Source organism: Hypomesus nipponensis, chromosome 11, assembly GCF_054491055.1.
Source record: "Hypomesus nipponensis isolate SF chromosome 11, ASM5449105v1, whole genome shotgun sequence".
NCBI classification, from domain to species: domain Eukaryota; kingdom Metazoa; phylum Chordata; class Actinopteri; order Osmeriformes; family Osmeridae; genus Hypomesus; species Hypomesus nipponensis.
The window spans coordinates 9342183-9461320 of record NC_140371.1 but is presented as its reverse complement, the minus strand read 5'-3'; the positions used below and the strand labels follow the sequence as shown (position 1 = coordinate 9461320).

General features: G+C 42.3%; 6 protein-coding genes and 1 long non-coding RNA gene across 15 annotated transcripts; 2 read left to right on the top strand and 5 right to left on the bottom strand.

Annotated features, from left to right (window-relative positions):
• The first annotated feature begins 3440 nt into the window (after window positions 1-3440).
• On the top strand, window positions 3441-10408 carry alox5a (arachidonate 5-lipoxygenase a). Its single transcript, XM_084709617.1, has 14 exons — window positions 3441-3674; window positions 4324-4522; window positions 4747-4828; window positions 4945-5067; window positions 6531-6637; window positions 7363-7535; window positions 7609-7755; window positions 7949-8152; window positions 8281-8367; window positions 8504-8682; window positions 8793-8914; window positions 9220-9320; window positions 9450-9620; window positions 9742-10408. The coding sequence occupies exons 1-14, from the start codon at window positions 3525-3527 to the stop codon at window positions 9919-9921; spliced, it is 2025 nt and encodes a 674-aa protein (XP_084565743.1). The 5' UTR covers window positions 3441-3524; the 3' UTR covers window positions 9922-10408.
• Window positions 10409-10426: 18 nt separating this feature from the next.
• marchf8 (membrane-associated ring finger (C3HC4) 8) lies at window positions 10427-69395 on the bottom strand. Its single transcript, XM_084709616.1, has 9 exons — window positions 69304-69395; window positions 57903-58099; window positions 31933-31983; window positions 26323-26402; window positions 24813-25763; window positions 18898-19078; window positions 16771-16906; window positions 15678-15692; window positions 10427-14254 (listed from the first exon to the last, which is right to left on the bottom strand). Exons 2-9 carry the CDS (start codon window positions 57996-57998, stop codon window positions 13950-13952), a joined length of 1815 nt encoding a protein of 604 aa, XP_084565742.1. The 5' UTR covers window positions 57999-58099; window positions 69304-69395; the 3' UTR covers window positions 10427-13949.
• On the top strand, window positions 62268-62892 carry LOC146267993 (uncharacterized). The gene is made up of 2 exons (XR_014768769.1): window positions 62268-62409; window positions 62583-62892. It is a non-coding gene; the product is annotated as an uncharacterized LOC146267993 (long non-coding RNA).
• Window positions 69396-71861: 2466 nt separating the features above from the next.
• Window positions 71862-82810, bottom strand: zfand4 (zinc finger, AN1-type domain 4). Of its 3 annotated transcripts, none has more exons than XM_084666978.1 (11): window positions 82706-82804; window positions 81562-81691; window positions 81021-81346; window positions 79475-79550; window positions 78865-78932; window positions 78586-78772; window positions 78280-78427; window positions 76930-78192; window positions 76788-76842; window positions 74245-74362; window positions 71862-73174 (listed from the first exon to the last, which is right to left on the bottom strand). In XM_084666978.1, exons 3-11 carry the CDS (start codon window positions 81202-81204, stop codon window positions 73039-73041), a joined length of 2235 nt encoding a protein of 744 aa, XP_084523104.1. In that variant the 5' UTR covers window positions 81205-81346; window positions 81562-81691; window positions 82706-82804; the 3' UTR covers window positions 71862-73038. The 3 variants fall into 3 exon arrangements, with proteins under 3 accessions (XP_084523104.1, XP_084523105.1, XP_084523103.1); XM_084666979.1 differs by lacking the exon at window positions 82706-82804 and adding an exon at window positions 82107-82625; XM_084666977.1 differs by lacking the exon at window positions 81562-81691 and having other exon boundaries at window positions 82706-82810.
• A 701-nt stretch (window positions 82811-83511) lies between these two features.
• On the bottom strand, window positions 83512-96758 carry washc2c (WASH complex subunit 2C). 5 transcript variants are annotated; one of them, XM_084709702.1, is made up of 30 exons: window positions 96618-96758; window positions 96138-96281; window positions 95800-95964; window positions 95656-95724; window positions 95401-95574; window positions 95013-95106; window positions 94856-94917; window positions 94711-94764; window positions 94500-94607; window positions 94283-94385; window positions 94063-94128; window positions 92198-92325; window positions 92018-92090; window positions 89881-90066; window positions 89631-89791; window positions 89424-89534; window positions 89227-89319; window positions 88979-89086; window positions 88799-88900; window positions 88498-88667; window positions 88264-88387; window positions 87722-88147; window positions 87466-87594; window positions 87261-87353; window positions 87041-87124; window positions 86057-86116; window positions 85347-85601; window positions 84583-85272; window positions 84304-84478; window positions 83512-84084 (listed from the first exon to the last, which is right to left on the bottom strand). In XM_084709702.1, the coding sequence occupies exons 2-30, from the start codon at window positions 96279-96281 to the stop codon at window positions 83936-83938; spliced, it is 4356 nt and encodes a 1451-aa protein (XP_084565828.1). In that variant the 5' UTR covers window positions 96618-96758; the 3' UTR covers window positions 83512-83935. The 5 variants fall into 5 exon arrangements, with proteins under 5 accessions (XP_084565828.1, XP_084565829.1, XP_084565831.1 ...); XM_084709703.1 differs by having other exon boundaries at window positions 92198-92322; XM_084709705.1 differs by having other exon boundaries at window positions 94283-94367.
• A 1521-nt stretch (window positions 96759-98279) lies between these two features.
• LOC146267989 (uncharacterized) lies at window positions 98280-110138 on the bottom strand. Of its 3 annotated transcripts, XM_084710225.1 has the most exons (22): window positions 109957-110123; window positions 108972-109006; window positions 108423-108466; window positions 107667-108085; window positions 107305-107559; window positions 106464-106518; window positions 104332-105680; window positions 104065-104147; window positions 102914-103030; window positions 102649-102816; window positions 102470-102572; window positions 102020-102107; window positions 101785-101926; window positions 101586-101673; window positions 101251-101427; window positions 101008-101102; window positions 100783-100870; window positions 100544-100675; window positions 100345-100422; window positions 100155-100241; window positions 99964-100032; window positions 98280-99868 (listed from the first exon to the last, which is right to left on the bottom strand). In XM_084710225.1, exons 3-22 carry the CDS (start codon window positions 108463-108465, stop codon window positions 99323-99325), a joined length of 4182 nt encoding a protein of 1393 aa, XP_084566351.1. In that variant the 5' UTR covers window position 108466; window positions 108972-109006; window positions 109957-110123; the 3' UTR covers window positions 98280-99322. The 3 variants fall into 3 exon arrangements, with proteins under 3 accessions (XP_084566351.1, XP_084566349.1, XP_084566350.1); XM_084710223.1 differs by lacking the exon at window positions 108423-108466 and having other exon boundaries at window positions 109957-110138; XM_084710224.1 differs by lacking the exon at window positions 109957-110123 and having other exon boundaries at window positions 108972-109193.
• A 3568-nt stretch (window positions 110139-113706) lies between these two features.
• Window positions 113707-116657, bottom strand: LOC146267988 (phosphoglycerate mutase 1-like). Its single transcript, XM_084710272.1, has 4 exons — window positions 116220-116657; window positions 115247-115521; window positions 114643-114823; window positions 113707-114482 (listed from the first exon to the last, which is right to left on the bottom strand). The coding sequence occupies exons 1-4, from the start codon at window positions 116356-116358 to the stop codon at window positions 114313-114315; spliced, it is 765 nt and encodes a 254-aa protein (XP_084566398.1). The 5' UTR covers window positions 116359-116657; the 3' UTR covers window positions 113707-114312.
• Window positions 116658-119138: the final 2481 nt, after the last annotated feature.

Sequence of the window (119138 nt, the reverse complement as noted above, 5' to 3'; positions counted from 1 at the left end):
AGTAAAATATAAATAAGATTAACTAAAATAGAATACAACAGTTTAAATCAGCTACCACTAACCAACAAGAGCAACAGTCACTAAGCAAGAGTCCTTGTGATCCTTGAGGAAACTAGAATTGGGTTCAGCAGACCATTCCTAAGTACCGTTGTACTCCCGGAACGAGTGCGTCTTGAGCCTTCTCTTGAAGGTGGAGAGACAGTCTGTGTCTCTGATGGAGGTGGGGAGTTGATTCCACCAATGGGGGGCCAGGCAGGAGAAGAGCTTGTGTTGGGACCGGGCCATCTTGAGCGGTGGGACCACCAGGCGGTTGTCTGAAGAAGACCGTGGGTGGCGGGTGGGGGTGTAAGGCTGCAGGAGAGACTTGATGTGTTATTAAATGTTTGAAATAAAAGGTAGGGTTAGTGTACATTTTCCTGACTTTTATTAATTCTTGCACTGTGTTCTTGGAAGGAATAAGTGCTCCCTTGAAATAGAGACCCTAGTTTTGGAAAACACTCCCCAGACAGCCCAGACATGATTTTTTAATTTGCATGCACACATTTGTACAGCATTTGTACAGCACCAAGTGCAAACTAAATCACACAATTTTACCAGGCATCATCCTTAGTCTGTATTTCCATGAGCACACTGTTCGCATTACTTTGTCCCTTGATTTCCTATCTCTTGCACAACATCAGGAGGACCCAGCTGTTCGTCCAGGCCACAGTCCTCTCCCTGTCTAGACTAATGCAACTGCCTTCTCCGACCAGAGTTGCCAGACTGCCCTTGCGAAAATGTACAATATATTTGGCAGCAAAATTCATGCAAGTATTTTTTCTCTGTTGACGTCCCCAACTGAGGTCCCTAGTCAAGGGCTGATGTTAGGTTTGGGCCAAACCCCGGAAGTTAACATCTGTCTATGACCCTGGTGCTGACTGGTTTGGGATTATTCTTAACGATTTCGCTCAAAGAAAGATATTCAACAAAATGTATGTACAACTGTAGGCCTATATTCACCGTATTATGAAGTAATTGTGGTTTATTTGGTGGCATTCCGTAGTGTGTCTGATTTTGCTAATTGCATTACTGTTCGAAGTTAGAGGTGCGCTGTTTGATAGATTACCCCGTTTCTCCTACCTCTGTCTTCCAGTGGAGAGACCTGAGGCCAACAACAACCGTTCTTAACATTTAGCCATTTTAAATCTATTTTTGTTCTTTAACTGCTAATATGCCTTGATGAGATGCCTTATCAATCTATGAACATTACTCAAAAGATTAACATTGCAGTTAGATAGCTTCCCTGTTTGCTATTATAAAGACTGTTAGTAGCCTGTAAAGACTATGAAATACGTATTTCAGAGCAGGGCTAGCCATGATCTAGTAACTTAAAGGGTGGTAGTTGATTGAAGATAGTAATGGGGATATGTTCTAAGATTGAGATTGGACTCAAATGTCGGTAATTGGATATATAGGTACACGTGTTATTTAATTATTCTTTACATAGGGTTCACTTCAAACACGAAAATAAACGGTGATATAGCAGACTTCTCTGAAAGCTGAGCAAAGGATCATGCGCAAATTGACTCCAGCCTTTGCACCAACCCAGGACCACAGAGTAGCCTGCTCTGTGGTCTCGCTCCGAGGCTAGTCAGAGTCAATGTGGTCAAACTTCACCAGCACCAGGTCAGAGCATACTAGGCATTTATAGTCACATGTTAAGCTTCTGCTTGTCACTTTAGGGGATTCTTTTCATATTAAGCGTCATTTTAAAATGTTGGTTGTTGATTCATTAGTGTTCTTGTTTTGATGGCTGTGTCATTTTTTGTGTGAGTATACACTAACAGTAAAACTTTTATGTGATAGATTTATCAAAGGATGACACAGAGACCTCTGGTTAGACCCAGATTATATATACATGAAAACTGAGTGACCAGTGAAAGTCTCTCCAGTTTGTCAGTGCAGTACAGTGTGTGTAAGAAATAAATGAGTTGCAATTCAGATGTACTTCAGATGTACACAGTCTATTCATAATAAATGTAGAATTTGAGTAAAGTAACCCTGGTGGACCACAATAGGCCACACTGAAGAAATCAGGCTTAAGTGAATTATAATTTCTACTTCTAATAATCAAATATGAATTATTTACACTCCTTAGATGCCAGGCTCTTGGTCTCTGGACCCCCTGAAGTAGCCTTGGCCACCTCTTAGCCACCCCATACATAAAAGTCTGGTTCCGCCACTGGCGCTGCCCGAGAGCCATGCCTGAACTAGGCTTTGTTCATATCTTGATACAGATACTTATTGGTGCTGTAACCTCAGGCAGATTGGAATTGTTACACTTTGTTATTATTTCATGCCAGAACTCAAGGGTCAGCATCAGTGTTTTTGGTAACTCTGGGGCCTGTTCAATAAAGCAGTTTACTGAATGAGCCAGGCTTATGTCATTTACTTTCCCTGACATAAATATGGCTTATTCGGTAAATTTGCTTTATGAAACAGGCCTCCGGTCTTCTTTCCAAACCCAGTGTTGAAACCCAATACCAAATCTAATATTGTAAAGACTAGCAGACCTACAAATTGCATGTTGGTTCCCTAAACAGCAAAAGTGGTCAAAGAAGAAGCTACACTCCCTTTTGTGTGTGTATGTGTGTGTGTGCATGCGTGTGTGTGTGCTGTTGCACCACAGTCAACATATGCTGTTGTGTTTCCTCCTTTGTTCAGGTCTATTTCCCTTTGTCTCGGCTAGTGCGTGATCATTTAAAAAAGCAGAAAAACTAAAAGCAGACACCTCATCTTGGATCTTAGTCAATGCTAAAGTGTGAACATACACTTGTGATGTCTTGTTTGTCTACTCAGTAGGCCTACTCACTAGTTGGAAATCATTTGCATTTGTTATGCTAATGCAAGGAAACAGTCCCTGCTGTTGTGTGATATCACTGGCTTATTTGAATTGGAGCGAACCATAATGTCTGCCCACCCTCTGCACTAGGCAGCATTTCCACAAGTCTATATTTAAGCAATATCACAAGAGGCTTGTGCGTTATTGCTGAATATCACCACAGCTGTCATAAGGCCAAATAAATTATTAAATAAACAAAATGTTGTTATTTATCACTGCCAACTAATAAATGGCGCATGTAGAACTGTTGAACAAAATAAATATCACGAGAGGGAGTGCTGATATATGTATGACCAAGTCACACTGTTGTTAGATATTGCTTGTTATGCATTTAGAGTGTGTATTTATGAGAAGGCATAAAACCATAAGGGAGTGAGTCATTAAGAGTAGGAGCCAGTGTATGTGTCTGTCAAAGAAACAGAGGGGGTGAGACCAAAAAGATAGATAAAGAGATTAGAGCAAGAGAGAGAGAGAGAGAGAGAGAGAGAAAGAGAGAGAGAGGGGAACAAACAAAGCGGAAATCAATTTTGATGCGCGCATTTTGAGAAAGACAGAGTAGTGGAGGGTCACATACTTCTATGGTTCACCAACCCTTAAACTTTTGGATCATCTTTACTCGCACACACACACACACACACCAAAGATGCCGTCCTACACTGTCACCGTTGCCACAGGGAGCCAATGGTTTGCAGGAACCGACGATTACATATACATTACCTTGGTCGGAACAGAGGGCTGCAGTGAGAGGTCTTTACTGGACAAACCCCTCTACAATGACTTCGAAAGAGGGGCTGTAAGTACTCTATTGATTGTAATTAGGAAGAATGTATAATATGACCAATGGATAAAGAAGCGATTCAAGCAGCAGAATATAGTTCATTTTCAGTAGTGTTCATCAGAGAAAGAGGAACCTCTAAGGTTACTGATTTAGCCAGGGGTTGGATAATGCTAAATGTAAACCAAGGTCCTACACAGTCAGAAAAGTATACGGGGAATCAAAAAAGGTTGACAATGGCAACATGAAAACGTTGATTTGGAGGTCTGTAATCTGGAGCAGTCACCAGCCACAGCTACAATGAAACATTTTATGCCTTGCTTTAGAGATGGGAATTTTAAATGTGAACTGTAGATCATAAGTTTAGTTCCTCTGAGTTTTAATATTATCATGCGATGATACTTCCACCCTTTCGTCTACAAAACACTTTTAATATACAAAACTTTATCTAGACATGTGGACCAGTGTTCAAAGGAACTTGGGAGTCCTGCATGTTAAGTGCCCCCCCCTTCCCTTGACCAGAATTCAAATACTGGGTTGGAGAAAGAAAAAGACAATTTAGAGTAGTTGATTTTCAACCACGTCTCCATACCTGGAATTCTGAAGTATATAGGTGATAAAACTGTGTGTGTAGCCCATAATGCAAGTGATGCTGGTTCCTTTGCAGGTTGACTCCTATGATGTGAACGTCGGTGAGGATCTGGGAGAGCTGGAGGTGGTGAAGCTCGAGAAGAACAAGTACTGGGTGCAGGACGACTGGTACTGTAAGTACGTGACGGTGAAAACCCCCTCTGGAGACTATGTGGAGTTCCCCTGCTTCCGCTGGCTGGTGGACGACAAGGAGGTGGTGCTCAGAGATGGACGAGGTACATGTCTGTCAGTGCTGGTCCTAGCACATTTGGTGCCCTAGGCAAGGTCTACTTATTCTTCCCCCCCCCCCCCCCCCGCGTTTACATGGATGCACTTGGGAAATTGCCGCCCCCCTCTTCAGGTTGCCTATAGCAAGGACCGGCACTGCTGTCTCTTTAACTTCCGGTCTGTCTATTTCCCCAACATGACACAGTTAGTTAGACAGTCACATCTTTTTCAGCACGCCTCCCCCAAGATGACAAAACCAGGCTGGCAAAGCAACACCGACGCAAAGAGCTTGAGACCAGACAGAAAATTTACAGGCAAGTATTTGCTGTATTGAACTTGTGTATTCTCTACCAGTTTCACATTGCCTGCTGTTGAACTGTAACTGTGGTGTGACTATGGTGCTGGTACTGAGTGTTATGTTTGTTTCCAGATGGAAGGAGTGGCAGCCAGGTATTCCTATGAGCATAGATGCCAACAAGCACAGTGAGCTACCCAGGGATGTCCAGTTTGACAGCGAGAAGGGAGTGGACTTTGTTCTCAACTACACTAAGGCGTAAGTTCAAACTCCCTTTTTAAAATGAAGACTAAAAGTACACTTAGTAGATGGGCTGTCTGGTGTTAGCCAGTGCCTGGATTTAAGTCAAGCTAATACACGGTTTCCAACAATCTATCTTGGTCTGGGGAATACACAAGTCATTGTATTATTTACGAGGATCATTTGCATGTGTTCTGTGCAAACTCAAGCCTAAATACAAACACGTGGTCCAGATACTTTGAATATGACACAACCCACACCCTACAGTAGGATATGCTTTGACAGGGAAAATTATGGGAAAATATAACTGCAAGCAGCGATGAAGTCCAAGCCAAGTCCAAGCCAAGAAGTCCAGCAGAGCAGAGTCGTCATGGCATCATGATCTGGTCATGTTTAAAGCTTGGCTGAAAGCTCTGATTGGAAGTTTTGTGTCATTAACTAAGCTCACGTCCTGTGTAGGGATTTGCTCATTGCAGTACTTCCCAGAGGTCAAATGACTTTTGGACATCCTCAGAATTGGTTTATAAGTTCACATACCAAGTTTTGTGTCAATGCATCAAATTGTTGCTGAGATATGACCTCACCTCCTTTTTGGCGGCTTCAGCACTGATTTTGGTTGGCTGTTGACGGACAAATGATTACTAATCTGATAACTTTGTGGGGCTTTGTCTGAAGATCATCTGTGCCAAATCTGGTGAGCATTGGACAACATTTGAAATTGTAAAATTGTGAACATAATGAAAACACAAAATGATGGGTGCCTCAACTGTCTCAACCTGACTGTCTCAACCTTAGGATCTCACAAGATATCATAAGACAACACAATAATTACTTTTTTAAGGAGAACACATGAACAGCTAACAGCCAAAACGCTAATTGCAAATGACCAATTGGTGGTGCTAGAGTGGTCGAAGTGCAGACATGAAACTTGGTGAAAAGCCTCAGGACACTGTCCTATGTGTGTGCCAGTGAGCTTCGCTGCTTGGCCCCAAATTACACCTTTGCAGAGTACTTTTAGTAAATAGTGTCTTATATTAAATTGAATTTCCTTCAGGATCTGTAATGGGATTTGATCTGAATATATGGTAATGTTGCTAAAAACAGAACACAAAATCATGAAACCTCATAACAAAGACAGCCATCTCTATCATCTTGCAAAGAGAGTATTGCAATTGCAGAGGAGGTCAGTCATACCTTACAGCATCAGTGAAGCAGACTGGTAGTGAACTGGAGGAAATGTTTGAGGTTTGATTGCACTAGCTACGGTTGAGAAATGAGTAACTGTTTGAGGTTGCTTGATTTGTTGCAGATGAATTTGTGACTCAGCATGCTGTCAACACGTCATGCAAAGCTTTAAAACTCAGCCTCCGAGTAAATCTACAGGATTATCTTCAGTGTGTTCATTGTAATGTAAAAGGATCTTGTACTGAAAGGACTGAAAAAGGATAGTACTTACCATGACTTCTCTTCTCTTCTGGCAGGATAGAGAACCTGTGTGTCAACCAGTTCATGCACATGTTCCAGTCTTCCTGGAGGGACCTTTGTGATTTTGAGGCCATCTTCGTGAGGATAAAAAACACTATCTCAGGTCTGCCTCCGCTCCCTTACAACGGCATCTTCTTTAACCCCCTGATAACATGGCCCTCTACAAAACTCACAACCTAAGAAGTGCAAAATGTATCGAGGAGACTTCTCTGGTTGACCAGCATTTAATCTGGTGGACCCCAAACACACATTTAGGACGGTCCTATAAGATCCTATATGGTGACTGTTCCCAAAGGAAGCTGGTGGTTTGCTGGAACCAGTGAACATCATTGTCTTTGACCCCTGATAACATCAGCTCTGCTGATCTTTGACCCTAGTCCACACACTCATAACAACCTAAGACTTTCATCAAGAATGACAGATCATTCCAAGTGTATGTTACGCTTGCAATCTTGACATTCACTGCTTACTAGAAAGGTCTCTTGGCCCCTGATGACAAAGACCACTGCAAGTGTATATAGTAGATTTACAGAGTCAAAGTATTCATGACTGAAAGATAAATACATAAATAAATACATGGATGACACAACACATTGATGAAAGGTGAATCTAGGCATGGGACTTTGAATGTATAGCCTGAGTCCTCAGGCTTGCTGCCGGGCTACTGGAAATGAGCTGATCCCTGGGGTTTGCCAGATAGAACTTGGGAAAGAAAAAGGGGAGGAGGGCGTGGTTTGTTACTGATACAGAAGTAAATTAAGAAATGTGAGGAGTTGAGGCGTGGTGTTTTTCCTTCTGAACCTCAAACCAAGTACCTTTAATTTCCAGAGTATGTGATGCAGCACTGGAAAGAGGACTTTATGTTTGGCTATCAGTATTTGAATGGCTGCAACCCTGTGATAATCCGAAAATGTTCCAAGCTGCCAGAGAAGTTCCCTGTCACCCACGAGATGGTCGAAGACTGTCTAGAGAGAGACCTTACCTTAGAACAGGAGATACAGGTAGATACTAATACATGCCACACACACACACACATGCAGAGGGATGTTTCTTGAATAGGTGTCTTTATTTCAGGCAGGCAACATCTACATAGCGGATTATGAAATCCTGGAGGGCATCACTGCCAACAGCACAGATCCTTGTACTCCGCAGCACATAGCAGCTTCAATTGTTCTGCTCTATAAGAACATACAGAACAAGGTCATGCCACTGGCCATACAGGTACAGTACTATAGTATGCACAATAAAATAACTGCACATACAGAAATGTATCTATTAAGACAGTACATTAAATGCGGTTTTTTTTTCTTCACTCCTCATTCATATTAATTTACCATGTCTCTTCCTGCTCATCATCCTCTTCCCCTTCCTTCTCTTCATTCTTTTAATCCGTGTCTTCCTCTTCCTCTCCAAGCTGGGTCAAACCCCAGGAGAGGACAACCCCATCTTCTTGCCCAGTGATGGCCAGTATGACTGGATGCTGGCTAAGATATGGGCACGCTCCTCAGACTTTCACACCCACCAGACAGTCACACACCTGTTGAGGACACACCTAATTTCCGAGGTATTTGGCATCGCCATGTTCCGACAGCTCCCCTGTGTCCACCCGGTGTACAAGGTAGCTACACTCCTCACTTACAGTTTAAAAATATTTATTTTAGCTGAAGTGAAAATTGTTGATGTATTGTTTCATTGTCGTTGTTGGTTAATTGATTAACTGAAGATGTAATGTGGTCATTCCTTCAGCTTATTCTTCCTCATGTGAGATTTACTATTGCCATCAACACCAAGGCTAGAGAGCAGCTCATTTGTGAAAGTGGCATCTTTGACAAGGTAAGCGAATAGTGAGTTTGGAGTTCTTGTGCACTGTGCTAAACCAAGAGGGATGAAATTGGCAATATATGTGTCTGTGACGGATGTGAAACTTTGATTGTCTCGTAATTATGATGTGTTTATCTCTCTGCTCCAGGCCAATGGAACAGGTGGTGGCGGCCATGTTGAAATGATCCAGAGGGCCATGAAGTCATTCACCTATAAGTCTCTGTGTTTCCCTGATGAAATCAAATCCAGGGGCGTGGAGAGCCAGGAAGAACTACCCTTCTACTTCTATCGAGATGATGGTAACGCTGTGTGGGAGGCCATCAAGAGGTATGTTTGTGCGTGTGTATGTATGTAGTTCTGCTTGTATTTCCTCATGGAGGACTTTGCATGTGTGGGGTCACCAACACTAAGATGTCAACAAAAGACCTGTTTCCCAGTTTTGTATCAGATGTAGTTGGTATCTACTACGATAGTGACGAGAAGGTGCAGAAGGATGAGGAGATCCAGGCCTTTGTCAAAGACGTGTGTAGCTTCGGCATGCAGGATTTTGACAGCTGTGGTAAGTATTAGCTTTGAGGTTGACAAGGAGTTATACTGTCTGATGATGTTTGTCTTTGCAATTTCCGATGCACTCCTCATATATCAGTTTTATATGCTGTGGGAGCAAATGAGTATTGGAGCAGATCACTCCAAAAGTTTCACACACCTCAAAGAACATTTTGCAAGAGTAGTTCACATGCAGTTGTACACTATGGATTGTGTAATATCATGTTGCCAGATGTTAATTGCCACAGTCGAACGTCTATCTTTTGGCAACTTTCATTGTTTATGTCCTACCTGACTCCTTCCATCCCTTGTGTGCAGAGTTTCCAAAGTCCCTGAAGAGTCGCAAAGAGCTAATAGAGTACCTGACTGCCATCATCTTTACTTCCTCGGCCCAGCATGCTGCTGTCAACTTTGGACAGGTATTATGGACTTGAAACCAACCAGCCTTGTTCAAATTGAATCTTTTGACTGTGACTGTTCACACTGGATGTTTACCAACCACAATGACTGTGTAGTGTGTGTTCATGTCCGTCTCCTGTGTGTTTCAGTATGACTGGTGTTCCTGGATCCCCAACTCCCCCTCTACCATGCGGAAACCCCCACCATCCAAGAAGGGCGTGGCAGACGTGCAGCTGATCATCGACAGTCTTCCCGACCGTGGGCGTTCCTGCTGGCACCTGGGGGCTGTCTGGGCCCTCAGTCAGTTCCAGGAGAATGAGGTACAGACACATAAACACTCTCTCACTGTTGGTGGATTGGCAGCCCAGGCATGTATAGTGTGCCATTATTCTAGTACTATCTCCCAACTCCATGTGACTTTGGGTATGCTGTCCCCTGCAGGTATACCTGGGCATGTATACTGACGAGCACTTCATAGAGAAGCCTGTAAAAGATGCAATGAAGACCTTCAGAAAGAGGCTGGCAGACATCACCAGCACCATCAAGAGGCGGAATGAGGGGAAGAAGCTGCCTTACTACTACCTGTCACCTGACAAAATCCCTTGCAGTGTCGCTGTCTGAGAGAGAGGAGACCGAAGAGAGCCTGGAGAGATTTCCTTTTTTTCACTCCTTTCATTCTCATCTATCACATCTCTCTCCTTTTTATATATCTGCAAACTGTTTGGAGAGAATTATATTAATGGTTTTGCTTTCATGCTTAGTGAAGTGTGAAGCCTCTGCATATATATATATGCGTATTTACAGCCTTTGTAAACAAAAATACAAAAAAAACGTGCTAAAATGTTAATCTCAATACAAAAAAAAGTCAAATACCAACTATGTAAGATGTCTGATTTCATAGAGGACAACATGGAAAAACCCTTTGTATGTATAACTGGGTCATGTATTCTATTGTTATTTCGTTTTTTAAAGAATAATTGTGTCAACACAACTAGCGATCATAACTGCCGACTAGTAGAGTATAGGTTAGTAGTGATACATTGGTGTTGGATTACTATTGCTTTGAATGCAGCTCTAAGATTCATTATTACGCTGTGATAATGATAAAGGTCATAATCACAAGCCCTTTAAAAGTTTACTTCATTTTTATTTGGTTGGTTTTTCATTCTACATACTTTGTTCAAACATGGGAAATGAAACAAATCAAAACACATCAATATTTTAAAAACATAAGTACTGCTTACCAAATGTTTTACAGTTACTATTTAAAAGTAAATTCACAGACAAATGTGTGGAATGATATTATAAAGAAGGGCCAACAGTCATATGTTCAAGTCCATTCAGTAGTAAAGCACTGTAGTTTTATGCAAATAACACATGAAAAACTTTGTTAGGAGAGGGGACAGTTTGTGACTTGAGACAGCAAGAATAATGTAAAGGGACAATTAAGAGGATCCGTCAAGATGTAAAAGGTTATTAATTTAAACCTAAAAGACCATAGAAGATGCCACCTCCTATTGATAAAAAACAAAATCAAATCAACAGTACATGAATTAATCCTCTCATGTGCTGAACTTATCAACTTATTGAGCGTCAACTAAAAGCAGTGCTGAATCATGGCTGGCTGGCTAATTTTCAGTGAAAAAATAAGGGATGTGCAGTAATCTTGCCAACTAAAAGGAAATGCAGGAAACACAGGATAGGTCCACATACAGTACAGCAGCAACTGCCATCAATATAATGCCAAGGTAAGGTACAATCTACTTTTCAATGTATTACAGTCTCCTTTTGTAATACACATTGCCCCACATCTAGATCTGCTGAAAAAGGTGAGAAAAAAAGTGCAAAAGTGAATTCTTGTGTGGAAATAAGTTTGTAGCGTTAGTTGCATAAAATTACGATTTGGGGGTTTGAAGTGAACTAATCAGGTGTCTACTTTTCTCTGTAAAATAAATATGACACATCAATTTGGAATTAATCATCATGTAACCAGAGAGTGCTCTGGAGCATAAACACCAACAGTAAATGACTATGGAATTGAACAGGTCAACAAAAGAGTAATTGCACTTTATCTGTCTAGTATGTGTTTTGAAGATCAGAGATCAGAGGTCTTGATCACCCATGATTCTCGAAACTACAACTCTCAAGACAAGATCATCATGGGGCTTTACGTTACACAAACACAGAAAGCAATATTGAGAAATGATTAAGTTATCGCTGTAATACAAGTGTCAGGTATGTTGCCATTGGATCACTGTAGTTCACATTGTACACTGATATCAAATACACTTTTAAAAACGTGTTTTGCTGGAATGGTTGTGAGGCTCAACAAGTGCCTGGCATTGCTGTGCTCCCACATTTACAAAAGCACTTACAACAGACTGTAAGCCCAGAACACTTAACCTGGAGAAATCCACAACTTCCTTCAGAAAGAACTTTCACCTACTGAACAGCAGAGGGCTCTCCAGACAGCTTTTAATCACCCAAACTGCTCTGACAACTGAAACTTAACCAAAGAGACAGCATGTTCCCGTTCTGTATCCTTGTCCTAAAGTGGTTAGAAAAATAAACATGTTCTGTCTCTGTGCAGCATGAATGCGAGACGACATTTGGCTTGTCAAATTATGCTGATCCGATACCAACAAATATTTGGCATTGAAAGGAACAATATGATACATAAACAAAATTCAAAAATGTCTGCTGCCTAGGTTTACACTTCGGACTTAGAAACTGTTTGATTTTGTTTCAACTAGGACATGAAACATGAATTACAAAAAAGTGTCAAATAAAAAGTATATTAAGCCAGATGTGAAAAATAAACAGCCAATCAAACGACTATCAGGGAAACAAAAGAGGAGCCTTTCAGTGCAACAGAGACTTTTGCTCAACTGAAATATGCATGCTGTATCAGGGTTGAGGTATCAGTTCTATGTATCAGGTGTCAGCCTCACATCTGAACCCCTCTATTTCTCTCTCAATTGGAGGAGGCAAAAGAAACATGTACCCCATAAAGTACCTTGACAAACTCTAATATTATAACACACACTATGTGTGTACTGAATATTGGCAATGGTATAGTTCGGTGGTAGAGCATTTGACTGCAGATCAAGAGGCTTCTGGTTCAAGTCTGGTCAAAGTAGCTTTGGACAAAAGTGTCAGCTAAATTAATAACTTAATAAACTGTATAAAGAAAACAATGTCCTGTACATGTATGTAATTGTTTTAAATCTATATCTCAGCATATAAATAAGCAGATAGCGTACATAATGACCACCTTCTGCTAGTTGGAATGAGAATTAACCTGCAGGGGAAGTCATTAAGGCCATTCTACAACAGCTGGAGTGGGATGAAAAGCTTGTCTAAGAATAGAGAGCTGTGGGTTTCTCCAGGCATATCCCGTGATTAAGCAAACAAATGAACAGATATTAAAACTGCACACGTAATACCATACCAAAAGTAATGTATCATTCGCACAATAGAAAAAACACAGTTGTTTCATGTTCCAAATGGTCTTATTATGACACTGACACAGAGATTATCTAGCAATTTTTCTGTGTCGGGTACAAAGTGGTTGAAAAAGTTTACATTCTCAAAGCGTCCATAGGTTCATATGGTTCAGACTTGGGGAATTAATCATGATGGTGTTGGGTGAGAGGCCATGTTAGAAATGTTTTTCTTCAATTAAGGTTAGGGTTACAGATCACAAGGTTACCTGGATACCCAGCAATATATCTATTGAACAGTACTTTCCCTTCTACATAGGGACAATCATTTAATCAAGACAGAAGACATTGCTTTTCTCAAAGTCCTTTTTTTGATCATCTAAATGATCTCTGTCTGTGTCTATGTATGTACTGTCTGTTTTTTAATTGGGGGCAGAGATGTCAAAAACATAACTTTGTTTGTTTGTTTGTTTATACAGTACATGTTGCTTCCTATGTAAACTATAAAGGACTTGGTTCCTAATAAAAAATAAACAAAGAGAGAGTTACTGGAAATTAAAAAGTGCTTTGATGTGTGGACCAGGGTCTGACCAGTTTCATATCCAGGCCAGTGCAGACGGACCCAGGGCAATGGCTGGATGGGTTCTGGGTCCACAGCAGTACAATGGCAGTAGTTGGAATGTTCTACAGATCCACCAATTCGCCCCATGGATCCATGGTAGTTAAGCTCACGACTCACAGGAAGTCATACAAACTAACAAACAAGCAAACCAACAAACAACGCAATAGAAACATTGAAACCTCCACAGAAAAGTATGAGTCCATTGGTCTCAGAGTGAGAGTCCTGTTCTCCCAGAGGTGTGGAGGGAGGGGGGGAGGAGAGTGGAGGAGTACATAAGTCTCAATCAGTTTAAAAAGTCCCATTAACATTGTCTTGGTAAAGTGGTTTGGACTTATGGTGACACTGGGTCATCCTCAGGGAGCCTGGGTTTGTTGTTCTTACACACTGTATCACACTGACATCCTGCCTCAGTGTGTGTGTGTATGTGTTGGGGGGGGGATCATTCTACAGTAGATAGACAAATACTTCCTTTCTACAATGTTGTTGGCTGTCTCTGTATGTGGGGAGGAGTAAGGGGTCAGGGTGGTTGGGGGAGCAAAGGTCCAGGCAAGTTGTGGGGTGGAGCAGAGAAGAGCAGGGTGTGGTCAGACGTGGAGCACCTCCATGCTATAGTCCTCTGTCTCTGTGTACTGGGAGGAGTTTGTGTCTGACTGAGTGGGGACCAGTGCCTCCTTGTTCTCCAGACTAGGCTCCATAAGGGGGGGCTTCTCGAACACCAGCTTTTTACACGTCTCTGGACGGTTCTGGACGTATATGACCCGGTTGTAGGCTTTGAGTCTCCTCCATAGCTGAATGTAGACTTTACACTGCACATACATGAAGACCAGTCCACCTGTGAAGCCAATGGCCACCACCACCAGCTTGGTCCAGAAAGGCCATTCTAGAATCCCTGCAGAGAGGAAAGAAGAGACAGCAACACACCTTTAAAACTCTAAAACACACCACGGAAAAACTATACATAGATTACGTACTGTACTTAAGACGTACAATCTTCTGAAGGGTAAAACACAAAGTTGCGCAATGACTGACATTAGGGAAACACCATAGAAATAAAATATTGCATTTTTAAGTGTACTGTTTTATCAATCCGTAAGTTCACAAACTTTATAGCAGCCTCTTGAGCACTGAGTTCAAAATTAAATATGGATGAATCAAACACAGTGTGTCATATGAATTGCATATAAAATTTACTACATTCATTGTATCAGTGTAAGACAATTATATTCTTCTGGACTTGGTGTGAGGCTTTCATTTCTCAGGGTATCACTTTTCAGCTTCATGGCTTAGTCCTCCCTGTGACATAGTGACACTTTACACAAATTCTACCAAAAATACAACATGCTAGTTATATGCGTCATTCTGGGAGCTACCGTAGGGCTCCACAATATTCAGCATATTACACTTATCATTTACATTTTTACATTTGATTAACAACAAGGGGGGTTCAAATAAAAAAGGGAAGCTTTTTCCAACCCACTGCAACAGCATTATTGCAACAGGAAAATGTATCATTTAATAGGAATAAGAAGTGGGAAGGCAGCCTGCAGATGATAAACAATAGATCTCTGCTTGATAGCGGTCATCACTCTAGTTGTTCTGCCATGAGAAACCTCTAGGTTTAATGCTATGTCATTGCATTCTCATTGCGTTTGATCGCTGGAGAGCATGCAAAAGCAAAAAGACAGGATATTTTAGAGTTGCTGAATTGGCAGGGAGCATTCAATATGTTCTTGTATTTATAACATGGTTCAGGGCCATACACAAACTCCATTGTTACAGGTATACAAGCAGGTCTGGACTGGGACTGAAAAACCTCCCGGGACTTTGAAACGAAGACTGGCTCACGACCGTGTATTATTATTATTATTATACATATATATTTTTTGCATTATGCCACGGCCGTTTGACCGGCCATTCGGGAAATCCCCCGACTCTCCCGACGGCCAGTCCGACCCTGTATACAAGGTAGACAGACTGTATTCTCACTTTCTAGCATAAACTAGTTGCGTAGTTAGGTTGCATCATGACTTTATATAAATCCCGGCCTAGCACTACTGTTTTTAAAAGAGCTGAAAGTTACGACAACAGCAAATATATCTGGGACCCAGGATGCAAATGGCGCAACGGTCGTCGTTTCAAGGTTCAAACCTGACAATCTGTTCAGACCTGACAAGGCAGACATGACAATAAAACAATTTAATTTTTAACAAAGAGGAGAGGCCTATCGAAATGGGATTAACTTTAAATTTGATTTCACAGGAAATTGTATGTGAAAGGTCAAGGACTTCAAAGGGGAAAGGTCAAAGGTTTACCTGGGATTCTTCCGGCTGCATGGGTGAAGAGAGTGTCATTATCATGTATTACCAAAGACCAACAGGCAGAAAGAGGCAGACAGATAAAGATAGAAAAAAGATAGAAGATGAATGATCTCATTTACACAGAATGTGATTCAGCATGCACTGATTGTCCTATAGCTGCATCTAAATAGTCGAATGTAGTATTTAACAAAGTTGACAGTTGAGTTATGGAGATATGTGATATTGATCCATGCTATATTTAAATGGAAGACATGAATGTATTACAGGTGTACAAAATCAACAATGACTTTGATGTGTGAACATCATATTTGGCTAATACTTCCACCCACCTGCTTTTTAATCTGTATAGAACTATATACTCTCATCTATTCATTTCTGTACTTGCCTGTACATACCAGCAATACACACACACACTTCCATTATATATCACAACATCAAAAGAATACATTTCAAACCAGACATCGATCACGTTCACATCCCAATGTCTCCCACGCCAACTCTGTAGAGTCTCTCAGGCCCCTGCCTCACCTTTGATAACCAGTGAGATATTAATTTAACGGTCAGAGGTGCTTGATTCACACCCACTAGCCTCCCTGTCAATCACTGGAATAACAGCCTGAACAAACCCACAGCAAAATGTCTGAACCCAGACTAACTTTACAACTTACAGTAAATGTCACAAGGTCATCTTAACATGCTGTACAGATGAGGCTAGTGAAACAATGAGCAGTGGTCTATTAATGTAGATGGTACACAACTTGGCTTGGCCATGTTTTACACTGAAAAGACTGCAAACATGGCTGCCATGAACTTTCACAAACATGGCTGCCGTGAAACCACTTGGAAGATGAGATGTTTGTGTTAGAATGTTAACACTATGTGAGTGTTATCTGTGTGTATGTGACATCAATCAATATTTATTTATAGAACACGTTTAAAAACAACCATTGTTGACCAAAGTGCTGTACAGAAGGTCAAATAATCATTGCAGAAAAATAAAGCATAAACAGACATACTGGCAAAACGGTAGACAGCAAGAGATTGACTGTGTTTTACAGTAGACAGTGTAGTGATATTTTGGGCTGACCTAGTTTGATCTCCTCCGCCGTCCTGTCAATGAGGACGTAGAGAGACCACACCACGCAGGTGATGGCGATGATGTGAAACGTGACTGAGCACATGATCTTCCTCCTCTCGCTCGCCGTCATCTGCAGCTTCTCCCACTTATGGAGACAAAGGAAAGAGGGAAGGGAGAGAGAAACAAAGGGAGAGAGAGAGAAAAAGGGAGAGAGACAAAGAAGGGAGGGGCAATGTGGGTGAAATAGGATGGAAGGAGCGGGGAAGAAGTAGAAAAAGAGTTGATATCCATACTTTTACATTTTACATTTAGTCATTTAGAAGACTCTCTTATCCAGAGCGACTTACAGTAAGTACAGGGACATTCCCCCGAGGCAAGTAGGATGAAGTGCCTTGCCCAGGGACACAACGTCATTTTGCACAACAGTAATCGAACCAGCAAACTTCAGATTATTAGCCCATTCCCTAACCGCTCAGCCACCTGACTCCCAGGACAGACAGGTAGTCAGATAGACTTTTCAAATACATTATTTGGATCTACTGGGAAACCACACAAAGTGCTGTAGTCTGTAGAAGTCACACACTGGTGCGGGCCAGGGACTCTATTATATTGGATGGACGTCAGACCAACAACACCGATGAGCAACAGGTCATTAACTCTCCAGCCTGCCACCACCGCAATGCTTGACCTACCTCCTCCAACTGCTGAATTGGGGCATAAATATTTGATGGCGAGCATTCAGTCAGCGTGGTCAGAAAGTATGGCTGGTGCACTAATTGTCATTGGTCTGACACTTCTGAAAGCAGTCATTCAGGGCTTTCCAGGTCAAATGCACTTAAACAACACTAAATCAAGTCTTGAAAGGCAATCTATCATTTAGCATTTACTGTAGCAATGTAGCAAGGAAAATATTGGAAAGGGGAAGAGGAGGTAACAAAAAGAGGAGGAGAAAGAGAACGTCAGGGGAGAGAGAAATAACCTGGCCAGCTCATCCACTCACCAGTAGTCTTTAAAGCACGCAGGTAGATATACGCCACATGTCCACGAGGATTTCACTAACTGTATGACCAATGAGCAGTGATACATGGGTAGGGGCTAGCACTGGAAGAGAGGGGGGGGGGCATGGACTACACCACTGCATCTCTGGCAGACGGTGGGTATAGATCTCCCTTTCCACCAGTTGTCCTTGCCTGGCCAGTCTGTTAACCTGACACCCTGTCTGGTTCTGCCTTTATAATAGATGCACTCCAGCAGAGTGGCCACAGAGAAACACAGACCAGCAAAACACACACCTAACACGGCACACACCCCTGAAAACCAGACTGTCTTGGGGTCAGTTTAGAGGTAAAACACCAGACTAAATACTACAGTAGGATTTTGGGATCACTTTGTGTGTCTGTGTCCTCAATGGGTGTTCACAAGCTACTAACAGAAAAGTTTTATTTAAGGCATTTTATGTAGCTTATCTCTAGTGGAGGCATTTTAATTAAACTGTCCAATCTGGGGGGCCGGGGGGACGATGAAGTTAATGATAAATTCATTGAAGAAAATGTACCGTGCCTCAGATTTCTACCTTAAGTCCCCTCATATAATCTTCAAAAGTAAAGAGCCCTAATGTCAAGGCCCTTCACTTTGGAAAATTATCTGAAGAGATCTGAGGTGACTCCTTCCTTATCTGAGCAATAGAAATCAGGTTTCTGTGGTTAAGAGTCCTCCAGCAGAATGTTTCTGCTTGTCAGTCACAGACACGTGCACAAACACAAGTTTGCGTGGGCGTGGCTATTCCTGTGGGGACTGAAACTTCAGTTCCATTTAAAACCCTGTTTCCCCTTAGCCCTAATTAATCCTAACCTTAACCCCAAAACCTAACCTGAACCCTAAACTTAACCCTAGCTCCTAACCCTAGAACTATCCTTAACTCTTAAAACGATTGGGTTCATTCTTAATTCTAACCCCAAAACAAATCTGAATCTTAACCTTAAAATAAAATAAAAAAACTAGAAATAGCGCTTGAACTTTCAAAGACCAAGAAAATGTCTCCACACAAACGTTCCCTGTTTTATTATTCTTGGGGGGACTTTGAAACCTGACATGAATAGTTAAACAAACATGCACACACACACAACAGGGTCTCACCTTGCGCAGGGGCTTCAGCTTGGTCTCCATGATGAACTCGTACTTGCAGAGCTCGCAGCAGCGTGTGTCTGAGCTCTTAATCCACTGCTGCAGGCAGGCCTGGTGGACGAAGCGCAGGCTGCCCGTGCAGTGGCACGGCGTTATCAGAGGACTCTCATCATCGCCCTCGCAGTGGCAGATCCTACAGGGATGAAGGGCCCACACACAACATCAGTGCAGTGCCGACTATACTGTACCACAAGATAGAGTGAACAGATTTGAGTTGGTGAAAAAGAGGAGCGGCGGGGGTGGGGGCGCGGTGCAGAGTTCATGTCATGCACTAAGCTTCTGATGCATCACGTCCAAGGCGAAAACATGACTATTTTTTTTGACGTTCGTCCGTGAACTTACATTTACGTTTCGGCATGGCTGCAGATGTCATGTGCTGTTGTAAACAAGGCAACAAGTGGAGGCAGCAGGTGCTCAGTGTTGTCAGATTAGAAATGGCGAAGTATCGTACCAAAGTTGTCGTATTTACATTATTCATTTAGCAGATGCTTTTATCCAAAGCGAATTCCAAGGGACAGCTTTACAAAAGTGCATCGGTCACTGATCATAACAACAAGATAGCTCCAAAACATTTGGAGGATAATTATCGTGCATCCGGCAATACTGAGAAGGCGGTCGACCAATGACAGTTCTCTCTACAATCAGAGCTTGCGCTAGAAGGTGGAAAGTAGAGAGATACCCTTTCCAAAACTTGTAAGGGTGTAATAATTAGTTTGTGAAAGACCCAGAGAAACACAAATATCCGACGAGGCTAAATCCAAATTTTTTAGGTCTCGAAAAGAGGACATGTCCGGGTAAAAGAGGACGTCTGGTCACTCTACTTAAGATCAAGACACAGACCCCAGATAACAGACCAAACCTCACAATGACTACTGGACTGGACACTAACAGACAGCTTGAGATAGACAGAACAGGGATAAGTTTGTATAAAGGGACCTGTTCCCTGAACTGTGACCATAAAGAAGAGTAAAGCAAGCAATCTTTCTCTTACTTTAGGACTAGGCTTTATCCATGTCTGGGTAACTGGGCCAATACGTTATTTATGCTATTGGAATTTTAATAGATACTTGAACACACACGCACACACACGCACACACACAAACACACACACACACGCACACTGCTGATATTGAATCAGGCTCTTTCAGAGCACATACAGTATAGAATGGCAACTCTCCAAAAAGTATCAATCAGATATTTAATCTTGGGTCAAATAGTCTCCTCTCCTTCCCCCTCTCTCAGAGCCTGGCATCCACAGGCTGCTGACTGGCCAAGGCCTCTTAGTCACCTCCACTCTGGAGGAATGTTGGGGTGTGATAGTGAGATAAAGTGTGTGTGTGTGAGAGAGAGAGAGAGAGAGAGAGAGAGAGAGAGAGAGAGAGAGAGAGAGAGAGAGAGAAAATTGTGTGGCTACACTATTTGTGTAAATGTGATCATGTGTATGAGACTGCCCAGGGTGTGTGCATGTGTGAGTGTTTGGGTGTGTGTCTGTTCAGGGAAGGTGACTAGGGTGAGATAAGACCCATAGGGACGTTTGAAAAAATAGAGTGAGGGAAAATGCACAACAACCAGTAAAGTTTTTGCATGCGACCACACACACACACACACACACAAACATGTCAGACAGAATAGAGGATGCCACTGTGAAGACATGACCAGTTTAAATGGCACTTTTATTTCCAATGCCAGTATGGTGATCTTTTCCAGGTTGGCTGGCAGGTTGGCTGGTTGGTTGCTGGCTGGGTGGTTTGTTCAAAGTGAATGAACAATGAGCTCCCTATTACCAGCCCCTTTGAGCTCCACAACAGATTACTCTAAAAAGACCTGGTTGATTTGAAACCTGCAACTAGCGAGTGGTTCTAAAAGCCCATGGGATTATGTTGCATGAAAGTGAGCTTCGAGATAATGTTCAGCTAATTCTCCAGCAGAGCCACTGTGGCTAACGGTGTAGCAGGCTAGGATGGATGGAGAAAAGGGAGGAATGGAGGGATGAAGAGAGACAGGAAGGGTAGAGAGAGAGGTGCTCCTCAACTCAAACCTTTTCTACAAGTGATATAACAGTTTGAAACAAGGCCAAGATTATAGAATAAAATGTAAATACATTATCCTTGAATACACATGAAGGGATTTCAAATATGCAACATTAACCTAAATTGCCACAAAGAAATTAATGTTTTTTTCCTTGTAAGGACAAGGACTGGAAAAATGTTGTACACACATTTTGTAGTCTCCAAAAATGCAGTTGTCGCACAAATGGATGCAGACTGTCCCAAGTTGTTGAGCGGATGAGGACGCTATGCAGATACACACACAGGTAACAGGTTGGGGGAGTCAGCGAGCAGGATAATTACTATTTCCAGTTTACTCATCCGGCCAAAGCCTTACAAGATTAATAGGAAAGGTGAACAAAGGAAAATGAAAGCATTGGAGAGTGGCAGGTGTGGAATAGGGCACTGCATATATATATATATATATATATATATATATATATATATATATATATATATATATATTAATTTATGTATGTTATATTATATATAATACACAATATAGACATGCATATGTATATTTTGTGTATATTATATCTGTGAACTTAGAGAAAGAGCAGTTCAGATAATGAAAGTAGAGTGTATGAGTGTAGCAGGGAGAAGGGACCTTATGATAAGCACCAAGTCCACAAAATAATATTATTTGGGATATTATTTTTCCTATACTCTTTATTCAAGAAACACAACACAGCATTATATGTAACATAATGAAAGCACATCACAATCTAACAGAGGGAGAGAGGGTGGGACAGTTAACATCTCTGCATGAGGTTCTTCTCTTAGATGGGCAGAGATTGAGACTCTCCACATTCTACTAGACCCATGGGACAGTAAAATGAAGGAGGAAAGATGATATGTCGGATCATATACAATAATGGACCCCACGACTGTACACTGCCCCCACGGCAAAAATATTGATGGTCTCGCTGTGAAGAATAAGACAAATTGATTTGTGTCTAGACACTTGTATTAACTGCTGAAAATGTAGATGTATACTGAAGGAACATTTGATTTCATTTCAACTGCTTCCGTGGCCAGTACACATAATGCTGAGCTGTCTATTGTAAGACTGCAAAGGTGCCGCAAGAAAATGCCAACAGGAAATACACTATAAAATTACAAAGTAGCAGAAATTGAAGACGAAGGGATGACAGACACAAAAAGTGCACTTCACTTCCAATCCTTCTGTTTTTCTGAGTGTCTCTACATAACTGTAGTTACACTTAACATATCTTCCTATTCTTTTATTCAGTTTATCAGCCACCCTCTCTCAGTAACAAACTTTCTCCATGCGTTTTTCTCTCACATCTTTCAGAGCTGGTTCTGGTAAATACTAGAAGTTTTTCAGAACTTATCTGTTCATCTTGAGTTCGCTTAAGGATTGTGATCTGAATTAAGGTTGGTCGAAGAGGGGAGAAGGCAGGTGATGACAGCAGGTCCATCAGATGTATTTAGTTCTCTCCTCTCATCTTGTTTTCAGTCTGAACATCTTGATCTCATCCTACTCCCTAAATCACCCAGATCACACAGACACAATCCAATTAGTAACACCACTGGTCTTTTTTCTTTTCTTTTTGTCTTGTATTTATCATCCCATCCAACCTCTCTTTTCCTTGCCTCTCCAATAGCTAGTGCCAAACAGATATGATTACGGAATACTCATATTAAAAAAGAAATACAAAATAATAAACATATTCACTCACACATACGCACATGCACACGTCAGCTTTAACCCTAGACTCACGCTTCAGGCCACATGACCACAGTCTAAAACACAGGAATGTCAGCGTGTGTGTCTGTGTGTGTGTGCGTGATCTGTCCTTAAGAGGCCATTTGAAGCCGATAATCTGCCTACTGATCCCTGACCTCTGTTATTTCCCAGCTCACGTTTCCCTCTCTCTAGTTAACCTTAAATTAAATAAACTAGTGCAGTGTCAATGGTGCAGCTGGTGATTAAGATTTTGGCTTTCTCTGTTAACTGAATTGGAGTCTGTTTGTAAAGGTAAAACCTTTTCACAGTTTGATTAGAGATATTACTGAGAATCAATATGGACTATCAGTTAACGCGTTAATTCATAACATCACAAAATTCACTGATCTATACTGAAAATAAAGTATCCAATTCATATTGTCTTGCTGTTAACTCATCATAATTTCATCCACGAAGAAAACCCTTTGAAAGAAACTCTTTCAAACTACTGAATTATAATTCAACACTGCTCATCTGGCTGTATCTGTGCTGTAATTAGCTTCTAGGTCTACTCAAAAACTTATCTTTGAATTGCCAATTTAAATGTTGTCGAGCAAGTAAGTCCTCATTCAATAAAGCCTAGCAAATCAATGGAAATCAAATCCGTGTACAATAGGACTAGATGGAGCGAGTTGTCTGTGTACCTCCCCCCTTGTAATAATGTGAAATGATTTGCTGAATTAAAAACTGATTGACAACTGGTTCGGGCAGCATATTCCCATTTCCACTCAATTAAATGCCCGTGATGCAACTTTGTAGGCCTACTTCTCAGTTCATCAAACAACATCCCACTGCATGTCCTTGAGTTCTGAGAAAGATTTTTCAAATGCATACAGTGCCCAGTTCATTAGATAATCGAGCAACAGACAGACAGACAGAGAGAGAGAGATTCTTGGAATTATAGTTAGATAAGGGTAAACCCTTAGGTTTGGCATGAGAGAGAGTCCTCACATGACTGGCTTTATGTGATCTGGTAAGTTGATGGGCACTCTGGGAGTTCTATCCCCTAAGAGTAACCCTCACAGGACTAGGTAGAGTCCTGTAGGATAATGGCTCCTTCCTTGGTGGTTATTCAAGCTATCAAACCACAGCAGATCATTACATTTACTCTCATTCCCTTAAAAATGGACTGGCCAGATTGTCTCTGTCTAACAGGCAGATGTGGAAGGAATGCAGACAGACTTCAGCTGCTTTGGGAACCGAATAATGCAGAGAGTACACAGCCCAATGAATACTGAACACAACTATGTAAGAAAGTGCGCATTTACATTACAATACGGGCAAGCCATCTTACAATTATGCAAGGAATTTGTAATGCCTTCATTATGACTGCATGGCACCATAGAGCATTTTTCTGTCCCGCTTTCATAGGAAGTTTCAACTCACAGACCCTTTTTTTCTCCCTCCCTTCTTTCTCCCTCCCTTCTTCATTGTAACTTTCTTCCTCGGCTGTCTTCCTTCCTCCTGCAAGCCTGATAGAAATAGAGGAATTCCAAAAGAGACTCCAACACGAAATGAAGCTGTTCTACAATGTTCCAAGCAGTTCTACCCTGAGCTTGAAAAGCCAGTTCTCTCAACCTCTCTAAATCCCAGGTATTATAGTCAACAACAGATGTATCTGAAAGGAGACACTCCATGCACTACATTGGGAAAAAACACACACAAAGGGCCCAGACAAAATACCATAGACGTGATATGATTTCATTTGCATGCTATTGCAGTATATGGAGGTAGGATAGGACACAGGACTGGTTGGGTTAAGGAACAACATGAGAGCAGACACTGTGTGAGTGTGTATTTGCGTGGTGTGTGTGTCCTTTGTAATGAAGCTCCAGTCTCCAGACAGCTGAGATGGAGGTGGTTGATTCAGGTGGGTTGGGGACATTCCACAGGACTGAACTATCAACATATTAAGGAAAGAGGGTCCTATCACGTTTTGGGACAGGAGAGGGTAAATCCAGCAAAAATGCTCCCTATAGGACTATACTGGTCGGTTCAATTTACTCAGGGGTGTTTTGGACGTATTCTACAACTTCAGGGGGTTGGTAACTGACCAAACAATCACCCACCTGCAGCAGTCCCCGGACAGAGAGTAGGGTGAGAGGGGCCCATTTTTCTCTGAGACAGGAGATGAGCACGGGTCCAGATCACTGTCTTCATCCATAAAGCAAAGGGGAGCATGCAAACTCGCTACCCTGCCTCCAGTTCCTAGGCCTGCCCCAGGCTTTTCCGACAGGGTCTGGCTGGTTCTTTCCTGCTCCATCTCAAACACCTCGTCATCCCCCATGAGGTCTTCAACTCCAACCCCCAGTTCGCTGCCCCCCAGGAAGGCGCTGGAGGACTTGGTGATGTGTAGGCGAGAGGTGTAGCTGCCCAGCTCCGAGCACTGCAGGCTGGCAGAGGTGGAGGAACGAGAAAAGGGTAGGAAGAGACGGAGCAGATTGGAGCTGGGGGGGTGAAGGTGGGTGCTGGGAGGCGGAGGAGGAGGGGGGATTCCAGGGGTAGGTTGGGGGGAGCAGTAGTCAGGGGAGAGACCTCCCATGTATTTGTAGTTGTTGGTGAAGGAAGGGACGAGGTGGCGGTGGTTGTGTGCAGTGTGCTGTGTGGGGGCCTGGCTGGGCTTGCTGTTGAGCGTGTGCGTGCGGCGGTCCGTGTTGGCGGTCTGGACTGGGTCGGGCTTCACCTCCAGCTCTCCCTCGGAGCAGGTGCGGTCGATGAAGTGCAGGCCGCTACACAGGCTGTCCATGCGCTGGCCCACGTCATTGAGAGAGCGGGAGAACTTCAAAGTGCCATTGGACCCCATGTTCACCGCCGAGGGGCGGAGCAAAGAGAGCCAGTCGGTCCCAAAAGAGACTCCGCCCCTGGGTTTAGAGACCTTGGGAGCAGGGGGTGCGTCCAGACTGAGGGTGGTGATGGACACACCCACAGAACCCTGAGATGTTTTGCCGTTTGAGTTCAATAGCACCACAGCTGTGTGCAAAGGTTTCTGGGATTCCATGTCCTGGTTTGTGACGCTATGGCTGCATGTGTTGGAGGGGTGTTTGCAGGCATGTGTGCACATAGGTGTATGGGTGTGTATGTGGATGTCAGGTGGGACAGACAGCACAGGATTGGGGGAACAGGAGTATAGCAGGAGGGGGAGTTGACACAAGAAGAAAGAAGAAAAATATTGAAACAAGAGGAGGGCATGCATTTGAAGACAGCATAAACAAAAACATAGCAGAGGGAGAGGGTAGTCGGCAGGGGCTGAGGAGAACCCTGGGCTCTTTTGTAGCTGTTCATCCACGCACAGCAGTGTACCCTTTTCTGAATGAAATGTCTTCATGAAATGACCTGTCGTTATCTAGCAGACAGTTTGTTTGTTCGGTTAATGGCCCAAATATACAAACAAACATCTTGAATGTAATATGTACATATGTCCTCTCCACTGATTCAGTTCTATACAGCCTTTTCCAATTCCCAGAATCCAGTGTGTTTGTCCCTGGTCTTGAGTGTTCTGGTGGGAGATGTTCTGCAGGACATACTGGGTGGAAAGGTGGATTGGGAAACAGGGCAGAAGGAAGGAAGAATTATGTTTACCTGCAAATGTCCTGGTTGGAGGGGGTGACAGACGTCCGTGAGAAGCTGCATGGGGCGTTCACAGATGTGGGGCTCCCGGCCTGAGAGAGAACAGACACACAGTCACACACAACCTCTTTTTGGTCTTAATCTCTATAGATAAACACACACATGCTTCTTCATCTTTAAGGTTTAATTTGTTTTGCATGTTTCTCCATATCTTGGTCCTGTAAACAGGTGTGTTTCTTTTGTGAATATGATGAGTCATTCTACAACCCACAACACATTACCAACAATGAATGTTGTTAATGAATGTTGGTGGTGGTTGGAGGGGCTGTAGGCGCTGATTGGCAGCCACGCTTCTGTACCACCACTGGTTTGACTGTGTCTGAATGAATGCTGGACTGTATAGCGACCCTTGAGTACTCTGAGTAGTAGAAAGCACTATTTAAGATCAATGAGAAGAAAAAAAAATTCACATTGGTAGTTGAACTATCAAATGAACAGAGATTTATGCAAAAAGCTGTGTGGGTGTGCCATGTCTGCAGAGTCCAGACAGAACACAAACACATACACACACAGCATTATGTGGAGCCAGACAGAACCTGCATTGGATGGGGGTTGAGCTTCCAGAAATGAAATCCAAACAAAAACACCCAAAATTTAGAATGCAACGCAAACTAGATACAATCAGACTAAAAACTAGAGAAACGGCAAGGACACCAATCCTACCTGTCAACCGGGATTAGCATGCAAAGGACCTGCTCTGTACCTGGGTGCGGAACTCTTCAAATACTGGCACTTATTTTTGGGTTTTCACAATGTATGCTTTGCTTTATGTTTCTTCAAATAGGAGAGGTGTTTGGGAAGATATAGAAGAACTAACCGCCTCTTCCAAAATAGCGTATTGTCAGGATACTGGGGCCACTGGTCTGAGCCTATCTAGCCCTCATTTATGTTGGAGACTAATTACCTATTGATTTAATCTGTAACTAGGGGAGAATTTATACCTCAGGGCTTTCGGGGGATCAATAGAGAATTCAATGTCCATGTCTGCCCAACACTCCCTGTCTGTCTCTTTCTCTCTCTCTTACGCTGTGTGAAGGTTGGACTGAAAAAGATGATCCACCTAGTTAAACACATGCATGCACACATCTTAAATCTTTCAGTGTTCATGTTTGAGACTGCTTGTTTTCAAGGACGGGACGGGACAGGGTAGACTACAAACACAAGCTGAAGAGGACTGAAATGAATTTCAAACCTTTTCCAGTGTGGGAGTGTGAAGACGAGAGCAAACCAGAAATGCACCAAGACTATTTAAATGTATAACTACAATATTTTGTGTCTTTACACATACAGACAAAAAACTTTGTGGGATCTAGTTGGCTACATCACTTCAAACTAGACACAAAATCCTTAAACAAGATACACTCAAAATATTAGCTTGCTTTTGCTGAATACTTTGATACCGCTTTACGGAGGCATTCAAATAAAGTCAATTGTAAATTTTTGATCAATTTGAAATGAAAGCACATGCAATCTGTGCAGTCAAGTCCTGTAAAGTATGTATTGACTTTTTAACAATATCAGTTAAACGTTTACTTTGTAATCCGTAAAACAGACTCGAGATAACGCACAATGGCAGATGATGTGCAGGACATTAACAAAGGCTGTTACTATGGTGGGTAATGATTTATAATATCATCTGAATCCTCCTTCTGTCCTCCCTTTTATCATCGGCAAGTCATTTATTTACTGCTTCTCATGACTTGTACCTCCGGTCCATCCCTCTTTATTCACACTCTGCCTAACCAGTCCCGACTCCCAATCCCCTTTCCCTATCCTCGTACCTCTCTCCTTCCTCTAGTTCTTATCCCATGAATCTCCTGCCCCTCTCACCAACCCTTACAATCTTTCTCTCCTACACTTCTCATCCCTCCATCTTTCCTCCCTCTCTGAGGAAGCCGATAGATGCAGCTGTAGCTTTAAATCAGAGCCGGAGAGAAAGACAAAATGAGATTTAAAGCTTGATAGTGACCAATCACCCTCATGGCCAGGAATAGAACAGCTAGCCAGTGACAGTCTCTAAATACAGGGATTGTAGTTTTTTTTCATGCACTGTCTGAGCTCAAACTTTTAGAGACAATGAAGACAAGGAACATGTGTTTTCGGACTTTATTTAGAGCATGACTCCTCCACTTCTCGGTTAGGTCTTTTTGTGTGAATTCATGTGGGGAGTGGCAGTGTCGGTCCTTCCTATAGGCGACATAGGCAGCCAGCTAGGGGGAAGAGGGGGGCGGCAATTTCCCAAGTGCATCCATTTAAATGAACCCTCCCGCTGTCCTTGACTTTCAAACGCACTAGTTCAAGTTCAAGTTCAAGTATTTATTGTCAGACACACAGAACAACACAGGGTCAGACTGGGCACTGAAATTCTTAGGACAAGACAATTCAAAGAAACCTAGCATAACATAACATATAAGTTCACAGAACATAGATTACATCTATGATAACCAAAAATATAGTAAACCTCCTAATATACAATAATATACAATATTCAATATAGTAAACTAAACCTGTAAATACACATCATAACCTATACTAACCTGATAAACCTATGCTATCCTAAGACAAGTACAATAATGCAATATTGCTTATCACTACCAGCAGTAGGCGCCAACCACGGCATGTCATATGTCAGTGTTGTGGTTGGCGCCCCGCCTTTTGGGGGGTTGGGGGGTGCTGAAGGTAAACCTTGCCTAGGGCACCAAATGTGCTAGGACCGGCACTGGGCAGTGGGATGGGGGTAATCTTGCAAAACAGTTTGCAAGATCACAACTAAGCTTCAAATTATTAATTTGTGCCTGAACCAAAAGGGTTTGGACAATCTGCATCCTATGAGGAACTACTGACAGCTACTGGCATGGTTGAAGTTAGCCTGTGATAGATAGTGACAGACAGATGGTTCATCTAATAACCTGCCACATACCTGCCCTTTTCCAAATAGTTTCCAAAGACACCTTCCCAGATAGATATATGGAGCAAACCATTTGGCGAGTCAGGGCCGGATGGGGGTGAGATATGAAAAAATGAGTAGTAGGCTTGCATATGCCTAGCTCACCAGCCTCCAGATAATCAACAATATACTGTCCAAATCCAAGGTCAGGGCAGGCAGTCTTGTTAATGTTTCCAGGAATCATACACCTATTTCCTCGTGCACATCTTTATTGTAATATGAAGGCTTTCATTGAGCTCTCTTTTTTAACTCTCATATAGGTCTAACTATTTTTTTCTTCCTCACTCTCTATTTCTATCCTTTCACTCTCAGTTGTTTTGTAGAGCAATTTTTTTCTCATGAGTTATATCTTTCCTTGATATTTGGATTTAAGTAATCCCAACAGTACAAGACTGACAGCTCTAATACCACAAGGAAGAAGAGGATAAGACTGGTCCGTCAACCCTAGTCTACCATGAATGCAGTAGCCTACAGTGTAACTGAATGGGAGTCTAAGTGGTGCGATCAACTGCAGTTGGCCAGGTTTCAATGAAATAATCTTTATCAAGGACAATAAATGACTCACCCAAGATGCTGCATTTGCTTATAAGAGCCTCAGATGCTCATGAAGTCAAATAAGACGGACAATGTTGTCAGAAAACTCATACTTTGTGGCGTTGTGGCCGTAATTACGGGGCTTTGCTAACAGTAGTTGCGGAGCCGCAGATCCCGATGAGGCACTGATTACCCCATCACTCCTGCGCTAAAGGCTAATCTGAAATCATGTCTCTCCGTCTGCTCATTCGTGGTACACGTGCGTCTGCAGCAGGAGTCGTCTCCACACCAAGTAGAACACCGGATCTTTAAATCCAGCTAAACCCCTTTCGCCGTAACTTATGCATGACTCTTACACAGGGCTCTCAAGTCTCCCCCCCCCCCCCCCACACGTTTGTGGTTGGAAAGGTTAGCCTGATCGACAACCTATAAGAGCTTAAGCTGGTCAGAGATGACAGACGATGTTCCGTGGGCCTTAGCACCAATTTGACCAAACATGAGCTGCACCGAGCCATATGGCACGGTATGGTGGCCAACAGAACTATTGTCAGAAATGGAGCGTTACGAAAGGACCTGTTAGGCACTAAACTGAAAGTTCCTCACATCACAGCAGCACCTGCATCTGTTTGGCCGGTCGACCAAGGGCGGTTCGCTGAGCTGTGGGTCACTGTTCACTACTGTGGGCTTATAAGAGATGTAATACTTTAATACCTCCCAAATCGGTAAGGGAGGCAACACAGCGTCCGCTAAAGCGAGTAGCTGCCACAGCAACGTCTGAGCTAAGCCCCATGACCTAGTGGTAACATAAGCGCTGCCAAACCAAGAACCCTTTTAGAACGTTGCAGATGGAGCACAACAACAACAAAAAAATCTTCCTACAACATTTTTATAATTATCCACATTTCCGTTCTTCTCGGGGTATAACTGCATGCACAATTTAATCCTATCCATATTTCTGAGCTGTATCTACATATGAGTTGAACATATGAGTCCTTGCAGTGTGAGTGTGTGTACTTAATGTTCTGAAGCTGATGGGTGATGAGAGAGATAATTAATCTGCTCCTTTGTTTTGTTCCAGGAAGTAGAAAAGAGAGACCATGTAAAGCTGGCCTTGCTGTGAAATAGGCTATTTATACCCAAAACTGAGATGTACTGTGTGTTTTCTACATGTTTCTTAGTGACAAGCTGCAGTAAATATGGAATTTTTAAGGTCTGTGTTGTTGCCAATGTACTGCTGACAACTCCACAACCACTGTGTGTGGTGCATGTACATGCCTGTGGGAGTATGGGGGTTTGTGTGTCACCACTGGAAGGCAAGCATAGAGGCTGGGACTAAATGGATCACAAGTGTGTCTGTAACCCATCCTGTCCTGGCTGAATGAGCTTGAGGGATGATAGGACACTACCTCTCTTCCAGATGCGTGATGAATACTAAGAGCCGGCCGCCACACTTGCAAGTCATGTTCATAAACACACCTGATTGCTCCATTGCCCTTTGGTGTGCTATTGTGCGTGAGATACTGCTGCCTAGGCAGCTCAAAGTCAATACAAACAGAATCAAAAATTATATGTTTCCCATTTACAGCATCTAGAATTATGGTCATGGCACTCAATTATCAAATCTATATACTCAGTCAGTCACATTTCACATTCTGTGTGAACTGAAGTCTGGAAAGTACTGTTAGCACAAGCCACCCTCCGTGTTTAATTCATGTCTTTGGTACCAGGCTGTTAAGTCACCATGACTGACGCTGAAGGACCTAGCAGTAACAGCTTCAAACAACATGGCCACCAGAGTGTTACTGTGCTGACGAGGTGACCGTGACATCTATTAGCGCAAGTAAAAAGTTTATCCGCTAAGAAGCTCACAGGTGCCCGGGAGAACATGAAATCTGCCTCTAAGAGCCACGGATACAGAGCAGGTAGGAGAAAGGACAGAGAGAGACGGAAAAAGACTGAGAGAGGGAGGAACAGAAACAGATGGGAAAACATGAGCGAGTGGGAATGAGAAAGATGGGGAGAATAAAAGAGAGGTCTGTATGGTGTCATATTGGATTTCCCATTTTCCCAGTTCTGCTTACCTTTGAGATATTGCTGGACCTGCTTGCAGAATGGCCGAGAGGCTTCTCATTCTGTAAGAGAAGAAGAGACCAAATAAATACTTGTATGCTCACTTTGGGAACACCAGAGCATGTGCACTGCTATACACACAGTAAGGCACTGACATTAAGATCTAAAAGGCATTAGTAAGGTAAGGAAGCAATGACCTTAATGTGTGGCATGTACTTCATGACTTCATGTGAGACTACAGGAATATATTGTCTACAGGAATATCTTGATATGAATAGCAAGTCTGCTAATGCATAATCAATCACGGTTACATAATGTATCAGTGTGTTTTGGACTCTACACAAAGAGAGTTGAGCCAAATAAGCACACACAGTTGTTTAAGCATTCAAGCATCTTGTTTTTAGTCTCATGTGTGTCCTCTCCCAAACCCCAGAATTGGCCTTCAGGAGTTCTGCTAAGCCCATACATCCAGAACCAGGCTGAGAACAGGCCTTTGTGGAATGGTGACAACATGTTCAGTTGGCTACTTCAATGATGAAGTCTACATATACTGTACTGTACCATGCAGATAAGACCATTTCACACAACTACAATATGAATCGGAATGTCCTTTGAAAACTGTCCAACATATTACAGCCAAGTCGAGTCATAGTATTGCCGTCACTATATGCAATCACCAGCTATGAAGCTACAGACAAGCCACACACACGGAGGGACATGCTTTTCATTTTAAATTACTCCACCACTTCACTTGTGTTTCTAGCCTTTCCCTGTTGCCATGGTAATGTTCGTGATGAGGCTTGTGCACTACGTCTCTCTATCCTTCTCTCTCCCTGTTTCCATTCTTACTGCTCTCTCTTTTTAGGCGTCTCCCACTCTCATTTTGGCAGAATGTTTGCCTTAATAAACATATAACAAACACATTAAAAATGCTAAGATAAACACATGAACACTATCTCTGTCACTCACACTCTTTCAATCACAAATACACACACAACACCCATACCTTTTCTCTATCATTGCTGACAGTGACACGCACAACCAACCCACACCTACAGTACAGAGAAGATCATATCTCATATCACTCCATGGCCATATCTCTGTGACTGATGTGATTAGATGCGTGCATAAAGTACACACACACACAGACACACACACACAAACCTACACCTACACAACAATCACAGAGAGAAACACATAAACAAATACACACGCTCACAGTGTGATTCATGGCTGTCCAGTGACCCAGTCAAATGCCATCATTACACTATTACTCATCACTGAGGGCAAGATGGCACTGTGAATAATCTCCTGTCTGAAAGAAGATAAACATACCACACACAAAACATAAATATGCGCTTGTCTGTTTTGTGTATTGTTGGGTAGATCTGTTAAATTTACCATAGAGCACACCATAACAGAGCCCTCATGTACAGTATTCTGTGTAGACAGTACAGGCCAATATAGTTCAGTCCAAAATATATAAAGGACATGGTGTCTGGTAGGTGAGGGCATAGTGCCTGAGGCTGCAGGAGGTTCGGTCAAGGGTTCAGCTCCTCACTATAGTCCAGGTGTGGTGTATGGATGTCCCGTCGGCTCTGTTTGACACACTGTCACTTCCGACCAATGCTAAAGATCAGCAGATGTTTCAAATTTGTCACACCAGGCTGTCCTGACCCTAGTAATATATATATAGGTGCTTTTTTACTTACTATACACGCACAAGCACACATATAGACACACGCGCACATATTCTATTCAACACAAAAACACGGACACTGCTGCACACATTGGCAGATTGTAAACAAAACAAACCTTAACAAGCATGCACACACATATTACACCCACATAGGAGTAATAAGTATAAATTGTGCCTCGGCCATTATTGTCCGGGTGAACCTTCTGCTCGTCTGCTGTTGACCTCATTATAAAAACATATTTAGTCTGTCAGCATGGCTTCCCAATCACACAGGCAAATGAAGGTGTGAGAGCAGGTGAAATATTGAAGACACTGTACAGATGGATGGGTGATACATGACAGGTTGGGGGGGGTATTGTTTTCCAGTGTCAACACACTACTGCTATATCAGCATGGAACATGGTAATGTACATACCCATAGTAGAAATAAGAATGGAGAGACCATGCTGATACAAAGATTGACAGCCATCCTCGGTCTCTCCTTAGCCAGAGATGGCATAACAAGCGAGGAGTCATCATTGGCATGAACTCACTGGGAAAATAACGAGGCCACAAATACATCCGAGGCCCTTGACTTTAAAAGGCAGGGATGATTGGAATAGAAGAGCGGAGGACAGATGGATGAGAGAAGGGGAGAGCAAAGTGCCGTATAGAGCATAAACACCCTCCACACTCAGATTAATAGGCGGGCCACTGATGTCTCTCTGTAGCCCATCTCTCTGCTCTTTGTTTCTCTCTCTCTGTCACTCTTTCTCTCTACTTCTTTCTGTCCCTTTCTCCCTCTGTCTTTTGCACACTTCATCTTTCCCCACGCTCTCTCTTTCTCTTCCTCTCTTTTTCAATCTCTCTCTACCTCCGTCCCTCTTTTATTTCTCAAACCATCTCCACCGTCTATCTGTCTATCCATCTATCTATCTGTCTGTCTGTCTGTCTGTCTGTCTGTCTGTCTGTCTGTCTGTCTCACTTCCTCTCTCTTTCTCTCCCCATCATAATGTACACTTTCAGTGTTGGAGATCTGTAAATGGACTGCCTTCTCCAGAGTCATGCTTTATTCTGGGAAGGGAGAGGCAAGCCAGCAGGCTAGTGTTTCACACTACTACAATGCTCTCTCTCAGGGCCTGCTTAGAGCCCCATGCCCCCTCCAACCTCCAGCTGCATCTGAAGAAACACTGTGAAAAAGGGGATATTCCGGAATGGTTCTATTTGAGATTCTCTTTCTCTCTTATTCTCTCTCTCTCCCCCTCTGACTCTTACTGTCCGTCTCTATCTTTTCGCCTTAATCTCTTTTGCTCTATCTTTCATTGTCTCTCTCCTCTCTTGATTTACTCTTGTCTATAACTCTCCTCATCAATCTCTCTCTTTCTCTGCTCCCTCTTTGGAATAGAGTAACTCTGACTTTGTGTTGCAAAAACTCAAGTACAAGTTCAAGATTGTTTAATTTCTCAAAAGTCGTTTTAGGCTGAGCCTAATCAAAGAGTGCATCTGACATGCTCCTGCAGCGAGGGCTATACAGTACCAGTCAAAAGTTTGAATTGGTACTGTATATGCAAGTCAATCCTTCACTGGCCTCAATACTAAATGTATAGATACAGTATTGGCACCATCTCTATGAGGACAGTTGGCACTGAATACCCAGCTCTTAGGTGTACTTCTAGCATATTCAACTTCAAAATATTTAACTTTTATCTTGAAATGTATTTAATAAGCAGGTCTATACTAACACCAACTGACACTGAGTGATTTATCTAAAAAACCTATAGACGAGTGGTTGATCAGTTGAGACCACATTTCAAATGGAGTTTAACATGATATGTTCATTCGAGTTGTGTGTGTAGCATTTACAGTGTGTGAAAGACATCAGAAAATGACCATTTACTGTAATACACAAATAACTTCAGATACTAAGAGTGAGATTCTGTAGAATTCTTTCAGTTTGTTTTTGTACAGACCTCAGTTTCATTCTAGTCTAGGCTTACCATTCAAAGCAAGCATTTTTATATACAGTCAGAATGTTTCTGCTAGTAAAAGTACCAAAACCAGAACAGAAACTGCCACAGCAGCGCTTTTTTTTTCCTGTTTGTTTTGTGGTAATAGGACAAGTCTTAGCTTTTTACACACAAGACAGAGAGAAACAGAGCAAGTGAAAGATAGCGAGAGAGAGCAAGAGAGAGAAAGAGAGGAGTAGGAGACAGAGAGCACTTCTTCCACGTCTGCCCTCTCAAGACATAACAGACTGAATTAACCAATCATAGATGCCCTCTCCGCCTCCAAAACCTGGTTAGTTCCCTCACCCCTTCAACTTCTACAGTTATAAAGGGCTAGTTTGTTTCCTGGGGAGGCTAATACAATCACTCAGTCTGAGACTACAGCAGTCAACCAACACCAAACCAGACAGCACAATGAGAAGGATATGTAAGAGATTCTATCATCACTGCTGAGAAAAAGAGAGAGAGAGAGGGAGAGAGACTGAGAGAGAGAGAGAGAGAGAGAGAGAGAGAGAGAGAGAGAGAGCGAGAGAGCGAGAGAGAGAGAGAGAGAGAGAGAGAGAGAGAGAGAGGAGGCCAATGAGTTCGAACATGCATGAGTGAGGAACAGAGCTCTTTTAAAAAATGGGTACCCTTAACTAACAACCCTTCCTGCGGCAGAGAGAAGAAATTCATGTTCACAGGATGTGGAAGCACAATCATGCCTTTTTTAAGTACTTTCGCTTTCCATTTACTAGTTGTATCTGTGTTTAACACTGGGAATAATATTGCTGGTGGATATGAAGTGGATTGACTGTGAGACAACTTTAATCAGAATCAAATCTACAGCTGGCATCATAAGTGTGTAGGGTCTAGAAGGCTACCGAGTAGGGGTGTAACAATACACTCAGCTCACGGTTCAATACATATCACAATACTGGATTTACAATACAATACGTTTCCCGATATTTTGAACATTTTAAATTTAACTGAAATTAACTTCAGATTTATTCCCAAAACATTTTCAATAATTTTCTTTGTTGTACATACAATTTAGTTAACTCCGTTCAAGCAATATCTGTGAATGCAATGAATGCAGGCATGACGCAGGTGCAGAGAAGGTCGCGTGCTGGTAGCTCAACCAATAGGATCAAACATACGTCGTGTTGTAAAAACATTGCCATAACTCTACAATACTGTAACAATTTTGTATTGCGATATATTGTTCCACGATATATTGTTACACCCCTACTACCGAGTGTATCATGAGAGTGAAGATGTTGTTTTAATACTGTAGAGAAGGCCTGCCTCATAATACCTCATGATGTAACAGAAGTTCAGATTGTGAGTGAGCAGCACTGTGGAGTGTGGAGCACTCCAAAATTTGCCAACTTGCCCGTCGCTGGGATGGGAATGGGGAAATGGGTGTGGCAGCATGACAATCCTCCGACAGCGTCAGTAAGTGGCTAACGAGTCCTTTTATGTAGCAGCTTCCCTCTCCACAGGAAAAGGTGCAAGAACATACACACTGAATTCCCAGCCAGACACGTTTGCCAAACCGGTGACAAAGAGAGGGGGATGGGGAGAGAGAGAAATAGAGCGAGAGAGAAAGAGAAAAAGAAGGGGTTGTCTGAAGGAGGAGAGAGAGAAAGAGAGCAGTTGAGAGAGAGAGAGAGAGAGAGAGAGAGAGAGAGAGAGAGAGAGATAGATAGAGAGGGGGGGGGGGAGGCTGGCTTGAAGGAAGGCGAGTAAAATGGAGAGACAGAAAGGGAGAAAAAAGATTATCAGACCCCCACAGTAATGAGGTGAGTGGGAAGGAGAAGAAATTGAATTAAATCCCCAGGAAAGAAAGCATCAACTCTAAAAGACAGAGAGAGAGAATTGAGTTGGCGCACACACACACACACAGTCAAGGAGCAGGGTCTGAGTTTAAGTGACCACTGCGGTTCATTGATCCTTCTACTGAAGGAGAGATGTAAATTCCCAACTGGAACAGATCTGGGGTCTCATTTATAAAACTGTGCGTAGGATTCTTACTAAAAGTGTACGTATGCCCAAAAGCCTAAAATGGCATATGCCCCCCAAAAATTGGATTTATAGAATGTAAGCAATGTTCCCTTTATAAATCACAGATTACCCACAAGTGTGCGTACGTGAATCAGCATTTTACCCCGCCCTGAATGTTTTTAACCATAAATAGTCAATGCAAAGCACCTCATGAATGCTAATCCAGTATATTAATGGCCCTGGCATGTGATTGTTCTTACGTTATGTTGAATCATGACATCAGGAGGGAAAAGAACAAAAAGGCGCAACTTCTCATAGCCTGGTCCTAACCAGACTCTCGTACATTGCATTTGTACATGGAGTCTGGGCTTGATCCATTGACAAGCGTTAACTTCCTTGAAGGCGGGTAAACTATTGGATCTGCCCAGAGCCACTCTGGATCTGGCATAACCAATCAGTAGCGTTCGCCTTAACCAACTCCTTCACCACTAACGGAGCTAGCTGGAAAATCAAATGAACCGCATGGGAATCAAAGATTGTTCTTGCTCTGGCTTTAACTTCTGGATATTTGGCAGCGTTGCCACAATGGACCGAAAGGCTTTGCTTGCATCTTTCTCCGCCAGCATTACAAAACTACAACTCAAACTAGCGCACGACATCAACATCGTTCTCAGTCACTCTGTTCTGTCAATCAGCTCTGTTCGCTGATTGGATCGGTAAAAAGTTTACCGGAGACATCTGACCAATATACCTCAAGCCCAGACACAGTACAGAAGCACAATGAAAATTGAGCGAAAGTATGTAGGAGGGTAGGGCCAGGATAAACCTCTCAAACACTGACATTGAAACACATTTGGCCTATTTGGTGGCCACAGCAGCGGGATCACAAAAAAAGCCATGCGAGGTAACAATGTGAAAACAAAAGTGTATCTGTAAACGTGTTTCTTCATGCCAGTTTTTTTATGAACAATATTAAAGTTTGGACTGATAACGAGGACTTAGTGTAGCAATTGCACGGGAGCTTAACGGCTGTATTTCCAGTTTTGGACATTTCCAGTTTTGGACAGCTCTAATCATGTGACGAATTTCTAAAAACAGAGTATTTACAATTGAACTGCTGAGCAATGTTGGTTATATCGCCTCCATACAAAAGGTCTACTCTTTACTTTATATATTTATATTTATATTATATTTAGTCATTTAGCAGACGCTCTTATCCAGAGCGACTTACAGTAAGTACAGGGACATTCCCCCCGAGGCAAGTATGGTGAAGTGCCTTGCCCAAGGACACAACGTCAGTTGGCATGGCCGGAAATTGATCTGGCAACCTTCTGATTACTAGCCCGATTCCCTAACCGCTCAGCCACTTGACTGACTTTACATTGTCTGTCTGCCTTTGTGCATCTGGGCAGACCTTTTTGGAAACACATACACACATACACACACCCACACACACAAACACACACACAAACAGCATAATGTGGCCAGAGCAGCTTGTGTATATGAGGTGAGGCCATCATGTTTGCCGTATGCGTACACAGACAAGCTGACACAGGGATTCGTGACAACACAAAAATAACTGAGATTCCTCAGCAAAGTATAAACCAATGAGTTTCAGCCTACCACCATCGATAGATATGATATGTGTGTTGCTATATATTTCAGATTCCTTGAATGACAAGTTTCATGAAATGCAAACTATGGCAAAAGCAGACTGAGACACATCATAGTTTTGCATGCCACAGTCATTTCCTTCAGCCATCTGGGGCTTGCGGGAGGGAGGGGTGGGGGGGTCATGGGCAATCCAACCATAGAACGGCAATGCATACTTTTGCTATATTCTGCTCGGATAGAGTTAGCAAGACTAGACTAGACAACATTCAATAAAACAATCCCACACTGTCAGATGCTAAAGTAGGTCTGCATTGTTTGCGTGCATTTTAGTGGTTGTATGAGGAAGTGTGCATGTGCAAAAACACGTTACCACGGAGACAAAAGTGAAACGTAGCAAAGGGAGGAAAGTCTGTGTGTGTGTGTCTGCACATTCCTTTGTGTGTGTGTGTGGGGCTGCAGACTTATGTGTCTGTATTCTCATGAGCAGGAAGCGAGTGTGTGGTTTCCTCCCCCTCCTCTCCCACCCCCCTCTCCCCTCCTTTATCTGTCTCTCATCTCCCCTCATCTCTCAGGGATAATTGCCCCAGTATGTCTGAACAGGATATGGGAGCGGAGTTGACCAGCACTTCCTGGCAGCCTCATCCTCTTGGCCCAGGCAAGGGTGTGGACAGGCCTCAGCTGCACTATCACAGTGGTGGTCAGCATTCTGACTGCAGTCAACACAGATGGACACTTACAGTATATTAACGTATGACTGAAAATGATAGTAATGAATTAAAAATGATTAATAGCTCCAAATATTGTTTCATTTCACTGACTGACGGGTGAAAGAGGGTTGAGAGGTGAAAAGAGAAAGGGTGAGAGGATGTGAGAATCTGATAAATGCTGTGTCGCTGGGAGAAGAGAGGAGGACTATTTCCTCATTATGTAGAACTTGAGTTGTTCTCTTGTCTCTGAAAGTCATTATGCATTGTGAGTCCGAAACTGAAGCCATAGATAATTACAGTCTTTCGGCCCAGTGCTTCCTAATTAACTGTGTTGTCTGTGTGAGCCCTCAGTTCCCCTGTGATATAACCCTAAATACACACATACACACATAAATGCACTCACACAAACTCACATTGACACACAACCACTAGCACACGCAAACACACCACTGGAAACAGAGGTCACACATGCAGGCTACTGCACTGCCCAGGCCTACATTACTAATGGGGAAACATTACAAACAACCAGCTCAATAAAACACACACTCTACTAGCCTCGTTCCCCTCCTCTCTTCCCAAAAGGTTTTAAGCTCTGGCTCAACATGTGACCGCTAATCCCCACACACACACAAACACACACACACACACAAACACACACACAAACACACACTCTCACCCCCACCCATGCTGTCCTCCACACCAATGCACCGCTTAGGGATTTGACACAAAGCCCTGTCATTTAGTGCATCAGTCAATGATGTGATATACTAAGCTGTGGATTGAGATGAGAAATACCAGATTCTCCCCCACAGAGTGTGTGTGTATTTATTTAGTGCCATACACACATTAACTGACTCCAATGTTGGGAATAAATATAATATTCATATTCCCCTGCATTGGGATGATGACATCCAAGGTATTCCTAAAGAGCAGTGTGTGTTTGTGTGATGTAAGTATGTGCACAAAAACGCAACTATATGAAGTCATACTTTACGGAGGCTGCAAGTAAGTGACCTCAACATTGACCCCAAAACACTCCAAATCCATCCAAACACACTTATATATACATACAATTGCTAACTTTCACTGGACCTTGCTCAGGTCTTTTTAGATTCCAAATGTCCCACCCTACAATATGTGAGAGACCACAGAAGTTCAAAGGTAAGATTGGAGAAAGACGAGAGAGAGAAGTGAAAGGCTTAGTGAGTTTGCCAGGCTTTGTTGATGACCAATCTCGCACACGCACACACCCTGAAGTTCTGGTACCATGTAGCACTTACACAGAAAACTATACTGAACCAACATACACTGAGGATGTCATCATCCTCATCATTGATCAGACAGCACAATGCCTCGCCCCTTCTCCATCCCCCCACTTTGTACATATGGAGAAAGAAGAGAGGAGGAGAAGAGGAAGTGGGTCATCTTTTCATACAATGAAGCCAGATGCTTCTTTGACCCCCAAAAGCATACACACATAGACACACAGGCAAAATAGGGAGTGGGTCTCCCCATCACTCCCCAAATACACATGCACAGTACACAATCACTGAATAACGCATAGACTCTTAGTGCACATAATGCAAAAGTAATGTTCCACCCAAACACAAAGAAAGTATAGGAAGACCATCAAAATAGTAAACACATACTCACAACCCTACAGACATGCAGTACACAGTCTCTGCAATCACATACTAGTATCACTCAGTTTCCAGCCTATGTAATGCAAATATACTTTATCTCAAAAATAGTTCTGTCACTCAAACACATGCACACACACACACACAACACAGTGATGTATTTTATGTAATGTAGCTTCTGCTTTAAAGAAGCTGCAGGCAGAGGAGCACTTTCCCATCACCACGGAAACAGAAGGCCTCACCATAACAACCACTGAACGGAAAGGGCTCTTTCATACTCCCCTCTCCTTCTCCTTCTCCTTCTCTCGCTCTTTATCTCCCTCACACACTGCATGTACACAACATTCATTAAAACACATACTTAAATAAATACGAATAATTTGTATGCTTACCAAAGCCTGACTCAGGCCTTAATATACCCAAATGAACATGAACAAACAGACAAACCAAGCCGTCGTCAGCAATGGCAGAGACAACAACATCAATGAATGATGGGCAAGAGCTTGCCATACCTGAAGCTTCATCTTCCAACATGAATTCATGGCAGGATCCTGGAGCACCCTCCCCACATACACACACACACACCGTACACAATTGCGCACACACCCTCACACCGACAAAGGGTCCCCGGGGGGCTCACATGCCCCTCTGTAAATCCTCCGGGGGGAGATGGGACGAGGCACGGCGCAATAGTAAACACGGAAGTGGATTGCAGCAATGTCAGCTAACTGGGTGACGACTGCAGCTTCAACAGCACATCCAGAGACAAAGGCAGAGATAGAGAGATGGGAGAGGGATCGAGCGAGAGAAGGAGGGAGGGAGGGAGAGAGGCTGCCCTACATTCCCTTCGCAGAGAGAGAACGAGCTGTGAGCTGCCGCTACTTGTCTGGGCTTGCTCTCTCTGGGCTACTGCACAAACACACACAGACACACACACAGACACACACACACACTCGTAGCCTTAGCCTAGCCAGCAATGCTGCACTCTTATTGGTTCTGCATTTCTTTCAGCTGATCCCTGTCAGAGGGGGTGGAGTTTGTAAGTGAATTATTCATGAGGGGTGTTACATTCCCATAAATAAAATCCCGTTGCTCACTCAGCTTAACAAGCCCCTCCCCTAACCCTGTTTGGCATGTCCCATGTCGATGACTTGTCATCATAAGAAGCACAACCGCACACACACATTGATGACCTCAGATTCAGACAAAACCATTAAGGATCAACATTACTGCCACAACCTCCAATCCCCAAAAGGCTCAGAGGGGTGAGAGGTAGTGGTGGAGAGGGGGGATTGTGATAGTGGGTCATTTATTAGAGACATTCACACAGCTCTATCCAAGGGCAAATCTAGAGAATGAAAGAATCCTTCGTTGTGTGGAACACAAATCCCCCAGACTGTATAATGCACAATTTATGCTCATATAGCTGCATGGTTATTGTTATCATTGTGTTCTCAGTTCTTAGATTAGAGCAAAAGAAGCACTGCAAGCTTCACTTAACCTTTATTTAAGACGTCAAATACGCATTCACTACTAATTACTGTGACCTTGGAGTACCTTACCTTCTGAACACATGGCAAATGATCTTCACAGGAAACAAGGGACATAACATAGCGTTTTACCAGTAGCCAACTAAGCATGTGGCGTCTGTTTCCCTGTAGGAGCTTCTGTTGGTTTGTGCTCAGCTGATTCTCCAGCAAAACTCTAAGGTGGCTTAACCCTGAGCCAACTTCATGTGTGTTTATGTGTTTCTCTTCTGTGTGCATGCATTAGCGAGTGCGTGCACATCAAAGTGAGGAGTGCGTGCGTTGTGCCCACGTGTGGAGTGTGTCCATGTGTTTGTAAGTTGGGGTTGTGTACAGTAGACAGGTCAGGGTTTCTTTAGGATAATGAGTTAAGTAGCGCTTTCTAGTTTCACTGGGCAACACCGCTAAACAGCTTTAGCTTCTAAACGTAGCTCTATTGGTTAATACCCCCCCTCCTCCTTCCCACATGGACTTTGGTCAACACAACAACCAATGAATACCCAGCTGACATTAATGGTATTATGGAACAGTCCTCACTGCAAGATTTTCTCCTTACAAGATCTTGGTTGTCTTTTATTCTTACTCAATGCCTCTCATCTTAATAAACAGAGAAATATTTGTTTACATTTAAATAAAGCGGTTGACAGTTTGATAACGGCAACTTTGGTTAGATCTATCCCTAGGTTGAATACTTTCTATATGGAATATGTGTACGTGTTTGAATGTATTAATCAGTTGCCAACCCCCACAGAAGGTTGTTTTATTTACTTACTATTGTTTGCAAAAAAATGTATTTGTCGTTAATAGCATGTTTTCTTGGTGGTGTACATAAGTACATTTGTGAGATAATTAAAATATACATAATTAAAATGGTCTAATTCCAAAGATTATTAAAACCACAAGAGTTCAGTTCATTCCGCCAGCTATCCCAGTTCTGCCCTGGTTCTTATGGTTCCCATGTGGCCTAAGAGGTCTGGGTCCAGACTAGGCTGTCAGCTAGCTCCCTGCTCCCTGCTGATTGATGCCATTATCTGTATCTGTATCAGTTTAACCAACTAAAGTATATGTATCTGCATTCCAACAGAAATTGGAAATGGGCATACGCTTCTCAGAAATGAATGAAAATGTGTGTTAAAATTAAACAAAGCTTCTTACTCCAGAAGCAGCAGGACAGTCTTGCATGCTGCAGAAGTGATGGGAATGGTTAGTGGTAGAGGATGTCAGCAGCTCAAAAGGTTGCACGTTCAAATCCTGCTTGTACGAAACTTTGGCTAAAACGACTGCAAAATTAGTATTATTATTAAATTATTAAGTTGATACTGACAAACCTTTATATACATTCATTCAATTTGGTTGAGCATTTTGTAGTTTGTGCCTCACGCAAAATGATGTTGCTCTAGTGCTAACATGATTAGCCAGGTTTCTATTGGAGCAAAAAACCCAAGCCTGGCCATTAGCTTGATCTTGAAGTTCAAGTCCAATATAAGCATAAACAGCTCACCTTCCCAGTTCCCTATCATCTAACAAAGTTGGTATTTGTCCTACTTTTGCTGATTGCATGAGATCAATTACTTTAATTTGAATTAAAATACCTAAAAGTTGTTCTTGAAGTTGTCATTCATTGACGAGAACAGGCGGAGGCATTACATAAGGTGAGAAGATAGCTAAACTGTCAGTTTTACAGAAACTGATGTCAAAGTCCTCTGGAGTTACCAAGGGGATGTCACTGCAATTTCCCAAGGTGCAGAGAGGTCATCTAGAGGTCACTTGAAGTTTTCCTAATGGTGCTTACTGGTCTGTATGATTGCTTCACACACAGGAGCCAGCGGCCCAAGATGCAGATGATATAGGAAAAGAGAGAGAAGGATAAAAAGATGGTAGGAGGGCAGATTGAGAAAGAGAAGGAAAGAGTGAAAATGAGAAAGAGAGAGAGAGAGAGAGAGAGAGAGAGAGAGAGAGAGAGAGAGAGAGAGAGAGAGAGTGAAATTACACTCATTCAGTTCAGTTCACACATACATCAGGTATACAGTGGAGCAAACTACCGGACTTGGAATTGCCATCTACCAAAGAGACTGTTACACCAAACAATGTATCAGCCATACTTTTAAGAGGTACCAGTCTGAATGTTTTAGTAGTTTTGATACATTCATTTATTTGATACATACAAGTTGTGCCATTAGTAATGGTATTGTCCTTTTGTATGATGTACTACAAACAGCTACAAAGCTGCAACTAACACAGTCACATACCGAACTGAAAGAGAATGCAATGTGCATGATGACAGAGGAGAAACTCATTTGACCTAACCACCTTCTTCACATTCTCGTTCAATCTCTTTCTCTCGTGCTCTGTCCTCCCCTACCCTCCCTCCTCTCTCTTGGCGAAGAACCTGCTGTTTGCTTCAGCAGCAACAAGAACTACAATGTTGTGCACCTCTTTTAAAAAGTAATGCACTAGTTTAACAAGGTATTTTAGGTACTATCACAGCACCCAGTTACAGCTTAACTCATGTCCCCCAATCCCCAATCCCTGATGGCAGGATCGGAGCAGAAGGAGCCGGAAAGGATCTGCTTCCCAACTACATTAGAGTGTATTTCAACTATCATATAGTAAAGCTACTGAGCCCTAGCCAAGAGGTCTCTGTGTGTAAGTATGTGTGTGTGTGTGCATGTAAGGCAGTAATCCCAAAACTAAGAAAAGCCACTAAGAAAAGCATTTGTTTTAGATTTCCTGAGGGCAGGTTTACCCACGTAATGGCCGTCATTGACCGTTACTGTCTTATCGACAGCCAATATCAAACCATGTGGAATGAGAGAGAAGACTGGCACTCTGTGACCGGACACATGCATGCACTCTAAATAGGCTCATGAAAGTGTGTAATTACAGTTGTTGTACGCATGCCTTTGAACTAATATGAATGGGCTGCTCAGCGTGGCCTAACTGCAACAGCATGTCCCATATGCGTTTGGATGCTTGAAGGGGTTAATTAAGAGAGATTAGCGCTATGCTAACACATCCCACTCCAGTGAGGAGAACATCAACTGTTGTACGGGTGTAGTGTTTTAATTTCTGTAAAACATTTTACAGCTAGTGCTAGGGAAACCGCTTGGAGGAAATAACACTGCGGGGGGCAGGGGGTTAGAGACAGGCCTTTTAAAGTGAGACCAAAGATAGTGAAGGCTCCTCTCAACACTGTAAGGCTTTAATCTATCCTCAATGGAAAACGTGTTTGACCACCAGTGAGTTAGTTCAATACCATCTGTTTCCTCATTCCAATCCCATGACCATGGCCACAGTCAACTATCTATGACATTATCAACGACCAGTCAGCAGATGGTACCCCCCACTAACTAAACCCAGACAGATGGTTCAATCCACTGAAAATATATGATCAGGGTAATTCATACAAATACATAGACACACGCAGGCATAAAACTGTGCTAGAAACTGTTGACGAACCAGGGTCACACTCTACTGTCCTAAAACATGGAGTGGAAACGTTGCTCATTTTAATGAGTATCAAGTATTTATATTGGGTACAGATCTTAAATCAGCCTGACCATTCATGCTTTACCTGCTGAGATCTTGGACGTGGACCAAATGCTTCAATTGGGAAGTTGTCCAGGGACAGAGAGAAAGCTGTCTATGTATAAAACAGTACGTCCACTTCTGGCATGGAGAGAGAGCAAGGTGGACGGAGCGAGACTAAGAGATGAAGGTGTGTGCGTTTGTGTGTGTGTCGAGGTTTTGGGTCCTGTCCAGACTGGTGCTCTAATTCGAAGGGGTCATGGATTCTATTGGGACACAGTGGGGTAAATAAAATACTGTAATTAAGTCATCTGTAGGTGTTGTACTGTAGTTCACACAGGTAGAAAATCACAGATCAACTATCTGTAATTATCCTCAACCATGAACCACTCATCCCTACAGAGTTGACCTCAGAACATGAGGAGCGGATAGCAGGCAGACTGTGGAGACCGGTGCCTGTAGGCACTCAACAGGGCTCCTGGCACAGATTCACTATAGCTGTGCCACATCCTCATAGCCTCCTCTTTCAGCTCCTATCCTAATCCATATTTACTTGACGCCAGCTTGGACTGTCACAGGTGAAGGGTTGATAGGTTAGGTACAGGTAGCCACCTGTGGGTATTGAGATGTACTCCACTGGTATTAGTGAGCTAACAGATGTCTGCTCTCCAGCCCCGACGAAAACACACACACACACACAAACACATGCATGCAATAGAAACCTCGCCAAGCTCCATCTGGTCCTCAGTTTGGATTTCTGGCATCGTTTACCATAGCAGACACACATCCAAAGAATTGTGTACAGAGAGTACATACACACACACTCAAATAGACACTCCCATTTGCACACAATATGCAACAAAGGAATTCCCCCACTTTGTAACCACTGGAATGTGTCAGCGATGCTGATCAACACAACCTACATTCACTATCCTTTAGACTGGGTAAATCTTCTCCACCAGAGTGTATGGTTCTAGTGTAGAGAGAGAAACGGGGAGGGGAAAAAAGAGAGGTGGAAAGAGATGGAGAGAAATAAAATGGAGGGAAACAGATACAGAGAGACACAGAGGTCAATCAGCTGGATAGGTCTAGCCTATAATGTGTGATGGATCCATGGCGTACAGCAGTAACACAACAATTCTCTACCAGTCACAGCTATTTGCATTTAAAGGCCTACCACCTGACAAGCCTGTGCAACTGAATGACATGCCAATTTGCATTTTGAGTGCCTAGAAAAATCAAAAGCTTAAAATGTCACTCAAAACAGGAAGGAGGGAGACAGTTAGAATGCTGGGATTCATATACACGGCCCTCTTACAGCTGTTGACATTACAGACAATTCACCAGTCCAGTGAGCATGAAAACGCCTCGGACCTTCCGTCAAGAACTTATGACTTGCGGAATTAAGAAGTAAAAGGGTTACTCTGTAAAGCTTACTCTGTAAAGCTTCCTCTGTAAACACCCCCCTGAAAATGCACACCGATGTTTGTCTCACATAGAGCAGCAATAGCAGCTCAGACAGCCTGTTACACCACCCCCTGCCGTCTTGGTTCAAAACTACAGCACTCTAGCAGTAGCCCATCCACTTCTCCCACTGCATGTTTTCATTCCAGGAGCAATTCTCGACTTTTCGTCCTCGTTCTCCCACTCTGTTTTCTCCTCCTCCACAGCCCACTGTCTCTGGAACTAATATCTACTCCTTCCTGCTGTCTACACATCCTGCCCCTGATTTTGATGCAGATACAATCAAAAACACCTTGACAGATAACTGATGGATGACTCACATATGGACACACATGGACTCTATCCAGACTCCACACAATATCCTCTTGGTAGAACCTCTAATGGAGAGAAGGGGAGGGGGGGACTGCCACCATCTACTAAGACTGAGCCATGTACACACCATTTGACCTATCAAGAATCCTAATTCTCACACTCGGAGACCATGCCGTCTCTAGTGAAGGTTAGGGGAGGAGAGAAAAATGAGGAAGCGTAGTCCTGTAAGCTAAATTAATTCATATAAAAGGCATTTAGTGACAAGCAAGAAATAAAGCTGTCTTGTTTACAGTCTGCTCTCCTTCCTTTTTTGGCATCTCTCCATTTCCCTTTGCTCTTTTCTTCTCTCCCTTTCTCTATACATCTCTTTTCATAGCGTTTTTGTGTGTCCATCTCTGTGGGTGGTTCTCCATGCAGATAGATTGAACAAATATCAGATATAATACAAGTATGTCCCTTCCGATGCTTGTCGGAACTAACAGTATCTCCATACACAGGCACAAACACAGACGTTACACAGCAATGCCTTGTGCAATCCTACATTGTCTGTAAAGACTAATTTAATGTACATGAATTGCAAATAAGAAAACATTTCAGTTACAATGAAATTGTTACTTCAGGCTTAAAAATCCTCAAATTTAAATCTTAAAATTGCCAAATTTGTGTGCATTTTTTAAAAATTGCAGTATCTAATGTATAGGAGATTCTGTAAAAAGAATATCCTCTTACTGGCACTTACACACCCTCAATGAGATAAAGTTTCAGTTGGTTATACACTACAAAGTAACCCAGTCCCCTTTGGTCAGTGGGCTATATCACACACAAACACACGCACGCACGCACGCACACGCACACACAAACAGATATACACACCTCTAGTCCTCCCAGCTTGTACTTGTCCTCACACACACACACACACACACACACACACACACACACACACAGAGCCATACTATTACCCTGTCTCACCTTCTTGTCACCATGGATCATTGAACATCACAACACAGTGGTATCCACTTCCTTCTCTGTGACAGCTGCTGAGTGTGTGTATGGTTACGGGGGGACGGTGGTGTCGGTGTGTGTATGTGGGGGAGAGGGTCTGTGTGTGTGTTGCTGAACAGGTTAGGTACCAAGATAAAATAAAAAGCCTACATTATAAATGGTCAAACTTCCTCTTTTAGTGTAACCTTGTACAATATTGTGGTATTGTGTATGTAAGTGTGTGTCCTACAGTGTGTTCATGTGTGTGGCAAGGTGTGCATTAGTGTGATTGCTAGTGTGTGTACTAGGCTGTTCAGGCATGAACAGAAACACCTTTTCACGTCACTCTTTTCTTAGGAAAAAAAAAACACAGATTTCCACATTCCACATTGTCGACTGAGTCACCTCACTGATTTTAAAATCAAGGCAGCTGACAAGGTGCTGTCACCTGTTGTTTTCTACTGAACACAAACGGAATGCAATACAGGCACGGGAATGCATCTCTGAAAACAGATACACTGTGTCAGGGCAGAGCGTTCTTGATGCTTGTCCATACAACAACAAAGATAGGAAGGAACCACATGCTAACTCTGTCTCATTTTCTGGACTAATACAGTTAGGGAAGCTTTTTCCAGGGGTGGGGGCTTCCTCAAATGTAGCAAATTGGAACATAACCAATAAAGACAGAAAGAGAGAGATATTGAAGGTATGTGGGACATACGGAGAGTGGATCTGCTTAGAAACTGTTGTGTCATTGATATTGAGTGAAAACAAAAAGAAAACGGATATGATGGGATATCATCCCATATACCAGGGGTAGGCAACCCTGGTCCTAGAGAGCCGCTGTCCTGCATGTTTTAGATGTTTCTCTGCTCCAGCACACCTGATTCAAATGAATGGTCATTACCCGGCTTCCACAGAGCTTGATAACGACCCATTCATTTGAATCAGGTGTGCTGGAGCAGGGAAACATCTAAAACATGCAGGACAGCGGCTCTCGAGGACCAGGGTTGCCTACCCCTGCCATATACCATGGGATGTGGTTTCTATGGTGATCTCCATCTCCGTCTCTCTTTCTTTTCCCCTTTTCTCCTCATCTCTTCCTCCACACCTGTGTCTTTTTGTCCCCGGCTCAACTTGTCCGGGAAATCTGCTATATTCATAACTCTCCAAGGATATCCATTAGCAGTCTTGAAGGGGCGTCAGGTCGTAGTGTGTGTGTGTGTGTATGCATGCCTGCCTGTGAAGTCCTACAGGTTGAATAAACATGCCACTCACACTGACTGGAGTTGACAGCTATTTTTGAAATCCAAATGCACTTACAGATGGAGTTCACCTCCTAAATGGAGTAGTGATGGAAATAGATATTATCTGTGATATGTGTGTGTGTCAGGGTTTAATGTGACAAAAATTGCACAAGGCTTCTCTCTCCTTCCCATGATCCTTTCTGAAGAGCCTGCCGATGGTGTTACCTTCTTCACACTCGTCTTCCTACTGAGTTGACAGACCCAGACTCACGCTGAGGTAGAATTCCATTGCATTCTGGGCTCCCATCCTTGTACCCGCTTCAGTTGGCCATCTTATTTACGATCTTCAACTGTTTCCACGGCAACCACACAAGTCCCTGTCACCCACATCCGCTTCATGCTGTTAAATCAGACTATGGTCTCCTCTCTCTCTCTCTCTCTCTCTCTCTCTCTCTCTCTCTCTCTCTTTGTTCCTATGGGCAAAAAGTGGAGGGGTCAAGGCAGGGTTTAAAGCTCAGATTGCTGTAAAACTGTGGTGTCTGTGAGAGAGGACAACACAACAGACACAACACTAGCAGCCATGGTTTCACTGTGCTACACACAAAGCCACACACAGTATATCTTGCCTGACCCGTGTAAGAAAGCAAAACACAGAATTAAAAAAAGACTATATGGAAAAAAGCTGCATAGAGAAGTGGTGAATCATTGGATCAATTCAAACAGTTGGCAACAATCAAAATTTCCTGGACTCACATATGTGTTGTATCCATCTTTTTTATAAAAGTGTGTGAAGGTGGTACATGACATCGTCATAATCTGATCCTAACAGACCAAACCAATAATAATCTACTTTTCTGTCAAAAACAATGCAATCTGTTTGAGCATACACCTGTGCACAGCTTTTGAATGTTTAATTTCCTTTTATTCACCATGAGGCCATCAAATGAAACCTGTGTTGTGAGATTCTGGGCTTTAAGCCCGCCAAATATCTACTTTCCATGGTTCCAAGATGTGCATTTGGCTGCCGTCTCTAGAAATTTCCCAGCAACATCTGGAAGCATGAAAGGAAGCTCCTAGAGTTCTAATAGTTATTGTAGATCTTTTCCAAATCAAGGAAAGAATTAAAAGAATAAAAAAGGAACAGAACACTTTGTCACTGTAATCACTAAAATGGTCCAAGGATAGAGTGCAGACACGGACATGACATAGTTGTATTGGTGGTTGTACTGATCCAACGCAGATAGGTTATGGATGTTGTTATTGAGGAAGCATAATGCATGGTGATGAATTATATGTAGGGATAAAAGGATCATTCTCTACAAGATAAAAAATGACAAGAGGAGAGAATAGGAGACCTTCAGCAGGTGAGGAAATGAGACAAGGTCATCCATACAATCAGGGACTGAAACTAAACTAATAACAACCGCAGTGGGGTTCCTTATATACCTGGACTGACTTTTAAATAACCCATGGGGGAATTTAGGATCTAGAGCACCAATAATATTTAAATCATGCCTTCCAAACTAGCTCAACAAGTTGCCTTGCTGCAAAACCTGCTCAACATGCTACATAATTTGCAGCAATGTAGCCGCCATTTAGTGGCAGCAAGCAGACTTTTTATCAAGAGAGACCGTGGATCACCTGAACTGAGGGCAAATCCCAGACAAGCTCTGGACTCCATACTCTAGCAGCCCATGGAGAATGAACTTTAACTGAGTGTCCATCTGTCGGTCTGTCTACCCATTTTTAGCAAGCAACCTGTGTGGGGTCATTTGTGAGGTCTGTTACTTTAATCAAAAAACGTTTACATTGAAATGATTCAAATAAAACTAGAAGTGCCTCTTGGATGCAAACAACCTCCAGTATTGTACATGAATAATAAACTAGACTCAATAATGCTTTTTGCAACTTCACAACAAAAAAGAAAAAAAAGAAACAGGCTTTGGGAAAAAGGGCGAACAAACACACACAGACAGCAAGATGTCTCTAACATGGCTAACTCCCACTTACGCCTCACACAAACACGCAACCTCTTACACCTCATGTATTCAGATCTCTATTTCAAGTACGGAGATTCTGGGGCGGGGCACTAGAGCTAACCTTCAGCATGGAGAACAGTCAGCTTTCCAAAGTGTTAGTGTGTTAATGGCTGTTGGTAATGAGAGGAACTGATGTTGCTGAGTTAATTACTGGCTATCAGCTCCTCTGCTTGCCATCTCTGCCAATTGCTCCTCTGCCCAAACCTGTGAGGGATGAGGAAACCATTCTAGTACATCCACGGGACAGAGAACACCCTTACAGCCAGGGAAAGTCTCCAAGCAGATCTTCCCATGATTATGTATTATATATTTGAGAAGACACATGGACTGTGGTTCTGCCTCTGAGAAAATGTCCCACTTGTGTAAAAAATGACATCAACCAAAGGTCCTTGCGACTGCAGATCTGAGCGTTTGTCTTCTCCTCCAAATGTAATCAGTTTTTTTAGCACTTCAATCTCAAGTGCTTGAACACAGCTCAGTCCTCAGATAGAGAGACTGAACAAGTACTCAGACAGTCTGGCTGACTAGAACAACACCAGATGCTTGTGTGCGTGTGTACTTGTGTGTGTTGTGTGTGTGTGTGTGTGTGTGTGTGAGAGAGAATGTGTGTGCCCATGTGTGTGTGGGTAGAAGTGTAGAAGTCGAGTCACATCTACCATCTGATCAAGAGGGGATTCAATGGAGAGCCATTGAGACCAGCTGCACCGTGGTAGCTAATAATCTTCCAATGCCACCTCGTCAACACTTCCACTAGGCCTATACTTAATAGCAGAGATACATAAAAACACAAACTGCAGCATTAAAGCATCCTGTTTAAGCAGTGATTTGTCTATGTTTTGAAAACTTTTAATCTAAGGAGTAGTAGGCAGCTTGTCATGGATGCAGAGTGTGATTGAACTTAAGAGTTCAAAAGAGTTTGGTATGTACTGTAGAGACTGCTGACACATCAAAATCCTATGCTAGCAAAATTGCTCTTGCCGAAAATTGATGAATTAAAGTTATAATCTTCCTCTGCCAGCTCCTGCTTTAAAGACAGGCCAGGCCACCTGCTCTGCTTGGCTGTCTGTGTATGTCTGTGCCTTCATGGTCTTAAAAGAAGTCATTGAAGACATATCACTAAACATATAATTAAACAAACGAATCATGCTAATCTCTCACAGTAGACAAGTTAATACTGTCCTGAATCTGAGCTTCACCATCATCTTATTTCAGTTTTCCACTGATAGAACCTCTGCACTAAACAGGTGTTAACATGTCTACCCAGGTCACACTTCTCCTTATGATGGCCCTCTGCACTCCTCAAACAGCCTAAAGGCTTTGTGGGTTATTTGCATGGTATTTCCATTACCCTGGGAAAAGCAATCTGGTTATGGCCTGATTTAAACAGCAGAAGATTGACATTTCTCTTGCCCCCTTGGCAGTTGCGAACACAGTTTTTAAACACATTTTTGGAATTATGCAAAAGTGGAGATAGACAGACTTAGAGAGTTGTTTGAAAGGAGTGAACTGAAATTATGGACAATCACTCCCAGTAGGAGAATGGAGCATTTTCAAAGATTTTCAGAGATAAAAAATATTTTGAGTAATGGTGGAGCACTACAATGTTTTTCGGAAATAAAGCCGTGGTTTATAACCCGATTTAAAATTGTTCTTGTGGTGGTGAGAGGCTTATATTTCGAAGTGGCTTGTAGAAAGTTTTTATAACAAAGGCTTCAAAACGTACTAATGAGAAGGCTAACAAGTAACACTAGAATGGTAGTAGCATTGCTAGGAGTATTATTCGCGTTAACTTAGCCCGGAAGCTAACTAAAGCTAGCTAGCTACCGTTCTGGAAAAATAACTTACGCTTCGGAAATATTTAGAAGAGTGCGAAATTTTCGTAATCGTCAGCCTCAAAAGTCAGTGACTCTGAATTGTCAAAAACCTCTCAAAATGCTGGTTATGGATGCAAAAAATGCAGAAAATCAAACCCGATCCGATTTTTTTGGGACGGACGGAAGTTTCGGAGGAAGTGTTTAAGCGCAATTGACATAACTTGAGGTCGTATTTATTTTTAAACATGCAAAATTTTCAGACACTAATTTCAGACTCAGTGTGCAAAGGCCTTAACACCCTGTCCTAACTGGATGCGAGCATACGACTGTCGCGTAGCATCGGATGCTCTCTTTCCACACTGAATCCATCAAATTCACTTCTGTTACGTCATGTACACTAACCACGTTACTATGACTTAATGTGCTACAGAGCTTTCAACGCGGGCAACAAAAAAATAAATAGTAACAGGGCGTCCAACAAAACGTCGCGTCCCGTCGCGTCGCGTCCCGTCGCATCGCGTACCGTCGCATCGCGTCCCGTCGCATCGCGTCCCGTCGCTCGCGTCCCGTCGCTCGCGACATATATTCCAGTGCAGTTTATACTCATATTTACAAACACAAAGCTCCCATTCTGGTCGGGTGCGGTCTATAGAATATGCGGCTTATTTTCCAAAAAATACGGGACTGGCTTGTTTTAATGACTTATCCAAAATGCATACTGAACATCATGCCTCTCTATTTTGTCTGCATGTACAGTCATGGCCATACGTTTTGGCAATTACAAATGTTGTATTTTGCAAAGTTCGCTGGTTCAGTATTTGAGGAAAATGTTTTCACGTTTCTATATAATACTGGAATACAATAAGGCACATTTCATATTTTTTAAAGCTTTTCGGGGGTAAGCATTTTTTTTGCAAATAGTTTTTTACAGCAGTCAATCTGCTCTTAAAATCCAATCAGAATAATAGACTGATTTCACCTGGCTAGAACTAGTTCACACCTTCCCCTGGCTGATGATATGACTTACTGCAATTATGTTAGCAGTCATTTTATGCCAAGGCCCAGCAAACTTTGCAAACACGAAATGTATGTTGCTCCCAATACTTTTGGCCACGGCTGTACATTGTTTAAAAGTTGTTTGTGGAAGACAGCCTATCCTCTTGGGGTGAAATATGTGTGTGAGTACATTGCAACACACAGATGTTGAGAGGCTGTGTCTCACTGTTAAGTAAGATAACACCATACTAAATGTAAAACTCCATAAGCACTGGGATCACAACTTAGCAGTGCAAAGTTACTAAAAACATTAGCATGGTTAAAGTCAGCAATGAAAAGACAATTTAGATAAGCTAGTAACACACAGCTCTGACTATGGATACGTTTAGGTCTTAAGTAACAAGATAATGTTCACCTTTCAACTTCTTCAAACCTGTACCAGTAATGACTCTATTCTCAGTGCATACATAATCCACCCAGAGAGCTGCTTATCTATCATGCCAGACACAAGGTAGTCTCAGGGTATTCTATGCTAAATTGGGAAACCCTCCATAGAAAGTCATTTTTTCCCATAGCACAACTCCTTGGTCTGAAACTCTGACATTGCATTCCTTCCACTTACTTTGGAAATCTCCTTTTCAGACCCAGTTCCACACAGGTTATAGCATGACTAGAGGATTTTGTTCCCAGATAAGAACTTCAGGCTTGGGGATCAGAGAGCAGTCATGATGTTTTTGACTAAAGCTTAATTTTTTTACTTCTCTGACACGCTAAAAAGACAAACTGTTTTGTCTTAGAGGACCAGATGGGCTGTCCTGTGTGACTAAATTACAGACGTGAACACTCATGTGAGCTTGCACACACACACAAACACAAAACTCTATGCTAGCCCTCCGCTGATCAGCATTCCGGTTGAGCACGAGCCGTTTCTCTCTTCTTCTCTCTATCCCTTCATCCTCCACCACTCCAAGAGGTCCGGAGGGAAGACGGACCATTTTTTCCCACCATTCCTGAGGGGAATCAAGGGAGCTCAGTCTGAGGGAGGTGAGGGGAAGGACTGATGATGAGGGCAGACCTGTGTTAAAGTACAGCGTAACAACTGAGAGAGATTAGGTTTTCTATCCAAAGACCCCTGACAAATTACATGGTTTACATTCAACAGCCTCATCCTCTCAGACAGATGAGCCTCACCACCAATGATAACAGAGCAGGACGTGATACTGTTAGCAGATACCTGTTAAATATAGAATCAACCTAATAGGCAACACTCATGAACTACTCACAGTAAACTAACTACCAAACTAAAATCTCTTGCCCCCAAAATTATATCTATCCTCTGTGCAAAAGTTCTGAAATTCAGATAATCTTGTTTGTGTGTGTGTGTATGTGTGTTTAATGGCCTGATTCTTAATCCACTCCACCATATGTACAGTGTTGAGTGGCCTCTCAAGAACACCTGTGTTGGCGTGTTGCTGACTCTACACAGTGAGGCCCGACCCTGAGCACGCTCAGACACATTGTCTTAGCACCTCCCTTTGTTCTGTCACTCAGCAACCAATTGATACTAAGAGCCCTCCTGGGCAATGCCTCATGGAAGAGAAGTTATCCATGAGGAGCCAGGTATAAATGTACTTACAGATAAGCATAGCAAACCACTAACCACTTTATTTGTAAATACCATTTGAATGTACTTCAAACATGCTCCTCTGCCTAGGGAAAAGCAGTTCTACTAGTATGTGGAGTTGCGGCTGACAGGCCTAACATAAGTGTATTAAATTCCTGTCTGCCTGCTGATAGCTGGTTTTCGCCTCCATCCCTTCAATAGAATCCAGTAAATTCACTTCCTGGTGAAGCAGCAGACCTATTCCAACGTCAGCATCCAATCAGCTTCAGTAAACAATGCCACATGACCAGAAATGGCACAAGGAGATGTCAGGAGTGCAAAGGAGCAGGAACAGAATTGCACACAAATCTTTGGAACATGAAGAAAATGTTGACTAAGAATCTGCCTGTTTAAAATATGTCTCAAATATTGCCCTCAATGGAAGCACAGGTAAACATGCAAAACATACTTACATAAAGCAATCTGCTAATTCAGGTTTGTGATCCACACATTGAATTGTGACTGGATCTCCCTCAGTCAACTCACAAAGCTGAGGACTGTATTAACCCTCTGAACTGAGGGATCTGAGACTTTTTTTAATCAATATATTGTCCCAGCTTGGAGTATTACTGCTGGTTAAGCCATTTCTTCGTTACTCTTTCCTGGACATCTAACAAAGCTGTGGGCTAGTAGGTGTATGACTGTTTGATACTGTGACTCAGTGAGTGTCTGATTGTTCCTGTGTAGCTATATGAATGTTTTAAGATTGCACACACAGATCCACACAACACACATACACAACCTGAATACACACATAAATACACACACATCCAGTCCTACCTGCTTGTCCTTGTCCTTGGCCTTCCCACTGCCAGACACCCGAGAGGAAGTGACATCACGGGGGATGACAGAGATCTGGTGCAGTGGCATGTTCATCCCAGCGGAGCTGACCAGGTGCGCTCACATGCACACTTCCTGTCCTGCTGCCACGGCAACAGGCATGATGATCTGAACTGCTAATCCCAGCCTGTACAACCCTGTGTAGAGAAAACAATTCATAAACTTAAAGTCACACAGACACAGCAAACTAAAGTAACACTCACAATATAGACATACTGTTGTGCTAGAGAGGACAGGGGCACACATTACACAGACCAACTCTTCAGACTAACATTTACATTTAGTCATTTAGCACACGTTCTTATCCAGAGCAACTTACAGTAAGTACAGGGACATTCCCCCGAGGCAAGTAGGGTGAAGTGCCTTGCCCAAGGACACAAGGTAATTTTGGCATGGCCGGGAATCGAACTGGCAACCTTCAGATTACTAGCCCGATTCCCTAACCACTCAGCCACCTAACTCCCCAGACTAAAGCAGTCTGGAGACTGTGTTTCCTGAAATTCAGGTCATTTGGCATTCCAAGAGCAGCCTATATTGATCTTTCAGACCGGCCTTAATTTTTTTTTGCAACCGGTGCTGTCCTACAAAATATCAAGCCAACATCCATTGAACAGCATACAGATGATTTGACATTCACACATGCCTTGTGTTCACATGAGACTGTCTCCAGGCCACAACAAGTTCTCTGTCCTCACCGCAGCCTTGTTGAATGGATCATGATTACAAGCAAAATTTGTCCGTGTAGGCCACCATGGGAGGTTATAAAACACTGTTTATAAATAGACAGTTCTATCTTCTGCTAATGTGCCATCTGCACTGCCATTGACATCACACAGCAATTAAGCTTCTCCGTCCCTCTCTCTCTTTCTTTCTCTCGGTTTCTCTCTTTATCTTTCTTTCTCTCTTCATTTGTCTCTGTGTATGCCTCTTGCTCAATATCTCCCCTCTCTCTCACTCACTGTGAGGGTGTTTATGTGTCTGCCAACGCTGGGGCTCAACTGCTGGGAAATGGAGGGATAGGCAGGTGTTTGGTCCGTGAAATATCAACAGCCAGATCGCTGGTCGGTGAGAGAATGGGGGAAAAGCATGAGGTGGGAGAGAGACAGGGTGTGAAGATATATATATATATATATATATATATATATATATATATATATATATATATATATATATATATATATATATATATATATACATATATACACATGCACACACACAGAGAGAGCATTTGATGAACTGCCCTGTCGTCAAACCGTTTTGTTCCAGCGAGAAGTCGGCAAAGATTGTTAAGGGTGAACTGTGACCACACACCTGTGAGGAGAGCAGGTACTGGATGGGATCCACCCATCACACTTTCCCCATCTCCAACCCCCAGTCCCCACTCCTGATAGCTTGACACATAGACAACCCGTTCTCTGTCAGTACACCAGCTGGCTACATCATCAACACAGGTCTGGAGGAAGCCACCAGATACAAAAAGGAGGAACTAATGCCATAACACTAATCAAGAGATCTGTTAGTCAAACAGCAGAAGAATACAGAATAACACATAGGAAGGTGTTATTTACAGGACTATTGTCTGAACTGGAAATGCTGAGAGAATCCAGTTTGGATAGGGTGACAAGAGTCTGACACACACACATGCAAAGAAATACAAACAGCCACTAACCCTAATTCAAAGAATCCTTGCACAAGCCTAGTAGGTGTGTTTGGTACACAATGTTATGGTGTACCAAACAAGGTGTACAACAGCACAGTGACATAAACAGATGGATGTAATATTACAATGCTATCTCTGGATGTGGCAAGACAGACAACAACAACATGCAGCAATGGTTGGTTCTCTGATAAAGGGGACATGATAGTAAATAGGACGGTCTGAAGGTCACATGTAGCTTCAACCGATTATTATGACACTAGCGACTAATATAACAAGTTAAGAAATTCCGAAACTGTATAGAAAACAAAACACACACAAATACACACACTCAGATACACACATACACATTTACTGTTGGAAGGAAGTGATTAAGCATTTTGTAATGTACAAGTGTCAGATTCTAAGTAAACCTTTCCTGGAATCTGTTTTTAGTTTCAGCTGTCTGAAGGTGTGCTCTTACAGCATTCACTGACAATAAAACCAAATGCTGCTTGACAGTTAGAAGAAGACACAGTAGAAATAGATAAAACAAGTCTTACGGTTCTAGATCTGTCCATGTAATGTAAACATTTTAATGTACGGCAGTACATTCAAAAACGTCCAACTTCTGTTGCTCCTCTCACTCCCTCTCCGTCTTTCTCACTCCCTCTTACTCTGTCTCTTTATCTTTCTGTCAGGTACAGCTGAATCTTACCTCTTATCTTTATTGGGCTTCACAAAATTCTTGATACTCACACTTAGAGGGGCAACGTGTGTGTGTGTGTGTGTGTGTGTGGGGGGGGGGGGTGATACTATCAGATGGGACACCAGAGACAGAGAGTAATGTTTTTGTGTTTTGTAAGATTTATATTTGGCAGGTTTTACAGTTTCAGTTGTGCATGTAGCAGACCAAACATGTTACTTTGTCCTCTAAAAGCATCCCATTTGGTCTCCTCCAATCCCTGAGTGAAAACTGGAGATGGTTCAATTTGAATTTGTATGTTTTAGTCTCCCCATTTTTTAATTAAGGCTGGGTGTGTATAAAGAAAAGCCAGACCAATCACTTTGAGTTGCACTAACTTAGTCGGAATGATACAGCTAATAACAGTTCATAAAGTATGCTTTTAAACTGGGACAAAAATTAGGCCTCTGAATCACAATTTCAGTAGGGCTTCCACCCTCCGGACATGTCCCGTAGTTTCTGGGGGTCAGTTTTGTATACTCTTTTCGTGGTTAAACTCCAAAGTCTTAGTGTTAGTTGAACAACTGTTTAGTGATAAAACTTGCATTAAGATCGATACCCTGATCAAGCATAGAAACGATGACCTAGGTCAGAGATATGTCATTGAATGTTTAGCTCTCGAAGATACAGGTAACAGTATATTCACATTTCAACGTTTGGAAGGAGTCCGATATTATTAACGAGTTGACTCCCTGCCAAAGTATCAAACAGTCCTCCAGTTTGGGATGAGCAAATCTATTTGTCCCCAGCCTTACAGGCCAATGCATAATCTGGAGTAGACCCGCCCCGGGGACCACTGGGCTGCCGGTCAGAACAGCCAAGCCAAATTTATACCACCACCACTCCAGCATTACTACAACACTAATAAAAATGAGATGTGTGTTCACTGAATCAAATTGCCGGTCCAACCTTTGCCTTTACTTTCACTGCCTGTTCTGAATGAGCCTAAAAGTTATACTCTCTCCGTATACTATTGAAATTATGCAGCATAAATGGAGGAGTTTATGTAAACTGGGTTTACATAGGTGAGCTACATTTCCACTGAGGTGAAGAACGGGTGTGTTCGACAGCACTAATTAGAATCTCTGGTTTTAATAATTTGCCAGAGCATGCAGTTCTTCCAGAGACTACAGAGATTACAAGAAAAAAGAAAGAGATTAAGAGAGAAATAAAAGTAAATGGGCTCTAATAAAGCCTGTAAAGGTTCTTGTTCTCTTCCTGTTTATCTCTCTCTCTCACTCTCTGTCTCACACACACCCACGCACACACTGTACTAAACTGCATAGATTAACCTAAACCTAGACCCGGATTACTCTTACTGATGTATTTGTTACACGCAGCGTATAAATAATCATTACGTTTCCATAAATGTCATTGTCCTTTAGGTTGCTTTGGTTATTGAGGACAGAGCAGACATTTTCATTCCCTGCTTTTGTAATACTTCAGTCATTGAATTAGAATTTATGCTAATGTCATTCTGTTGAGGGTGTGATTAAGTCTGTAGAGGAGCTTAGGGAACAGAGCTCCTAGACAAACAGCTAGGCTGGCTGGGGACGTGTACTGTAGGACACAGTACTCAGCACACTCCTGTGACATCCTCAGGGTACCCAGGAGAAGGAAACACAGGGACTTTCTCATACTAATGTTTCACCTTCTAAGCCAGTGTGAAGGACAACATGCCGCTACATAGATCCCTTAAGGACAGACACTCCCACACACACGTACACACATGCAACACGCACACACATACACACAGTGAAAACAATCTCAAACATCAGGGGTACGAATTACACAATGAGGTTCAGAGGTTACAGTGACTTCCTGGCTACTGCAGGACAGGCTGGGTCTAATGTGCACAACAAACTACGCAATCGTTCATCCACAGTATTGTAGGTGCCCAGCATAACTACAAACTCAACAGGCTACCTATTACGTTTACCAGACCTTGTATTGGGGATGGGGAGACGGCTTATAATTACATCTGGAGGATGGCCGTAAAATATTATCAACAATGTTTATACCTTTTATAATGAAGAGTAATTTAGAAAGCAACAATGAGAAATAGGGTAACAATATTATAAAATAATTAACTGTCTGACTAACTGCAGATTTGTTTCGCAACAATCCAACCTTCCTTACATTTTCTTATATAATTAAGAGTCAGCACCACGGACAGCCATACAGGATACCGCTGGGACACGTCACAGACCATGAGTTTGTTCTTTTTCCCACGTCCCAGATGGCAAGGCAGAGACACAGCCGCAGTGAAACAGCTTATTGGAAAACCAGAAGTATTCAAATGGGCCAGCCCACCCACCCAGGTCGCGAGTGCCGAGAGAGAAGGTGAGCGTTGGATGCTGACTACAACATTTGTCTGTGTGATTAGACCTCGCTTTGCTAGCTGTTGCAGAACACAGCCAACCAAGATGGAGAGTAAGAGTACCTCAAGCAATACCCTTTGAGAGGAAGAGCCTGATTTTGTTTAAAAAACACTTTTGTTAAACCATTTTGTAATTAATAAACTACGCCTCAGTGCGCCAACTGTTGGACTATGTTGTACCTATGTGGCTTATGCTAATGTTGCAGTGTTGCCACAAAAGACCAGCCAAAACTCGAGTTTGTGTTGTCAAGAGAGAGTCCAAGCGAGAACGTGTCCTAGAAAAGCCATACAGCAGCTGTCTGACCCAGACTCCTGATTACTGTCAACACCCCAGTAACACAAACGTGACAGTAGGAAATCTGAATAAGAGAGACTGTGCATGGAGTGCTGCCACATTAACGCATTGCTGACTCATTTCCAAAACATAGATAAAGAAGGAAAGAGTGAGAGAAAATGAGAAAGAGAGAGAAAAAGAGAGGCAGAATGGGAGACATACAATGTGAAGAGAAGTAGAGATGGAAAGAGTCAGAGTAAGGTACACGTTTTAAACTGAATTCCAGATTTAGCTTGAGGCACTACATAAAATAGCTGGAAAACAAAAGTGGAGAAAAGTGCTGACGTCAAAAACACCCCAACAGCCCAAAGGAGTGTTTGAGAGAGGGAGGCAAGCACTCACTCACAAACATTTACCAGGAATTGGATATTTATAAAGAAACATAGGAAATCAAAGTACATGGGGACTTGCCATAATCCCAGAAACACTTTTAGTTTAACAAAGGATTCTGAATAACAATATTTGTCTTTTGTTTGTGTGTGAGACAGATAAAGAGAGAGGGAGAGAGAGAGAGAGAGAGAGAGAGAGAGAGAGAGAGAGAGAGAGTGAGAGAGAGAGAGAGAGAGAGAGAGAGAGAGAGAGAGAGAGAGAGACAGACAGACAGACAGACAGACAGACAGACAGACAGACAGACAGACAGCTGACCTTTGCAAAAACAAGTGCATGGACTTTGACACAACCTAATTTAAATTTGTGCTACTAGATTTAAGTTCATAGTCAATAATCAGTTCTCTTTATACTTTCCTTATGCCATGTTTCAACCTGGCCTGAAATCACTGAGATCCAACCCTAATTCCACATGATTGTTTGACTTATCATTAAGTGAACACTAGTAACCATACTAAACAACAATGTGACACACGACAGTACCCTTCGGTAAATATTTCCTTTTGAAGGATGTTATTCTCAAACAACTCACCAGTGTTGTTGAGTTCTGGATACTTGAAAAGAGCAATGTGTGAAGTGAGAGTGGTAGGAGAGGAAACGTAAGGCCATAGTACACCTAGATAATTTGCTGAAGATGGAAAATTGGACTCTGTGACATAATCCCTGACATCTCAAGTCCGCCAAGAATATTGAATGAGTGGGACGGGCTGTAGAGTTGTAACGTAATAGTAGGGGTGGGGAAAAAAATGTATTCACATTTGAATTGCGATTCAGTCTTCTAGCGATTCACATCGATTCACAATTGTAAAAAATCGTAATGTAATTTTATTTATTTTTCATAATAAAAAATGTTTTGATTAAAAATCGCAAACAATTGTGAATGGATTTGTAATCGATTTGTGACCCCGAGAATCGATTTGAATCAAATCTTGAGGTATCAAAAAATTTCCCACGCCTACGTTAAATGCCAGAAGGGCATACAGACTTCAGTCATAGTGTGTGTGTGGTGTATGCATGTGTGCTGCAGCGCAGTGTTTATGTAGGCTGCCATTATGAACTGTTCATGGATTATAACAAACCTGCTTCAGTTTAAAGAATTAAGGTAGAGGTGCAGGCTCTTGGTGTAGATAGTTTGTAGTCTGGGAGACCTTCACTATATTTGCTGTGAGTGGTTTGCCATTCACTTCACTTCACCCATGAAGAGCCATGCGACCGCCAGAAATATTTTTCTGCTTCAGCCATCAAGTGGAAAGAGGAACTTGAGTGTCTGCAAACATTTGTGAACACTATAAAATTGGATTTTCTATTAAATGAAAATAACTGTTGCATATTAACTAAGTATTGTAAATAGCCTATCCCCACAGTCCCAAAGTTCCACAGCCCCACAGACCAGAACCACAGTCCCATAGCCATACATTTGTAAGTTTTGTCAGGAGCCACTGAGATGCAGTTTGACAGGTTGATTGGCTAGCTGATATGATGGCTCACACTTCTCTAAAAGACACAGCCCAATTACAGAATTAGTCTGTGAAAGTGTGTCAGAATGACAGGGCAATAAACAGCAATGAGACTGACGCTAATACTGATACTGATACTAATGTTAAATTAGAGTTTACGAAAAATATAGTATTTATAGATCAGAAAAGTCCACAGTTTGACACAGTGTCCACAGCGTTAATAACGGCAAGACACACTGTGCAGGTCAGAACATATTTAGTTAGATAACACCTAGCCATTATCAAAGAACAATATGATTATATCACACTGTGTTTCTTCCTGTACCTGCCTAACCCTAACCCTGCCTAACCCTTACCCTAACCCTGCCTTAACTTAACCTTAACACTCGTGTCTGGGCCCTGAAAGAGTAGCAGAAATGGAACAGAATACTGGGTCACTTAAATGTTTTTCAATTACTTATCTGTATGTGGTTGTTTCAGTCAAATGGAACAAATGGCCCATGTAAAACCCACCCATCTGGCATGCAACCAAATGACGGGGGGAATACATGAACTCATTGTCCCGTGGTGAGAAATGAAACTATTTGACAAGACGCTAGCCTGACATGATTGCACAAACCTATGTATGCTTCAGTCTCTGCCTGGACAGGGGGGTGCCAAACAAAGTAGGTTAGTAATACATGACAATCGCCAGGGTCACAGGCAGAAGAGGACCCTATCTCAATTCACTTAAACTGAGACAGCCCTCCTACATATCTGAAATACTGGCCTGTCCAACAGCTTCCATAGATCTGACTATGGGTTGAGAACCCATAGTCAGGTGCCATTGCACCCTAGGCAATGCCATCCCCGACAGCCTAGCCTAGCTTGGAGGGGGGCAGCAGTGGGAGGTATGATGATGACATCACCCAGAGAGAGAATGCAGCAAGCTATTTGATAGGATGAATAGTTCCTTTCCCTATGGAAGAGGCAAAAAAGCACAGACCAGGGGAACGGCCAGATTGAGTTGGAGTCTGGGAGCTGGACAAAGATCACAATCATACCTGATTGTATTTCAGAACTCTGGTGTGGGGAGGGAGAGGTGTGTGAGATTAGACACATCATGAATCGACAGTCCTCCAACGGAGGAAAGCAGTCTGCCTCAGTCTGTGACAGAGGTGGGAGACTGATGGACCAAGGGAGACGTCACTATGGCTCCACATATCACTTCTAATGCACTGAAATGTCAGTTGGGTCATTGTTAACTATTTCAAGGTAGGATACACACACACGCATCCAGTAAGAAAAATACCTTTCCCTGGACATGTGTACAGGTATTTCGCTGACTAGACTAGTGCCATTTCCTTTAACTACACTGTTGGTCACCACCTTACATTACATAATCTCATTCAAAAATGATAGTAACAGCATTATTACTTTGTTTAAAGCTGAAACGTACTTATCTTGGGACAATATGAGATATGAGATTGAGGATACTAAGATACTGTTGTTAAAGTAAGGCACTTTAGCTTTATCAGGCTGTACATCTCTCTATGACATACTGTCTTATTTATTTGTGGTAAAACTCCCTCTCAAGACGGAAAATTCATATTTCTAGATAAATCATTTTGTCAGTCATTTCGACCAACCATGATTGTATTGTATTGTAAGGGGTTCAATTATCTCAAAGGCTACAGTATTTCCTTTCAGGTCAATGCAGAGTCAACTGGCTGATTTCAGGAAGTAAGCAGGATGACTGTGTGTGTATGTGTACTGGAAATGAATGGTTGCGTACAGGATTTGTGTGTGTCTTAGTGAGTGAGTGTGCATTTGTATGTATGTGTGTGTGTACTGTCTGTAAGGATTTGATTCTAGCATGTAGAGCAATTCCATATTTCAAAGCATGTTAAATAGTAGAGCTATAGTAGAGCTTATAGCTTTGACAAGGCTACTTGTCAAATCTGCCTTTACTGGGAAACATGACAAGGTTCAATCGACTGGTGACCAAGGTAAATGTGAGAAAAACAGAAAGAGACCAATTGAACATTAGAGTTAGACTATAAAGGGCCGTTAACTTTATTGCTTCAGTGAAGACACTCTGGTGTTTTATGACATGGGCTAAATCTGTTCTCTTATAAATTCTCAGAAGAGGGTTAATTTTTTCTGTAACCCATTTGTATTCAAATGTGACATTGACAATGATGATGGAGATGACAGTGAGACTGATGCTAGTGGTGATGAATAGGTTACAAAAAGTAGATGTAAACCAAATAGGTAAACCAAATGCTGTACTGCACGGCATGTACTGCAACAATAATCGACTGAAACCGAATAGCAATACTGAAAAGTATTTTTTCAGTAGCTCAACAAAAATGCACCTATGGGTTTAGATAACATAAATGTGATTTAAGATACAGCAACACAATGGAGACTGGCAAAACTAGTGCTTCATGAGACTTCATTGAATGTTAAAATATAGCATTAGAGATACAGATAATGAATGCTGAACAATCAAAAGCATATTGCGCCTTACAATGATGGCGGTTAATTGTAGAAAAGCTTTCCAGCGTCCAAAGCCTCTCTCCCAATTAGTGTCCTAAAAATCCATCTCTAAAGAAAAAGGAGTTGTGAGTTAATTTGCTAGCACACAATACCACCATAACATCACTTGAACTTCACCTTTTCTCTCTGACAGTTTTACCCGATAAAGACCCATCAGAAGTCTGTTCAGATTAATAATTAGGACCTTCCTGTCTTGCTTCCCTCTACATTTTTCTCAGAAGTCTGCCGGGACTAAATGTATGACAATTCCTTAGCTTGTTGACAGACTACTCTGCCCAGAATAGATTAGATTTCATACAGTGGCTGCAAGATTTGGGCTACACAGAAACGTGTAGAAAAGGAAACCGGTCTGGGCCAAGCCAGGAGAACTGGTAAAGATGACAGATACAAAGCCAAGAACACTCTCTGGGATGTTTCATTTCATGTCATTTTGTCACATATTTCAAACTCATATAGTGATATAAAAGTATATACATTTCCATCTGTGACCCAGAAAGCAACGACATGGAAGTATAAATGTTACGCTTGCAGCTCTGCCTTGGACAAACATTATTTTGGAGAGGATCTTTAGTGAGAGAGAGGTACATTACCAACAGGCTCAACTCTACTGCACAGGAGAATCAGCATGATGCTGTCTATGTGCAAGTTTATGCATGCATGATACCATTAGGACAATGAGAACTCCTATCTCCGCAAGCCCTTAATATTTCACAATAGTGAGGAGTAACAAGGCCATGCTGTGATGTAACAGACAGACAGATTGGCTGTTCCGTTTGGCCTTGCACTGTAGAGGATATAAAAGGGGTATGTACAATCAATTAAAAGGTACATCATCATAGAAATATGTAACAGGGTGGATCTGAACCACTGCCTCCACTAAAAACAGGAATTCCGAGATGAGAGAAATTTGGTTTTAATGGGCAAGGGAATTTGTACGTTTAGCCTATACGTTATAGGCTATCATTAAACAGCATTAGAAATATTGTTCTCAATTTGAGATAGCTACAATCCATACCACACTGCGAAAACTGACTAAAGGTAGGCTACTTGGAAGCGTTATTGCTGCCTGCCTGTACAAAATCGATGTAGCCTAACGCTACCTGTGTTTATGTTTATTCAACTGGGTCCTTAGGACCGGAACGTGCGCACGACAGCTGGCAGGGTATTGCAGTTTATTTCACGTCACCGTCATCCGACCACAGTTGTCATCTGACAATATGTAATAAACACGACAACCTAGCACATTTGAGCAGTTCTTCAAAAATAACAAGCCATGTAAAATCGTTATGTTTCAAACCTCGCTTTGTGCAGCAGGGTATCTCAAACGTCGCTCTGAGGCTTTGATGAGAAGGGAAATGTAGCCAACATTAAACGAAAGGCAAAAAGGGTTTTCATTCGAAATACATAAACGGTAGACTAAGTCCACGGTAGTGAAATTAGATACAAATATTCACTCAATTGAAGGAAAATATCAATTTCCATACGCGTAGCCTATAAGCCTTCAATGACAACACTATGCCTTTTGGATTCTCAGGAATCTGCTGCGTCTTTCGTAAATTGTAGCCTATCTTCATAGCTTTACGTAGCCTACCTTTTTCAATCAATACGCTACTTTGCCTGGACGTTGTTTAAATAGTGACAGTCAGGTAAAAACGTATTTAATTAAATAGCATGGCATGTAGCCTATGCCATGAATTCAGTCAAATCCTAGTCCAGACGCGCGCTCCTCGACGTGTCCGGTTATTTGATAAAAGGCGCAGCGACAATACATAACATCTGAAGAAGGTTGTTATCATGGAGATTTCTTTCTCAAATCTCCAGTTGATAAAGACAAATTAAAACAAAAAGTATCACCACTCACCAGTATTTCCTCAGAACTAAATGACGTTGTTTTGTTTATATCACAAATCCTATCTGCATGTACAGTAGCCTGTCTATGCTGCGGCACCGACTTCCGCGTTAAAATGGAGTGAAAAAATGGAAGGGCTGAAAAAAATGATTTAAAGGGCAGGTGCGTCAAAGACTAAGAAACATGTTTCAGTTTCGATTATTGCTGCGATGCAAATGATGAGGAGCATAATAATAAAAAATATGTTGAATTAATCAAGCTCTTTGACGCAAATAATGTCGAATAAACACTGCCTCTTTTATGATATGACATCTAAACTAGGTTACATATGCATAGTTTAGAATAAACCGTGGAAATGCAACATTGAACGTCAAACAATGAAATGCCACATCAAGTGTCTATCGTTCACTAACTGGCAGACTTTTAGAGGTGAAGGGTAGCCTACAGAAGAAAATGTATCCTCTGTTGACTCAAAGCCCAGCTCTATCTATCTGAGACCTGTCTTTGTGTTTGCTCCTATTACTAATTCACAGTCTGTCTCTCCCTCCTTGGGGAAGGACAACAGGGCCTCTGTGCTCTGTCTGGAGTGAGCAGGCACCTCGGAGAGCATGTAGTGAGGATGCTAAAAGAGATGTGTATGTCTGAGAAACAGATATAGTCTGTATAGTCTCCCAAATGAGGGATTATACAGTACATATACAGACATTAAAACAAAATGTTAACCCTCTCTCCCTTTTAATCAAATAAACTACTCACTATATCCAGATCATGATATCTATGACTAGCTTAGTAAATCTGTCCAGTTCCAGAACAAGCTCACACAAATCTCATTCTGCCGTCTTAATGCTGACATCAGAGTAGCACATGCACTGGTATGGATATGAATCTGGTCCATTCAGAGACTGACTGAGGCATACATTTTATGACTGGAGCCATGCCTGTCAGCGTATGGAGGCACTGCAAGCATTTCATACTTCACTATTCTGCAGGTGACTGATTAGAACTGGGAGGAGAGATACTTTGAAAGAGTACAGACAGACACAAAGCTAGATGATTGCCCACTACGTGTTTAAAAACTGTGAGTGGGAAACAAGAAAAAGAGAGAGAGCTGTCCTGTGTGTCAAGATACTCCAGCCTTTCAGTAGGAAGAGTTGGATTACATATGTTGACAAGTCTATCCCTTTATGTCAGGCAAACTTGCTGTAGCGTTATTCGTTATTACGTGTGTACACTCACAAAATGTGTTTCTAGGATGTTTCATGTTGGAATAAAGTTGAACAATTTCAAAACAGAAAGTAAATTGTGAACATTTTCTCTTAGTATAACAAAAAAAGTAATTTCTCTGTTGAAATGATTGCATATTCTTGAAGGATTATCTATAATATGTTGTTGTAATTCAGATTATTTCAGTTGGTATTCTCTTTGTGGCAGAGATATGAATTGGCATTAAGAACAATGTTTTTGACTGATTGATAGTCCCGTTTCTAGGATGTTTCATGTCTACAAAAAGGGAACACTGATATGAATCTCTTCTCATAATTCTTGCAGAAGAGGAACACCTTTTCCAGTCATGTGAAGATGTTTTCCCACATCTGCTTTAACTGTGTGCTCTCACTCCTGACTGTGACAACATACCAGAATGTTCTCAGACACTTGATTTGTTTCTGTCGGTTAATTTTGACAAATAAGAGTCTTTGATTTTCAACATTCAGTATGTGAAGCTGTAATCAGATTTATTTTGTAGAACATCCACAAATACACTGAGCAGTTAAACCCTGACAGGGTAGATCTGGTTACAATGCCGATGAGTACACCCACCCACCTTCCCCTTTGATTGGCTGGATAATCAATTTTTTTATAGCTGTTTTCCACTCTCCAGGGTAATTCCTCACATTTTAGGAGACAATATCAGAAATAGACTCCCTGGACGTAGTTTTGTCCAGCATCTGGGAAATGGGCTCTAGATTCCCTTTACCTCATCTCAGTTTCCCACTTCTTCAAACATGCACAGACATTCCAAGACAATGGCAGTTCAAGGGTCTGACCACTTAATCCATACATGAGATGTATATACTGATATGGAAAATATAGACATCTGCATTCCAGTCACTAAATGTATTATTTATTCCATCTCACTGATTCAGTATCAATGGCTTCTGAATAGTGAATGTTAGACGGGTCTACATATATCCCCATTAAAGCCATTAAAGCCTGTCCTGGAAAGGCTTCTGAATAGTGAATGTTAGACGGGTCTACATATATCCCCATTAAAGCCTGTCCTGGAAAGTCCATTATCAACTGCTAGAAATACTGTATATCGTGTTTTGTTACCATACGAGTGCTCTGGTCAACCTATGATGGCAAATTGCATATTCCAGAGGTTAATAATACCTAGCTTGTTGCTAAGAAATTGATGCAGGTGTGGAGAACAGGCAGCACAACAAACAAATGTAATTAAATAATAGAAGTTAGAGAAATAAATAATGTACTACACATTAGTAGCAGTCAATGAGTGCTTAAAGAAACACCATTACTGTAGATGATTAGAAAGTTTAAAACAAGCACATATGTATGGATACAAACTTAATTTATTAAATCAAACACCAATTGTCACTGTGACAGCACTGTGCTGTGCAGTTTCCTTTTAACCAAAGAAAAAACAATCTTACAAAATACTTCTAATGGCATTCACTTTAGTTCATATTGACAAACAGGAAGCCCTTTCTCCCAACTCCTTCAAGTATGCAGCTAACATACTTATACGACTTGCATACTTATGTCAAAACTGAACATTAACTACTCTGTCTCCAGGGTTTCCTGCAGAAAATGTGTAAGTTAAGGTGGTAGGATGGGGTTTGCCGTCAGACCGGGGGGGAGGGGGGGGGGGGCTAGTTTGTGCGCTAGACTAATGCGTTCTGCAGAGAAGGGAGACTGGCGTTTTGGAATGGAAGGTAGAAAACAGGACTGAGTAACACGGCTGATATCGCTTTTTTCTTTTTTACAACGTAGTTAAGGCGGCAGGCGTGTGTTGCTTAGACGGCCACCTTAACTGAAAAATGCTGCGGGAAACCCTGGTCTCAAAGCATCTAACTAAAAAGAAGTGTACAGTATTTGCCCCATTTTAAAATAAAACAATTATTTCCATTGAAGGCTGTGTATGTCCATTTTGTATGTGCCCATAGTAACAAGGAAATGGAGTGTGGCTCTGAACATCAATACAATAAAATAAAAGATAACTGACAATGTAAAAACACTTCATACAAAGACAAACACGGTAATGCAAGACCCTAGACCACATGAGAAAAAGTCAAACATTGATATACAAATATAATAATTCTAAAGTGCATCTCTCAAAGACTTGTCGTATGAATGTATCTGTAATCCTATTTTAAGAAAACAAAACACCCAACAAACAGAATAAAAAATAGATAAATGCTTGATATCGTGCATATGATGTAACAAAACAAGACCTATATACATGCACATTGTTGCTATGGGGTAAGAAAGTCAACAGGGGGAATCGGATCAATCACATTGTCAAAAGGGAATAGCTACCTAGCCTGTGCTGTTCTATCCTATTCAAACTTGGCTTGTCGACATGGTTTCTGCAAACTTGGTGATAGAAAGCACAGTGGTGAAAAGCTCATTTCCTTTTAATATTTTTTATTATTATTGTTAATTTACTAAATCTGTAGTTCAGTTCATCCTTCCCTCCAAAGCAGTGTGATGGGGCCTGTTTGTGAGGGGTTAGATCTTGGGCAGTTTAGGAGCGCTGATGATGGGGTTTGTCTCCTGAAGGAACCGTCTTCCAGTGCTCTTGTAGTCATAGGTGCAGTCATGGGTCTCTGCATAGCGGTGGGTGGCACAGAAATTGTTGCCACACCTGGGGGAGGAGCACTGCATGTTAAAATAATATTATTATTAATATATTATGGTAGTATGTACAACGCCAGATTTCTATGAAAAATATATATTTTTAATCCTATCCTTAGAGAAATAGCATCCAAATCATCATTAGAAAATGATACAGAAGTTACCGTAATCTGATTAAATTACTAATAGAAGCCACCGGTTATTGATCATTTATCAAAGATTGTTGTCGCCACTGAGAATCATTGAACCCTCAGTTCACCATTAAGGAACTGAAATGGGAGACGAAAGTCCATTATCAACTGCTAACTTAAATCAATTCTTAATAATGATAATGGGATATGGCAACAGTAAGATGAGTCTTTCAATAACCCATCACCATGTTTCATCATCAACAACCCTAAGAGCCTGATTATTGTTCTCAAGAGGTGTGCACCGAGTCAAACATAGATTTATGTCCTCATTTCCTTTGCTGCTTGCTGGTTGATAACCACCTGGATATTTATTTTCTCATCAGTCCAGATAAAGTGGACAAACCCAATCGGTCGCAAACAGACAAACTGTCCCACCCAGCAATGTTCTGCCCGTACACAAAGCTGGTTTTTCATCACCTTGAGTTGCCTATGATCTAAGCTGGTTTTTGAATGCAGCATGACTATGTTCAAGAACCTCAGGGCGGCTTGTGTTGTGATTTGCGTAATGTTGCATCAGGCTCTGTGTGCTCTCAGCAAAGGCAGAGAGGGGACCCTCGTGACGAGTGGCAGAACTACAGTACCAATGGAGAGACGGGAGTGAGGGAGGGAGGGAGGGAGTGAGGGAGTGAGGGAGGGAGGGAGTGAGGGAGGGAGGGAGGGAGGGAGGGAGGGAGGGAGGGAGGGAAGGAGGGAGGGAGGGAGGGAGGGAGGGAGGGAGGGAGGGAGGGAGGGAGGGAGGGAGGGAGGGAAGGAGGGAGGGAGGGAGGGAGGGAGGGATGAGCATATGGAGAAAGTGGCAAACTGTGGTCCATTACCCAGTGAAGAAGTTAGTTAAAAAGATGTGGAGGGGATGATTACAGAGAGTGTAGAAAATAAGCGTTTCGGGTACCTGCACTCGTAGCTGTTGGCCAGGCCAGTCTTCTTCCCACAGAGAAAGCAGTGCTTGAAGTTCTTCTTCTTACCGCCTAAAGGAGCTTTTACTGGAGGTAGGTGATAGGATGGGGTGCCTGGGGGAAGAAACAAGCAAGTAAGGAGAGCCCAAAGAGTGGAACTAGCACTACTCATCCAGTACATCCTCCCTTGTTATTCCTTCACACTAGTAGGGCAACTTGCAAAAAACAAAACAGAAAGTCCAATGTCTCAAAGTACTGCAGAATGATTGGGCCTGACTTTACAATACGTCACATATTGTCGTGGGATATGTTCTGTATACCGTAATTTTCGGACTACAAGACGCGCCTTTTGTCGCATTTTTTGACCCTGCGGCTTATATAATATCTATCTTGTCTGCCAGACAAGTGGGTGCCCCTTTGTTCTTTTGGTGAACAGTTTCAGGAGTCCTTCTTACCCGGCGTCATGGAGCCTTAGCAGCTAAATACTTATTTAGCACTAGCGTTGCTACTGTATCCCTGCCTGTGTTTGAGCTGTTGCGCTGTTATACTCGGCAAGTACCGTGTTGTGGTGTCGGAGGACTGATCGAAAAGTGCATCATACATTTAAGTCATTTAGCTAAGACTTGCATGTACAGTACGTAATGTCACATTAAATAATGTATTTAAACTCAAGCTCATATGGTGCGTCGCAGGGGCGATTCTAGGATCAGACCTATAGGGGTGCTCAGCCCCCAATGAGAATGTGACAGGAATACAGTGCCTTGCAAAAGTGCTAAACGTAAACCCCCTTGCTAAAATAAATCCCTAATTTCACTGGATAACAATTAATACATTTATGTATTTTTATGCAAAATTGAATGAAAAAACTAAGGATGTCCTGTTCTTCATGAACTACCAGCATCAAATGATAATAAACAATATATTTAAAAAAATATTTTTTTAAAAATTAGGAGTGCTTGAGCACTCCTAAAAAGGGTCTAAAATTGCCACTGAATTGTACCCTCTCCAGTTACATAAATAAATGCATTGCAGGTCCATCAGGTGTGCCCCTAAATCCTCTGCTTGCGCTCCTAAAATTTTCAAGCAGGGGCTACTGTGTTCCTAGTAAAAAAAGTTAGTCTGGAGCCCTGTAAGCGCACATTCACAATCTGTGAGAATCAAAAGTCTGTATGCAAATTTGTTAACGCAACGGTGCATGTCACTCCCCACTCAAGGCAGTTAAGGTCGGTGGACAGGGCCCACACACAGCATTCACAAGCATGGAGATACAGGTGCACAGAAACTAGTGCCATGGAGCAGATAAAGACCCGTCTTGGTGATGCGACAGCAAAGGGGAACAGTCGTAGTTGGCTAGTGGGGTATAAGATTGTTTTTTTGATTAGTGTTCTAGACCAGCGGTCCCCAACCCCCGGGCCGCGGACCGGTACCGGTCCGTGGGTCATTTGGTACCGGTCCGCAGAGAAAGAATAAATCATTACATTATTTCAGTTTTATAAAAAATAAAAATAAATGTATTTTTCATGCACCTTAAATATTTGTTTTTGTGTTGCGTCTTATTTTGAAGGCATGTTTAAATATTACCATAGCGACCAGAGAGTGTTTGGGGCAGAGCCGCAGAGTGGATTCACGTTTATTATTGTATTTAGAAAATGCCACCGTTTGTATGCCGGTCGTATCATTTTATTTCATGTATTTATGCGCCACGCCTTAAAGGCCGGTCCGTGAAAATACTGCAACATTAAACCGGTCCGTGGCGCAAAAAAGGTTGGGGACCGCTGTTCTAGACTGTAATCTGTGTTGGTGTGCTCTCTAAGTGTCACTCCTCACCTCTCTTTCTCCCCTCCACTTACTCTACTATTTACCCTAAGAACAACAATAGACCTTAAGCTTCATACACACTGAAATGACAAAAAAAACTAATGTGGCTAAATCATATGGTAGAGCAATTGTCATGAGTCTGAATGTTTAATCTCAGTACACAGGTGCTGTATCTAAGTGGGTTGGCTGGTATGGGGCCCATGTTATTTTGCAATCATAAAAACAACCGTAGAATCTCATTATGCTGTAGGTGTGTGGTGTGAATTTATATGCTTGTCCTGTCGCTAATGCTGATTCTGCAGCTGTATCACTACATATATTTGTGCTCTTGCTGTGCCACACTGCAGTACTCATACCACATGCCTTGTGCTTGTTTTCACAAAACACACCACAGTGTTCAGACTTTGAATTGTTCTGTGTGTGTGTGTATGGCACACAGTCTGGCAGTAACCCTGGGTCAGGGAACTGTTCTCTCTGAGCGTGATGTGTGTTGGTGGCCTCTCACACCACGTTGTAGAGCAGGCACAAAGACGGCAGTCAGACCATATTACACTTGCTGCACTGGGCCACCGTACACGTGCACAACAATCCTAACTTTCTGGTCCTAGTCTGCTGTGCACAACCCTAGCAACATTACTAGCTTTCAGACAGTGTTACTTTCTAGTATACAGTGTGTATGTTAGAGTGTGTGTTGTGTGTGTCCACATCCAGATTACTATACCTAATTTCCTTATTGAGCAGGAAGCTCCACCAGTTGATCCAAGAGTAGCTGGGGACTGTAAATAAAGGGGAGATTGTAAAAGTATTTAGGACAACAGAACAACCACAGTAGATATTAGGCCGATGTATATTTCCTTGCTTACCATGTAAGAGGCTGCTGCTCTGTGCAAGGGAGACATACGTCTGATGAGATCATCCTGGAGGAGGTGGATGTTGGAGGGGACCATGGAGCCCAATCGGCCCAGTCCAGAAGCACCGACAGCAGGCAGCCCCAACCCAAGACCCAGGCTTTGACTGAGGGCTTCCCTGCTGTTGTCCGCAGTCCTGGATGCCAGAGCCAACAGATCCGATTTTCGGAGTGATCCCACAGGTTCTTTAGAGGCCTGGTTGGCCATGAATGTGATGTCTCTAGCATCACTCTTGGAGATCATCTCTGGAGATTTGCTCAGAGAGTCCACCTTGATGCCATGCAAATGAGAGGCGCGTGAAGGAGAGGAGGGTAGTGGGGTTGTGCCGTCAGGCTTCAGCCAAGTGCTGGACCGTGTTGGGGGGCTGGGGCAAAGTAGGGTGGAGGTGGTGAACTCAAAGGGCTGAGGCAACTGTCTAGTGGCAATGATTGGAGAGGTGGTGGAGAGGGGTGGAGCGGCAGGGCTAATATGGAAGGTGTTGCCTAGCTGGGTCCTCTCACCTCTACTGGCTAGACCATCAGCAGGTCCTAGCTCTAAGGTACCTAGACTTCCGGAGCCCACTGCCTGAGAAAGCAGCGTGGGGGTGGAAGCTAGCTGGTGCTGAGCCCCCACTTCCAGGGGCCCTAAACCCTCCAGACTCCCCTGGCCTCTCTCTGGGGTAGACACATCCAGACTCAAAGGGTCTGAGAGTAGGTCGCCATACAAGTCCCCTGACACTAAGGGGTCTTTCAGGCCAACAACATCCTCTGCCAAGCCCACTCCTAGAGCATTCCCTATGGCGTCATGGCCCTCCATAGCTCCGTCAGCCTGGCCCCTGGTAGAGAGGGCAGGCAGCTGTGGATACACACAATCCCTCATGAGTCTGGTGCCGCCAATGTCCAACCGAGAAACTTTAGGTGGGGGACGGATCTTCGCAAAGGCGGCATCTGAATCCCATGGCTCCTCCTCCTGAAGCATGTAACAGGACGAGGAGGTGAAAGTAGGCGGGGGACGTCTGGTAATCGACAAATGAGCAGAGGGGACAGCAGTACCAAGACGAGAGGGGCTTATGGATCCGTGGTCTCTGATTGGAGGTAACTGCATGTTGGAGTGATAGGAATGGTTGATTTGGGGAAGGACGTGGAAGAGTCGATGATTTCTTGTGCTCAGGGGGATGGAGTCGCTACAGGGCCGAGGACCGACGGGGGGCCGAGGTTTCAATTTAGCAGACTTCTTGGGCTGATGGAAGAAGGCAAGATGGCCATTACGAGACCAACCATTTGTCAGAGATTTCAGTAAATAACGACTGTATATCTGGTCTTTTACCTTCTTGTTGAGGTTCATGTCCTCCATCTTGGCTTTGAGCAGCTTCATTTTGTTCATGGTAATTGAGTTCTCCAGGGTCTGCTGACCAGCCAGCGAGCCTTCCCCATCATCCTCTTCCTCACCATAAACATTACAGACAGAACCACCACTAGGGAATACACAGTCACATTGGCCTCAATTATGGCCTATACAGAACTGCATATATGAATCAAATCTGATGATAATTAACAACAAAGGAAAACTAGGAAAGTGACTGAATAAATGACATACATGATAATGATAATGACATACTACATAAATAGCTACCTGAGTGATTCAGAGACGGGGGTCAGAGTGCCATCCCCTCTGTCCACAACGCGGAAAAAGTTGAGCTGATCCCCCTCACGGTAGACCAGGAAGGTGACCTGCTTGTTGGGAAGGCTCTTCTCCCAGACCTCCTCCCTGCAGCCATCCATCAAGTCAGACATCTCCTTCCTTGGGTCCTCCATGGCCACTGAGGGAGGCCGAGGAAGATTCAACATTTTAAGTCTTTCAACTTGTAGCCAGTAGGAATGCAGCAACGCCACAATTTAAACCAACTTCTACCTCTCCTAGTGTTGATGGGACCTCCCCTCATGGCCAAGACCAGCTTCAGAGTACAGCCTTCGGCAATGCTACAATAAACCAACAAAAAAAACATTTTTTCGTCACAATACATGCCTCCAATGTAACTCCTTGCATTTCTGTATCCAGTAGATGGGTCACATTTTGTGGGGTGTATGCACAGTTGATGAGGTTCAAGTCTAGAGCTGCTTCAAGCCCACACAACAGATCAGACCTATTCAAAAATAAACAGCATTCCTGTGGATGGCTTCCAGATTAACTTCAGACTGCCTGAAAATCCCATCATGATATCCACTCTACACAAACGTCTATCTCCAACCCCCCCACTCCGCCTCCCTTTTAACGAACTTCATGTTGTAGCATACAGTTCTCTAGTTTAACCTAATCTCACCAGGGACATTTTCATGTAGAAAATGAAGTGACAGGTATTCATTACAAATCTGAACACCATCTGAAGGCTTCCGGCACAGTAGGCCCACGTTTGCATCTACTAAAACCCAAGAGTGTGGCTAAAAAAAAAATGCAATCAATATGATTTTGTAATCTAATTCAAACTTCTGCCTTTCAGCTCTATTAGTTGATAGAGACTCACCTGTAGTCATGCAGACAGTACTCATCCTCCAGCTCTAGACTGTTCCAGATCAGATGTTGCTGGGCAACAGGAATGCCTTCAAAAGGGAGGGAGAGAACAGTTGGAGTTGAGAGACTAGGTCTATACATTTCCACTACTACCAGTAACAACACCTCAAAAATAGCTCACATATGCCCCCCTCAGGAAATACAATTAGAAAGTGAGACAAAAAGAAATGGGTCATGCTGCTTCCTCAAAGGAGGCTATGAATGTGTAAAACAATCTACACTGGCCTACAATCCGCAAAAGATCACATCTTAATTCAGAAAGAAACCTCCAAAGGAGAATAAGTTGCAGCCAGACTGCTTCATCTAATTATGCTGGCTGGGTGAACTAGCAATTGCAGAGTTGAATGAGGGCCAGTACAACCCAGGGTATCTCTACCATCTAGAGATGTCTTTCTGCAGCCATGGCTAGACATTGCCTCCCCCTTACACACTCCCAGAAAGCATGCAGCAAGACCCAGGAAAAGAATGGAGCAAAGTCAAAAATATGCTTGGAAAGCCTGCCATGGAAATGGAACGGTGCCTGGTCCCAACCAATATGACATGAGTAGAAACAACAACAAAATATACTAGCAGATCATCAGTTATATTCTGATCAATGCTTCCACTATGTAAGTTGTGTGAGAAGGTGTAAACTATTTTAGGTTGTAGTACAGCAAGTCTTTACATGAACGTGCCTATTTGTGTGTGTTGGCTGTCGATCAATCTGTGACAAGGAAGTTGTACACTATTTACACTTCTCTTGTGCAAAAAAAAGGTTTCATAAATTATTTATTACTGAAATATGTCTTAAGAACTACTTAAATGAGACAAAGACTAAAAATACAGTTCTTTCGCACCATAATAACTAACCTAACATGTTAAAATAGCAATGTGATCATATCCATGATAGCCTAAAATAGTCCACCGCCGATGCTGCTATGCTCAACCGATGGAACGGGCCATAGCTGTAGCTGTCTCTGTTTTACAACGGCTATTACTCTGCAGATGATGTTCCACTCCACAGTATCTCCATTCTCCACCCAGCACTGCATCATAGCTAAACACACACACCCACACAAGAGGAGATGGATGAAGGCCCTTGGCGTTTTTTATATTACTGATGTGCTCCATGGACCCAATGACAAGTGAATGGGAGATGAGGCCTAATAAATGATGAGGCCAAGCAATTGTGGATTGAATATGGGATGCAGTTACAGCATGAACCTCAACTCATATAGGCCCATTTTCATAGACAGGGAGACTTAAAACTTTTTCCAATGGAGATCTTCATAACATTTTTCTCCTACTTTAGGACTAGGCTTAATCCATGTCTGGGAAACCTTAGAGTACCAACGAGTCGACAACCTGAGGTGCTTCAATGTGTTTATGAGATCAGTAGTGCTACAAAGTGAATACATAGAAAGGTCTGATTTTTAAACAGTGTGCCATTCTTTGACAGATAGTAGGCATTGAATGTTCCCCACTACCTCCTGTAGAGACAGCAGTAGATGCCACAGTACCTTCCAGCCTCTGGATCTTGGCCTTGACTGATATGACGGTTTCGAATGGTGAGACGCGCAGTTCAAAGCAGGTTCCTGTCAGGGTCTCTATAAAGAGCTCCATGGTGTCGTAGAAGGGCAGCTTGTAGTGGAAGGATCCCACATTGTCATCATTGTAGAACGGTGGCTCCTTCCTGTCAGCCATATTGGGGGCTTAGGAGGGCCAGTGTCCAGGGGAAGCTTTAGGGAGAGGGAGGAGGATGGGGTCTGACCCAGGAAGAGGGTAAGAGGGAGAGGTGCTGCTCGCCACTGTCACCACAGATACACATCATGCAAGATGACCACAGCTGTTGAGAGAGAAAGACAAAAAATGTAGCCACATAAATAACTACTGAAGGTAACTGCAAAGCCTGCACCGAAATACAAACTTCTCACCAATCACCAAATTCTAAATAGTACTGTAGTTACAACTTTATTCAAAGATGAAAAATCGAATAAAACACTGTAAAAAATGTTAAAATTCTGTACACACTGTTCAAATGGTGTGCATCAACACACTCACCCAGACAGATCAATGTTTGAAAGAAAAAGGGTAATTGAACAAAACTGGCAGTTGCTGGTAAGTAAGGAGCTCGGCACTTCCTTGACAACACAAACAAGTGCATCAACAGGAGCACCTACAACTTGGCCAACTGTAAAATAAAATATGTAATGAAATCTCATTATTCGTTTTATCCACTTGTACAACAATTCTTCAGGATGGGAAGCACATCCAGAGGCACTAATTCAACATTTAGAATATCTGAGATAAGGCCCAGACATGCCAATCTGCTGTAAGGAGTAGTGCTGACGTTGACGGCTGTTGGGTAAACAAGGTGTATGGCATCAAACTGAGAATCTAGTCCACTTATACCTCGAATGTTACAATGCAATTTATACGCGCCGAGCTTGCACAACTAAATTATCTTGCTAGCAAGCCACGGTGACATGTATAGATATAAACCGATTGTAATTTGTGAAGCAAACAAAATATTTTGCAGTGAACTACCTGAGTATCTCAAATCAGCTTAACATATGTAGCTAGCACTATCAAGTATCTTAACTAACCAATTCTGAAGCAAGAGCAACCAAGGTTACTCAAAAGGAATGAAGTGCAAGTCAACTAGCCTCCCAACGTCTACCACAAAACAAATAAGACTACTATCAACCCATTGGTAGCATCCTTATACTGATTTAGCGTGCTCACTGTTCCTAAAAACACTAGCAAGCCATCGTGGACTCATTGTATCAGCATCCCAAGAAGATCCTACAGCTGCGAGTTTGGCAAGAGGCGAGTACGTCACAGTGGATGGAGCTGGCAGTCGTCCCACGCTCCAATGTCATTCGAATCAGAAGTATTCAGCCGAATAATGGTCTTACAGTGGATAGAAAAGAGAATCGTTGTATTTTGGTTCAATTCTCATCTAACTGTAAAATTACTTTAAATGCAAACCAGACCGTTAAGTAGCTAACGAGAACCTAACTGGCTAGCTAGCTTTACAACTCAAACAATGGCTACCCTTGGCTCGATGCAGCTGGCAAGTTGCCTAACGTTAGCAAGCTGCTAGCTCCTCTGTTCACAGGTTTAGCTTTTGTTGAGGTTGACAATAAACAGATAACAATCTCATTACAAGTCAAAATATAGCAGCTTTTATAATGACTATTACCTTGTAACCAGCCTAACTACCCAAGCGAGGAAAAATCATTTGAGGTCTTCGGAAACTCATCTCACCTGACACATACTAGGCGGCTAGAACAAGCTCATTGTGACATCACCTGATTGACAACTAGCCACAAAATGACGTAATGTATCACTAGAGACACACTGGGCGGGACAACATCGATATGTAGAAGATGACACACTGCCTTTTTATTCTAGCTATGAAAGTGTGATGTAAACTACATTGACGTGGTCCTAGGTTTTAACACACACAAAAATCGGTTTTTCAAGTTAAGTAAAAAAAATAAAATAAAAAGTAATTTTCAGGACAATTGTTTATTGCTTCAATAAAGCCAATTTTTTTTACTAGTCCCACATTCACTTCAGGTGTGGGCCTAAATATTACTGTTGCACACAATACATGTTTATGTAATGCTGTTAAGTGTACAAGTATAGTTTACATTTATGTACTGATGTGTCCAACAAAGCTCTATAGGGAAAAAACCCACTTCTAAAGAAATGTACTATAATTTAACCACACAAGGTTTTAAAGAGAAGACAAATCTTATTTTATTAGTATTCGTAAAGCACATATGCTAACACTAATGTGTACTGTCTTGAATGTCAAGAAAAAGGAAAGAATCATGTACATTCTAAAGATAATGAAGGGCCTCACAAAACTGCTGTCTGCTCCAGTATTCCTGCTCCATTATTTCACCTTTCATGAAAATGCATTTGAAATCACCACACACATTTAATAAAATATCTATTTTTAGTACAAAAATAAAAATAAATCATTACTTACAGGCAAAGTTAAGAAATGGAACAATTTATTATTAATAACAAAAACAGCTGCAAGTTTACTAGGACAGAGATTAAACACATTGATCTCAATTGAGATATGGCACGGAATACACAATCTTGAGACGGCAAAGCTAAAATGTGGGCTCCAACAATTAAATCCTTTAGATGGCTATTCATTTCTGCGGAGCTTATGGATATGCTTGTGAAGACCTACCAAGTAAAAACGGCATTTATTCAGTGTTACTTGATCTGTTAAGAAAAGTTTGTAAATGCCATTGTAAATTGATCAAAATATATTTTTAGAACTCCCATGGTTATGAACCAGATTTTTTATAATTTATAAGCAGTGAATTATTACTGGAATTACCTACTCTTCCTCAGAAATGTTTACGTCATATCTACTGCACAATTGTACAAGTTAAACTGAAACAGTTCAGGTTCCACCAAGGGCGTTGAGTGGATCGTCAAATATGTTGCCTGTTGAATCCTCTGCTGCACTGGTGTCTAGTGCGGGAGGGGTTTTCTTAGGTTTAACTGAAGTCTTTGCCACTGGTTTTGCTGCACCCGATGAGAAGATGTCATCTTTACCAAATACACAAAACATTAGTCAGTTACATTCCATGATTAAAAAAAGAAATATATTTTTATAAATGAATGCAGCCCGATCCATGATCTTCTGCTGTACTTTCTATGTGCACTATTTGTATGTCATTTTGGATACAAGCATCTGCTAAATAAAAAAACAATTCTGAAAACAAAGTCATCAAATAGGTACCATTTGATTGACACTGTTACACTCACCCATGTCATCGCTAAATATCGATTTTGTTTCCACTTTCTTTTTGGATGGCTTCTCTTTTGGTTTTGACGTTAAAGTCAAGTCAGCAAAAATGTCTATGTTGTCATCAAACAAGTTGGCATCCAAAGATTTGTCAGTGTGTTTCTTATTAGTTTGGGGTAAAGGCTCAACTTGATCCTGGAAAAAAGAGAAGACAGACCAAAGAAACCTATTTAACCAAGACGTATGAAACACACACACACACACACACACACAATATTGAACAATACTAATGAGCATACCTGGAAAATGTCCTTCTTGGTCAAGTTTGCGGTTGAGTTAATGGCAGCTGTGGGGGTGGAGCCCTTCCCAAACCCAAAGATATCCTCTTCATCATCATCTTTCTCAAGGAACGACGAAGCTGTGGCTTTCTGAGCTGACCTTGGCTTGACCTTCTGAAATAGGTTGTCACTGTGATCGTCAAAGATGGAGGGAGCTGTTTCCTTCCCTTTCCCCTTCCTTACAGCCACACTGCTGCCGGCCAGATCCTCTGTAGTTGTCGTTTCAGATTTGATGGAGGGGGTGGTTAACTTAGGGGCTGGTATTGACCCAAACAGGCCATCAGAGCCAAAAAGGTCATTCTCATCTGGAGAGGGCAGCACTTTAGGCTCAATTATGCTCTTGGAAGATTCTGTCTTCTGAGGGTTAGTAGACACAGGCAGTGTGAGGACTGAGGGTCTAGTGCTAACATCTATGAGTGGGGGTTGGAAGGGCAGGGCAGTGGTCGGCTCTGTGTTAGTTGGACTAGGTAGTGTTGGACTGGACTGGTCTGGCGTTAACCGGGATGAGTTGGGTAGAGCTGGCCTGGGATGGACAGGGTTTGGCCCAGAGCTTTCCTGGTTCTCTTCATCTTGATCTATGGAGTTCTGAGCTGACTGCTGCCTCGCTGCTCTGGACTGGGGTCGACGGCGGACGGAGCCTTTGGTACGTCCCTACAGACAGAGACTAGTTAGACAGCAAGGACTTTTCTAAGATGAGAAAAGTGTAAAACTGAACCATGACCTACCTTGTTTGCAATCTGCAATGTGGTGACCTGGGCAGGGCTGTCAAAGCTCACCCCTTCACCAGTGGCTGCCTGCCCCCCCCCTACCGGAGTCAGGATAGAGCTAAGACTAGATCTGGTGATCAGGCTGGGACTAGGGCTGTGGCTGAGTCCTCCCAAAGAAGCAGCAGGCACCAATCCGGGGAGTACACTGACCCCCCCAGAAATACGGGGAACAGCACCAGGGAGGAGTGCTGCAGGATTGATGAGCAGGTTGGTCTGTATGGATGATAAATATAGACAGTCTTGGTCACATATTTGCACTCTCTAGCTGGAGAACAGATGATGGGGTAGCAACTAATAAATTCCTTATTAATCATACATTTCTATGGATAAAATGGAGGAAAGCTATCTGAGGCAAAGAACTAGCAAGTACAATCTTGCTACACACAAAATGTTTTGCACATGCCAGAGATATAAGACAATCCAAGAATACAGAAAAGGGATGAAAGGTAAAACACATAGTGCAGCTGGAACAAAGGATTATCAGACGCTTTAATTTTGAAGAAAAACAACAAAATAAATGTCAGCTTTCAAGTAGCATTAGGCAGTTGAAGGGGACAGAAAGACAAGCCAACATCTTTTGACATGAACTTGCAGAGGAAACATTGAGACAATTAAAGTCCTTTCTGACGACGTAAAGAAGGTGTAGCATCAAGTACATGAAAAATTACTTGAATTTTTCCAATTTGTGATGAAGGTTCTTTAGCCTTTACAGGGCTTGTAGCAGGCTTCTGTGTGGTTGGGTGACAAAAAGTTCAGAAATTATCCTCAGCCATAATCATTTGGCATTACAGTTCATAAACTCTGAATATGAATTAGGGCTGTGCAATTAATCAAATTTTTATCGTAATTTCGATTTCTGGGTCAAACGATCTCCAAACTCATATAATCGAGTTGAAACGATTAAATTGGCATTTTTCGTTTAACAGTAGGCCTAGAGAGTTTCTGAAAGAAACGCACACGCAATTCAGTAATTCCGTTCAATCTTTAACCTGCCCTCAGGAAGCATATGCTATTGGCAGGAGGCGGGACATGCCAGTGAGCCGCCAATCAGCAGCATTGACCGTTGACAGCCAATTGCACGAACGAATACCAAGCGAGTTTGTTGTTAAAATGTCTAATATGTAACCCTATAAGTAAATATCAAGTGTTTAAAGACCTTGTGGCAGACCTACCGTGTGTTGAATATTAAAGTTTCAGTAACGTTACAGTTTGATAGTCAAGTCATTCATCAGTATGTGTTTGTGCATTTGGCTGTCAACGGTTGATGCTGCTATACGTTTTTCTATGTCATATTTGATTGTCTAAATATGTTTATTTTATAAAAATTGCATATACATATTTGTATCATTTTCAATTGAACATTTTGTATTTTTTTTTAAGAGAATGTTAAAGTTCTCAGTAAATAAATGCATGTTTTCAAACATCAAAATAATCGTGATTATGATATTTCCCATAATCGACCAGCCCTAATATGAATTGTAAAAATTGTACAGACATAACTACACTCTAACACCAATAGCAAATGGACAAACACCCAGTATATTCTCATATTTGAGTTCTAAAGTAAGAGAACATTCTATTTGGACCTTCAAAAGCTACTTAGTGGTCTTTGTTGTGTGAGTTATGTGAGTTATACAGTAAATGAGCAGTACCTCAGACTCTGGCACTGCTACTGTGGCAACAGGTTTGGAAGTTGACTCTTCTTGTGTGGGTTTCCTTGGCTTATCTGAAACCTTCTGTGAATTAAAGTTAAATACTTAAGGTCACATTTCTAAAACTGATTGCACATGGCGGCTGTGAGGGTGTCACTTCATCAACCAAGTCCAATGAAATTGTACGTATCTACATTTTTGTACGTGTGTGATTCTGTACCGGAGGTGGTGCTTTCGAACTGAAGAGGTCATCGTCATCATCATCAACAAACAGCGTGGGTGCTGATGATTTTGAAGAGCTGGGTTTTGCACTCTAGAAAACAATGCACATATAGAATCACCATGCTCTACTGACTTTAAACAACCTTGGTTTATAAGTGAGAAAAGCGCAGATTTCTGGTACATCCTGTATCATTTTGACTCACCAGAGTTTTGGACGGTGTCGCAAACAGGTCAACATCAGGGTCATTGTCTTTCTGTTGAGTCTGACTGAACAGCAGCTCTTCATCCTGGAACACCCCTGTGCTCTTGGTATGAGTTCGGTCTTCTGGAGCCTAACACATGTACACAAACAAGAGTTACACACACTTCCAAGTCACACAGGAGCTTAACATAACAAAAGAAAAAGATGCAGGAGTAAAAAAAAAAAGAACATAGATGTTAGAATAACAAAAGACAAACCTTTAGTATGTTTTGGGAATCTGGTTTTGAACTGGGTATGGATATAGGGGCAGTCCAATCATCATCTTCCTCATCAAAAAGACTTAATGTTTTGTTTTTGGCTTTGATGTCCTGCTCCTCCTTTTCTCCCTTCTCTTTTTCCACACGGCTGTCCGTAGACAGGAAATAATCCTCACCATCAAGCTCATCCAATGGGCTCTTGTTCGTTTTTTTGGCAAGTACATCAATCCCCCCAAACAGACTCACAGCCCCTATAGGCTTCTTCTTAGCCTCACTAGCCTCTGGTAGTAACAAGGAGGACTGCACGTCAGGTTTCTTCTCTGTTGCTACCCTCTTCTCCCCTGGAAACCTCCCCTCCTGTGGAGTTGTTACTTTCTCTGAGTCTAAGATGGAGGGGACCTCGGAAGCCACAACAGAGGCCTGCGGCTGAGCACATGGTACAGAGAGAAGAGTGGTGAGGTTAGGGTTAGAAATCATTATAGAAATAATGAAAAACACTCAAAATCAGGTCACATAACTAAAATGAACAGAATCTGCTGTACTTTATCAACAGGTGATGGAGTGTTGTTGTTGACCGCTGGTTTGGAACCAAATAGAGATCCTTTATCATCAACATCCTCATCCTCGTCTTGGAATAGGAGAGATATTCTCTGTGGCTTCTTTTGACTGTATAAACAATTATGACAAAACACTAAGCATTTAACAGATGGGTGCCATCATTAGATGTTACAGTTGCACTGTGTTGCACAATAACAGTTTGATGGAACAGTAAGCACCTTGTCTCCTTAACAGCACCAAAAAGGTCATCGTTGTCATCGTCAAAGATGCTGCTTTTCTGGGATCCTTTGACACCAGGGAGACTAGAAGGGGCGCTAACACTAGGCTTCATCCCTCCAGGTTTAGCCTCAGGTGCACCCACAATGGTTTTGTCTCTCATCCACTGGTCCTGACACAAAGCAATAGCGCGCACACACACACGTCAGTGAAGTGACAGCACACACCTGGCAATTGTGTTCGAGTGGTCCATTGGATGGTACAGTTTAAGATGGATAGATGGCCTCAAGGTATTACGGTTACCTCATCGTCACTGAAGAGGGAACTGGAAAAGGGCTTTGTGCCTTGGGATGTGGTGGCTTTGGCCTGCTTTGATTTAGACTTTTCAGCAGATGCAAATAGATCCTGTGTGATGCAATAAAGATAGTATTATAAGACGTGTCTCTGACTGTATAGAGCTGCTTTCTGTGAACATTTCCTGACCTCTTCCTCCTCCTCCTCATCGTTGAATAGTGACAGAGGGGCATTGTTTGCTTTGATCTTGGATGTAGTTTCAGGCTTGGACCGACTCTTAGGGATGGTGGGAAATACCTACAAACCAGCAAAAAACAGTTGCTTAAGTGAAAATACGCATCATACGAGTTTTTAAATCATTAATTGGTGGTTTGAGTATGACACCTTCTAAATAGTCTAATAACTTGTTCGGTCTATCAGAAACAGATAAACCATACCTGTGCGTCTTCGTCATCAGAGAAGAGACCCCTGGTCTGGGGTTTCTCAGTTGGTTTGGCAGGGGCTATCTTAATATCTGAAGCAGGACCGTTCTGTAACAAGTCAAATAAAATCGGTAATGAACGGAAAATGTCAGGTGAAAAAAGGAGAAGCAAGAGAACCAAGAGACAAGAAACCAAATCAGATATGAACACACCTCTTCAGATTTCTCAGAGTCCTCACTGGTAGAAGGACGACGTTTCCTCAGACCCTCAGTGAGCAGACTCTTTGTGCCAGGGCCAAACATGGAGATGGCCCCTGCTGGCATCTAAACACAAACAACAATAAGAAACAGCAACAGCGTCCGTTCATCACTACAACTTGGTCAAGGTAGCCACACAAGAGATGGAAGCAGCCTTGTTACCTTCTTCTCTGGAGCTGCTTGTTTCACTTGCTCATCAACCACCTCCTTCTTGCTGTGCAGGGGTGGGGGGACTCTGGAGCTCTCACTAAAGATATCCCCCTCTTCATCATCTCCCCCAAAGAGATCCACAGTATTCTTTACTTTGGCTTTCTCCTGTCCAGCTATGAGAAGACAGTGAGCCACATGATTTGGTTTGGATTTAGCCTACATTGCTGTGACGAGGGACTAGTGAAGGAAGCGACATACTTACCAGAGCTGGACTTTTTCAGGCTTTTACTATTGAAGAAGTTGTCATCCTCATCATCGTCAAACAGCCCTCCCACAACCCCAGTGGAGGCCTGTTTGGGGGCTGTCTGTGTCTTGGATATCACTGGACTGCCATTCTCTTTGCTCCCTACCGAATCAGCATCATTACACAAGCCAAACAGGGTCTTGTCTATAAAGAAAGTAAACAGAACGAAAGACTCGACTATATGGATTTGTTCTTAATATTATTATATTTAATACAGTACATCATCTAGCTATTCTTCTGTCCTTCCAGCATGTTCTAGTACCTGGGAATATTGCAACAGCACCCAATGGCACTTTATTCTTCAAAGGCGTGGAAAGTTCTGGCCAACAAACATTTTTATTTTAAGTTCAACCCAACTACATACAATAGTGTTGTAGAAAATACATCACACTGTTGTAATTATGAAGATGGAGAATCATTATATGATTGAAAATGAACCTCTTAATCACCTTTTTCACCAACCAGATGCAAAGCTGTTGACTGATTAGTATTGCCACTAGTGGTGGGCCGTTATCGGCGTTAACGTGCTGCGTTAACGTGAGACTCTTATCGGGCGATAACAAAATATTGCCATTTATCTATTCTCAAAGTTGGGTTGGGAGCTGGGTCTATACTACGCAAGCTATGATGACTTTCACCTTGATATTTTAGCGCGGATGTATACCTAGCCAAATTGCACTGTAGGGGGCGAGAACAAGTCTTCGAACCTGTGTGTATGCCTTGTGTATGAAATTATCACATCAAACCTGACGTGCTAACATGGATGCAGCTATGAAGCCGACTGGTTTGATTCAGGGAAAATGTATTTTAAGAAGCTTCACAATGGAAACCTCGACAACACTAAGGTTATTTGCACCTTGTGCTATGCGGAATTGGTTTACTGTAGGAGTTCTTCCAGCCTCAAATACCACCTAAACGCAAAGCATACCTTAGCTACTGCGGCAGATGCCAGGCCAAGCACTGATGTAGCGCAGGGGAAGAGTCATCATCAAACTACTATGTTTGAATGCAACCATTCCATTTCCATTTAGCAGACGCTCTTATCCAGAGCGTCTTACAGTAAGTACAGGGACATTCCCCCGAGGCAAGTAGGGTGAAGTGTCTTGCCCAAGTGTCTTGCACAACGTCATTGGCACGGCCGGGAATCGATCCGGCAACCTTCTGATTACTAGCCCGATTCCCTAACCGCTCAGCCACCTGACTCCACCTCGCAACCAAGGCAAGGCCGTCAGCACAGCTCTATCAGCCAAACTAACTAATCTAATAAACAGCTAATAAACACGAGTACATCTTATTTAACATAATTTATTTTCATCATCAATTAGTAGAACAGCTTTCTCAAGCAGTTTGTGACGCATTTTGGAAACAGGAGATGAGCCTCTGGTTTAATGCGCTACCTGGCTTGAGAAACCCGTTCTCAAAGACTTACTTTATTTGGGTAGCACACATATTCTGAATGCCATTGAACATTGAACGGAAATCAAATTATACATTTTAATCTCGAATAACGCCAAGATTACAGTGAGATTAATCTACATTTTTTTAAATGAATCTATGCCCACCACTAATATGTAGAAGATATTAAGCCCAAAGTGCAAATCTGGATAATTAGGGGCTGAGGGTGAGAAGAGTGTATATATGCGTCTTCCATAGAAAACTATCAGGCCCAGATATCATTGGACTACAAGGCCCAGATATCATGGGACAGATTTACGACCCTACGCTCAGCCCAGTGCAGCTGGATTTCAAGGCAAGTTTTTTGTGCAAAAAGCACCAGTAATTTGAGTCTCCTATGACGAGGGATCAGCTGGGTAAGAATGCATAATGCATTCTGTGACCAACAAGTATTGTACCAATTGTAAAATAACATAAAATAATTGGGAAAATGTACACAAGAAATGTCCAAAGACTCCAGTCTGATCCTGGTATCTTGCTCACGTTTGTTGGAGTCTCTGTCATTCAGAATTCTAATACACTTTGCTGAGTTCCAGTGCTGTTTCAAACTTAGAGAATTGGTTGAAAACATAAAATATTTTTCACGACACTAGCACCTTACTTTACACTTGACTCAAATGTGATCAATGCAGGTTGTTACCTGAGGTCTGGCCAGTGCTCTTTGTGTTCTCTTCAGCTACAGGATGTTTTGGTGCATCAGAGAACAGATCACCCTATACAAACAAAACATGTAACAATGTAAACACTTACTAAGTTTCTAATGGTTGTTTTCAGAAGTAATAGGTGTTATTTTGAAAGATGTATGAAAAGATCAACCTACCTCTTCATCATTATCATCAAACAGCCCCTTCCCCCCACTGAAAAGGCCACTTTTCCCTCCAAACGGAGAAAAGTCCTCGTCCTCCATCTTGGGCGGCTCGAACAGCTGGTTACTGTCATTGTCAACTGCTGTAAAAAAAGGCAGACAAACGGATGAGGTGTTGAAAAAAACTGCAAACAGTTATAAAGGGAATTGGTCACCCATTTCGAGATTATTCATAATAAAATCAGAGAAACAATGAGTTATTATATTCTTTTCCAATAACAATAAATGGGAAAATATAGCTGCAAGCAGCAATGGCAAAATGTAGAAAATTTGACATATTAGATAGTTACACTGGGATCAACCAGAAAACTTGAACCTGTAATTTGTCAGAATAAAAATTATATATGTTTCTACCTCTGACTGGATTAGAACCCACCACCATTATCACATCAGCACTGCGTATCATCCTACTAAGCCATTCACAGACATAGGCATTTGATAGTTCCGTTTTTGTATCAGAAAATACAACTTTTCTTCAATGGCAAGCATTATCAGACTTGGTTAAAATTCTAACAGCTGTAATTTATTCCTATTTATTACTGCTGTCAAACGATTAAAACATTTAATCATGATTAATTGCATTAATGTCATTAATGTCGTTTTTATCTATTCTAAATGTCCATTGATTTCTTTTTGTCCCATTATTTTTTCTCATTTTAATGCTCTTATCAACATGGAAAAGTGGATCGGATTGCGAAGTGCAAATGTTTTTTTGTTTAAAAAAAACAACAACATTGCAATCGCCTGGCTTTGACGAGGGGGCGGAGAATTCCCATCAGCTGTGTGCTTGGCCATCAAGTGGTATGACGGCGGAACGTACTGCGACGATAGCTCAGTTCAAAACAACAAAACACAGATCACTTTGGTCTTGTCAATGGAACCATTTGGCAACTTTTTAAGTAAACTTTCCATTCAGAATCTTATTGGCATCCATTGTGGCGTATCGCGCTAGCGAAACGTAACGTTAGCTGACTACTCGGCCCACAAGCCCAAACAAATGTGTGCGGCGTGCCTGTCATTTTGTTTCCGGTTTAGCTACATCCAGTGTGGTAGTTTTTGTAACGTCAGTAGTTGTTGCAACAGCATGTGAAAAAAACTACAAAGATTGCTTGGCCAAAAAGAACATTAATCTCGCCATTAAAATGTACGCCGTTAAAATGGGTTTGCGTTAACGCCGTTAATAACGCTTTTAACTGACAGCACTATCATTTATATATGGGACATAAAAACGGGACGACGGGATTGCTGCTGTATAGGATAGCATACTGTAGTTCTTTAAAAAGGTTGTGGGGTGCCATAACTTGTCATGGAACCGAGCATTTTTTTTTTTTGTGGCTGATTTGAGCGAAAGCGTTTTTGAGGCTTTATGTAAAACAAACAAACATAGCCGCCTTTTCCAATTGGTAGTGTCTTTTCAATAGCCTATGTGGTATGTGAGTAGGATGCGTTTCATACAAGATCTGGCAACTGGACAACATTGAAATAATATATTGATGTGAATATTTATATAATGAAGGAGGGGGGCGGGAGATGGGTGTGAAATACGGGACACTCCCGAGGAAAACGGGAGTGTTGACAGGTATGGATCCACCTGAACAATCAATACACTTCATTCGAGCTAACTCTAATGAAGTATTGGTGCAAGCAGCTTCGCTGCTTGGCCACCAATAACAATAGGGTTCTCCTACCGGAGGAACCCTAATAATACCAACAATTACAATAGGGTTCCTCCTGACAGAGGAATCGTAATTATTAAAAAAGAAAAATGTCATGGGTAGGTATGTGAAGTGATTGTGTGAATGGGATGGTTCTAGTCCTACCCGGTACTCTAGCTGGTTTTGGCTCAGTCTTCCCTTTACTCTTCTTCTTAGATGCAGATGACAAAGCTTCAGAACCATGACATGGAAGAAAGAATACATTCATGTGCATGCATTGATGGGACAAGCTATGACTCTAAACTGTAGCACAGAATCTCATCATAACAAACGCAAACTGAGAATAAACAGCTAAATAATAGCCAACACTGAAGAGTGGATTTACTTGTAGGATCTCCTTCTGGTTTGCTGGCTGGTTCCCCTTTGATTCGGGCAGCAAGCTCATCAGCGAAAGACGATGAGCCTGTCTTCTGAATGCAATGAATATACTGGTGAATCCATACAAATACTTTATTCTGGGTCAAAAGAGAAAACTGTCCCATGAAATGCTTAAAATACAGTGTGTGATTGTTACACTTGGCAAAAAGCCATTACAAACAAACCTTTCTTTCTTCGTCATCGTTATCATCTTTGTCTGAGTCTCCAAATATGTCAGAATCACCATCCTCATCCTCTTCTTCATCATCATCAAAGCTCATCATTGATGCTTTCTGTGGCAAAACACAGAAAGAATCAAAATGTGTTTTGGGTGTCGGTTGGGTTTGAGTCACAAACCACAGATTTTTGACCAAAGGTTTGAACAAGTAACCTCACCTTCTTAATGCTGCCCTGATCCTCATCCTCCTGATCAAAGTCCTTATCTGATTGCTGTTGCAATAAACGTTAAGTGGATTACTTATAATACACCCCTATACACTCACATTTACTAAAATATACTTTCACCATAACGGAAACTTACATCGGCTTCTTTGCCATCCTCGCTTTCCATTACACTGTCTCGATCACTGTCTATTGACATTTCTGGTGGTAGAATTGTTTTTTTTACAAATTGAAAACTTAACACAAAAGAAAGCTAACAATTAACTGATTGAAACAACAATAATAGTACACTTGACCTTCACTAGAGAGGTCACCAAGTCCAACATCCTCTTGCTCCATGAAGGGCTGAGAGCCTATCAGATACGGCAAGGGCCTGTCCACATACAAGTCCTGAAGCAAACAAGTCAAGACGAGAGAGGCAGAACAGCACAGCTCATTACCTGTTCAAACCCTATGTTGAGACCTGTACGCAAACTTAACAAGACTCAGCCCCAACTTACAAATGCTACACAATTCAAGTGTAAATACTATACACTATGTTTGAAGTCAGAAAAAGTATTCAGAACAGCAAAAATGAGGAGGCAGTGGATATACAAAAAATTGGACTGACAGAAATCAAGCACTCCTTTTAAGATGTATTTTGTCATTACTGGGTTAGCTTCAAGGTTCTACACCAGGGCCCACCTTTGGCTCCAGTATAGGTTCCACTCTGTCTGTAGCCTCCTCGTCCTCAGAGTCTGAATTTCCGGCCTTGATGTCAAGCTGCTCAAAGGCTGAATCCAGAACCTTAAGCCCATAGTTTACTGCTTCCTGCATCTTAGGAATCAGCTCTGCCTCTTTCTGCTCACGAGTCTTTTCCTGAGTAAAACAAAAATCTGCTGTGAAGGCTGTGCTTTGTATGAATAGATTGAAAAAGGAAGGACTGAGAAGGATGTTTACCTGTTCAGGCTGCTTCTCTGGGACCTCTGGCTTAGGGACTGACTCCTCCACCTCCTCATCGTACACCCTCTGTAGAAAAATATAACCCAGGTTATCTTCTGTGTTACAATGTATTTCAGAAAATGTCAGTGCAAAATCACCTACATTCTCTATAAACTGTGTATTGGAGAGCATAAGGAAATCGTTGAAGACAGTGTGGAGACAGCAGTCTGTAGCCTTGGTATCCCTGATAAGTCCATCAAGCTGTTTCTCTATTTCATGAGTCTTTGAAAGCATTCTCTGAGAGAATTCTTGGAGGAACAGGAACAGCTGTAAAGGGAAACTACAGTTAAAATCCATTGTAATAATGCGACATGGCCATGTCTTTCCAATCAACCACATTGATTTTCAAAACAGGTAGTGACAATGTGGTGTTGCCTTGGTAGAGATGAATATTAGGCTATTGAAAATACGCAACTTGCTACATCTTATATGTGACTCACCCCCGAATCGGCGGCAAGTGACCAATTTGCGCCGGTTTGTCGCATCTCGTCAAGTGTCCAGGGTCTCTCCCATATCTGCACATCTTTCCCATTGGGGTTGCACTGACTCGGGCCGTACGCACTGCTGTCGGGCAACCCGCTCATCTGAAATTACACAACCGTTGCTAAGCTATTTCGTTGAACAATTCATTTTAATTAGCCCTGGCAAGATGTCAACAACACAGCTGGCAAGGTATAGCTAGTCTACCTGAAGTCGGATCTATATTGATCATAATACTGCCAAATACAATAGTTATTTTCACACCCTCAACCGGATAACTGATTCTTTAAATGATTAGTGCTACTTAGTTCACCCAAACAGACGGAAGTTCGTGTCTGTAATTAAAATCGAATAGTTCGTTGCTACAGTAGCTGTTAGCTAGCTAGCTAACAAAGAAGCAAAACATAGCTTTCTTTCTCACCCAGCGATGTTGAACTTACCTTGACTAGATAAGGTATTCACAGTTATGGTGGGTATGCGACAAACAACGATAGAAAGTGAAATCGATTATGCTAAATGGAGCTTTTTCCTCATTGGTTTTCTGACAGGTCGGCCATGTTTTGTCTGCTGGCAATCAGCTGATGGTAGTCACCTGATACGCGGTGCCAAGCAGCAATGTATGTAACAAATATAAAACGTATTTCTATCAATCATCAAGTGGGCTATACAAATCTGACAGAATCAGATTATCAATTGCAAGTTATTACCATATTAAAACATCATACAATATTAAAACATCATAGAATAATCCGTATATTTTCCTTGTTATAAAATTATTAGATATTGCGACACGCATGTTTTGTATAGTAAAAACGCATTCTTAGATAAACACTACTTGCCCCATCTAAACCTTGTATGTAAGATAACTTCAGTGAATTAGGTCAATTAATGAAATCAAACAAAGCGCTTAACCCACTGGAGTTTTGGAACGCACTGTAATTATGTCGTTTTTTTAGAAGCAAATTCGCTTTTACAACCGGAAATCAGCTGCTTTCAAATTGGTTTGCTGGCTAACAAGACGACAATATAAAGTGGAAGTAGGCTACTTTCAGAATAGATCAGTGAATTTTGTTGGGCCTTCATAAATTGTATAGACACATTTTTTTGTTCACTTGAAACATATGTTTAGATGTTTGTGGTTGTAACCAAAATAGTACATTTTGACCAACATAAGCAATTAATAACGTAGGAAACAGCAGATAAATTAAGGCTACATATCATTTGCATGAATGTAGGCTACCACAGCATTTGCAATTTGTCTAGAAGAGCTGTGGAGGTTGAACAAGTACTTCTGAGATGACAGATAATTAATATTTTGATATGAGAAATAAGGATACCAAAACCACTGAGAAGAACTGTTATCACCAGCTGCATTACAGGCACTGCACTATGTAGCTATAATTCCAGACATCTGTGTGTGTCACTGACATAATCGCAGGCATTGTGCCCCATCTGTAATTCCAGGAATCTGTGTGTGTGCCACCAATTTTATCATGGGCATTATGCACTGTCTATAGTTAAACTAATCTCTATTTGTGTTTCACTGACATCTTAATCACCAAATGCATCACAGACACTATGCACTAGTTAAATATAATTGTATCTCTGTGTATGTGTGGCTCAATTAACTTGAGAACTGGGCAATGTATAAAGTTGAAAATCGGCCGGTATATTGTTCAGGACCCAAAGACGCGAAGTGCTGCGTGAAAAGTTGTTTTAAGTGCTCTTCCATGTTTGGACAAAAATATGTGTGCAAACCACCACATAAAAAGGAAGCTAATAGACAAACAACGACAGATGACCGCAGTGGACCTCTGTCTCCACTGCTGCCTGACAAAAAAGCAGTGGTTCACCCGGTCTTGGGGCTTGAAGCCCTCATACATGTGTCAACCTATGATAGACCAGAAAGGACCTGTGCCATAATGACATGTCAGTGAGAATTCATATTCCAAGACCTGGCAAGCAACAAGCATTTAAATAGGACTGCACAAAAGGCAACTGAGACAAATAACTTAATATTCTCCTTCAGATCTTCAAGGACTAAGAGCCCATTGGATAAATTAGTTTATACTGATTATTGAGAAGAAACACTAAAACAGCAATCACCAGAGAAGTTAACTTGTTTATTCTCAAAACTCCAACACAAAACTCAATCCTTCTGATCATACCATAAAGTTCCGATGCAGCTAGTGTGCATTTAATAGAATATCTAATTGTTAAAATATGAATACAAAAAGTTTACTTTGACAGCTTGTGAAAGTTGATCGTTAAACAAAAAAACATGAGTCAGTGGGGGTAGAATCTTTTTCATAGGCACTGCAAGCAGATGTCATTACTAGAGAAAAATACAGAATCTAAAATGTACCAAGCCACCACATGAATTGAAGGATCTCTGAGATGAAAGTATACAGTGCGAGTCATCTCTGAAAATGAACTGTGCAAAAGAGACATTAAGCTAGTCACGCGTATTATGACAGGACTATTGATGGTGTTTGCCAATCACAACAGTTGACGTTCCACATCTAGAAGAGTTGAAAATTTAGTATGTTTGCATCCCCCCCCAAAAGGTCAAGGCCAAATGCCATTTATTGCTTGAAGTAGGGCCCTTACAATGACACATTATCTGAAACTGTACACATCCATAACTAAAAGCTACGGGAATTGTCAGTTTTGTTCAGCTTTCCTGTTGAACATGCATGGAGGTAAAGCAGTATCACTTTGTATATACTCTTGGACCATTATCAGAGAACCCCTTTGTAATTGTGTAAACAAACATGCTGATAAAACATGAATTAAACATTCCCAAGAGGTGCACATCTAGGGTTCAAATAACAAACAGAACATCAAATTTTTAAATCAATTTCACATTAACATATTTTCAAGGATTCTTCTGCATTAACACAGTACTTACTTAACACATTAAAACAGGAGGTCAAGGACCCAAACTATTATTTACTTTCTCCTTTGGGAACTCAAGAAAAATAGAAGGATAAACACAGCACACAGGGGAAAATACAGTGCAAATACAGGTGGTAAAATAGAGAAAACGTTTTTTACTGTACAGCCAAAACGTTTATGGCAAACAAGACCCTGAAAATCTAAAATTTCCCTGAGATAGTGGAATACACAAGTTGATAGGAAAATCCTATGTTACAATTGTCTCACTTCGCCACTGTTTACCTTTCTCCTGTGTCTCTGCCTCAACTTCCTCTACTTCTATGTCCTTTTTTGGTTCCCTCCCCTCAACCAAGTCTTCCTGGAGCTCCATCCTCTCCTCTGATTCTTCACTGGTTGGAGACGGATCATCTTCTTCATTGTCCTTTAAGGACTTGTCCTTTTTAGGCAATAAATGTTTTCTTACGTTTTGGAGCTCTTCTTCCGCTATCAAAGAGTCTTTTCTCTCTTCCCTGTGCCCTTCCTCCATCTCCTCTTTGTCTATGTTAGATTCATTTGCAGGACTATCAGTCTTCTTCTCATCTTCCTCCTCATCAGTGCTTGAGTCATTCTCTTCTCTCCCTTCCTGAATGTTGTATTCCTCGCTTTCCACCTCCTCTTGACCACCGGTAACCGCTTCCCCCACCTTTGCCTCTTTTTCTATATCCATGTCTCCTTCTCTCTGGGCACTGAGGCTCTCCTGGCTGCAGACCAGCATGTCTTCTGGTAGAGGCTGCCAATAGTCATACAATTTACCCTGTAGGGACATAGAGAGCAGAAAAATGACCACCAAGCATGAGTGTGTGCTGAGATGAGAAGAAAAGACTTGAGGTCAGGGAGATGGTACAGTACCTGGAGAGGTCTGGTTCTCTGGAGCAGCACCTGCCATTTTGTGTAGATCCGAGCTACAAAGTCCTTCACCTTGGACAGACACAGACAGACAGACGTGTAAATTATTGAAGACAATTGAGTAGTTACAAATTATAGGTGTCGATAGCGTGAAGTCATGAATGAATGCAGTAAAAAAAATACTGTCCATCTACCTTGCTCCGGTAAAGACACTTCTCACTTTCTCTGATGTCACACTTTATATGTTTCTCTAGTTGAGCACATAGGTACTGCAACTGGTTCTGATGGTTAGGAGGGAGCAGAATGAAAAAAATGACAGTTTAATGGCAATCAGTTGCATAACTGAAAATTACTTTCTGTACACCAAAGACTGGTTCAAAATACCTTCTGTTCTGGTGGAAAGAACTCAAAGTTGGAGGCTTCATTAGCCAACGCCAGAAGGCTGTAGCACAGGTAGTAGGCCTGTAACCAAGTAACAATCAACACATTGAACCATTGTCTAGCTCACTCTCACAATCTGAAAACATAAGACCAATTTGGTAGCATTATGGACCCTAGACTGAACGGCAGTAGTTATTTTAACCTGCTGATCAAGGGTCCCCGAGTCATCATAGTCCTGCTCCTGCTCTCTTTGTCTATGGCTCCTGGCAAGCTGCATCCCTTTGAGTAGGGCCGAAGGACGCATATGAGGCAGGTACTGCTGTAGATCGGACAGCTGGGACAAAACACACACACTGCAGTTTAGCAATATGCATTCATAAAAAATATATGTAGGCAAAATATTTAAAAGTAATGATTTATCCATTGCCTGGTTAACATTACCTGGAACTCTGTCTTGGAAGGCGTGTAAGTGCACGTGTGGTTTAACAACTTGGAGATCATTGCCACACTAACATGTCTCCGGAGTTGCCTGCGGGAAAGTAGATATTTTCTTTTGTGCTATACAATCATGTGGATTTCACTCAATTGTTCAGAAAGACAACTTCCCACATCTCAGGGTAAGGAGAGTAAAGAAGAGATGGACGTGGAGGACAGAGCCAGGCTTACGTTCCACGCGTGTTGTCAGGTAGCATCTGAACGAGCCAGCGCAGATTGTGATGATCCTCCGTCAGGTTTGAAAGGGCCAAGCAGATCCTAGGAAGCTAAATCACAAACATCGGTCGTTACTGACCATAAGGCATGGTGAGTTGTCCTGTTAACATTGGTTGTTGAGAGGCTCCGCTAAACTACAACCTTTCCATCATTCTTAAATGACATAACTGAGGTTTGCTGTACAAAAGAGAAACTGACCATGTCGTCCCAGTCCCTCATGTTGTTGACCAGGTTGTGCTCCAGGGAGCTCAGGTCCATGGTGGGCAGGAGGGTGAGCTGTATCTCCAGACCTATTCTGCTCACCATGGTCATCAACAACAACAGCTCTGTGTCACAGTAGGCCCGTGGACACAAGGCTGTCACATCAGACAAATACTGAGGAGGATTGAGAACACAAACATGTAGATATGAATTTATACAACGTAAAATACACACACGAAAGAAGAGACCAGAATAATATAAATGAAAGCAGAAATTAATTTGCAGTACATTGTATATTCCTACCCTAATCCCCATTACCGGACATGTCTCACCTTGATGACATTCTCAACGTTGTGTTCTGGAAAAGGGCTCAGTTCTTTCTTACAGGATAAGCTTTCAGTGCTGATATGGATGCCCTCTCTACAAGCACATACAAACACGTAACACACACACGAAAGCCAATTCTCATCAGGAAATACAAATCACCTTATTTTGCTACATGTACAAATCCATGCAAATTATTGGGCTTACAGTAGGTCTCCCTCGGTAAAGGGGGGCTGTAGACTTTCCAGAGGGAAGAGTGTGATGAAGGAAACCCCCATGTTCATGAAGACCAGAGCCACGTCGCTAATGCTGGGCACCCACACCTCAAACTGAGAGCTCTTATTCACCTCTGTACAGAATTAAATAAAATACATACAATATTTATACAATAGCTTTAACCGTAACAAGAAAAAAGGAATGGAAGACTGTCAAAGAAACACACCTGTGTGTTCTGCAGAGGAGCAGGCAATGTCTCTGAGGGCCTGAAGTATTTGGTTGGAGACCCTCCTCTCATTGTAGACAGACATCAACTGACAAGGACCACAGACCAGTAAATACACACAATTCAATAAAAAAAGACTCCTGTCACACTAGGTTTAGGTTAGATTGTAAATTATGACTACTTTTGAATATTATGAATATTTTATTCCCCTTAGTATTAGCTAGACCCCCCTTAGTATTAGCTAGACTTTGCTCCTTTTGTATAGTTAGTCCACATATTTAAGTTTCAATATTCCTATATGTTTAATGTATGCACCTCCCTGCCAAAGTAAATTCCTTGTTTGTGCAAACATTCATGGCAAATAAAATCCCTTCTGATTCTGATTCAAAATAGTCCCCATGTGGTTGAATGTTAAGTCCACATAGCCAGTAGCTGTGGTTACTAGGTTACCTGGAACAGCCTACGAGCCACCTGGGGTGGACAGGGGGAGGACCGGTAGGCTGCCTGTAACAGTCCAGCACCGAGCAGCAACCTGAACTGATCTGGACTGGACCTGAGAGACAGAACTAAATGGAGTAGATTGTCCAACATTAACAAAACCCACAGCCAGCCATTCAGCCACCCCTTACCAAAGTAGGGTTTTCTGTGCCGTTCCTTGCGGAGTGACATTGCATTGCCTGAAGTGCAGGGTATGCTGGTTGAACAGACGGCCAAAGTTGGCCAAGCAGAAAATCTCTTCTCCTGGGTGCAGGTCCCTGATGGCGCTGGACACAACTGAGAAACGCAGCAGGAACTCTCTGATGGACGACAAGAAACGCACACAAAACACTGAGATGCAGATCTCAAGCAAGAGTCCAGAAGTTTGTGTGTGTGTGTCGGTGTTGAAGTGCATACTTGTGTTCCTTTGAGATGGCCTCCTCCATGTTCTCTTTGCTCTCCTCCTCCTCCTCTTTGAATCTCAGCAGATCCTCCTTACAGGAGAGTAGCAACTTCATCTCAATCTCCTTGAACCTGGAGATAGGGAGGCGGAGACGTGCATGATTAAAGAACCTGCTTCTTAAGCTGATCCTGCACTTTGGCAGTGTTTCCTCTATGTTGATTGCCTGCCACGGCAACATTTCTGCCACCATGGTATCAGAAATAGGGCTGTACAAAAGGCAGTCTATCAGCAGTGATTGTAAGAGTGCATGCACGAGCGCCACTGTGCGTCCTTGAGAACTGTAAGTCCTATAACTTATGTTGTCAGTTCATTTAAGCATGCTTTGGTATTTGTCTAGTTCTTGCAAATTAAAATTAAGTTACCTGGTGATTATTGTTGTTGTATTCTTCACTTGATAGCTAAATTGCACGTGGCTGTTGATTCGAAAGTGATTGCTGAACGCCTGAAGTATTTTTTTAATCCTTTTAAGATGTTCAAAATGTGAGAGACCAATGTGAGAGAAACATGAGGACAAAAAATCCTAGATTGAATCGTTTTGCTCCTATAGTGTGTGGTGTTTGTCCTCGGGGTTCCCACACATCAGGATTTCTGATCTTTATGATTCACAATTGGGGCGGCTCTGACATTCTTCGAGCAAGTACGGTCACTGTTAACACACCTCACACCAAGGGAAAATCTGATAAAATAATCTGTAGATAACCAGGACATTAGCTAGGATTGTCGGAAGGGGGAAATCGGCCCAAAATCAGCCCGATTATCTTGTGGTGTGTACCCAGCATTCATCAATAGGCTATAGGCTACTGACCATTTACAATATGTTGTTACGTCATTGGCAGCATTTATGCCATTTAAAACATACTTTATGAGTGGAACTGGACAGGGTGTCTTTAAGTAGCCAAACCTTAATGCTTTAGGGGGAAATAGGACAAAAATGTGTAATATTACATCAGCTATTAGACAGTAGACTATTACATTAACCTGCTCCAAAATAGTGAACTTTGTCTCGGCTGGGGGCTTGGGGGTTGTTGTTCAGACAGACCTGCCCCCCCAAAATCCTAAAGGAAACGCTGCTTTGGTGAAGACAAGACGTTGGTCAGAGCTTTACCTCTGATTGCTCTCTTTTTCCTTCAGCATCTGCTCCAGTGTGTTCTTGTAATTGACAGGCTTCCCTTTGGATTTTACAGGTAGCTGGAGATGGAGCAAAAACGAAAAAATAAACTGAGAAACAAGTATTTGCCACGATGCCATTTGCTGAGTCATTATTGAAAAGATTTTAGGGACCTGAATTTCAATAAAACAGCTTGAATTGAATTGAGAATGCCCAGTCTGTGTAATAATCTACTACATAAGGCCCCACTGGTCTGCAACTTACAAGTTTGGATTGGCATCTGGATAATATAGGTGTGCCAGGTTCGGGGAGGATTCCCTTCTCTGTTGTGTCTGTAGGCTTGATGCTGCCATCCAGAATCTCCTGCAGGGACAGCAGATGATCCTCTTCACTGCTGCTGCTGCTGCTCTGGGACAGATCCATATCCAGCTCCAGGCTCAGGCCTAGCTCCACATCCAGAGTGTCCTCCTCCCTGCCCATTTGCTCACCCTCTCCTCCCCCTAGTCTGGCCAGGGGTGCCAAAGGAGATGGGTGGAGGCTGGGAGTGCCTTTAGTTTTCTCCATGTCCCTGGGACTGACTGTTGATTTGGTTTCTGTCTCTGTTTGAACTGATTCCTCTTCACACTGTCTTATTTGAGGAAAAGCAGGACTATTTGTGAGTTTAGAATTGTCTTTAATCATACAAGACGTATTTAAAGACTTCCCTGATGTGACAAGAGAGTTGATTTTAGATAGCGGGATCCTCTCCAGTTTGACAAATCCATTTTTACATGGCTCTTGTGTGACCAATGAGGAGTGTAAGGTTTTGGGGTCTGGGGCTACCAGAGAAGAGGATGCGTCAAGGATCTGCGTCATTTGAGAAGGAGATGCCCCAACTGAGCTGGGAAGAGCAGCTGAACTAGACACAGAGCGAGATAAACAGTCACTTCTCTCAGAACAAGATTTTTTAGATTTTGGTGCAGGTTTTGACACCAAGATCACAGGGTCAGGGGTGAAAAGTTCGTCCTGCTGAATCAACGTTCTTCGAAGGCGAGCAGCTTTATTCTGTTCTGTTCCACGAGATCGCGGGGAACCTAAACTCAAACTTTTGGTGAGTTTGGAAGCTCTATGGTCTATGCTGCCTACAGGTTTACCACTACTCCCTTCTCTGATCTCTGTTTTGCTCACGTCCTTATTCGGCATTCTGAGAGACAAGGTTAAGGATCTGCCTTGAGTGTCACCAGACTGAAGATTACCACTACGGTCTCTAAATCCCTGAGAAGGTGCCCGAGTCTGGCCTTGGAGGAGATGTTTAACAGGCTTAGTGAGGGCTGGAGATTTCCCTTTCTCCTCCATCCCTTGTCCATAACGTATTCCATCCTTCACTGGAGAAAGCCACTCTTGCAGTTTCAGTGTAGGACTTAGACTGGGCTTCATGTAGACTTGCTTTGTGCCTATGGAGAATTGAGGTCTGAGTGGTTGGCTGGAAGCAGTACTGGGTCTAGGCCCCATCCCAGCCATTGGTTGTGGTCTTGTGTCTGGGGGACAGGTCCTCTTGGCTTGGTCCCCAATACAATCTCTGTCCTCTGTCTCAGAGTTTCTGTTCCTCTTTCGAGACAGGGATCGGCTGCCCCCTAGTGGAGTACAAGAGCATATTGTCAACACTGTCATTCATTGATGTTTCATTTCACATAATAGTTTTAGTCAAGATAAAAGGTGAATATCGATGTACAAATTTATGTGAATCAATTTTATTTTGAATTATAAAAAATCTCAGAAAAATTGTGAATCGATATTTAATCGAATCACAAGGTACCAAAAGATTCCCACCCCTAGTGAATAGACAAGCCTATATGTCAACTCAACTGTGAGGAATACAAAAACAATGAGATACAAACAAACGTAAGAGAAGTCGGTTTGTGCAACCGAAGTCTACAATACAAATGATCATAAACCTCTCTTATAATAAGATGCCTTAATATACATTTTCCTTCTCAAAGGCAGGGTAGGCAATGTTGTTGAGAAGCACTTTGTCATATTTTCTGAAATAAATACTGAATCTTTCACATCCTGATAGCAACCAATCAATCTAAAAGTTGGACAGTAAAATGTAATCGATTCGATATCTGTGGAAGTAGGATAGTTATAAACACAACCAATCATTAAGGTCGGACTGGCACTAATGATTGGACATTCGGACCGAATGTAATGAATGGGCTACTTGTCTGTCAGCCTCCCAGCAGAGTTCATGTGTTTTGGGGAAGTGGCTTTGAAGGGAGGGGTGGGATATTTTGGTCTGAAAACATTTTGGACGTTTAGGTTTGCAAAACGTGCCTATCTTGCCTTTAATGAGAAAACAACTTGTGCAAGAACTTTATTTGGAATTTTACAAGAATGAAAGACATGAAAAAGTATACCTGCAGTAGACCTCTCGGTTGAAGGAGTCCTTTTTTGCTCTTGGGATATATGCTCCTGAGAAAATAATAGAACAGTGCTAAAAATGCATCTCATGTGTGGGAAATGAAGCCTGAAGCACAATACATGACACTGACATTACATAACTGCCCAAAACTAAGAACAGTCACATACAGCCAAGGGTTTGAGAGAAACGCTTTTTTGTCTTCTGCTAGTTTTTTTTTTACACAGGGTGACTAGTGGCTACTATATATATATATATATATAAAGTAGCTTAGAAAAACGTGCAGAAACAAGCACCAGCTCTCAGTTTCTTGCACCAACTGCCAAAAGGCTCACCATCTCTACCTTCTTCTATCCACGCCCAGCCGCCATTTATTTTTTAGTCATTTATCTATGGGTAGGACATCATCCCCAGGCTTCATGAATTTGCACTCCATTCTTTCACCGACAACGCTAACGTGACGTATGGATTTCATTCACACTGTGTTGCCAGGACCCACCCCGCTCTGTTTCTGAAAGACTTGTAATGTTACAAGCGTTCCTGCGTTCCTCTCATATGATTGGTAGGGGAAACCAATTGACTCGAAAATACCGCATGCAAGTTCCCAAAAATATTTTTCTCATGGCCGTATGCTGGACATCCGGCACAGTGCCGGAATACTTTAAACCCTGTACAGCAAATGAAACAGGATTTCTGAGACTCACTAACAGCAAACAAACTAGTGAAGTGTGAACTCATTGTTTTAAGGGGAAAAACAACCCTCAACAGCATTGTCTGCTTCGACAAATGTTAGTCAACTAGCTAAGCAGCCTTGAGAGGCAACATCAAAAACTACTCACTTTAGGTTTTGGGAGGCAGTTGACAAGTAAAACATGCATGTTGGGTGAGAGAGAACCATTGTCAAGTTTGTTCATTCCGTCTCCTGGCGACTGAGAACTGTGCTGCCTAGAAAGGCTGGACCCAGGACTCCACTGGTCCGAATGAGAAGAGAGGAGAGAATGGCCTTCTTGACCAGAAATGAAGGTATTGGTTGGGGGGACTACAAGCTTGCGGGGTTGGATAGCAGGTCTTGAACATCCACCCCTGGGTCCACCCTAATGCACACAAACAGACATCAAGAAACTTCCACTCATTAATTGCAATTAGTCGAGTGAACATGTTTCTCTTTTCTAGGCATGTAGAACGGAATTCACAACCATACCTTGTGCGAATCCTCCTCTGAGGTTGATCTGGGTGTACTGGGTTTGCACAGAGGGGGTGTTTCACTCTTGATGGAAGGGGGTGAGAGAGGGTTGCCTATACCTGGCCCAAGGTTACACCTTATGTCTTTGGATTGATTAAGGCTGATGGGAGTTGACTGAACCTTCCTAACCTGGGAGTGTGAATTGGCCAAACTGCCTGGGGTGCCACATGGGACCCCTGGGGAATTAGGATTGCAAGGGGCATGTTTGCCTCTGTGGTCCATGTCAGACCTTTTGAGGGTTAATGCCTGCCTGAGTGGAGGATAAGAAGGTCGGTGGTTAGGGGGCTGAATTGGCTTCATGCAAATTTCCTGATGTGTGACTGGTTTGGAGACAGGGCCTTGATGGCAATGGGATCCCAGAGGGATGAGGTCCTTCACTGAAACAAAAAATGTCAGCACAATTTTCACATTGTCAACACAACAGACAGATTGTTCCTAAACCCTTGAAGTTGACACACTATACATTAAACATACACAAGCAACACAACTTAGCATGCAGCTGAGTCAGCTTTTACCCATCACCATGCATTAATGCATTAGCAAGCCCATTCACGTGCCCTAGCACACATTTGTTTTTGGATTTAATAGCCCCAATACTATACAGCAACAGCATGCCATTCTTATGAGTTTGCAAAAAGGGTTTTCAGGCAGGAGAGATAATTGCAGATGAAGGATGTCATGCCTCAAGCCAAACAGTCAAATAACATTTCTCACCAGCATTTGTGAAGTACTCCCTAAGCCTAAGGTTACTCATCATTCTATATTTACAGGATAAAGAAGAGATTGAGAGTTGAGGCTAACATTTACATTTAGTCATTTAGCAGACGCTCTTATCCAGAGCGACTTACAGTAAGTACAGGGACATTCCCCCCCGAGGCAAGTAGGGTGAAGTGCCTTGCACACAACATAATTTTGCACGGCCGGGAATCTAACCAGCTACCTTCTGATTAATAGCCCGATTCCCTAACCGCTCAGCCATCTGACCCCTAACACAAATATATAACACATATGCAGAAATAAAATCAAATGTATATTACCCCACTCTATGAAACCAGTCATATAACTACTAATGCATAAAGTAACAGTGAAAACAGTTTATGTTGTGTTAATAAATATTGTTATAAGGAACCATTGTAAACTCATTAACATTTAAAAATATGCATAAGAATGTGTGACTCATAGAATCTGAGTTCTAAACCACATCTTAACTGTTGCAAAACAGACATAAAAGTGTAAACACAATCTAAGTATATTTCCACCCACCTTTGCTTTTAGGACAGAAGTAGTCTGGAATTGTTCTGCAACAAAAACAACATAGACGTTCGTCTCACACATCCCAGCCAAATGGGTATAATAAAATGCTTGTGGTAGAGAAAACTGACAATCCCAATCTTGACTAGCTACTGTTGCTAACTATTCTGAACGACATCCTTAAAATGCTCAGCGCACAACCAATCACAAACTGAGAAGTGTCAGGTCGCGTTAACAGAATTATGCTGTTAACCAATCAGTGTGTTCTTTTAGCTTGCTAGCACACACTAGAGCTGGCCTATCTGGTTTACGGATAGCCACTGTAGGCTAGGTATAGCTAGCTGAAGTGATAGCAGTGGCCCTCTGCTACTGTCTAAAGTGTACAAAATAAAACACAGCCAGCCAAGATCAAAACAAGCGAAACTAACTACATATATAGCTAGCTGTACCTTTGTGACAAGTTTGTAAACGAATTGCCTTAACTAAGACTAAGTGTGTAAGACCGGTCTTGACTAACATACAGCCAGCATCGGTTGTTGTCAGCGCGCACCCTGTCACTACAACGTTAGTGCTTGCTAGATAGCAATGAATGCATGTTATTTGTCAACATGAAATTTAGCTTAACTCTCTAGCTAGTAAAGCAGGCGGAGTCATGTTCGAAACCAACTTCGCAACGCATAGAGCTAGCTCTAGCAGTTAGCTAACCTAGCTAGTTTCAAATCAGGAAATTGTCAGCTAACGAAGACAAGCGTTAGCTAGGTAGTTCAGTGTACATGAGCATTTTAACTTCAAATACAGTAGCAAGAACACACATATAGAGGTATATATTTTTACGTAACAGCAGTACGATGGGCTACTACTAGCTAGCACTAGCCAATTTTAAAAAACACGTAGGTACAGTAGTACAGTAGTGGCTAGCTAGGATTATGAACCTAGTCTAAGCAAGCGTTAGCTAGTCAGTAGTGTTAGCCTACGTTTGGCAATGTGTTCAATTTACCTGCCTAAACCAACGTTAATTGCTTTCTCCATTGATGATAACGCAGCATATACGAAATTGTTTCGCCAGACTTCCCAGATCCTTCCAACTGTGTAGACCGTAGTTAATTTCACTCTCCCGCCAGCTTTATCGCCATGTTACCCGCCATGGGTACCAAAGTCTAAAACGAAATGTCACTCTTGGAGTCGAATCTTGCTACTATAAAGAGTCGACTCGATTGATCCTCCACCCCCTCTGTTGTATCAGAATGTGCTTTGGTAGGTTGGTGTATAACAATCAACATAGTAAGTACAAATACAAACAAATTAAAACAAGTAGTGATACTTGAGTGAACTTAACACGTATAAAACAGATTTAAACGTAGCTCCGGTGATTTAAGAGACTGGTTGATTTGAATGCTTTATTTGGGTCTTAAGCATAAGTTAAAGAAAAAGTATACGCACAAATTTACACCAATGTCTCACCAAAATTTCAGCAACAATTACGGACACATTCAACATCGGAACAAACTGAACAGCAGTGTGTGTCTGCTGTGGAATCCTTCAGTTTTCTGGGTTCCACAATCACCCAGAATCTGAAGTGGGAGCAAAACATCAAAACCGTAATCGAAAAGGCCCAGCAGAGGATGTAGCCTACTTCCTGCGCCAGCTCAGGAACTATACAAAATGCATCAGGAGCTGCTGATCCAGTTTTACACTGCAGTCATTAGGTGGTTCGACTTCATGCAGCGCCGGCGTCGCCTGCAGCCGCCTGCAGCCCGGCTGACTTGAAGCAGCTAATGGCATTCTCAGCTTCAAGTCAGGCGGCTGCAGTCGGGCTGCAGGCGGCTGCAGTCGGGTTGCAGGCGGCTGCAGTCGGGTTGCAGGCGGCTGCAGTCGGGTTGCAGGCGGCTGCAGCCGGCTGCGGCGCTGCATAAAGTCAGTCCATGTCGAACGCACCTAGTGAGTCTGTTCTCTGCACATCCATCACTGTCTGGTTTGGATTGGCCACTAAACTGGACACGAACAGACAACGGACAGTGAGGTCTGCAGAAATGATTATTCGTACCGACCTGCCCACCATCCAGGAACTGTACACCTCCAGAGCCAGGAAACGGGTATGGAAAATCATTGCAGACCTCTCACACCCTGGACATCTGTTCCAACTCCTCCCCTCTGGCAGGAGCCGGAACTATAATTTCCTCTACCTAAACAACTTCAAAATAACAAAGACACTTTCCATAATCAATTAGGCCTAAACTAACTCTGGTCATTTTCAGCAGATACCTTCCCACTCCCCTGTCAGAGGTGTGGTCGGTTGTTCACCTTAGCTCCAACAACGTCCTCCTGCTCTGCTCTGCCCTTTTACCTGCGCAGCCTCACCCATTATACCCATCTTAAATCAATTAGTCTTACAATATAGGCTACTACCTACTCCGCCTAACTAACAATAAATACATTCATTAAAATACTACAGGTTAATACAAATACAATCCCGCTACACAATTATCTAACCCTCGAAATAGCTTCCCAGCGATCACCTAATACAAACACCCGTCATCACACCAACAACGTCTTACGTTCTGTGCGCCAATGCTTAAAAGACCCTCCAAACTTTCCTCTTTCATAACCTTCCGTCTTTCCTCTGTCCTGACGCAGGGTGTCAACGTGCCACCGCCCAGCCCCGAACAATGTTACCCCGTGACGGTATTGTATGCGAGCGGTAACGGGCAGCCGCACCGTTACATTGGCCAATAAACATGACTCAGATTCTGATCATTTATTATATTTGTTGGCAAAAAAGTACTGAACCAACTAACTACTAAAGCTCCAAAAATATAGAAGATACAAGTACAATAACAGTTATCATATTAGTGAGACAATACGCAATTATACCCTATTCTACACTTTAATATTTCCTTATCCTTCATTTTCTTCCTTGATCTGAATCTGAAGTGATGGAAAGGTTGTTACAATATGAATGGCAAGAAGTCGTATATCAGCACTAACTGCGTAACTGAAATAAATGTGACCACGAAACACACTTAAAAAAAAAACTTAAATCAAATATATCATGGCCATCCAAGAAAACTGAGGAAGTTTGAGGAAAACTGAGGAATTTGGGATAATACACCATATGCCCATATACATTCTGTCGGTATCCAGTTTCAAACAAACATTATTTATGTTCTTAAATATTAATTTAGCTAGCTAACTAGTCCAATTTACAGAAAAGTAAAACCATGGGATGCCATCAAGCCTTACCTAGATTGCTGATGACCTCAAAAGGACAACTTCTAAAAATACACCTACAAGTAAGAAAAATATTTAATTTAGGCATGAAGAAATGTACCTTGTAGTTTCACATCCTAACTTAAGAATGTCAACATTCTATTTTGTCTAACTTGTGAATTCACTTCAGTTCATTATTACCACATGATTACCATTATAAGCATTCAAGAAACTCTTTCATCTTCCAGCTATTTTACAATAATGTCAACATTCATGAAGTGGATCCAGTGTGACAAAGGGGTGCTTTACGGCCCTGCTCAGGTAGTTAAACTAAGTGACAGTAGTGCATTTTTTTTATTTAGTAATTGATTAATACTGTTTAATTGTACTTCAAAGGACTACTTGTTGTACTACCCGTACAGTACTACTGCCAAAGAGTATACGTTCCTTGCTACTGCCATGATTGAGGTTGATTCTGACATAATTGTGGCCCCTACTTCTACCACTGAGGTGGCTACTGCCGTCATTGCCCCTACTACCATCACTGAGGCCCCTATTGCCATCACCGAGGATTCCACTGCCATCATTGAGGCACCTATGGCTGTGATCAAGGCCCCTGCAGTCATGATCGAGGTCCCTGCAGTCATGATTTAGGCCCCTGCTGTCATGATTGAGGCTCCTGTAGTCATACTTGAGGCCCCTGCAGTCATGCTTGAGGCCCCTGCAGTCATTAATTCTGGCCTGTACTGTCTTGATTGAGGCTCCTGCTGGCATGATTGAGGCCCCTGGTGTCATGATTGAGGCCCCTACTGGCATGATTGAAGCCTCCAATTCCAACATTGGCCAGACAGGATGGAAACTAATCCTAAAGTATGTTCAATAATAACACATGGTGACAAATTGAGATCTCTTCAGTAGCCTGCTATCAGTCGATTGGAGATAGTATTCTCAGTATATAACACCTGTCACAATCCAACGTACGCATTATTTTCTATTAAAACACGGCAGTGTAAATAATAAAGATTCTAACCTCTACTTCATTATTCTGAATTTACCTTAATGAAGAGTAGAGGTCCCTGGCTTTAGCAGCTCTCCTCACTCAAACGGAGGTGAGGGAGTGTGGCTACAGTTATCTGGTGATTTGATTGGCCTATTAATAAGGACACTTAACATATTTGTTTCAAGAGTGTACATCCCCCAAGTGATCAGACAGTTGAACCGGTCTTAAAACCATTTAAACAAAAAAATTAACATTGTATAAATTCATGAAGGGAAGATTTATTGCAAAGCTATCATATTAGACTGCATTAGTTCTAGGTCACAAAATTAACAGGAATCATCCTCTGAGGAGCATGAATGTGCACATTTAATGTCATGGAAATGCACCAATAGGATATTCAACCTCAACCAAAACAATGATTCTGATGGAATTTTAACATTGAATGTCACCTTGCTATCTCGGTACTCATCATTTTCAAATACAAACTTAATTCAGAGTCCATTTTGTTGATAGACTGTAAATTACTATAATAACAAAATATTCAAATTAAGCTTTTTATTGGCATCAAAGGATTTGAAAGGGACACCCGTCAGCAGAAATCCCACTGGCTATTTAACACAAATATTGGTCCTGTAGGGTGGGAAAGAAGGCAGGCAAGTATGCAGTTCCACAGAAACAGAAATGGCTGACTGGAACCACAGTATTGATACATGTGAGAGCTAGTCCACTGTATCAATAATCCTGTTTTAGCAGCAATTTTGACTGGTCCCATAAACGCTATAGACAGACATATTGATGGCGATAAAAAAAAACACAGCACATAACAACACTACATGTGCACAAAGCACAACACCATCCAAGAAGGGAACATTAGAGAGGGATTCACTAGCCTATGACAGTCCTCAAATCACAACCAAGCTCAGATAACTGTGGGAGTGAGTCAGTGCTGTTCGTTTAGCATTCGTTTTACAATTGTATCCAGAATAACACTAATACTGCATTCTTCATCCACGCTTAAAGAATAATTACATTTTGCGTGTTGAAGTTCCCAAACACGGTATGGATTAAGGAATAGCAAGCTCATCTATGGTTAGGTATAATGTATATCTATTCCCTGTGGCACATACTGGTTTTATTTATTCCTTTCTATTTCTTTGCCTTCCCCTGGGCAGCAACAGCTTCCATAGCTTTCCGTACGGTCTCTTCATCACCCAAGAACTGCATGGGTTTGACAGGTTTCAGGTTCTTGTCCAACTCATAGAGAATGGGGATGCCTGTGGGCAGATTAAGCTCCATAATGGCCTCCTCTGACATACCTGTAGATGGCAGCACAGACATTGACATCAGTTCCCCTTTATTATCCCCCTCTATTCAGGACCATGTTATGGAGAAGTGCTCCCACCAAAGTAAAACATATGCAATGTGTGACAGAATGAGTCAACTTCTGATTACTTAGCTTTAAGAGGAAGCACTTACCCTCCAGGTGCTTAACAATACCCCTGAGGCTGTTTCCATGGGCAGCTATGAGCACCCTCTTCCCTTGTTTGATCTTCGGGGCAATTTCATCATTCCAGAAGGGCAGTGCCCTGGCAATGGTGTCCTTCAAGCTTTCACAGGAAGGAAGCTGCTCCTCTGATAATTCAGCATAGCGACGGTCCTAAACAGATCTCAGGCAAATCTTTATCATAATACAAGTTGTTGACCCAGACCCTGTCAATACAGAGAAAACTTTACCCAATCAATCTCAACCTCCCTGAGCTTTGAACTTTAAACTTCCCTATCTCCTCTGTGATAAATAAGCCTCTACAACAGGCTACAACATCGCTTTAAAAAAAAATTTCATTGAGTTTTCTGGTTTTATAGATTATAGACAGTAGTTATAATGTGGATCTCAAAGCGCTTATCCAAACAACGTCAAACGTGGGACCGCACATCTTTGGGTTCTGAAAACGACAACTGTAAAATCTAAATCTTGCCTGGTTCGCAAAATAATTGTTTCTTATAATCCCAACATAATCCCACAGACAGACAGACCGACAGACAGATTCCTTTCATTATAGTACTATAGAAGATGTCTCACCTTGCTGATGACTGTATAGAAATCATGGTCTGGATCCATGGTGGGAGGAGGGATGTCAAAAGATCTTCTCCAGATCTTAACCTGTGCCTCTCCATGCATGGCGGCCGTCTCTGCCTTGTTAAGTCCAGTCAAGCCACCATAGTGACGCTCGTTCAGGCGCCAGGTCCGGTAGACCGGCACCCACATCTGGTCGATACTGTCCAGAACCAACCACAGAGTCTTGATGGCCCGTTTCAGGACGGAGGTGTAGCACACATCAAACTCATACCCAGCATCTTGTAATGTACAGAAAAGATTAGCAAAGTAATGACTGTCAGAAAGGATTCAATACATCTTGCATGTCTGATGTTATATTGTTGAATATGAAGGGAGTCCAGTGGAAAAGACAGAAAGCATACACTAGATTGGTGACACTTGTTAAGCGCCGTTATTAAACATTTCACTGTTGTTACACAAACACATATGAAACACATACACATTCACTTCTGAAACGTTCACACACATCCATACTACTCACATGAAACGCTCGCATATTGATTTTGTTGATCCAAACATAGTTTGGATTTAGCAGTCATGAAGTAGTGGCCAGGAATTTATTACGTCAGTCACGCTTCCAAAAGTGAGCTGTTTTGACAGCTAAAAATGAGAGGAGGGGAGTAGTGCTCATATTGGAAAACATTAAAAAGGATTCGGGAAACGGCATCGTGATAAACGTTGCAATTGAAAAGATGGAACGAAACATTTATCTCTGGCAATTGGTTAAATCGGGTGTTTATCATTCCTATCGAATCCATAAGTTAGTATGCGGTCCACGTAGCCTTTCCAACCATGTAGAACTAAATGTAGTCCTCATTCATTGCAATGTAAGAGTTTAATTGCTGGACACATGATGCCAAGCAATGCATTTCGTTCCGCTATGTGAACAAGAACTCACTCGCTTTTGAGCAAACGTTCTAAAAGAATAAGAAGTCACCTTTCAGGGCCTGTCCTCCACGCTTTGCCTCCCGTTCTCCGGTTTCGCTCAAATCGGCATCGAACCAGCCACAGAATCGATTCTCCTGGTTCCACTTGCTCTCCCCATGCCGAATCAGCACCAATTTATAGGCTGCCATTTATCTGATTTTTGAGCTATGCTATAAAACACAGACGTGTAACTCGAAAGGAGACTGTCGCCTACTTCTCTTATGCAGTGAGTAGTCCCACCTTGACCTTTGATCTGAACTGAATGGTGACAAATAGTGTGTTGTAATTGGTTACGTAGCCACAACCCTTATTTTACATCCAATGGAAGTCCACGTTGTGCTATCTGTAGGCCTACTGCCGACCAATGATACGGAAAGGACAAGGGTTGAGTGACCTGCAAGAATAATTTGACGTCTCCGGACAATAGGCGCGTTCGACTTCATGCAGCGCGGGGCTGCAGTCGGCTGCAGTCGGCTGCCGTGAAGCTGAGAATGCCATTGGCTGCTTTAGGTCAGCCGGGCTGCAGGCGGCTGCAGGCGACACCGGCGCTGCATGAAGTCGAACGCACCTAATATTGGACATTCGTCACATGTGAAATACAAGGTTTTCACTGACTCGGATGCGGGGCCATATTGGAGGCACTCGGTGTAAACAACTGACGGAGTACAACCAAAGAACGTGTATTCTATATTCTGTGGTACCTGACAAGAAATGTGCCGAACAAATACAGATGTTGTCCAGATTTTTCCCTCATAGATCTTGGTTGAGCTTTGCCAACCACAAGCGCCTCCTTTACTCAGATAATCTCTGGCATTCCTCTCCCTGGTTTTTAATAACTTTTGGACGTCGATACTATACCAAATGTTTTTCTCGATCTGTCCTATTGGTACAACCTGAAACACGGCAATAATTCAACATTTTCCTTGAAGACGTTCGGGATATAGCCTAGCGTTTCCTCAGTGCCAGTGCTTTGTTTTGATGCAGAGTGCCTCCAAGATGGCGACTTCCGATCCGATGACGCGTCACAAACCCTGTATATAATTTGTCTTGTTAAAGTCTGCTTAAACAACATCAAAAATTCTATAAACGTTTATAACGAAGAAACGAACTGAAAAATGAAGCTACACCAAATCACTGAAGAACTGCCACCTTATTCAGTGTTTTTTAGTTGGTTGTACAGAGAGCTATTATTAGATGGTGGCACTGCCATTACAAAAAGTGCCTGACACTCATCACGAGGATAGCCTTAGAATAAGAGAGCAGCTCAGTATTCTGCCAAACTCTACAGGGGGAGACCCTCAGCTCAGCTGACCATTTAGCCTACGTGAGGTATGGCGCGGAGTTCCAACTAAAGGAACCGCACGTAGCCTTGTCAGTCTTTTCACCTAACCCAGGGGCAGTCGACTACGGCAGACAGGCAGTTTAAGCTCGGTGGCTATGGCATAGGCTACATACATACAGCCGCCCAGCTCACATTGGGATCTGTTTAGTAGCCTAGATGGCATAGATCGGCCACTTGTTAGCACTCTGTTTTTAATGAAATTTTGTTTTAATAGACACGGGCCTACTTTAAATAGCCTACTCGAATAGCCTATGCTTAAAGTAAAATATTAACGCCAAGCCTTGGATCTGCACTAACACGCTGTGTCAGTCATTCACGTTTATGCTATGTATTACTTATCTATTTAATTAAAAAATACTTGTGAACTAATGAAAATCTTGAGTTGAAAAATAGGCTTTGCCACGTTCATAAAGGTCCAAGTGTATGGTGGACTGCACCCGACTACATCAAGTCTCTCCTCCAGCCTTCCACCCCCAGCAGCCACGGTCTATATGTTTTGAAAACAAGTACCGGTAATGTAATTTAAACTATAATAATTGACCTTGGTGTTGTAGACATGAGCCTGCTCCAAAAATATAAATACAATGAAACACCAAAGCATTCTATCTGAAAAGATTTGAAATGCCTCATGGCATGGTCATGTAGGGAGTCAGGTGGTTGAGCGGGCTTCGGGCTAGTAATCTGAAGGTTACCAGTTCGATTCCCGGCCGGTGCACATGACGTTGTGTCCTTGGGCAAGACACTTCACCCTACTTGCCTCGGGGAGAATGTACTTACTGTAAGCCGCTCTGGATAAGAGCGTCTGCTAAAGGACTACATGTAAATGTAATGTTAAAGAAACCCTGACGTGTTTTGGCATGAAGCCTTCGTCAGGGAGTCAAAAAGGACTGGTTCTTAGAACTCCTCTGAGGTAGATCCTCTTACATATTTTTGCTTCAATTCGAAATCACTCAGTAGTGCAGCTTCATGTTGTATTTTGTAACTACATGCCTACTTTTAAGCAGATTTTTATATATAAACAATATGAAGGCAGCAGAATGCTGTCAAAAAGATTCATGAGTAACTTAAACACCTGAGAGTTGTTATTAATCCTGATTTTCCTAAGTGGGTTATAATCAGTGGTTGCAGCCTATTTCCATAGCGATTGCCTTGTGGTAGGCATGATAGGCACAGTAGCCTACTATGGAAGGTTGTTTGTGCCAAAACCTAAATTATTTTTTATAAATTCTAAATAAATATCAGGGACTTTCCCCCAAACTAAATGATATGTAAGAGCCCACATGATCACAGTAGGATTATGTACAGCCTTGCGCAGACACTGCGTCAAAAGGGGGGTGGCTATTTTGGTTTCAGCGTCAATTTATGTTGTCTGTACATGGTCAAAGATGCTGTAAAGTGGAATTGAAAATGAGTTTTAAGTTCATCACGCCACAGAAGAATGTGTTGTTAACTACCCATCCAAATTGGAATAAAAAAAAGACAAGAAGCCTATGTTAAATTTGGCTCTGAAATCAAGAGCAAATCAGCAGTCTTCGCTGCTTGAGACGGGGTTTTCGCCTGAAGGAGCTGATGCACCGGCCCCTTGAT

Excerpts from the sequence above, each read along its gene's own strand:
- alox5a (XM_084709617.1), top strand. The coding sequence starts at position 3,525 with ATGCCGTCCTACACTGTCACCGTTGCCACAGGGAGCCAATGGTTTGCA. Across the intron at positions 3,675-4,323 it reads ATGACTTCGAAAGAGGGGCT|GTTGACTCCTATGATGTGAA; the intron begins GTAAGTACTCTA and ends GTTCCTTTGCAG. Across the intron at positions 9,321-9,449 it reads CTGCTGTCAACTTTGGACAG|TATGACTGGTGTTCCTGGAT; the intron begins GTATTATGGACT and ends TGTGTGTTTCAG.
- LOC146267988 (XM_084710272.1), bottom strand. The coding sequence starts at position 116,358 with ATGGCAGCCTATAAATTGGTGCTGATTCGGCATGGGGAGAGCAAGTGG. Across the intron at positions 115,522-116,219 it reads TGGAGGACAGGCCCTGAAAG|ATGCTGGGTATGAGTTTGAT; the intron begins GTGACTTCTTAT and ends GTACATTACAAG. Across the intron at positions 114,483-114,642 it reads TATTGTTAAGCACCTGGAGG|GTATGTCAGAGGAGGCCATT; the intron begins GTAAGTGCTTCC and ends TGCCATCTACAG.
- LOC146267989 (XM_084710223.1), bottom strand. The coding sequence starts at position 109,988 with ATGGAGAAAGCAATTAACGTTGGTTTAGGCAG. Across the intron at positions 106,519-107,304 it reads ACTGCCTCCCAAAACCTAAA|GAGCATATATCCCAAGAGCA; the intron begins GTGAGTAGTTTT and ends TTATTTTCTCAG. Across the intron at positions 101,428-101,585 it reads ACGTTGAGAATGTCATCAAG|TATTTGTCTGATGTGACAGC; the intron begins GTGAGACATGTC and ends AATCCTCCTCAG.
- washc2c (XM_084709702.1), bottom strand. The coding sequence starts at position 96,281 with ATGAGCGGGTTGCCCGACAGCAGTGCGTACGGCCCGAGTCAGTGCAAC. Across the intron at positions 92,326-94,062 it reads AAAACCAGCTAGAGTACCGG|CAGTTGACAATGACAGTAAC; the intron begins GTAGGACTAGAA and ends CTTTTTTTACAG. Across the intron at positions 88,388-88,497 it reads GGTGCTGTTAAGGAGACAAG|TCAAAAGAAGCCACAGAGAA; the intron begins GTGCTTACTGTT and ends TTGTTTATACAG.
- zfand4 (XM_084666977.1), bottom strand. The coding sequence starts at position 81,204 with ATGGCTGACAGGAAGGAGCCACCGTTCTACAATGATGACAATGTGGGA. Across the intron at positions 78,933-79,474 it reads TACTGTCTGCATGACTACAG|CATTGCCGAAGGCTGTACTC; the intron begins GTGAGTCTCTAT and ends GGTTTATTGTAG. Across the intron at positions 74,363-76,787 it reads CTGCTCAATAAGGAAATTAG|GCACCCCATCCTATCACCTA; the intron begins GTATAGTAATCT and ends TTCTTCCCCCAG.
- marchf8 (XM_084709616.1), bottom strand. The coding sequence starts at position 57,998 with ATGAACATGCCACTGCACCAGATCTCTGTCATCCCCCGTGATGTCACT. Across the intron at positions 25,764-26,322 it reads TCCAACCAGGACATTTGCAG|CCATAGCGTCACAAACCAGG; the intron begins GTAAACATAATT and ends CAACACATGCAG. Across the intron at positions 16,907-18,897 it reads AGCTGAAGCCCCTGCGCAAG|TGGGAGAAGCTGCAGATGAC; the intron begins GTGAGACCCTGT and ends TGTCTCCATAAG.